The 131,984-nt window shown below is 42.8% G+C and overlaps 6 protein-coding genes and 2 long non-coding RNA genes across 17 annotated transcripts; 2 read left to right on the forward strand and 6 right to left on the reverse strand.

Moving 5' to 3' along the window:
* Positions 1-564: 564 nt before the first annotated feature.
* LOC100154892 (gamma-crystallin F) lies at positions 565-2,992 on the reverse strand. Its single transcript, XM_001928752.6, has 3 exons — positions 2,984-2,992; positions 2,658-2,900; positions 565-897 (listed from the first exon to the last, which is right to left on the reverse strand). The coding sequence occupies exons 1-3, from the start codon at positions 2,990-2,992 to the stop codon at positions 625-627; spliced, it is 525 nt and encodes a 174-aa protein (XP_001928787.2). The 3' UTR covers positions 565-624.
* Positions 2,993-11,817: 8,825 nt separating this feature from the next.
* LOC100519628 (gamma-crystallin D) lies at positions 11,818-13,791 on the reverse strand. Its single transcript, XM_021075342.1, has 3 exons — positions 13,783-13,791; positions 13,454-13,696; positions 11,818-12,090 (listed from the first exon to the last, which is right to left on the reverse strand). Exons 1-3 carry the CDS (start codon positions 13,789-13,791, stop codon positions 11,818-11,820), a joined length of 525 nt encoding a protein of 174 aa, XP_020931001.1.
* Positions 13,792-25,724: 11,933 nt separating this feature from the next.
* On the reverse strand, positions 25,725-28,669 carry LOC110257071 (gamma-crystallin C). The gene is made up of 4 exons (XM_084999111.1): positions 28,571-28,669; positions 27,330-27,416; positions 26,977-27,219; positions 25,725-26,062 (listed from the first exon to the last, which is right to left on the reverse strand). Exons 1-4 carry the CDS (start codon positions 28,667-28,669, stop codon positions 25,787-25,789), a joined length of 705 nt encoding a protein of 234 aa, XP_084855237.1. The 3' UTR covers positions 25,725-25,786.
* A 7,408-nt stretch (positions 28,670-36,077) lies between these two features.
* Positions 36,078-38,070, reverse strand: LOC100156107 (gamma-crystallin B). The gene is made up of 3 exons (XM_001928642.6): positions 37,950-38,070; positions 37,612-37,854; positions 36,078-36,418 (listed from the first exon to the last, which is right to left on the reverse strand). Exons 1-3 carry the CDS (start codon positions 37,956-37,958, stop codon positions 36,143-36,145), a joined length of 528 nt encoding a protein of 175 aa, XP_001928677.1. The 5' UTR covers positions 37,959-38,070; the 3' UTR covers positions 36,078-36,142.
* On the forward strand, positions 37,665-48,215 carry LOC146396115 (uncharacterized). The gene is made up of 3 exons (XR_014829442.1): positions 37,665-38,081; positions 44,079-44,916; positions 45,754-48,215. It is a non-coding gene; the product is annotated as an uncharacterized LOC146396115 (long non-coding RNA).
* On the reverse strand, positions 47,369-73,017 carry C15H2orf80 (chromosome 15 C2orf80 homolog). Of its 5 annotated transcripts, none has more exons than XM_003359627.5 (8): positions 72,901-73,017; positions 71,070-71,151; positions 68,971-69,053; positions 66,878-66,965; positions 66,118-66,189; positions 54,685-54,772; positions 54,003-54,124; positions 47,369-50,625 (listed from the first exon to the last, which is right to left on the reverse strand). In XM_003359627.5, exons 1-8 carry the CDS (start codon positions 72,939-72,941, stop codon positions 50,617-50,619), a joined length of 585 nt encoding a protein of 194 aa, XP_003359675.3. In that variant the 5' UTR covers positions 72,942-73,017; the 3' UTR covers positions 47,369-50,616. The 5 variants fall into 5 exon arrangements, with proteins under 5 accessions (XP_003359675.3, XP_013839884.3, XP_084855360.1 ...); XM_013984430.3 differs by having other exon boundaries at positions 71,049-71,151; XM_084999234.1 differs by lacking the exon at positions 68,971-69,053.
* On the forward strand, positions 60,745-76,091 carry LOC110257036 (uncharacterized). Its single transcript, XR_002339196.2, has 3 exons — positions 60,745-60,916; positions 70,900-71,085; positions 72,927-76,091. It is a non-coding gene; the product is annotated as an uncharacterized LOC110257036 (long non-coding RNA).
* Positions 76,092-110,117: 34,026 nt separating this feature from the next.
* On the reverse strand, positions 110,118-131,314 carry IDH1 (isocitrate dehydrogenase (NADP(+)) 1). 6 transcript variants are annotated; one of them, XM_084998216.1, is made up of 12 exons: positions 131,137-131,273; positions 130,042-130,107; positions 129,763-129,845; positions 128,982-129,437; positions 127,091-127,364; positions 124,320-124,611; positions 120,969-121,074; positions 118,114-118,291; positions 117,091-117,242; positions 114,750-114,890; positions 113,382-113,544; positions 110,121-111,053 (listed from the first exon to the last, which is right to left on the reverse strand). In XM_084998216.1, exons 5-12 carry the CDS (start codon positions 127,324-127,326, stop codon positions 110,963-110,965), a joined length of 1,359 nt encoding a protein of 452 aa, XP_084854342.1. In that variant the 5' UTR covers positions 127,327-127,364; positions 128,982-129,437; positions 129,763-129,845; positions 130,042-130,107; positions 131,137-131,273; the 3' UTR covers positions 110,121-110,962.
* Between the last annotated feature and the right edge of the window lie 670 nt (positions 131,315-131,984).

Below are 131,984 nucleotides of genomic sequence, written 5' to 3' on the forward strand. Positions count from 1 at the left end.
GTTCAGTCTTTCTGGATGTAATTCTGCACTACAAGAAACTAGATTTAGAACTAAGGTTCTTAAATTTCATTTGCATAAGAATCACCTGTGGGGCGGGGTCTAGGACTCTACCTTTAGTGTCTCAGATGATTCTGTCACAGCTGATCCTTAATCCATTGTTGATGCTTTAAACACTATTGTATAAGGTCCAAACACTCAGTAATAACTAAGAAACTCTTATAAGTACTTATTTATTATATAGCAGATACTTCATGCCTAAGAGAATTATGACTATTAACTCAATTAATCTATATCAAATTCCTGTGACGTGAAAAGTATTATTACCCCCACCTTCATATTATTAGAAAACTGAGACCCAAAAATGCTAAGAGTGCTAACTTGCCCCATTGCCTACAGCTCCTGTTTGGACCCAGGCACTCTGGCTCCAGAGCCTGTCCTCTTACCTGCTACTGCATACCACCCTTTCCAGGGATGTGTGTAAGAAAGTCCACATTATTCCCAGCTTTATTTTTGCTGAGCCCTTTCGAGGAGTCTGAAAGGAAAAGAGGGCTACATGGCTGCATGAAACACACAGGAAATATTTTATTAGCTTCCAGATGGAGAAAAGGGTAGAGTAAAAACATTTCAATAGAAATCCACGGCCCTCCTTAAGGAGCCCACTCGGGCATCCAGAGCCCCCCAGTCGTGGTAGCGCCTGTAGTCCCCCGGCCGCAGCAGGTACTGCCGCCCCCGGTAGTTGGGCATCTCATAGAGGACCCACCAGCCCTCCAGGACATGGAAGGAGTGGATCTCACTGAAGTGGAAGCGGTCATGGAGTGAGGAGCAGTCCTCTGAGATCTCCACCATCTGGCCTCTGTAGTCCTCTCGCTCGTAGACCCTCAGCCGGTGGGTGCTGGTCTGTGGGTTCAGCCATCAGCCGAAGGGGAAGAGTCAGAAAACCTAGGCTTTAGCAGCCAGTCATGCACACCCATGGGGAATGGGTATTTCTTTCTCTTTTCTATATCAAAGCTGACAAATTAAAAAGACAGCCAACATCAAGGCAACAGTTGGGTACAGTTGGTGTACAGTTGAGTAGTTTGTACACTGCAAAACTGAAGAGGGTATCATTCACGTAGATCAAGATATGCAGGGTGCTCCATTGAGTCTCTAGGGCCACAACCCACATGAACCTTATTTAGTACCTACTTAGTACCACACTTGAGTAACATTAATATATATCTATATTAATCATACAGATATATAATCATAATAGCATTAGAAAAAGCTGGGGGAAAAGAAGTCAAATTGCTTTTCCCTCACAAGAGGTCACAGATTGGTGGCAAGTCAGGAAGAGTCCAGCCCAGGTGATCCCTAATCCCTTCCTCTCTGCTTTCAGCCCTGCTGCTCTAAAATCCTAAAAAGCAAGAGTGTATATAAAGGAGTTAGGTTCAGTCTTCAGCTTGAATATATGCTCCTGAGAATTCGATTTAGGTAGTACACAAAAATGGAAATTCAAGATCATGAAGGAAGCCTGCACAGAATCAAGGGAATATAAAATCTTTGTCCTAAGCAAATCCTGTCTGTCTCTTCTTGAGCACTTGTTTTATCTGCTTGTTCCTTCCCAGCAGGTACCCACTGTCTCAGTGTCTTCTTTCTTCCACCATTAAATCCGCACGGGGAAAGGTTCTCATAGGCAATCCATTCTGAGGTTTAAAAAAATGCTAATAAGGTATCTTCCATGGTTTACAAAAGAGTTAACGTGTGTTATCTCATTTGATCTTCACAACAGCCTGACACATCTGGAGCGGCCATTGTAAGTCTTTTCTTTTTTTATTAGACACTAATGACTAGAGCTTTTGGTCTATAATTAGAAGAGTCACGACTGGAAAGTGTGAGCCCAGATTTCCAGGCTCCTAAAACCAGTTTGGGTCTATCAAGGCATTAAACCCTCTGAGGAGGTTCCAAACTTCCCCAAAGTGGTACATTTTCCACAGGACTCTGTGGACCTGCCACCCAAGTTTTGTTTGGGTAGCAGCAGGCTTTGTAGAAGCTACTGGAATCATATTGTTGGTTATTTGTTTTGCCTAATCAAAACACAGACCTTGGAGTTCCTGCTCTGGCGCAGCAGAAACAAATCCACTGGTATCCATGAGGAGGTGGGTTCAATCCCTGGCCTCGCTCAGCAGGTTGGGGATCCAGTATTGCCTTGAGCTGTGGTGTAGGTCACAGACTGAACTTGGATCTGAACTTGCTGTGGCCTAGGCCAGCGGCGGTACCTCCAACTGGACCCCTAGCCTGGGAACCTCCCTATGCAGAAGATGTGACCCTAAAAAAGCGGGGGTGGGGGGCAACCAAACAGTAGGCCTTGATGTTCATAATAGTTACTATTTGAAGGAGGGGGGCTGCAGGTTTGCCATGTGCTGGGGTGATCCCTACCAGTTAGCTTCCCTTATTAGCTCCATTTCACAGATGAGGAAGGAAAGAAGAAATCACCCTGGTAACTAGCCCAAGGCCACCTGAGTGTGAGGAGCTAAGCTGTGGCTTATTCATCACCTGTGGCATAGACTCCAATACTGTGCAGCACTTTTTCCAGTGGACCACCGCCCTCCCATATGACCACTGCGCCCGGAGCACCTGAGTAACCCGAGGGCACAGCGGGCCCAGGGGACTGGACTCACGTGGGGGATGAGGCGGCAGGAGCGGATCGAGTCGCTGAGGCCCATCCACTGCTGGTAGTCGGGGTAGTCGCCGCGCCGCAGGAAGTACTGGCAGCCGGAGAAGTTGGGCTGCTCGTAGAGCATCCAGCAGCCGCTGTCCACGCGGATGGAGTTGCAGCGGCTGAAGTAGGGCTGCAGGTTGGGGTGGTCGCTGCTGCACTCGTAGTGGCGGCCCTGGAAGCCCCGGTCCTCGTAGAAGGTGATCTGCGAGGAAGGGAAGCAGAGGGCTCAGAGGCCTGGCCTCCAGCCCGGCCTGCGGGCCACCCCCCGCCGGGCGCCGGGCTCACCTTCCCCATGGCTGCTCGACCCGGTGATGGAGCTCCAGGCGGTGGGGCCGGCACGGTCTATATAGCAGGCCGGCTGCTGCGTAGGCAAGAACAACACAAAAGGGGCCCCCAGGGGCGGAGGATTTCCTCTCTCTCTCTTTTCTATATAATGACGGCGGGGGTGGGGGTGGGGGTGGGGGACGTATTGTATGTTTGCTCTTAGACTCTCCAGAGCTTTCGAACTGATGACCCGCGTAAAACTGTCCCTTGGTGCCTCTGGAGCCTTTAAATGAAGCCTATTCAGGAGACTGGAAGCGAGCAAAAGCGCTTAAGCGAGCTAATAATTGTAATTCAATATTTTTAAACCTGTCTCAATTTCAAAATGACCTTTTGGAGGAACAAGGCGGGATAGTGACCAAGTCTGAGGTCAGGACGGGCTTCGGCAGGAGGCGTTTAGAGGAGGGAACGTTGATTTCCTCCGTGTGAGAAAGTGGGACCTGGGATCGGCTGCCTCCTCCACAGGCGTGGAGGATGGAATTTTCCCGAAAGAACCCATCCTCGCCGCAGATGAGGGGGTGCAGCAGATACGCCACCTGAGGAAACGTGAAGGGGGCTGGACCCCGAGGAAGCCCCGTGTAGGCACCTGGCTCCGCTCTGCTCCCTGGGGACCGGGCGGACCAGGGACACCTCCAGACTCAGCCACTGCCTCCCACCCCACAGCCCAGCACATTCTCAACTGTGGAGTTCCCGAGGTGACTGGTGGTTATTATAACTCACACCCGTAACTTTTTGTTTTTGTTTTGTTTTTTGTCTTTTTAGGGCCTTACGCGAGGCATATGAAGGTTCCCAGGCTAGGGGTCTAACCTGAGCTGTAGCTGCCGGCCTACATCACAACCACAGCAACAGGGGATCTAAGCTGCATCTGCACCCTACACCGCAGCTCATGGCAACACTGGATCCTTAACCCACTGACCAAGGCCGGGGATTAAACCCTCAACCTCATGGTTCCTAGTCGGATTTGTTTCCTCTTCACTCCCATGGGAACTCCCACACCATAACTTTTAACTTAACCAATTATTTCGAAACTGTGTGCTAAGCTTAATTCTAGCTGCGATAAATTCAAGTTTAACATACAAATACAACATTTAAAATCCACCATCTTGCAAGGATTCTGCCTTCTCTTCTTCCCCCAGCCCCCAGGCCAGCCCAGTTGCTCTCTAGTTAATGCTGTGGTTCCCCAGGCTGGGGTCTTCTTTCCTCCTTCCAACCGCCTTCTACCCATCCCCTGCCCCTACCTGCCTCCGCCAGCAGCTTGGGGTGCTCTACTCTTTAGAACAGTCTTTCTCAGCCTCACACTATTTTGACATTTGGGGTCAAAAAATTCTCATTTGTGGGGCTCTGTCCTGTGTATTTGAGGATATTGGGCAGCATCCCTGATCTCAACCCTCTAGGTCCTATGAGCATTACACTCAGGGTTGTAACAACCAAACATGTTTCCAGACATTGCTAAATGGTCCCTGGGAGAGCCAAATCAATCCTGCACTGCTTTAGAGGGAGCTCGTCCTCAGCTTGATACACCTTGTTACACTTAGTTTGGATTCTTGCTACTTAAGTTGAATACTGAAAAATTGTTTGCCCTGAATAATTTTGACACACACATAAGTTTAATAAGCCCCATTCACATTCTTTCTTTTAAAAATTCTAGCTCTAGGAGTTCCCTTTGTGGCTCAGTAGGTTAAGAACCTGACTGGTATCCATGAGGATGTGGGTTCCCTTGCTCAGTGGGTTAAGGACTTGGCATTAGCACAAGCTGTGGTGCAGGTCGCAGATGCAGCTTGGATCTGGTATTGCTGTGGCTGTGGCATAGGCTGGAAGCTGCAGACCTGATTTGGCCCTTAGCCTGCAAACTTCCATATGCTGCAAATGAGGCCCTAAAAAGATTTAAAAAAAATAAATAATACAAATTTTAACTCAATAGAAAATGTGGAAACTACAAAGAAGTAGAAAGGAAAAATTAAAACTATTGTACTGTCTTTTAAAAGCCAGTATTGATGAATATTTAAAAACTTCCTTTCAGTTCTGCAAGGTGAAAAACACCTAGATTTCTATTGCACAATAACATTCATAGGGTTAACTCTGCTATACTATGTGGTTAAAAATGTTTAAGAAGACAAATTTCATGTTATACATTTTTTACCACTATAAAAAGACACCTCATCCTCCCCCCCAAAAAAAACCCCTCTGAATTTTCACTTTTTAAACTAATACTTCAATCTCTAAGAATTTGTCCAAGGAAATATCTAAAGGTACATGCAAATATTATGTACAGTGGCATTTTATGAAACCACTGTTTATAATACAAAAATTAGATACAAATGAAATGCCCCAAACAGGGCATTAATTAGGTAAATTATAGAACATCTGTTTGATGAGATGCTATGCAACTACCAAAAATTATGTTAGCAAAGAATTTACTTAAGGATATGGAAAATGCATAAATGGAAAAATTTTAAAGCTACAAAACATTGCTGAAGGAAAGATATATATAAATGGAAAAACATCTTATGTTCATGGATTGGAGGATTTAATATTGTGCAGATATGAATACTTCCTAAAGTGATTTACAGGTAAAATACAATCCCTACAAAACTGTAATGATTTTTTTCTGCAGCAGTAGAAAAACCCATCCTAAAACTTATACAGACTCTCAAGGGATCCAAAATACACAAAACAATCTCAAAAAAGAAGAACAAACCTGGAAAACCCATGCTTCCTGATCTCAAAACTTACCACAAAGTTACAATAATCAAAACAGTGTGGTACTGGTGTAAAGACAGACACATGAACCAATGGAAGATAAGTAGAGAACACAGAAATAAATCCTTACATATATGGTCAAATAATTTTTGACAAAGATGCCAAGACAATTCAATGGGGCAAAGAGAGTCTTTTGAACACTGACACTGGGAAAAGTGGATACCCACATGCAAAAAAATGAAGAAGTTGGACCCTTACCTTACACTGTATACAAAACTAACTCAAAGAGGATTAAAGACCTAAATGTAAGAACTAAAACTATAAAACTCTTAGAAGAAAACATAGAAAATCTTCATGAGATTAGAGCTGGCAATGATTTCTTAGCTATAACACCAAAGCATGGGCAATAGATAAAATGGAGTTCATCAGAATAAAAGCTTTTGTGCATCAAAGGAGACTATCAACAGAATGAAGAGGCCACCAATGGAATGTGAAAAAGTATTTGAAAATCATATATGTAATAAAGGATTGATATTCAAAATGTATAAAGAACTCCTACAACTCAGCAGCAACAAAAACGAAGTCCCCAAATAAACCCAACTAAAAGAAAAAGCTTGAATCGATGCTTCTTCAAAGATACACAAATGACCAATAAGCACAGAGAAGGATGCTCAACATCGCTAATCATTAGGGATATGCAATCAAAACTACAATGAGAAACTATTTCACATCCATTAGGATGGCTATTATAACAAACAAAAACAAAACAGAAAACAACTCATGAGTGTTAGTAAGGATGTGGAGAAACTGGAAAACTTGTGCATTGCTGGTGGAGCTATAAAAGGATGCTAGCTGGAAAACTGTGGAAGATTGCTTGGTAGGTCCTCAAAAATTAAACATCTCATTACCATATGCTCCAGCAATTCTGCTTTTAGTCAAATACCCACAAGAATTGCAACCAGAGACTTGAACATATATTTTTCCCCCAGTGATCATAGTGGCATTATTTATAATAGCCGAAAGGAAGAAACAACTCAAATGCCCATCTAGGGATGGATGGATAAACAAAATGTGGAATAGGCATAGAATGGAATATTATTCAGACTTAGAAAGGAATGAAAGTTTGACAAATGCCACGAGGTGGACAATCCTTGAAAACATTATGCTAAATGAAATGAGCCAGACACAGGACAAATATTATATGCATTTGAGATACCTTTAGTAGTCAGATATATAAAGAAAGAAAGTAGAGGAGTTCTACTTTTGTCTCGGTGGTAATGAACCCGACTAGTATACATGAGCACGAGGGTTCTCTAGGTGGCTTAAGAATATGGCATTGCCTTGAGCTGTGGTGTAGATCCAAGACACGGCTTGGATCTGGTGTTGCTGTGGCTGTGGTCCAGGCTGGTAGATACAGCTCTGATTTGAACCCTAGGCTGGGAACTTCCATATGCTGTAGGTGCAGCCCTTAAAAGAGGAAAAAAAAAAAAAAAAAAAAAAAAAAAAGAAAGAAAGAAAGAAAGAAAAAAGAAAAGTAAAAAGGAAGAAAGTAGGATGGTGATTCCCAGGGGCTGGGGGAAGTGGGAATGGGGAGGTTTTTTTTTTTTTTTTTGGTCTTTTTGCCATTTCTTGGGCTGCTCCCTCGGCATATAGAGGTTCCCAGGCTAGGGGTCCAATCGGAGCTGTAGCCGCTGGCCTAGCCACAGCCACAGCAACGCAGGATCCGAGCCGTGTCTGCAACCTACACCACAGCTCATGGCAATGCCGGATCGTTAACCCACTGAGCAAGGGCAGGGACCGAACCCGCAACCTCATGGTTCCTAGTCGGATTCGTTAACCACTGCGCCATGACGGGAACTCCGGGGAGTTATTGTTTAATGAGTATAGAGTTTCAATTTGGGATGATCAAAAAGTCCTGGAGACTTTGGTGCTGATGGTTGCATGATGATGTGAATGTGCTTTATGACACTGAATTATACTTAAAATCGTTATAATGGTAAATTTTGTTATGTATATTTTATTACAATTTAAAACCTCCTCCATGAGCAAGAAGAAAAAAGGATCAATATTAATTTTTTCAATATTAATATCTTGAGTTCAATAATTCTCTGTTGTAAGAAAACACTAAAATGGGATAAATCCTAGTGATTAAAATTATATAGAATGATTGGCCAACAGGGCCCTGTTGTACAGCACAGGGAACTCTACTCAATATTCTGTGATAATCTATATGGGAAAAGAATCTGACAAAGAATGAATGGTGTATATGTGTAACTAAATCACTTGGTTGTACAGCAGAAATTATCACAACATTGTAAATCAACTACATTTTAATAAAACTAAAAAATGAAAAAATGAAAGTGAATTAATGCATTTAAACAGAGTTTAACTTATTTATAGTCCTCTCTATAATAAGAAGGGAATAATTGATATAATTAATGTCTTAAAATTTTTTTTATTAGTACATTTCCCTCCTTGGGCTTTCTCCTTCCTTCTCCCTTGATTCATTCCATTCTATCTTACATCACCAAAACTTACATTCAAGAACCTGATACTATTTCAGGTCCCTCTTCAATCCTGAGAATTGGTGCTCTAGGCACACTTGTACCATAGGCAAAGCTTGTTGCATGCTTTCCTTCACCCAACCTTCCCTGCTTACTGCCCCACTTGCAGCTTGCAGCTATGGTTATCAGGGACCCACTTTCAAGATGATGCAGATGCTATATAAGGTGGAAGATGAACAAAATCTCGGGCCTTGATATTGTTGAGCTGCTGAATCCACCATCTCCAAATTCTGTGCTACCCTAGGACTTCCTATCATGTGAGCCAATAGATTGCCATAATGCTTATCCATTTGATAAAGGGTTTCTGCTACTTTCAGTCTAATATATCCTAACTGACTCAGATTCATTTTTGGCCAAGAGATTAGGGTGAATTCTGATCAAATTTCAAAGGATGAGTGAGAAAAGGTGAGTTTGGTGTTAGTAGATTCAAACTATTGCCTTTAGAGTGGATAAGCAATGAAATCCTGCTGTGTAGCACAGGGAACTATATCTAGTCATTTGTGATGGGACATGATGGAGGATAATGTGAGAAAAAGTATATATATACATTTATATATTTATACTTGATTATCTATCTATCTATCTATCTATCTATCTATCTATCTATCTATCTATCTATCTATGGCTGGGTTACTTTGCTGTGCAGCAGAAACTGACAGAACATTGTAAATCAACTATAATATATTTTTTTTAAAGACGGAGTTCCCGTCGTGGCGCAGTGGTTAACGAATCCGACTAGGAACCATGAGGTTGAGGGTTCGGTCCCTGCCCTTGCTCAGTGGGTTAACGATCCGGCGTTGCTGTGAGCTGTGGTGCAGGTTGCAGACGCGGCTCGGATCCCGCGTTGCTGTGGCTCTGGTGTAGGCTGGTGGCTACGGCTCTGATTCGACCCCTAGCCTGGGAATCTCCATATGCTGTGGAAGCGGCCCTAGAAAAGGCAAAAAGACAAAAAAAAAAAAAGAGTAATCCAGGTGAGGAAAAGATGTGAGCAAACTAAAAAAGATGTGAAAATCCTTAGTGCGTTTTAAGGACTTGGATTAGATGGTGTAATGGACCACTGGGGTCAGAAAGGAGAGGAAGTGGGTAGTCTGGGGCCAGATTCTTGAAAAAGGTCGAATTTTTCCCTGTGTGCAGTGGAGCAACATCAAATGTTTTTAATCAGGGAGATGACTTGGTCAGGTCAGTCTTTGAGCGCAGACATAGTCACCACTCCTCCTTTCAAAGATTCTAGCAATGAGAGTGCGAGTAAGACAATGAGCAGCAGGAGAAGAACCAAGGTAAGTGAATGCAGGGTTATACTCACCTATAACCTTATATAGACAATATACATCTACACGCATGGAGAGTATGTACATGGTTATATAAATATATACAACCACGTGTGTATATCATGTGTACATATATATAGACAGAGAATGTAGCTTTGGATTGCCCTATGCATTTAATTCAATTCCTATTGGTTGTTTGCAATGACCTCATGATAAGCTGGTGCTGTCATTATTTTGATAAGAATCTTCCTAATTCCACAATGGAAAAATCACTGGTTTTCTGAGCTATGAGTTCTGAATTCTAATGCCACTTCTATTATTAGCTGTTCAACATTAGAATTAAAGAGTTCCCTGGTGTCATTGTCACTGTAGTGGCTCAGGTCACTGCTGTGGCGAGAGTTTTATCCCTGGCCTGGGAAATTCTGCATACCATGGATGGTCTTGTTCAAAAAAAAAAAAAAAAAAAAAAAAAAAGGAATTACAATGAGTGATCTAGGTTAGATGATCTCCAGGTTAAAATATATTAAATTCATACGACTTCGTTGTTCTATAATGGCCTTCTTTCCTCTCTCCCTTCCTCTCTCCTCCTTCTCCTCCCCCACCTCCTTCTTGTTTTTTGTTTTTCTTTTTCTTTTTTTTAGAGTTGTACCTGCAGCATATGGAAGTTTTCAGGCTAGAGGTTGAATTGGAGCTGCGGCTGCTGGCCTCCGCAACAGCCATGGCAATGAGGGATCTGAGCCATATCTGCAACCTACACAGCAGCTTGCTGCAATGCTGGGTCCATTAGCCCACTGAGCAAGGCCAGGGATCGAACCTGCTCGTCGTGGATACTAGCTGGATTCTTAACCCACTGAGCCACAACAGGAACTCTTCCTTCTCCTTTGTCTTCTTCATCATCAAGGGGGTGGATTCTCCATTAGGAATTCCTTTGAGATTCTGAGTAAAGTTCTAAACAATCACCTCAAAAAGAGTCACATATACTCTGTATTAGCTAGAAATGCATGTTGAAGTAGAAATAACAGAACACCCAATGATGGTGGCATAAACAAATGTGAGTTTATTTTAGTCCCATTACAAGAAGCCTCAAGGTAAAGGGTTGCAGGCTTTGTGTGATGGTTAACTTTATGTCAACTTGACCAGTTCGGTGACATCCAAATAGCTAGTAAAACATTATTTGGGGTGTGTTTATGAGGATATTTCTAGGAGACATTAGGATGTGAATCACAAGACTAAGTAGAGAAGATCACCCTTACAGATGCCTCCTTCAATCTATTAAGGGCCTGAACAGAACAAAAAGGTGGATGGAGGAGGAACTTCCTCTTCCTGCTGGAGCTGAAACATCGTCTTCTTCTGCCCTCAGACACCAGTACACCTGGTTCCCAAGCCTTGGACCCAGACTGAATTATTCCACCTGCTTTCCTATTTTTCCAGCTTGCAGATCATGGGACTTCTAAGCTTCTGTAATCACATGAGCCTATTCCTATGAAAAGTTTCTTCATATATATTTATCCTATAGGTTCTGTTTCTCTGGAGAGCACTGACTAATGGACATTGGTTCAGAGGCTTGACGACATCAAGGCCAGCATTTCTGAAACTATGTCATTTCCCTCATACTTGTCACCTCTTGAGAGGAAATGTCTGAAATAAGAGGGAATTGTAGCACCAGGGGCAGTGACTCCTTTTCATCAGGAAGATAAAACATTTTCCAGAACCATCTTCCCTCCCTCCCCATCGCATTCCTCTACTTATGTTTCAATGTCCGGAGAAGGTCATGCGACCACCTCAACATCAAGAGATTCGGCCAGAGATTGGTAAACTCAACTTTGGGATACAATTCAGGGAATTCAAAAATCTTCTGAAGCCCATTGTTGGACCCAACTTCAGAATCCCTGATTTAAAAAGTAGGTCACATCCTCTGAACCTCAGCTTTCAGATCTTTACTCCTCAAAGAAAAACTGAAGAGATTTCCAGCAATCTCATTTGAAGCAGAAAGGTCTTTAAAGGCCAGAAGATCAAATAAAATCATGTATTATGAAACTGGTTTGCAAACTGTAAAGTTCTGCTTCATACGAAGGCAGAGTTCTATTGTGAGAATTTTCTCTGTTACCCATAGATCACATACCTTGCATCTTTGTGTGTGTTCATATGAGTGTGTAAATATAACAATAAAATAGATATAGGATGAAAGGAAAAACACAAGCACATCAGTGCCAGGAAAACAGAAAATAGTTTATTAGTTTCCAGATTGAGAAATGATGACCTGATTTCAATAGAAATCTATGACTCTCCTCAAGGAGCCCACCTTAGCGTTCATGGCCCCCCAGTCATGGTGGCGCCTGTAGTCCCCTGGCCTCAGCAGGTACTGCCGCCCCCGGTAGTTGGGCAACTCATAGAGGACCCAGGAGCCCTCCAGCACATTGAGAGAGTAAATCTCATTGAGGTGGAAGCGGTCGTGGAGCGAGGAGCAGTCCTCTGTGATCTCTATCATCTGGCCTCTGTAATCTTCCCTCTCATAAAGTCTGATCCTGTGAGAGCCAGCCTGGCCCATCCAGAGGTAGAAAGAGGAGAAAGACAAATCATGAAATGATTCTAACACATTCATGCTATTCAGTTCGGCGAGGACCAGCTCAAGCGATTTCGAGCATGTAGTAAAAATGAATTATTTCTGATTTTTTTTTTTTTTTTTTTGCCTTTTAGGGCTGCACCCACGGCATATGGAAGTTCCCAGGCTAGGGGTTGAATCAGAGCCGCAGCTGCCGGCCTACACCGCAGCTACAGCAATGCGAGATCCAAGCTGTGTCTTCAGCCTACACCACAGCTCATGGCAATGCCAGATCCTTAACCCACTGAGCGAGGCCAGGGATCAAATCTGCATCCTCGTGGATCCTAGTCGGGTTTGTGACCACTGAGCCTTGATGGGAACTCCATTTCTGAATATTTGATACGCCTCATTTTCAAAGGTGGAGATTCAGTACCTTTTCAAGATCATAAAGCATGACTGAAAATTCAGGAAATCTCACTCTTTAATATATTCAAATATTTCACAGGACGAACTGTTAATCCTGCTCAGACACTGCGCCAGAGAGAAACCCAAGCCTTCAACAGCTTATTACTATGTTTGCCCTTTCCAAGAAATATTTTAATTTTTCAAGCCTATGTGTTTGAACAGTAAAGTCAGTTTATGAAATGAATGACCCTACATTGAGTTTAAAAGAAATCTTGGAAAAAGGACATAAATGCTTCTGTTTCTGAGGAAAGTAAAGTTCAACATTTTAAGTCTTTCAGTTAAATATTTGATTTTTATTTAATACTTTATGAGTAGAATGAGGAAAATGGGAAAGAAAAATCAGGAAGCCCAAGGACTAATTTTTCAAAAAACTTGGTGTTTAAAAAAGCATTTATGAACTGCACATAGCTCGTGTGTAACATCTCTGTGTTGCTCTCCATAAAGAAAAAAATTCTTTGATTTGTACAAGTAGGGAAAACCAAAATATGCAAGTGGGAAGGCAAAAGGGGAGAGAGTCTTCTAAAAATTAACCCTTGTAAAAAGTTTCCTTTTCAATTCCTGTCTGCTCAGTAACTACCATATAGTCTAGTACCTAATTATTTTTCTATTAGATATTAGTGGACTTTCTACAACTCCATTGTAAGTGATTTCACGACAGGACCTCCATCTTATTCACGGCCAGGGCAACCAACACATTCTTGTTCCATAACTACTTGCTGATGAATTGGTGCCTGGGCAACACTTTTGTTCACAGTAAACTATGTTGCTAATCTACCATAGCTTTACCTTTCCCCAAACTCTCAGGTATTATGAATGATCACTCCTCCACGTATTTAACCGTTGAAACGATCCCTTTTGGGTCCAAAGCCCTGTCCTGATAGGGACCTGGACTCACGTGGGGGATGAGGCGGCAGGAGCGGATCGAGTCGCTGAGGCCCATCCACTGCTGGTAGTCGGGGTAGTCGCCGCGCCGCAGGAAGTACTGGCAGCCAGAGAAGTTGGGCTGCTCATAGAGCATCCAGCAGCCGCTGTCCACGCGGATGGAGTTGCAGCGGCTGAAGTAGGGCTGCAGGTTGGGGTGGTCGCTGCTGCACTCGTAGTGGCGGCCCTGGAAGCCCCGGTCCTCGTAGAAGGTGATCTGCGAGGAAGGGAAGCAGAGGGCTCAGAGGCCTGACCTCCAGCCCGGGCTGCCCAGGGTGCCCCTCAGCCCAGTGCTGGACTCACCTTCCCCATGGCTGGTGGATGTGATGCGAGCTCATTGCCGTGGGGCCGGCGCGGTCTATTCTATATAGCAGGCCAGCTGCTGCGTAGGCAAGAACAACACAAAAGGGGCCCCTGGGTGAGGAGGGGATATGCTTGTTCTCTTTTTTCTCTTTGCTGTCAGAGACCATGAGGCTCATTGTGGGTCTGGTCCCATTCTCTCTGGAGTTTCTATCAATAGCTGATGCTATCGAGACTGAAAAAAAAATGTAATTTGGGACATTGTCTATTTAAAATTAGAAGTACAATTTTAGCCATTTCATATATCATCTACACTTTTATTAGTATGTGTTGGGGAAAAGCAAAAAAGTGTAAGTGGGCGAGCCAAAAAGGCAAGGACTCCTAATAAGGCAGGTATCAATTAATCTGTAGGAACTGTGTGCTGCAGTATCAAATAGGAATTGCTAATGACAAGGACATGACCTTTACAGAATGCTGAACATTTCAAATTAGTCCTTTAAGAGAGCTTTCTCATTCAAGGACGTAAGAAATTAGAATGTTCCACTGAAGCAAGCGTTCACAACATTTCAAACTTTCAGTATGGTAAACATAAAAACAAAATATAGCAAACTCAGGGAGTTCCTGCTGTGGCTCAGTGGGTTAAGAACACAACATAGTGTCTGTGAGGATGTGGCTTCTGTCCTCGGCTTTGCTCAGTGGGTTAAGAATCCTCTGTTGTCACAGGCTGTGGCTCTGATTGGACCCCTGGCCGGGGAACTTCCATATGCTATGGGTGTGGCCGTAAAAAGAAAACAAAAACATGGCAAACACAGATCTTTAGTATTTGGTCTAATTTTGTTGCAGTCATGCATGGGAGTAGCTGAAGATTGGATGTCTTATTTTGGCTACTTGTAATTCGAAAGCCAGAATAGTTTCCAGATGCTTAATTGCAGAAAGAAGAACTGAGAGGGAAATTCCTAAAAACTTACGGAATTAAGATAAAGTAATACATTTAAAACACAAAGCCAGATTACCTCTTAGGTTATTATAAAATAAAACCCAATTCCTAAGAAACCCATTTCCGGTGGAATCTAGATGCACCTTTGTCCTATGGGGAACAAGAGTACAGAAAGATTTTGACTTAGAGAAAAGCAATTGCGTGGGCCCAGAAGAGCTGTAGCTGGAATGTGTAGGAGAGAGAAGAATAAATATCTAGAATCTGGGACTCTAGGAGATTTTAGAAAGTACTTATTGGCCTGGAAGAGGATAGTTTGATGAGCTGGAAGGAGCACTGGAGTGAAAGATGACCTATGCCATTAGCTTCTTTCATGTTCAAAGAATTAGTCATCGTCCTGTGTTGACGCAGAGAAATACTTTGTCTTTACTCTGGGCCATAAATCTTTGTAAGTCAATATTTACGAATTAGACACAAACGATGTACAATAGGATGATTTCAGTTCTTGTCATCCATAATGTAAAGGTACGCATTTGCAAAGTTACTTAGGTTAGCCTAGTGGAATATCAGTGGCGAGAATCTAAAGAGTAAGTGTTATCATTTTAATTAAATATTTACAAAGTTAGAATGAAGGGGTTCCCATTGTGGTGTAGAGGAAATGAATCCAGCTAGTATCCCTGAGGATGTGGGTTTGATCCCTGGCCTCGCTCAGTGGGTTGGGAATCCAGCATTGCCATGAGCTGTGGTGTAGGTCGCAGATGAGGCTCGGATCCCGAGTTGATCCTTAGCCTGGGAACCTCCATATGCTGTGGATACACCCCTAAAAAGCAAAAAAAAAAAAAAAAAAAAAAAAAAAGAAAAGAAAAGAAAGAAAGAAAGAAAAATAATAAACTTTAAAAATGGTCATTTGGTTCAGAGTTGTTTCTGTGGGGGAGGGGTTGATAGATGAAAACAGTAACATTTGAGAATGAGCCAGAATGCAGAGCCTCAGAGAGCATCTAGAAGAGCATGATGGGGATGTCTGTGGGAACCATCGCCTCAGCTGATGTGCAGTTAAGACTGAAATTTAGGATACATCTGGAGGACCAAAACAAGGGAACTTTGGGCTTGGTATTTTCAATAACTGGGGAGAGCGAAGGCTTTATTTCAACCTGGGAGAAGAAACAGGGAAAGCCCCCTACACGTCTCACAGAACTGAAATGTGAATGGCTTCGGCTGCAATGTGGCTTAATTTCAGTGCTCTACAGAAAATCCTGGGAGCACAAATGTGTATAAGACCTAAGACCCAAAGTGCTCTCAGTGTGCTAAGAACATAGGTTGTCTTGACCTCAGACTCCTTGCACCTGCAGCACAGAAGGAGAGCTCCACACCCATTGTCTGGAATGACTGATGGAGACCATCTGTGGTGGGAAAACAAGAGAGAAGGAGCAGCTTGTTATCCTGAGGTCCTGGCCAGGATGTAACCCTTTGCACTCCATAAATATTCATGTTGTCTCAAACAAAAGTGAAGGAACAAGTGAGCTGTTCAGATGAGGATTTTGCTGCCTGCAGGGTTCATGATTTGTGTGGCTAGTGTGAATGGCAGTCTGTGAAATGAAGCATTTAGGAAATACCACTTCCCTAATTTTTCATAACTCAAAATATTGTATGAATCTAAGTCTCATTCCACTGGGATGGAGAGAAAGTTTAACTTTTGTTCTTGGTGGGATTTCCTCTCTTCATTTCCCAGGCTCTATGTTTGGGCTTACGTGGAACCGAGGCATTTCATGGTGGGGGAGGATTCATTGGGAACTACTGTGATGTCCATGGTTGGTGCTTCTCCCCAGCTTTCACATCAGCTTGGAAGTAAGAACTGGCAGTGTTGAAGTCTGCGGACTTGGAGATGTGTTTTGTTTGGCATGCAGTGTTCAGATGTTTTTGGTAATGCTTTATGTTGGTTTGTTCTTTCCACAGTTCACCATACTCTACATCGCTCCTTGTCATCTTTTTCGTCTTCTGACTATGCCCACAGCATGCAGAAATTCCCAGGCCATGGATTGAACCATAGCCACTGTAGTGGAACTGCCAGATCCTTAACCCACTGAGCCACCAGGGAACTCCTCCTCATCATCTTAAAGGAGGTTGTTTCACTTATAGGTATACCTCCTTTTATTCTGCTTTGCTTTGTTAAGTGTTTTTAGATATTGTGGGGTTTTTTTGGTTTTTTTTTTTTTACAAATTGAAGGTTGTTTTGAGCAAGTCTATCTGTGCCATTTTTCTAACAGCACGTGCACTCATTTTAAATCTCTGTGTCACATTTTGGTAATTCTCACGATGTGATAACTCATTATTATTGTTGTTGCTGTTGTTGTGGCGGTTGTGATCCATGAGCAGTGATCTTTGATGTTACTCTTACAATTAGGGCACCATGAACTGCACCCATATAAGACGGAGAACTTAATCCATAAATGTTGTGTGTGTTCTGACTGCTCCACCGACAGGTTCTTCCCCATCTCTCTTCCCCTCCTCAAGCCTCTTTATTCCCTGAGACACAAGGATATTGCAATTAGGTGAGTTAATAATTCTATGATGGTCTCTATATGGTCAAGTGAAAGGAAGCGTCATACGTATCTGACTTTAAATCAAAAGCTAGAAATGATCAAGCTTAAAGAGAAAGGCGTGTTAAAAGCTGAGATAGGCTGAAAGCTAGGCTCCTTGCTCTAGTTAGCCAAGCTGTGGATGTAAAGGAAAAATACTGGAAAGACATTAAAAGTGCTACTCCAGGGAGCACTCTAATGAAGAAAGCAAAACAGCCTTATTGCTGATATGGAGAAAGTTTGAGTGGTCTGGATAGAAGATTTGGTTTTGATGATCATTGTACAGCTATAAATGCAATAAAATTCATTGAGTACTAAAAAAAAATCCTAGGGCCCTTAAAAATTACATTCGCTTAAGGGAGTTCCTGTTGTGGCGAAGTGGTTAACGAATGTGACTTGGAACCATGAGATTGCAGGTTCGATCCCTGCTCTCACTCAGTGGGTTAAGGATCCGGTGTTGCCATGAGCTGCGGTGAGGGTCAGCGGCTACAGCTCCGATTGGACCCCTGGCCTGGGAACCTATATATGCTGTGGGAGCAGCCCAAGAAATGCAAAAAGACAAAAAAAAAAAAAAAAAGTTACATTTGTTTAAGCCAAAGCCTAAACCAGAGCAAGACCCTAAGTCTCCAATTCTGTGAAGATGGAGAGAGATGAGGAGGCCACAGAGGAAAAGTCTGAAGCTAGCAGAGGTTGTTCTTGAGGTTTAAGGAAATAAGATATCTCCATAATATAAAAGTACAAGATGGACGTTCCTGTCCTGCTCAGTGGAAATGAATCTGACTAGCATCCCTGAGGCTTAGGTTTAATCCCTGGCCTTGCTCAGTGGGTTAAGGATCCAGCGTTGCCTTGAGCTGTGGTGTAGGTCACAGACATGGCTCAGATCCCGAGTTGCTGTGGCTGTGGCTGTGGCTAGTGGCTACAGCTCTGATTTGCCCCTAGCCTGGGAACCTCCATATGCCACAGATGTGGCCCTAAAAAGACAAAAAAAAAAGTGCAAGGTGAAGCAGCAAGTGCTGATGTAGAAATTGCAGCAAGTTATCCAGAAGATCTACCTAAGATATCAATGAAAGTGACTACACTAAACCACAGATATTCAGTGTAGATGAAACAGCCTTATGTTGAAAGAAGCTGTCATCTGGGACTTTCATAGCCAGAGAGAAGTCAAAAAGTCAAAGCTTCCAAGAATAGGGTGACACTCTTGTTAGAGGCAGACTGGTACAGCTGGTGACTTGAAGTTGAAGCCAATGCTCACTTACCATTTCAAAAATCCTAGGACTTCAGAGAAAACCATGACTTAAAAGACACACATACTCCAATGTTCCTTGCAGCACTATATACAATAGCCAAGACATGGAAACAACCTAAATGTTCATCGACAGAGGAGTAGATAAAGAAGATGTGGTACATATACACAATGGAATATTACTCAGCTATTAAAAGGAAAGAACAGTATTTGCAGCAACATGTATGGACCTAGAAATTACCGTGCTAATTGAAGTCAGACAGACAGCAAAACACCAATATCATATGCTATCAGGTATATGTGGAATCTAAAAAAAGGACACAATGAACTTCTTTGCAGAACAGATACAGACTCACAGACTTTGAAAAACTTATGGTTTCCAAATGAGACAGGTTGGGGGGGTGGAGGGATGCACTGGGGGTTTGGGATTGAGATGCTATAATTTGGTTTTGATGATCGTTGTACAGCTATAAATGCAATAAAATGCAGAGTAATAAAAAAAATCCTAGAACCCTTAAGAATTATGATAAATCTACTCTGTCTCTGCTCAGTAAATGGAATAACAAAGCCTGGATGATACAATGAGATCCTGCTGTGTAGCACTGAGAACTATGTCTAGATACGTACATCATAACACAACAATGAGAGGGAAAAATATATATACATGTATGTGTAACTTGGTCCTCACGGCTGTACAGCAGAAAACAAAAACAAAAACAAAAAACAAATACAAACCAAAAAAACCCAAAGCCTGGATGAAAGCACATCTGTTTATAACATGATTTACTGAATATTTTAAGCTTACTGTTGAGAACCACTGCTCAAAAAAAAAAAAAAAAAAAAAAAAAAAAAAAAAAAAAAAAAAAAAACCTTTTCAAAGTATTACTGCTAATTGTCTGTGCATCTGGTCACCCAAGAGCTCTGATGGAGATATACTATGAGATAAATGTTATTTTCATGCCTGCTAACATAACATCCATTCTGCAGCCCTTGCATCAAGGAGTAATTTCAACTTTAAAGTTATATTATTTAGGAAATAAATTTCATAAGGCTATAGCTACTATAAATAGTGATTCCTCTGGTAGACCTGAGCAAAGTCAATTAAAAATCTTCCTTTAGGAGTTTGGGATTAACATATACACACTAGTATATATAAAATAGCTAATCAACCAGGACCTACTATATAGCACGGGGAACTTTTCTCAATATTCTGTAATAACCTATATGGGAAAAGAATCTCAGAAAGAGTGGATACATGTATATGTATAACTGAATCACTTTGCTGTACATCTGAAATCAACACAACATTGTAAATCAACTATACACTAATATAAAAAACCATCTGGAAAGGACTTATCATTCTAGACGCCATGAAGAGCATGCATGCTTCATGGGAAGAGGTCAAAATATCAACAATAACAGGAGTTTGGATGAAGTTGGTTCCAACCTTCCTGGATGACTTGGAGGAATTCAAGGTTTCAGTGAAGGGAGGAACTACAGCTGTGGTAGAAATAGAAAGAGAACTTTGGAGTTTCCGTCGTCGTGGCGCAGTGGTTAACGAATCCGACTAGGAACCATGAGGTTGTGGGTTTGGTCCCTGCCCTTGCTCAGTGGGTTAACGATCTGGCGTTGCTGTGAGCTGTGGTGTAGGTTGCAGACGAGGTTCAGATCCCGCGTTGCTATGGCTCTGGCGTAGGCCGGTGGCTACAGCTCCGACTCGACCCCTAGCCTGGGAACCTCCATATGCCGTGGGAGCAGTCCTAGAAAAGGCAAAAAGACAAAAAAAAAAAAAAAAAAAAAAAAAAAAAAAAAAAAGAAAGAGAACCAGAATTAGAAATGGAGTCTAAAGATGAAATCTTTAATCTTTAATTGCTGCAATCTCATGACAAAACTTTAATAGATGAAGAGTTGCTTCTTATGGATGAGCAAAGAAAGTGGCTTCTCCTCCCTCCCTCTCTCCTTTCTTTCCTTCTCTTTTTTTCTTCTCTCTCTCTCTCTCTTTCTTTCTTTCTTTTTCTTTCTTTCTTCCTTCCTTCCTTTCTTGTCTGTCTGTCTGTCTGTCTGTCTTTTCAGGGCTGAACCTTTGGCATGTGAAAGTTCTCAGTCTAGGGGTCAAATTGGAGCTGCAGTTGCAGGCCTATGCCACAACCTCAGCAACACCAGATCTGAGCCGCATCTGTGACCTGTGCTGCAGTTTGCAGTAACTCCAGATCCTTAACCCACTGAGCTAGGCTAGGGATCAAACGTGAATCCTCATGGATACTAGTCAGGTTCTTAACTGACTGAGCCACAATGGTAACTCCAAGAAAGTGGTTTCTTGAGATGAAATCTACCCTGATGAAAAGAAGAAGATTGAATGCTGTGAAGAGGGTTGAAATGACAACAAAGGATTTAGACTAGTACATTAGCTTAGTTGATAAAGGGGTAGTAAGGTTTGAGAGGATTTACTCCTATTTTGAAAGAGGTTCTACTGTAGGTAAAATGCTATCAAAGAGCATTGCATTGCTAGAGAGAAATTATGAAGGAGGTGTCACTGTATATGGCCAATTTCATTGTTGTCTTTAAGAAATTGCCACAGCCACCTCAAACTGCAGCAATCACCACCTTGCTCACTCAGCAGCCATCAACATGAGGCCAGACCCTCCACCAGCAAAAAGACTATGACTCCCTGCCCAAAGGCTCTGATGATGGTTAGCCTTTTTTAGCAATAAAGTATTTTTAATTAAGATACGTATGTTGTTTTTTAGACAAAATGCTCTTGTACTCTTAATGGACTATAGTACAGTGTAAATGTGACATGTCACTGGGAAACCAAAAAATTCATAGGACTCATTTTATTGCAATATTTGCTTTACTGTCCCAGTCTGGACGTGAACTTGCAATGGCTTTGAGGTATGCCTGCATTTACATCATCTCCATGGCTCTTGAAAGCACGGAGTTGCAACTTCAAACAAGAGTTTTTAAATTCTGCTCAGTTTCTATCCGTTTTTGTCAAATAAAAAAGCCTATGGGGCATTTCTGCTGTGGCTCAGTGGATTATGAACACGACTTAGTGTCCTTAAAGATGTGGGTTTGCTCCTTGGCCTGGCTCAGTGGGCTAAAGGTCTGGTGTTGCCCCGAGCTGAGGTGTAGATTGCAGATGTGGCTTGAATCCGTGGCTGTGGTGTAGGCCGCCAGCTGCAGCTTCGATTCGACCCCTAGCCCAGGCACTTCCATATGCCACAGGTGCAGCCATAAAAAAAAAAAAAAGCCTATAAATCAAAGCAATATTCCTAAGCATTTACTTCTGGTCTGAGCCACACTTTACTAGAAACTTGTGCATTTGAGGACATTAAAATATTATTTAAAAAAAAATTTTTAATATGAAATTACATAATGCTAGATGGTGCTTTGTTTTGGATTTTTGTTATTTTGCTTTTAATTTCAGATGTCCTTACTTGCAAAATAAAAACTGGCAATCCTATGTTGGTTCCTATTTAAGGAGAATTGGTCTAGGAAATCTAAAATAATGAGAAGCACTTGATTTTAAGAATGTGAAAAATATGGTGAATCCTGATGACCAGGAATTTGCACTGTTAAACAAAAGAAAAATAAAGGGGGAGTTCTCTGATGGCCTAGTGGGTTGAGGCTCCTGCGTTCTCACCGCTGTGGCTCTGGTTGCTGCTGTGCGGCGTAGGTTCAATCCCTGGCCCAGAAATTCCCACATACTGCCTGTGTGGCAAAAAAGAAAAAATACAAAAAAATACAAAAAAAAACCAAGAGAGAACCTGAAATAAACGTTGCAACTCTCATTTAAAAAAAAAAAAAGAAAAGAAAAATAAAGGCCTATCTTGTGTGAGTCATTTTAAAAAAAAGGAAAAGGAAAGGAAAATATGGTGAGCAATTGCTGGAGGCCAGGGCTCTGTTATCATACTTTGAAATCCTATTGTGGAGTTATTTCAAAAATTATCCCTCATAGGGAGGAGGGACAAATTAGGGTTATGGGATTAGGAAATATAAATTACTATGTATAAAATAGACAAACAGGATATATTGTATCGCACGGGGAATTACAGCCATTGTCTTGTAATAACTTCCAACGGGGTATGATCCGTAAAAATACTGGTTCACTATGCTGTATCCCTAAAACGAATATAATATTGTAAATCAGCTATTCTTCAAGAAAATAGATTTAACAACAAAAAGAGAAAGAGAGAGAGAGAAAAAAAGAAATGATCCCTCCACAGAACTCCTCCCATTACGAAGAGCCATAAAGGACATTGGACAAACCCGAGCGACAGTTCCAACCTTGCCCCCTACTGTGGGACCCTGGATGTGTTATTAAATTTAACTTAAACTCAGTTTTTAATAGATATTGTAAGTAAAAGGCTTCATTTACTCAGTATATAAGCTTCTTATGTGACTAAGCTAATTTTTTCACCTTCAAGATAATGTTTTTCAAATCCAGTATAAACTGGAACAGTCATACTCTTCCTGTCATGTGACATTTTCATTTTAAAGAAAGTAGTGTTGCTCAACCATCTGCATCCCTGTCTCCACCACCATCATTAATCGTAACGAATCTTTATTATCTTCAGAATCCTTTGCTAAAGATGAATATATAAATTGCCAGCAAAGGCACAAAACCAACGTGTGAAAGTGATTGGGACCTGGTTCCTTGATAGTTCTCTTTTGGATTTCTAAAGAAAAAAAGTCCATTTCATGTTGGCTTGCAAGCTCCCTATAATTTGGTGTGAGAGAAAAAAAAAGAGATAAAATAAGTCATTTATGAAATGTTTGGAGATATTGTTCCAAAGCAGGGAAAAAAAAGTGTTGGAGAAAAGTTAGGTATGCAAGGAAGTTCTAAATGTGTATGTTATGCCAGGAAAACACGTTCCCTCCCTGAACGTTAGGGAATAAACATACATAGTATGAGAAATATATAAATATCACTCCACTTTTTTTTTTTCTCCTAGAAATACGTCATGGGATGTCTTAAAACTGCTCAGTAAAAGTACTTGATAAACAAATGATTACATGTATTGTTTATTATTTGGAAAGTACTTGGCCAAAAAAAAGTTAAGAAGTACTTATTATTTAGTGTTAGTATTTAGTGTTATTTCTTGTTCTTTCTTTCTATTTTTTTTTTTTTGTTAGTTTTTAGGGCCACACCTATGGCATATGAAAGTTCCCAGGCTAGGGGTCAAATCAGAGCTACAGCCACTGGCCTACACCACAGTCACAGCAACACAGGATCCAAGCCTCGTCTGCGACCTACACCACAGCTCAAGGCAATGCCAGATCTTAACCCACTGGGTGAGGCCAGGGATCGAACCCGTATCTTCATAAATACTGGCTGGGCTAGTTTCTGCTGAGCCACAATGGGAACTCCCGATTTAGCGTTATCTTTGTGTAGAGTTCTATGGTAGTAGGGACAGTGCTTTCTGTTTGTCTGTTTTGTGTGTTTTTTCACCCCCACAGCTGGCCTATGATAGGTGCGCAGTGCGCCCCTAACTCAAAGAAGTTGGGCTCCCTGGTGGCTAATAATTGCTCAGTCCATTAAAAAAAAAATAATAACTTGCCATGTGTGTGGACAGTCTCACTTCTAGGCCTCTACCCTCCAGAAGTTATGGCAAGAGTAGATAAAGGTATATGCATGAAGGTATTCATTGCAGCCTTGTTTGCAAAGGCAAAATTGGAAAAGCCCAGTCACCAATGGATAAATGGTTAAATCATCTAGGTGATCGCCCACAATGGAACATAACACAGCTGTTCACAGAGAAAACTGACTTTGATATAGGTCCATATCTGGTTATGTTTTAAAAGCAAGTTGCAGACTAATATGTACCGCATAATTTCATTTTTGTAAAGAAAAAAAAAAGCTCGTGTTTCATGAGGTGTCTATACAAATAAGGGGAAAATTCATAAAGAAGACTAGCAATGAAGAGTGGGATCAGAAGAACCCCTTCACCTCTGTCTTTCTAGGATGTGTAATGTAGTAAGAGTATGGAAGACTTTCACATTAGAGGGAAAATTTCAAGTTAAAAATAAATTTTCTGGAGTTCCCATCGTGGCTCAGCAGTTAACAAACCTGACTGGCATCCATGAGGATGCGAGTTTGATCCCTACCCTCTCTCAGTGGGTTAAGGATCCGGCGTTGCCGTGAGCTGTGGTGTTGGTTGCAGACGAGGCTCAGAGCCTGTGTTGCTGTGACTGTGGTGTAGGTTGGCAGCTATGGCTCTGATTGGACCCCTAGCCTGGGAACCTGCATGTGCTGCAGTTGCAGCCCTAAAAAGACTAAATAAATAAAGTTTCTACCAACGAAATCATTTTCAATATTTTTTGATATGCAGAGCTTTCCTTGTGAGCAAACAAATTTTACTTCAATCAAAGGGCTCTAGAAATTATGGCTTTCTTCAATGTGCCTTTAAATTTGAGCCTGCTTTTTGGTCATATTGTTTGTGATACACTGTATCACACCAATCTATTTAAAATATTAGTGTGCCTCTCATTAATTTATTTGCCTTAGCTGGCAGTTCATTCAGTGTTTGGCCAAGCAGCTATACTGGCCAAGAGATGTACCCTGGTCAGGAGCTGTTTTATTTACTTATTTATTTTTGGTCTTGCCTGGGCAGGTGGAAGTGTCAGGGCCAGGGATCGAACATGAGCCACAGCAGCAACCTAAGCCATGGCAGCAACAATTACTACACCTTTAACACACTGAGCCACTGTTTTAGAATAGAAAGAAAACTCTTCAGCTGAGTCCAAAAATATGGCAATGGCTGATGGCAGCCCTGGCATCAGTTATTCAAAACTGTGCTTGAAAGTAAACAAAGCTACAGTTCCTTCTACAGTCTGATCTGGCTTTTTGCGAATGGTCTGCCCTTCACCACTCATCTGTGACCCTCTGTGGCCAACGAACACTCCTTGGGTCAGAAGGAAACTGCTGGAATGTTTCTCATGGTCCTCAGCTGAAAGCCTCCTTCCTCCCCATTCACCCTCTCCCATTTCTCTACTGCATCTGCCTTTCTTTCTCAAACAAGCTCTCTCTTTTCTCTGCCCCTACTTTGGAGGCTTTTTCAAAACTCATTCTACTTTGAAGTCCATCTAGGACAGATCCCTCCCCCTTTTATCCACTCAACCTTTAACCGCGAGCATCACAGTTGAATGAATGGGCACACGATGAAAGAAAAACAGAAGCCAGCGATTGCCAATGATACAGACTAAATACTTTATTAGGTTCCCAAAGGAGAAAATGGTAGCTGTGAACCTATTTTAGTATAAATCCACCACCCTCCGCAAAGAGCCTGCCTTCGCATCCACGGCCCCCCAGTCCTGGTAGCGCCTGTATTCTTGGGGCCGCAGCAGGTACTGCCGGCCACAGTAGTTGGGCATCTCGTAGAGGACCCAGCAGCCCTCCAGCACGTGGAGGGAGCGGACCTCGGTCAGGTGGAAGCGGTCCTGGATGCAGGAGCAGTCCTCGCTCAGCTCCATCATGAGGCCTTTGTGATCCTCTCGCTCATACAGCCGCAGCCTGTGGGAGCTTGTCTGCTTGGTCCACAGGGAGAAGGAACAGACAAAGCAACCAAGCAAGAGATGAACTTGGCAGGTTGGGGCATGAGATGGTCAACGTCAAAACTAAGACTCTGAAATTGCTGTGAATGCTGTGTAGGAATCTGTGTTCTACTAGCATTTAACAAATATTTGCATGCTTATTTTTGATTTCTTCTGTAGGAGATGGAATTTTCAAGGTCTGGGTTAGAATCCATCAAAAATGCAAGTATATTGATTCCTAACTCTTAATTCCCTAATTTTTTGATTCCTAGGTAATAACTCAAAGCTATTGTTTGGGAAGAAAATGCATTTTGCCTATATTTTAATATGCATATAACCTCCCAAATTTATACACACACACACATTTACCACTAAAATAGAATTTTTTAAAAATCACATCCTTCATTGGAAAATTTGTTTAAATAATCTGAAATGAGAATTTAACTGATTTTCCAAATTGATAAAGATTACCTTTTCCACAATTGGCCAATACTTTTGAATAGCCTATACTAACCATGGCGCTTTCCGTGTTTACTAGTCTGCAGTGGAAACTAATTTGTTCACTATCAATTCCTTTACTATAGTTCGAAATTAATTGGTTAGAAATATTGTTGCCTTGTATGCCCAACCAGCTTCCCACTTGCAAGTTTTGTTTTATATCCCACTATGACGTTACATTTGTTACAGACAAGTTTTGATGAACCCAATGGCAGCAAAAACTAAAAACAAAACTGACTCCCTAAGTGAATTCTTCCTCATATTCTCTGCTGTTTTCATGGCTGTATCTACCTGGGCTTTGGCAGCTACCTAAAGCCCATTTAACCCTTCGGTGTTTTGAAAGGAAAACCTCCCTCACCCTAACACCCATCATAGGCGCTCAGGGGGCAAGATTGGAATCAAGCCGGACTCACTTGGGGGATGAGGCGGCAGGAGCGGATGGAATCATTGACGCCCATCCACTGCTGGTAGTCGGGGTAGTCGCCGCGCCGCAGGAAGTACTGGTGGCCCTGGTAGTTGGGGCGCTCATAGAGCATCCAGCAGCCGCTGTCCACGCGGATGGAGTTGCAGCGGCTGAAGTAGGGCTGCAGGTTGGGGCAGTCGCTGCTGCACTCGTAGCAGCGGCCCTGGAAGCTCCGGTCCTCGTAGAAGGTGATCTGCAAAGGAGGAATAATTCAAAATTAAATCATTTGCTCCCCATAATAGATCTTGTATTAAGGCCTTTTCTTCTTCTTCTTCTTCTCCATTTCACTCGTGTTCCGCTTACCTTCCCCATGGCTGGATGACACGGGTGACGCGAGTTCAATGGGATGGGGCCCCGGCAGCGCGGCGGGTCTATATAGCAGAACGGCTGCTGCGTTGGCAAGAACAACACAAAAGGGGCCCCTGGGGGTGAGTAAGGGGATTTTATGGATCCCTTTACACGCTGCATTCAGTGGAAATGCCTGTCATTCTCTAGTATGTTCTAACGCTGTCCTGTACGGGTTCTCGATGAGTCCCTAGAGTTGCTTTTATTTGGATTCATGGTGTTTTGTAAATTTATCAGCACATCTGTCTGAACCTTTGACCTGAAACTCACCTCTCTATACATATGATTCAATTATGCCCTGTGTATTTTCTGGGAAAAATCTATGCCTTTGTGGAAGAGGCTCAGAATTCCAGAGAACCTGTGGGTGAAGCAGAATACCTGAGGCACTAATTTTCCTGAACGACAGAGACCACCAAGCTCTTAAAACCTCTTTCTTTACAGGATTTGTCAATCCAGTGCAGAACACAAACCTGCATTCTGATCTTTGCTAGTTTTAACTGTGTTGACCCAAGTCTTTTAAGACATAACTAATCAGTTCCTCTTTGGTAAGTGCACTTTATGTAACTGAAAATCACCTCCTGGTAGCCAACTTGTGATAGGAAAAAAGAACAGAAAAGAAAGGTTTTTAGGGCCCTTGGGTTCAAGACTTAGAGGTATATTGCTTTATAAATTGCTTTCCCTTTGCTGGGGTAAGGCAGTCAAGTGGTGGATTCAGAATGTCCACTCAGTAGCCGTGTGAACTTGGCAAGGCACGTGGACTTTCAGAGCATGGGTTATTTCATAGTACTTCTCTCATGGGGCATAGTATATTGCATGAGAAAGAGAGAGAGAGGGAGGGAGGAAGGAAGGAAGGGCAGTCTCTAATATTTGGAAGCTGGCCTGACCCTCAGAGCTAGGCCATATTTCCCCATTAGACATAAACAATCTCACAAAACACTAACTTCAGGCCAGGTTACCCTAAGACCATGATGAAATGAAACATGAGAAGGCCACTTCATGATTCTGTCTAAGCACAGGCAAAAAACAAAGCCAACGTGCCACCCACAAAATACCAGACGCCTCCTCTCTCATGGCTACTTCTTTTCAAGGGCAGCTTTATCCTAGCTCTTTGCTCCCTTCCCCAGGAGTAGATTTATCAAGATACCCAATCATAAAATTACCCCTGCAGTCTGACAACACCCAATCCACAGGGAACTTGCCTGCCTTTTTGGACACGCCCTCAAGTCAGCCAACCAAAGTACAAATCCCATCATAGTTCTTTCTAACAGCCTCTTATGAGCCAATCCATGCCTCCGCATGGTGTGTGATCCCCTCACTGTAACCGGTTAACAATCCTGCTTGCTTCACATCGGGTGTTTCTGGTGGTCTTTGGCTAAAGGACACTGACATGAATAAATGGGATTATGTGCTTCATGTTTTTAGCACACACCTGGGCACAAATGAACACTGAAGGGGTGTTTGATGGCAGTCACAGTGAGATGTTACTAAGGATGACTTCAGCCTATTGCTCTCTCTCAAAGATATTCCCTCTTCTCAAAGGTGCCTGAAAAATGTCTCCACTACAGAGCCATTTTGTGGTTTGAAAAAAAAATGGTTAAAAGAATTTGTAAGGAACATTAGAAATCACCTAGTGATTTTCAAACTCTAGAGTGCATAAGAACCACCTGTGCTTATTTTAAAAAGTAATTACCAGGCCCTGACGTCTTCTGAGATTCTGCATCATTAGATCTGGAAAAGACTCTAGGAATCTGCATTTTGAATCAGCACCAGATTGTTCTTGGAACAAACTTTGAAAAACTCTAATTTTTTCCTTCCCGCTCCCTTTTTAAAAAAATGTATAGTTGATTTACAATGTTATGTTAGTTTTGAGGGTACAGAAAAGTGATTCGGTGATATATGTGTATATACATATCCTTTTTCAGATTCCTCTCCATTATAGGTTATTACAATTCCTCATTTTTTTGATATGGAAAACATGTTTTAGCTATCCCCAGTTAATGTTTTATTAGCAATGATATATTCTAATATTCTTCTTCTACCTGTAGGCAGAAATGCTCTCTGCTTTGTTCTGAAAAGTCTCACATGTATATGATGAGTGGCTCAAAGCAGAGGTAACAGCACGTAAGTGACTGTGCTGGTAAAAACAGGAAAAAAGATAAAGGGGTCAGAAGGTGAGTATTACTGAACCTTAGCCTTGCCTCAGAATGGCATAGTCTTGACATTTCTCCCAGGGTGATGCCAGGATGATCAGGAGCAAAACACACAGAGTCACACTACCGCTGACTGACCGAATGTTTATTTCCCCCCAAATGCACATGTTGGAAGCCCAATCTTTACCATGATGCTATCTAGAGATGGGGCTTTTGGGTGGGAACTAGGTCATGAGGGTGGGGCCTCCTGATGGGGTCATGGGAAGAGCCCTGAAACAGCTTTTTTTCTCTCTCTGGCAGGAGAGGAACAGGCAGGAGCCTGTCTGCAGACCAGGAAGTGGGTTCTCACCACCACTGGATCTGCTGGCACCCTGATCTTGCACTTCCAGCCTGCAGAACTAGGAGGAATAAATGTTTGTTGTTTAAGCCACTCAGTCTATGTGTGGTCCCACTGTCTACTTGGTTCTCCAAGCATCTTGTTCATACCAGTGTAATGGTAGTTATCACTTATCTACCATTTTATTTAGACATCTATTCTTTGAAATACATGAAGAGAGTCCCATGAGGGCAAGGACTACTCCATCTCTACTTTTTCTTTTTTGTCTTTTTAGGACTGCATCTGTGGCATGTGGAGGTTCCCAGGCTAGAGGGTCGAATCAGAGCTACAGCTGCCGGCCTACGCCACAGCCACAGCAACACAGGATCTGAGCCATGTCTGCAACCTACGCCACAGCTCATGGCAACGCCAGATCCTTAACCCTCTAAATGAGGCCAGGGATCAAACCTGAATCCCCATGGATGCTAGTCAGATTTGCTGAGCCGTGACGGGAACTCCAATCTCTCTTCTTTTTCTTTCTGTTGAAGTGTAGTTAATTTAAATGATGTATTAGTTTCAAGTGTACAGTAAAGTGACTCAGTTATACACACACCCACACCCACACATGTATATATTCTTTTCAGATTCTTTTCCATTCTAGGTTATTACAAAATATTGAGTATAGTTCCCTGTGCTCTGCAGTAGGGCCTTGTTGTGTACCTAGTTTCTTAAGTTTAAATTTTATTGAAGTATAGGTGTGTTTACCTCTTTTATGTAGTAATATATGTAACTCCTAGTTTATCTCCATTCCCACCCTCCGCACCTCCCCGCCCCCGCCCCATCCAGCCTTACTTTTGTATTCTCGCTAACTGGCAAACTGAACTGGCATGTAAAGGTTACTCCATGAATGTCTGGGGGCTATGAATCTTGTTGCCTCATCTGAAATGCATCATTGTAATAGTCCACGGGACCTATTTCAAATGCTCGGCACAACAGGCCTACACACTCACATCAAAGTTCAGCATTTGCATCTCAATGTGTAGGATGACACAAACACCCCACATTTGATCTATTTAATGAGCCTTTATAACAGGCAAGATGAGCAGGCAGAACCCAGAAAACAGAAACGTTGTGTTGTCCCCTAAGTCCTCCACTCCTTCCTAATTCTGTCTAGTTTTTATGTCTCCCGAGATGCCAAATTCGTGTTACAACAGCAGTGACCGATTCCAGGATTTTGCTAGTGTCCGAGGTCCAGTCAGCAGTTGCTGACTTAACCACCCACCTGCTTGCTTCCTAGGACTTAATGCAGCATTTGTATCATATGTGTGCTTGGCTGAATGAGAAGAAGTCATCTGGTTGGCAGCCATGTAGAACAAACTCTCCCAACAAGTAGCTTGGGTAAAGGCCAAGGACCACCAGCATAGTACCAGCCTCTGGGTCTCTTTCTCAGCTCATCTTGATGACCATTGAATAGCTGACAAGAAGATACGAAGCAATTATTGGCCTACCTCCGCTTAACTCCTATGGCTATTCCTCTTGGGACAAATAGACTTTGATGTTAAAAAAGTATCCACGAGGATGCGGGTTTGATCCCTGGCCCCGCTTGGTGGGTTAAGGATCCTGCAATGCCATGAGCTGTGGTATAGGTCACAGACACAGCTTGGATCTGGCATTGCTGTGGCTGTGGCATAGGCTAGTGGCTGCAGCTCTGATTCGACCCCTAGCCTGGGAACTTCCATATGCCACAGTTGTGGCCCCCCCAAAAAACTTTTATTTACACACACACACACACACACACACACACACAGAAAGAGAGAGAGTTCCCACTGTGGCACAGTGGGATAAGGATCCAATATTCCCGTAGCTACGGCTTGAATTCAGTCCCTGTGCTGGGAACTTCCATATGCCGCAGGTGTGGCTTAAAAAAAATAATACATTTCTTCTTGCTTAAGCAATAGGTGGTTGTGATTGCCGGTGTTGCTTTAACAGACCCACAAAGAAGACAATTTGAACTCTGAAAGTCTGGAGGGGAGGGAAGAAGACACCTACCAACATTGGGACCTAATCCTATATGGCAGCAGGGCAGGAAAACTGGAGAGGGAACCCATACGAGGGGGATGTTTTGAGCGTGTAGCTCAATGAAATTGGTCCTTGATACTCTTTTATGGAATAGCTGCTACTTCAGTTTCTTTGCTTGGAGCTTGTATAAAGTTAATCAGGCCAGAAGACACTGTAGATTCAAAGGAAGAAAAGAGGGAAAAAAGAAAGAAAAACATTTAATATCTGGATTCACTACAAACTAGGAAATACAGGAAATGCCAGTGTGTGTAGGGTATGTAGGCTGCTGCCTGGGTTGTCTTGAATTGTTGCTTCATCTTAATGGGGAAGATGTTAGTGGAATCTTGTAGATATCCTTTCTCTGCTTTCACCTCTCCAAGGTCCCAGTGCTGAGAGAGAAGACAGAGAGAAGGAAAGAGGGTAGATTAGGCGTTAGTTTGGGAGTTCCCACTGTGGCTCAATGGATATGAAACCGACTAGCATCCATGAGGATGCAGGTTCGATCTCTGGCCTCGCTCAGTGGGTTAAAGATCCAGCATTGCTGTTGCTGTGGTGTAGGCTGGCAGCTGCAGCTCTAATTGGACCCCCAGCCTGGGAATTTCCATATCATAGATGAGGCCCTAAAAAGCAAAAAAAAAAAAAAAAAAAAAAAAAAGGAGTTAGTTTGGGCATAATCTCTTCCTCTGGCCACTCCCCATGGTTGACCTTTTTTTTATGCTGGGGTTGGAGGGTAGATAAGATTCTCTTTGGCTGGAGTTCCCGTCGTGGCGCAGTGGTTAACGAATCTGAGTAGGAACCATGAGGTTGCGGGTTCGATCCCTGGCCTTGCTCAGTGGGTTAAAGGATCTGGCGTTGCCGTGGGCTGTGGTGTAGGTTGCAGACACGGCTTGGATCCCGAGTTGCTGTAGCTCTGGTGTAGGCTGGCGGCTACAGCTCCGATTCGACCCCTAGCCTGGGAACCTCCATATGCCTCGGGAGCGGCCCAAGAAATGGCAAAAAGACAAAAAAAAAAAAAAAGATTCTCTTTGGCTGAGCCCCAGGGAGAGAAGCAACTTGTAAACTCAATTGATAAATCCAGGATCTCTAATTTTATGCAAGCTTTTGGTTCAGGTGTTTCAGGACAATTGCCATGTCTGAAGTCTGTGATTTTATGGCTACGGGCAAATAATGTAAAACGGCACTCTGAGAAGCTTTTGGCTTTCTAATTCATGTTTGCTGTGCTATTATTGGCAAACAGAGGACACTGGCTACCGTCTCTAAGAAGCCAACTGTAGTGTTGGGAGTTTAAAGGTTAAAAAACTGGAATTTCAGAACAATAAATACCAAATAATACAAGAATCTGACAGTTGTGCAGGGGAGGAACCTTTATAAATAGCCCGCCCATATGCCCCAGTTTGCCTGCAACTGTCCTGGTTCATGCCTCTTACCCTAGGGTTTGGATGTGGAGACCTTGAGTGTGTGTGGGATGGAAGAAGACTCTACAGAAATGAACAACTATGTGAATACAGCTAAGAACAAAGAGAGGAGCAAGGAAGGGAAGGAAGACCAGGCCATCCAGCGGCAGGTTGGAGCTTACAGACTGACCAGGGCTGGGCCGTCTCATATGAAACTTGATATTATTGTGCTTTGATGATCTAAACATGCATCTCTCCCCCAACAATGTCTGTAATAAACCTGGCTGCACACAGAAATGCTTTATGGGAGAGGTGATGCAGGAGTTAAAGGAAAAGGCACTATGCGTCCCATTTGGGTCCGTGTAGGGGGAGGGGAGGGAGCGGGCACATGTGGGAGATCAGATGATCCACCCAATGATGAGGCAGGAGTTGGGAGTGGAGAGTGACTGGGAAAAGCATAAACAACTCATTTTCTCTCCAGAATACAAGACACATCGGGAGAAGTGGGTACACAAAGTCTTCCACCTGCTGTGAGATGGGATTTGGGCCACTTACTAGAATCTCCAAGAATGGGGTATTTCAAATGAATTTTGACCTGAAGCCATCAGCTTCGTTGAGGAATTTTTTTTCTTTTTTTTTGTCTTTTTGCCTTTTCTTGGGCCGCTCCCGCAGCATATGGAGGTTCCCAGGCTAGGGGTCGAATCGGAGCTGTAGCCGCTGGCCTAGCCACAGCCACAGCAACTCGGGATCCAAGCCGTGTCTGCAACCTACACCACAGCTCACGGCAATGCTGGATCCTTAACCCACTGAGCAAGGCCAGGGATCGAACCCGCAACCTCATGGTTCTTAGTCAGATTCGTTAACTGTTCGACAGGAACTCCTTATTGAGGAGCTTTTTTTTTTTTTTTTTTTTTTTGTCTTTTTGTTGTTGCTATTTCTTGGGCCACTCCCGCGGCATATGGAGATTCCCAGGCTAGGGGTTGAATCGGAGCTGTAGCCACCGGCCTACGCCAGAGCCACAGCAACGCGGGATCTGAGCCGCGTCTGCAACCTACACCACAGCTCACGGCAATGCTGGATCCTTAACCCACTGAGCAAGGGCAGGGACCGAACCCGCAACCTCATGGTTCCTAGTCGGATTCGTTAACCACTGCGCCACGACGGGAACTCCGAACGCAATCAGGGTTTTCTTTTTCTTTTCTTTTCTTTCTTTCTTTCTCTTTTTCTTTTGGTTTTTAGGGCCGCACCCGCGGCACATGGAGGTTCCCAGGCTAGGGGTCAGTCAAATAGGAGCCGCAGCGATGGGGGATCCCAGCTGCATCTGCATCTGCCACCTGTAACCATAGTTCATGGCAACACCGGATCCCAGCCCACTGAGCGAGGCCAGGGATCGAACCTGCATCCTCATGGATGCTAGTCGGATTCGTTTCCGTTGCGCCACGATGGGAACTCCCTCATTGAGGAGCTTTTTAAGAAACAGCCCTAAGAACTGAATCTAATGACTGCAGGATGTTATCAAGGACATTGTTTACTCAGTATCTTCCTTCCTAGGACCCACAAGAAAATTTTCCTTTATGTTTCAGTACTGGGAATGGTTTGGCTAGTCTTGAATGATGGATTTATTTGTCTTACAGACTCTGTCAGTCATGGAACTGAACTTGTTTTGCTGTCTGTGTCCAAATCTGGCTCTATCTTCAGCCAACGAAGTGCCTTATAACACCCAGTTTGGGCTCAGACTTCACCGCTGGCTCCCTCTCTCTCCTCTCACTCTCTCACTCTTGTTTTTCTTCAGGCTCAATTGCCTCATTCACCTGTTTTTTATTTCTTTCATTTAGTATGTTGTAGTTTTTTTTTTATTGTTACTGACTTTAATCCATTTTTTAAAATAAAGGAAACAAATCAATCAGACTTCTCCAGGAAATGTCAGTGTCTTATTTTTGATTTAGTATTATTATTTCCCATCAATGGTTGTAGTACTTTACTTTCTATTAAAATGATAGGAGGCTGCATTTTTCCTATGTGCATGTGGTTTTCGTAAAAATCCTGCAATTATTCTACAAAGCACATGCAGCAAAGAGAAGATGAATTCTGTTTGGATGTCTGTTTGCAGGTATTGGGGATGGAATTGGGAGAAAGGGGATGGAGGCTGTTAGAAGGGTAATGGATGCAGTAGGTGAGAGCGACCGTTTTGCTGATTTGTTTGTGGAGCTAAAGTAAGAGTCTAGATGCTGAGAATGACTTTCCTTATCACTTAAGACTTCGGCTCATAGGGAAGATCACCTAGAGGGGATAATTTGAGGTGTGTTTTTTTTTCTAATTTATGTCTTATTTTCTTTTTATGGCTGTACCTGCAGCATATGGAAGTTCCCGGACTAGGGGTTGAATTGGAGCTACAGCTGGAGCCTATGCCACAGCCACAGCAGCACTGGATCCTTAACCTACTAAGCAAGGCCAGGGATCGAATCTGCATCCTCAGGGATACTCTGGCAGGTTCTTAACCTGCTGAGCCACAATGGGAACTCTTGAGGTGTTTTAATAAGTACTTTCCTGTCATCATAACCAGATATACCGTTGTGAGACTAACCACAAATGGCTTGAACCCAGTCAAGCTGAACTTTGAGCCTACATGATCTAGTCTTTACAAGAAGGCTGGCAATAACATCCTCTACTTAATTCCCCTTATTAGATGTTTTTTGCTGTCTTGAAAACATGTGTCATCATGTTTGGCCAAGTGCCATTATTGCTTATGGAGGCCGAAGAGATGAAAAGAAAGGCAGGACTCTTTTAGTGCCAGAAACACAAACTAAATCTTTTATTAGCTCCTAAAGGAGAAAAATGGAGAATGTAAATACTTCAGTAAAAATCCATCACTCGTCTTAAAGAACCAACTTTGGCATTCATGGCCCCCCAGTCAAGATATCTCCTGTACTCCCCAGGCCTCAGCAGGTACTGCCTTCCCCTGTAGCTGGGCATCTCGTAGAGGACCCAGGAGCCCTCCAGCACATTGAGGGAGTGGATTTCATTGAGGTGGAAGCGGTCCTGAAGAGAGAGACAATCATCTGTGATCTCTGACATCTGTCCCCTGAAGTCGTCTCTCTCGTAGATCCTCATTCTATAAGTGCCGGGATGCTGGGGTGGCAGACAGAAAAGGAAAGTAAATGAGTACCAGTAGAAATGAAACGTCTGGCCCCTGCACCTCCCTGGTCCCACCTGCCCAGACATTCTCTTAGTCCCAGCTTGCTTCCAGCACAATCACGTTGCAGAGTTAAGGAGCTTTCCTAGCCCCCCATCACCTGCCTGTGAATCAAGCAATGTATGGACTAAGCCTGGAACAGACTCTGTCCTTGGGAAGGAAACTTTGTCTAAAATAAGATTGATCATTTGAGAGTTTGTTATTAAAGTCCTTCTCAAAGGAGAAAAATGAGAGGCATGGGAAGTAAAGCCTCATTTGATATATTATCCTTATAAAAAGGAATCAACCTTTACCTATTTTCTATAAGACTAATTTTTGGTTTTCCCATACATGATGGAATATAGGCTTATTAAGCTCCTGGAAAGAATAAGATGGCACGAGCCTCATTTTCAGTTCAGATTTCAACCTATGTGATGCTTAAGCTTCCTTTCTTGCCCCTACGCCCCACTTTGTCCCCTCAGCAGCAGGCACCACCTTCCTGAGGCTCTGTTTGGATGATACTATATTCCATACCCACCCCCAGCCCTCCACCCGCCACACACGCCCACCCATTCTTCTAAGAACTCTACCATTGCTCTCCAGGAAATACCCAACCTCTACCTTTAGTTTTGGATGTGGTCTTTCCTCTAATTTCTACCCCTAAGAGCACGAATAGGTAGTGACCATAAAATTGGAATAGAAACCAGGGGACCTGTCTTCTCTAGAGGATAATCCAAGAGACCAGCAAGCCAAAGCAAGCACAAGCCTTTTGTCAAGTAAGCAGACATGGTGGTACTGATATATTTTGATATATTAGATTCCTGAGTTGAGGCCACTTGAAATGGACCATTTTTAAGCAATTCTATCTTGAACAAATGATCATTTCAGTCTCTTCTATGTCCTGCTTTTTCCTAATGAGTTTCTGATGTTTCGATTTTTGATTTCATTTAAAACATAAAACTGGGAACATGTACAGGGTGCAGGAGGGCAGGGGGGAGCCATCACAGGCTGTTTTCTGAGACACGCTTCTGGAATGAACTGCACGCCCTGGGCTCACGTCTTTCTGCTCTCTCGTTGGAACGATTTGGTTGAAGAGTGCTATTTTTTAATGGCTTTGTTTGCCAAAAGACAAAAACAGACCCACACTCACATGCGGGATAAGGCGGCAGGAGCGGATGGAGTCATTGACGCCCATCCACTGCTGGTAGTCGGGGTAGTCGCCGCGCCGCAGGAAGTACTGGTGGCCCTGGTAGTTGGGGCGCTCATAGAGCATCCAGCAGCCGCTGTCCACGCGGATGGAGTTGCAGCGGCTGAAGTAGGGCTGCAGGTTGGGGCAGTCGCTGCTGCACTCGTAGCAGCGGCCCTGGAAGCTCCGGTCCTCGTAGAAGGTGATCTGCAAAACAGAAGATGTGGGAGCATGGGGCGATTTGCCCGCGCTGAAGATGCCGCGACAGCGCAAAGGTGGAGCCGCGGATCGCAGGCACTTACCTTTCCCATTTTGGAGAGAGGGCGCAGGAGGTGTTCTCCGGGTGCTGTGTGGGACTAGGGGGAGTGCCGCTGTATATATAGCAGCCCTGATTGCTGCCTCCGCAGGAAATCACACAAAAGGGGCCCATTTCGGTGAGTAAGGGGATTTGCCAGCTCTCCGTTCCCCCGCCCCCTGGTCATTGGGGTTAGCTGAATGTTTACTCTCATTCTCTCTGGTAGGTTCGGGTTGTTCTCATTCACTAAAGCTGTTATTGCCACCAAAATGAAAAGACTCTTTAGAAGATCGAGCGAAATTCTATCCCCATGCTTTTATTTTATAGCCTGCTCTGCTTTAATTGACTCCTTTAAGGTAATTAAATGAAGCAATGTGTTCTGCTCAGGGACTCGTTTTAAAACAAAAATAAAAACAAAAGTTCGTGAAAACCAGAATTTAAATAATAAAAAATCTCAAGGAAGAGGGAGTCAAGTGAAGCCGTCTGTGAAAGTGCTTTGAAAAGCATAAAGCTTAGATCAAATTCAAGATCATGGGTGTTGTTGTTTTGGGGCCTATCCTGAGAAAAGTTAATACTTGACTGTACATTTGTGGGCTCCCTGAGACTGGGAATTATCTCTTGTTCCTTCCTGCCCCTGAGCCCTAGGGCAGGGGGTGGGCACACAGCAGGCCCTCAATACTTGGTTTTGACCTGAAGCAAAGCAGTTAGTTATAACCTTCCTCCCTGTCTCCTATCTCCCTGGGAGCTTATATCCTTCCTTCTGCTGACAGTTGGCCCAGAGACTTGCTGGCTCTGTGGGGTCCCTGTCCTCCTTCACATATCCTAAGATCAGGAGTTCCCGCTGTGGAGCTGTGGGTTAAGAATCTGATTGCAGCAGCTCTGTTTGCTGTGGAGGCATGGGATCTGTCCCTGGCCCTGCACCGTAGGTTAAGGATCCAGTGCAGGGTAGGTCACAGCTGAGGCTTGGATTCAATCCCTGGCCGGGGAATGTCCATATGCCACAGGTGCAGCCACAGAAGAAAAACAAAACGTCCTAAGATCTGTCTTTTGGCTTCACCGTGATATCTCCTGCTCATTTGAAAAGGGCATGTGAGTTAGTGTAAGGAATAAGGTAGAAACTCTCAAGGTACCACAACCACTACCTCCTCAGACTTTTGAGATGCAGGACAGCATTCAGGCCAAACAACAGGGCATCTCGATAGTAAGGATGTCACAGTGTGGTATGGGGACCCCAAAGTCCCTGAGATGCTTTCAAGGTCAAAACAGTTTTCATAATAATACCAAGATATTGTTTGCTTTGTTTACTCTTATTCTTTCACAAGTGTATAATGGAGTTTTTCCAAAGGCTTAACATTATTCAAGAGATTTGTTAGAATGTAAAGCAATACCAGTCTTTTCATTCATTGCTTTTGCTTTGGAAAATACAGTTATTATTCATAAAGTGTGTTGTTTTTGTTAACATGTAATACGTTTACTACCCAAGGCTCTTCCTATAAAAAGGGAAACCCACCATAGGTAGGGGTCTCTCAATTGGAATAGAACCAACACAGAATCCAGCAGATACCCAGGCCCTGGCATGACCCTCCGCAGAATGACAAAGAGTATAGATGGATATAGGCCGACTCCAGTCTACTTCATAGCCTAGCTCCTGTGACATTGTAGAATTCATCCCGATCTCATGCAAAACTGGTGGCAGCATTAACAGAGCCTTGAGGCAGACCATTCTATTAAGACATTTTAGGGATCAAATAAAACACCTAGAAATAAAACACAGCTGTCCCTCGTTATTCATGGAGGATTGGTTCCAGAACCTCCATGAATACCAAAATCTGCAGTTGCTCGAGCCCCATATTTAAAATGGTGTAGCATTTGCACATAACCTATGCACAGCCAACCATATACTTTATTTATTTTTAGGGCCCTACCCGAGGCATATGGAGGTTTCCAGGCTAGGGGTCGAATTGGAGCTGCAGCTGCCAGCCTACACCCCAGCCACAGCAATGCTGGATTCTTAACCCACTGAACAAGGCCAGGGATTGAGCCTGTGTCCTCTGGATAATAGTTGGGTTCGTTACCCCTGAGCCACAACAGGAACTCCTTCCCATGTGCTTTAAATCATCTCTAGGTTATTTATAATACCTAGTACAATGTAAATTCTCTGAAGACAATAGTAAATACCTTTCAAATGATATGGGAATAGTTGCCAGTGTGAGGCAAATTCATTGTGTTTTGAAACTTTCCGGATTTTTAAAAAAATATTTTTGATCTGTAATTGGTTGAATTCATGGATGCAGAACTCGCAGAGACAGAGGGTTGACCGTACTGGTTCAGGAGATTGGTGAGAACATTAACCTTATCTGCTGATTTCAAAGTCCTGGGAAAGGTTGAGTCAGAGGCCTGCACATGAAGCCTTTCAGTTGTATAGTCAGCTTCTAATGTGAGAGCATCAGGGACCTGGCCTGGGTCAGGAAGGGGGGTGAGTGGTGCTTCTGGGGCCTGCATCATTGGCTGGTGGAAGAGCAAGTGCTTGCAAAGGACATTACCGGTGAGCACCTACCTCACCTAGCCCATGCCTTTCTTTCACACTGCTTCCTCTAAAGCTCTTTTTCCCCCCGTGATACTCACAAGCACCGTGAAATTATTGAATAGGCCCCATTTCTGAAGAACACATTCATGGGGCAATGGCTATATCCATCCATCCATCCACAGGCCTGCAGTTTCTATTACTGCTCTTATAATTGTGTAGTTGCTTATCCTCCCCAAGCCTCAGTTTTCTCATTTGTAAAAGAGAAGGATAACAAAAGTGATGAGACAGTGGACTTGAGAAGACACATGGTAAATTATAAAATCATGGCAGGGGTAAATATAAAATTATATATTTATATTTTAATAAATGCTAAAGAAGCCCAAGGCTGAATCAGGAAGAAATAAAAAATATGAACAGACCAACTACCAGTAATGAAATTGAGTCAATAATAATAAAAAAAAAAACCTACCCAAAACTAAAAGGCCAGAGCCAGAGAAATAGATGAGGGAGACTAGGAGGTACAAACTTTCAGTTACAAAATAAATGAGTCTTGGGTATGAAACGAACAGTGTGGGGAATATAGTCAATATCTAATATCTTTTTTTTTTTTTTTTTTTTTGTCTTTTTGCCTTTTCTAGGGCCACTCCCAAGGCATGTGGAGGTTCCCAGGCTAGGGGTCTAATTGGAGCTGCGGCCACTGGCCTACACCACAGCCACAGCAACGCAGGATCCGAACCGTGTCTGTGACCCACACCACAGCTCACGGCAACGCCAGATCCTTAACCCACTGAGCGAGGCCAGGGATCAAACGCGCAACCTCATGGTTCCTAGTCGGATTCGTTAACCACTGTGCCATGATGGGAACTCCAATATCTAATATCTTTTATGGCGACAGATTATAGCTAAACTTATCCTGGTGATCATTTTTAAATATTGAATCACTGTTTTCTGTGCGGGAACTAACATAGTGCTATAGGTTAATAATACTTCAAAAACAAACAAAACTCATAAAAAAAGAGATCATATTTGGGGTTGCCAGAGATAGGAGGTCAGGGTAGGTGGAGGCAGTTAAAAGGTACAAACTTCCAGTTATAAAATAAACAAGTCCTGGGGATATAATGTATAACCTGACAAAGATAATTAACATTGCAGTAAGTTGTCTATGCATGTAATTAAGAAGGTAAATCCTGGGAGTTCCGGTCGTGGCTCAGTGGTTAACGAATCTCACTAGGAACAATGAGGTTGCAGGTTCGATCCCTGGCCTTGCTCAGTGGGTTAAGGATCTGGCGTTGTCATGAGCTGTGGTGTAGGTCGCAGACACGGCTTGGATCCCAAGTTGCTGTGGCTCTGGCGTAGACTGGTGGCTACAGCTCCAATTCGACCCCTGGCCTGGGAACCTCCATATGCCGTGCCCTAAAAAAGCAAAGAAAAAAAAAAAAGACAAAAGCAAAAAAAAAGAGAGAGTAAATGCTGAGTTTTCATCACAAGGAAAATATATTTTTTCTGTTTCTTTTATGTTGTAAGAGATAATGGATGTCCACCAACCCCATTGTCATCATTTTATGGTCTATGCAAGTCAAATCATTATGTTTCACACCTTAAACTTGTGCAGTGCTGTATGTCAAGTATATTTCAATAAAACCAGGGGGGAAAACTCAAAATAAATACAGAACAAAAAAAAAAAAAGAGGTTAATAAATCAATGCTTGCAATAAAAAATGCTAAAGTTGATAATATTAATAGCATCCCTTGGTAATCAATTAAAAATAAATGTGTTTCTGTAGACTCACAGACATACAGAACAGACTTGTGGTTGTGGGGGGTAGGAGAGGAGGGAATGAAGGGACTGGGATTTGGGGCTGAGTAGATGCAAACTATTACATTTAGAATAAACAATGAGGTCCCACTGTAGAGCATGGGGAACTATAACTAGTTTTGGAATAAAACATGGTGGAAGATAATATAAGAAAGGTAATGTGGAGTTCCCGTTGTGACGCAGAGCTTCAGCTGCCAGCCTATGCCACAGCCACAGCAATGCTGGATCCAAGCCACATCTTCGACCTTCACCACAGCTCATGGCAGTGCTGGAACCTTAACCCACTGAGCGAGGGCAGGGATCAAACCTGCGTCCTCATGGATACTAGCTGGGTTCATTACTGCTGACCCACAATGGAGACTCCCTGTATGAATTTTTATTTTTATTTTTTATTTTTTTGACTTTCATATGTTTTTATTTATTTATTTTTTTTTTTTTTATTTTCCCACTGTACAGCAAGGGGGTCAGGTTATCCTTACATGTATACATTACAATTACAGTTTTTCCCCCACCATTTCTTCTGTTGCAACATGAGTATCTAGACATAGTTCTCAATGCTATTCAGCGGGATCTCCTTGTAAATCTATTCTAGGTTGTGACTGATAAGCCCAAGCTCCCGATCCCTCCCACTCCCTCCCCCTCCCATCAGGCAACCACAAGTCTCTTCTCCAAGTCCATGATTTTCTTTTCTGAGGAGATGTTCATTTGTGCTGGATATTAGATTCCAGTTATAAGTGATATCATATGGTATCTGTATGAATTTTTAAATCAGCAGTATCAACTTCTATGAAGAAGTTAACTGGGACCAAGGACTATTTTTGCTTCTTGTAAATTTGTAGAAAGAATTAGCCTTCTGGGAGAACAGCTTGACTCTAGTGGAAAGAAGTCCAAGAGAGTATGCAGGATAACAAATAGTTCTACTTCATTCTACATAATTGAGTCTTTGACAATTGAATCTTGATAAAAGTTCATGATAGGGTCCAAAATAAAAATGACTACTTTGCACTGTTGAATTTGGGGGAACACTGAGCATACATTAATTTCTTACACTTACATGTGTACAATCATTTAAAGATTACAAAGTGTGCTCGCAATCTTTCCCCATCTTTTTATCATAATTATCCTGGAAACTAGTGAGGCAGGAATTTATTATCACCTGTAGTTTTCAATAAGGCAGTTTAGGCACAGAGAGAATAAGAAGTGACTTGCTCAGAGAGATAAGCTAGTAAGAGTTAAAAGCAGGAGAGTCCCTTAAAAACTAGTCTGAGTTGGTCACTAGACTAGTAAATAACAGAAGCTAAAAACTCAGGCCCTTTAACTTTTTTTTTTTTTTTTTTTTTAATTTTATAACTGCACTCGAAGCATATGGAAGTTCCTGGGCCAGGAACTAAATCCTAAAGCTGCAGCTGTGACCTATGCCACAGCAAGGCTGTATCCCCTAACCCATTGTGCTGGCCATTGAACCCGAGCTTCGGCAGCCACCTGAGCCACTGCAGTCAGATTCTTAACCCACTGCACCACAGCAGGAACTCCCATGAACCTTTAACTCTTAATTTAACACTTCTCGTACCAGATGACCTCATCAAGGTGACCCAACTTTCTTGACTTTGAGAGTCCTGCTTAAAACCCCCTCTCTTCACTCCGTGTTTCTTGGCTAATCTTATCTGAGTCTTCAGCTGCCCTGATCTCTCAGCAATCCCTTATCTTTGGTGTCCCAGCCACGAGTGGCTCTATATTTTCTCCTTGATATGGGTTTAGTAGTTTCTCATTATGTTGCTTCCCTCTCTCCCTCAGATTGTGGGTTGTAGAAGCTGAGTCAGCGTTTTATGACCTGAGTGGGGACTTCATATACAGCTGCCTGATCAGCAGGAAGGAAGCAGACCTTCCACACACTTGACTTCAGGGTCAGGTGAGTTGCCAAGGGTCACCATTTATTAAAATTCAGTGATTATTTAAGATGAACAAGAGTCACTAAGTGCTGGGAACAGAAATTGTATATTTAGTGCATTTCTATGTGGATCTGAACAAGAAAAACACAGCCTAGTACAAATCGAGGGCCCACTCGGGCATCCAGGGCTCTCCAGTCGTGGTAGCGCCTGTAGCCCCCTGGCCGCAGCAGGTACCGCCGCCCCAGGTAGTTGGGCATCTTGTAGAGGACCCGCCAGCCCTTCAGCACGTGGAAGGAGTGGACCTCATTGAGCCAGAAGTGGTTGTGGACGCAGGAACAGTCCTCTGTGAGCTCGGATACCAGGCCTCCCTAGTCCTCTCACTCGTAATACAGCCTTATCCTGTGAGAGCTGGTCTGTTGGGACAAGAAACCAAAGACAAAACTAAGCTGTGGGCATCTTTGGTATCAATAACCACGACTGACGCAGCCTGCAGCTTCATGAAACAGAGTTTTCAGACCATCCCGTCATGTCTGTATCCTCTTCTACATTGTTGGTCTGAGAAATTAGGGAGGATATTAAAGTAACATTTACCTGACCAGGGGTCTATCTTGTGGAAGAAACAAGCATCGGGAGTTCCCGTTGTGGCTCAGTGGTTAACAAATCCGACTAGGAACCATGAGGTTTCGGGTTCGATCTCTGGCCTTGCTCAGTGGGTTAAGGATCTGGTGTTGCTGTGAGCTGTGGTGTAGGCTGGCAGCTACAGCTCCAATTAGACCCCTAGCCTGGGAACCTCCATGTGCTGTGGATGCAGCCATAGAAAAGATAAAAAAAAAAGAAACAAGCATCGAAATAAAGTCAATAAACAAGATCCCTTTGTAAAAAGCCATCTACTCACAACCGTATTTAGTGAGTCTGCAGAGAGGATTTTAACTCCCTTTTCCATTATGACTGCATATAACTGAATCCTGTTAAGCTGGGGTTTTTTTAAGAGTCGGACATGGGTTTTAAGTCACTTTTGTGTTCGTCGTTTACAGCAATTCGTATTTACTCTGAGTCCACATGCTTGACATTTTGCCAGGTTCCTTGTACCGCTTGGGTTTCTCGTCTCAAAGAAATTCCTATGTTGTTTGTACCTCATTGGGAATCTGCAAATTTCTCCAGCCCAGTTTTGGTTTCACATCTTGAATCTACTTGCCACCCCACATAATTTGGTGTCATTAGGATGTAGAAACATAAGCTCCACGTGCTTAAAGGACGTGAAGCAGCACTTTGGTGGGGACCATGGCCCGTGAAGCCCTAGTTAATGATCTGTCTCTGACCCTAGTAAGAAATTAGTTGAAAACAACTGCTGGAATACAAGGAACAACTTACAAGCTGAAGCATATTATTCCAGTTTCTAGATCCGAATATCACAGGGAATGTATTGAAAACAATTGCCAATAGTGTCAGAATGCATTGTACCTATGTTGGTCTCCTGTAGTCTGTTAGTGGGTTTTTTGTTTGTTTGTTTGTTTTTCTTTTTAGGGCTGCACCTGCGGCATATGGAAGTTCCCAGGCGAGGGGTCAAATTGGAGCTGTAGCTGCAGACCTACACCACAGCTCACGGCAATGCCCCATCCTTGACCCACTTAGTGAGGCCAGGGATGGAACCAGCATCCTCTTGGATCCTAGTTGGGTTTGTTAACCGCTGAGCCACGACGGAAGCCACTCCCTGCTAGTGTCTTCATCACTGAAAAAATAATGATTTTTCTTTACTGAACAAGGACATTTTTATTTATAAATTAGGAATCAGCTAGATACTAACAAATTCAATTTTAGGAGCTATGTTGTGATTTATTGCACCTAACACAATCTGTCTGATTTTTTTTTAACTGCTTTACTGAAATGAGTTTAAATGTTCCCATATGATAATATAGTACAGACAATTGATTTTTTTTTAAATGCTTGAGAGTCAGACATGGCAATTTTGCTGTGAGCACTAGTCCTGAGCTGAGACAAACTGACTTCTGTAAGCAAGAACTTCTGGCCATGGATTAGCGAGGCTTTCACGGCAGTCAGGTTGACGTAAGACTCGTATAAGGAATTGGGCAGCAGCAGCGGATGGAGTCATTGACGCCCATCCACTGCTGGTAGTCGGGGTAGTCACCACGCCTCAGGAAGTACTGGTGGCCCTGGTAGTTGGGGTGCTCATGGAGCATCCAGCAGCTGCTGTCCACATGGATGGAGTTGCAGCAGCTGAGGTAGTAGGGCTGCAGGTTGGGGCAGTCGCTGCTGCACTCATAGGTCCTCGTAGAAGGTGATCTGCAGGTGGAAAACAGGAAGTCAGCTGGATGGTAGACCCCACCCCACATGCACAATAGACATTCCACAGGCATGGTAGGGCCCCTCAGTTGGCTCACCTTTCCCACGATTGTTGACAGCAGATGATCAGCGTCCAGTGTGATGGGACAAATGTGGCAGCTGGTATATATAACAGGACAGCTGCTGTGTTGGCAAGGACAGCACAAAGGGGACCTTGGGGTAGTGTGCGAGGGGATTTTTATGTTCTTCTCTCTTTTTTCATTTTGGATCATGGGGCAGGGGGTCTCATTCTCTCTGGCCTTTTCGGGTTCTTCTCACTTGTTCCAGTGAAAGGAATTGAAGTCGCAGAGCCATTATGACCTTGGAGATAAAGGATGCACGTCTCAGCCTATGCAGCTCTCTAGAAATACATTATGCGCCCAGTGTTTTGTAAAGTTTGCCTATGGAAACTGCTAAGATGAAGTCAGTGGTTCTCTCTGGGGTGATTCGTGACAATCCTATGAGTTCCAAAAGAACTTGAAGTGCTAAAGGCAACAACAACAAAAAATCCTCTAACTGAAAGACAATTACATTTCCTAAATTATCTCATCAGTATTATATGGTTTTGGTAAAAATATTTTGTGTATGTTTAGGTAAGAAAAAAATATATACATATATATAACAGTGTATATATATAAGCCAAAATATCAATCATGGTTACCAACAAATGGCAAGAGATAGGGTTTTTTTTTTTTCTCTTCTTCCTCTTCTTTTTTAGGGCCACATCTGTGACATAGGGAAGTTCCCAGGCAGGAGTTGAATCAGAGCTGCAGCTGCTGGCCTACACCACAGCCACAGCAGCACTGGATCTGAGTAGCATCTGTGACTTCCAAGGAACTCCAAGATATAGGTGTTAGTTTTATGTTTTCATCTTTAATTTCCTATTATTTAAATACATATTACTTTTGTGACATAAAAAATAAATTCAATTTGTGTATTGAATTTTCAATTTGTGTATCTATATATATACACACATAGAACTTTGAGTTGCTGGTGAAAAGCAACTCATTTTGAAATTAACCACATTTTGTCTTGACAGCAAACACTTCTCCTTGGGCTAAAAAGAGATCTCCTAAGACTCTATGAGATGCTCTAAGAGCAGGAAAATACATAGGATCCTCCCATTCCTCTCTCCCCACAAACCCATCCTCTAAGCTTGCTTTTTGTTTTCAAAACCAGCATCATGATTGAAAAAATTAATATTGTTAAAATGGCCATACTACCCAAAGCAATCTACAAATTTAATGTGATCCCTATCAAATTACCCATGACATTTTTCACAGAACTAGAACAAATAATCCAAAAATTTATAGGGATCCATAAGAGACCCAGAATTGCCACAGCAATCTGAGGGAAAAAAACAAGGCAGGAGTCATAACTCTCCCAGACTTCAGACAAAACTGCAAAGCTACAGTAATCAAAACAGTGTGGTATTGGTACAAAAACAGATATATGGATCAATGGAACAGAATAAAGGGCCCAGACACCTACAGTCAATTAATCTTTGGCAAAGGAGGCAAGAATATAAAGTTGGAAAAAGACAGTCTCTTCAGCAAGTGCTGCTGGGAAAATTGGACAGCTGCATGTAAATCAACAAAATTAGAATACACACTCACACCATGCAAAAATTCTCTGACATATATCATACAAATGTTTTGATAGGTCAGTCTCATAAGACAATAGAAATAAAAATAAAAATAAACCAATGGGACCTAATCAAACTTAAAAGCTTTTGCACAGCAAAGGAAACCATAAACAAAATGAAAGACAACCTATAGCATGGAAGAAAATATTTGCAAATAATGCACCAGCAAGGGATTAATCTCTAAAACATACAAACAACTCATACAACTCAACCACAAAAAACAACCCAATCTAAAAATGGGCAGCAGACCTAAATAGACATTGCTCCAAAGAAGAGGTGGATGGCCAATAGGCACATGAAAAAAAATGCTCAGCATCACTAACTATTAGAGAAATGCAGATCAAAACTACCACCTCACATCCGTCAAAATGGCCCTCATTAATAAGTCTACAAATAGCAAATGCTGGAGAGGTATGGAAAAAAGGGAACCCTACTACATTGTTGGTGGGAATGTAAATTGGTACAACCACTAGGGAAACAGTATGGAGGTTCCTAAGAAAACTAAAAATAGAACTACCATTTGATCCAGTAATCCCACTCTTGGGCATATATCCAGACAAAACAAGAATTCAAAAAGACACACATACCCCTGTGTTCACTGCAGCACTATTCACAATAGCCAAGATGTGGAAACAACTTAAATGTCCATTGACAGATGAATGAATTAGGAAGATGTGGTACATATATACAATGGAATACTACTCACCATAAAAAAGAACAAAATAATGCCATTTTTAGCAACATGGATGCAACTAGAGATTCTCATACTAAGTGAAGTAAGTCAGAAAGAGAAAGACAAATACCATATGATATCACATATATGTGGAATCTAAAGTATGGCACAAATGAACCTATTTGCAGAACAGAAACAGACTCAGAGAACAAACTTGTGGTTGCCAAGAGGGAGAGGGGAGGGAGTGAGGTGGACTGGAGTTGGGTTAGTAGATGCAAATTATTACATTTAGAATGGATAAGCAATGAGGTCTTACTGGATAGCACAGGGAACTATATCCAATTTCCTGGATAGACCATGATGGAAGATAATATTAAAAAACAATGTATATATACATATGACTGAGTCACTTTGCTGTACAGCAGCAATTGGCACAACGTTGTAAACCAAGTATACCTTAATTTAAAAATGCAAAAACAAAAAAAAGAAGAAATACACACACACCCCCAAACTAGCATCATGATTTGCATGAGTTTTCTCACCCTGAAGCATCACTGTTTCATAGGACTCAGGTGACTGCTTCAAATGCTTTTTCCATTGCTGCTAACCTACTGATTTAGAAGCACTCCTTGGATATGCAGTGGGAGAGGATGACTTCGGTCCCCAATTCTTTTGTCATCCTCTGTGTATGTAGAAAGAAAAAAATGTTCCATTGCAACTAGCAGAGCTAGATGAGAGAAAACTAGGCAGAATCGCATGAAGCTAGACAGGGACCAGAGGATCTTCCTAGTGTGCAGGGCTACTGGTAAACCTTAGTTACAGCCATAATTGAACCAGTATGGAGAAGGCTGCCTTGGTCCCCTCAGCCACCATACCATCAGTTTCAGCAAAAGTCAATGAGCCACACACCAGTTTTGGCACACTTAAAGTAAACCATTCCTGAGTTCCCATCGTGGCACAGCAGAAACAAATCTGACTAAGAACCATGAGGTTGTGGGTTCGATCCCTGGCCTCGCTCAGTGGGTTAAGGATCTGGCATTGCCCTGAACTCTGGTGTTGGTCACAGATGTGGCTTGGATCTGCCATTTCTGTGGCTGTGACGTAGGCCGGCAGCTGTAGCTCTGATTGGACCCCTAGCCTGGGAACCTCCATGTGCTGTGGGTGTGGCCCTAAAAATAAATAAGTAAAGTAAACCATTCTGCAAAAAGATGACACATCAAAATCTGAAGATGGTATAATTTATTCCCACATTCATTTGGTCACATCGTTACTACACCTATTTATAAGCATAGCTATGTGCCTAATCAGCATTTTTGGAAAGGTGATGAAAGACTACACCAGTTTTTCTTTTGATGCTTTATTGAAATGAGTTTAAATGTTTCCATATGAGAACATACTAAAGACAATCAATGACAGGTCAATTTTATTTTGGATTGCATCTTTGGAAAACTGCCTCCTACTCTAATATTCTGCAATGTTCAGTGCTAACCTTTTGTAAAATGTGCTACAAAGCCAGCCTGCCCTGAGATGGGAATAGTATATATTCTCCACATCCTCCAATCACAATGAAGTAGTATAAGATACATACTTTTTTTAAACCACAATATAGCCAAACAACATGATTCTAAGAGAAGAAAGCTCACCATCCAAACAACATTTCAATGCACTTTGTATCAGAAACTAATTGCAAAGAAAATATTCCGGCAAGAGTCGCAATTCTAACATGATGGTTTTTTCCTCTCCCAGAGATTTTATTGTGAACTCTCATGGTGCAATTCCAAGTTGCTAAGTCACCTGCAGAATAAAAAGATGATGTTGGTATCAAGCACATTAATTTGACACGGAACAGACATCAGCTTTCAGGCTACAGGGAGATAAGGTCAAATAGCAGATGCTAAGTAACTGACAAAGATGAATTAAAATAAAAGTGGGTACAAAAGAATTTCCATAGACCTGATCTCAGACCTTTGGAAATTGAGTTATGTTTCTCAACTAAATACAATATATAATCCCATATTGGATCATAAGCAGAAGGTAAAAATGTATAGAAAATAATATTATTGAGTCCACTGACAATAGTATTTGGTCAATTGATAAAACTGATAGACAGTAGTTAAAGTATCACTGTTAGATTTTCTGAGGTTGATAATCATACTGCGATAATTTAAGAGGATGGCTGGATTCTTGGGAAGTTCATTCTGAAGTATATTGGGGTAAAATAATATGGTGTATATAACCTCAGAAAAATATGTATATATATACATAAAAATAAAAATATGTATATAAAATATGTATATATATAAAAATATGTATATATATACATAAAAATATGTATATAAAAATATGTATATATACATAAAAATATGTATATATCTATAAAATATGTATATATATTAAAATATGTATATATATATACATAAAATATGTATATATATATATCTATATACAGAGAGAAAGAGAAACAAAGAGAGATTGAAGAAGAGAATGAGAGAGTGAGACCGAGACAGAGAGAAAAATGGTAAAGATACTGCAGCAAAATGTTATCTGCTGAATCTGAGTAAAATGCATATGAGGGTTCTTTGTACTATTTTTGCAATGTATCTCTAAGCTCAAAATTATTTCCAAATAAAAATAATAATAAAAGCAATACTTCTTTTCACTAACCATGCCCAAAGCAAATCACTTTTTTGCCCCTTAGCAGTTGTGCATTGTGCTTGTACCATATTATCTTGAATATTTTTATGTACTGCTTTGAATATAAGACAACTTAAACTTCTATTGCACTCTCTCCATTTCTGAGAGGGAAGCGTTGACGTCTCCAACTCGGATAGTGTAGTCATCTGTTTCTCCTTGTAATTCTCTTAGTTTTTACCTCACGTAGTTTGACGCTCTGCTGTTTGGTGCACACATACTAAGGATAATTATGTCTTCTTGGAGAATTGACCCCTTTATCATTACGTAGTGCCCTTCTTTTCATCCCTGATAACTTTCCTTGCTTTGAAGTCAGTTCTATTTGAAATTAATATAGCTTCTTTTCTTTCTTTTGATTAGTGCTAGCATGATTTATTTTTCTCCATCCATCAATCAGTATGGACAGGGCACAGTGGTTTGAAAGCACTCACCTAAGGACCATTCACTCACTGCCACTAATCAACAATAATTACTGAATGTTACTGCCTGCAAAGCACTTTATATACATGTGGGAAGTAATAAGGGAATAAAAGATCTGCTTCCATCAAGAAGCCAACCGTCTTCAATGGTTATGGAAGAAACCATACAGGGGGAGTTCCTGTCTTGGCTCAGCAGAAACAATTCTGACTAGCATCCATGAGGACACAGGTTCCATCTCTGGCCTTGCTCAGTGGGTTAAGGATCCAGCATTGCCGTGATCTTCCATGGAGACGTGGCTGGGATCCTGCATTGCTGTGGCTGTGGTGTAGGCCAGCAGCTGTAGCTCAGATTCAACCCCTAGGCTGGAAACCTTCATATGCCATGGGTGCAGCCCTAAAAAGACAAAAAAAGAAAAAAGAAACCACACAGGGAATGAAACTATATTTTGAAAATAACATACTAAAGAGTAAACTTGAGAGCTAAATTTTCAGTACATAGAGTGCATAGATAAACCTCAGGGGGCTATGAACCACTGTTTCAGAGATCTCTATTCATGATTAAGTTTAAAGTCCAGATTATCTGTGTGTGTGTGTGTGTGTGTGTGTGTGTGTGTGTGTGTTATTTCTGGAGTTGTTCTTTTTTAAAATTATTTTCTGTTGTTTTGTTTTACTGTCTAAAGCTTGCTATCTTCAAACTCATATTTTAAAAACTAATATCATCTTACTTCAAAAAAGATCTTTAGTTACAAAGATATGGTTTGAGAAAAGCTATACCTCCAAGTTTCATTATAGCAAATGCCTTTAAAAGAAAACTCGATATAGTAAATATTTCCTAATAGTGTGATTGCTTTGTTACTAGAATAACACATATGAAATCCCTGATGTGACCAAAGATTTCAAGCAGTTCTTAAAGCATTTGCCATAATAAGGTTACATTTTTAATCAATCCATAGTTTGCTTTCAGAAAACCTGAATAAATCCTGAGCCCTGTGTGGCCCAGTTTATTCAGAGATTCACATTTTAAAAATGCATAATAAAAGAACCAAACTTTTTTTGGCTGCACCCGTGACATGCAGAAGTTCTGGGCCAGGGGTTGCACCTGCACCACAGCTGCAACACAAGCCAGAGCAGTGACAACACCAGATCCTTAACTTACTGAACCAACAGGGAACTCCTTAGAGGAAGCAAACTAAATAAAAAGGAATTTCAATTTTCCCTTGTACTTCTTGAGGCAAATCCAATTCAGATCCCAATGATTCTGTTTTCACAATTCCCCCTTCTCCTTTCCCTTTCCTTTTAACCATCCAGAGTCTCTCATTCAATAAAACCTTAAACTATCCCAGCCAGCCAGCCTGGACAACTTTTCTGATTCTCTCCCAGCTCAGCTTTTATTATGCTGACATCTTGGTCTCTCTGACTTCTTTTAAAATTTCCCTTCTACTTTTCAGATTACAACTAAGAGCCCAGAGCTGGACCAGCAAAGAACCCTCCTTCCTTTCTCCTTCCTTTCCAGCCCTGTGCATTTCTGACCATTCTCTGAATTCGGCAACATAAATGTCCCAGGAATCAGATGCACAAGGCAGAGGTGGCAGTGATGCAAAGCCAGCAAAGATAAAATTCTCATTAATGAGAAAGGGACCGAGAATAGGAGCGTCTGATGCAGACATTAATAAAAATCCTCTCTCAACACACTTATTTGAATCAACAGAAAAATAGCTGATTAACTATGGGGGATATTTCTCAAATGTGAAAACGATAATAATGGTCAATATTTATTTAGGGTCAATATTTGCCTCATCTCTTAACATGCATAATATCAGTTAATCATTTCAACAACCTTAAGAGGTAAGCACCATTAGTCTCCCCATTTTTCAGAGGAGGAAACTAAGGCCCAGAGAGGTTAAGCCACCTGCCTGAAGTCACAGAGCCAGTAAACAGTGGGCTTTAGTTTCAAACCCAGAGCATCTAATTCCCAAAGGCTAGACTGTTCACCACAATGTAAGTCAAATTCTCCCAAAACACCTGGTATCATTGTGGTTCAGTTTGGATTTTTGGACTTACTTTGTTCTTAGGCTGTGTGTTCAAAGACAATTTTTTGGATGATTTCCATTCCATGGCATTTGCTCTCCTCGTAGAGCCGCTGGTGGCATTTTTATTCATTGCTCCCCTTCCTAACTTGACACCTAAAAACACATGTAGTAATCATATCTGTATTAAAAACATTTTTTTTTGTCTTTTTGCCTTTTCTAGGGCCCCTCCTGCAGCATATGGAGGTTCCCAGACTAGGGGTCTAATCAGAGCTGTAGCCACAGGCCTACGCCAGAGCCACAGCAACACCAGATCTGAACCGCGTCTGCAACCTCCACCACAGCTCACGGCAATGCCGGATCCTTAACCCACTGAGCAAGGCCAGGGATTGAACCTGAAACCTCATGGTTCCTAGTCAGATCGGTTAACCACTGAGCCACGATGGGAACTCCCTAAAAACATTTTTTAAAATGAGTCCACCCATGGTTTTAGATTCTTCCCTTCTGGAATGCTTTGCTTCCATCACCAAAGAGTCTGAGAAATGACTTCCTTGATTTTGATGATGGAGGAAAACCCAAGTCGTAAATGCTCCTGATGCTTTTAAATTCAACCAGCCAGAAAGATGGTATTGCCATAACAACTTTGACCTTTCTTTGTGAGCTCACCTCCTAGTTTTACTTAAATTTCTCTAAGTGATGGAAGTAAACAGGCTTACTCTGTTTGCGGGCATATTCTGCTGCTTTGGGCGCTGTCAACATGGCAAAAGGGTGCAAGGAGAGGCGGAAGGGTGGAGCTCGGGGAACCTGAAAGGAAAACAGGCTTACTTTTAAAAGCTGCCCCCATTCCGTGCTATTAGCACCTGCTGGTTATTACACTTGTTTCAGAACTGGGCTTGTTTATCCAACCCATGGTCCCTATGCATTGCTAGCTGTTGAGGCTCATTTCATGGGTCCCACACCTTCCCACACTGCTGTTCTTTGCTTAGAAGTCCTTTTCACACACTGATGCTCATGGTTCCCGTTACCCGGAGTGGTCTTTTCCTCCTCTTCTGCCCAGAAGCTCCTACTTTTCCTTTGAGATATGGCTCAAATATCACCTTTTCTGAGAAATGGGCCCATCTCCCCACCATCTCTCTCCGGTGCTGGCCCCTCCACCCCCCCAAGGCCGAATTATCCGCTCACTCATCTGTGAACCAAAGCACATTTCACATGAAACACCCCAGTGTCTTAAAGTGAGCTATACCCTGCCGTCTGCTGCAATGCCCTGGCAGCTTCCTCAAGGATTGCCTCTTTCATCATTCATTCATTCAACAAACTCCCAGTGAGCAGCTACTGTGGGCCAGGCCCTGTTTTATGAGCTGTGGTTAGTAAGACAGACCAGATTCCTGCCTTTGGGGGGCTGAGTGAGGAGAAAAAAAACAATCAACTATCAGACTACCAGGGTAATCTTATATTGTGGCAGTTCATCAGTGAAACAAGGGGATACGCTAGCAAGTTACTGGGCAACCACTCACTTCGGACAGAAAGGACAGACAACATGAGTTAAACAATAAAAGAAGTTGTGTTCTATTTACAGACAGGACGTTTCATAGCCACCTCAGCTGGGACACTTCTAGATTTGACCTCGGTCCTTTATTCAAACGGCGCACATATTTATTGAGCATTTATATCATGTCCAGCATTGTGAAGTATTAAACAAAAGCGTGAATGATGGCTTCTAACCTTGAGAAGTGCGTAATCTATTCAGAAAGGTGAGCTTAACTCTCAGAAAGCAATTGAAAGTAGGCTCTGTATCAGTGTGTGGAGTAATGATGGCTGAGAGAACAGCCCAGCAGGATGCTGTCTACCAGGCGTAAGAGAAAGAGAACTGGCTCATACAGCCTTCTCTCTTTTTTTTTTTTTTTTTTTTTTTTGTCTTTTTGCTATTTCTTGGTCTTGGTTTTTTTTTTTGGTCTTTTTGCTATTTCTTGGTCTTGGGCCGCTCCCACGGCATATGGAGGTTCCCAGGCTAGGGGTTGAATCAGAGCTGTAGCCCCCGGCCTAAGCCAGAGCCACAGCAACGCAGGATCCGAGCCGAGTCTGCGACCTACATCACAGCTCACGGCAACGTGGGATATTTAACCCACTGAGCAAGGGCAGGGATTGAACCCACAACCTCATGGTTCCTAGTCGGATTTGTTAACCACTGCGCCACAACGGGAACTCCCTCGTACAGCCCTCTTGATGGACTTCTGCACTTAGGAGACTCAAGACAGGCTTTTCAGGCTCCAGTTTCCTGCCCATTGGGAAAGAAAGAACCCGAGGAGTTTAAAGGTCACTTCCAGCTCACATGTTCTATGAGTCCTGATAATCTGATGACTCACACAAACAGCTAATATATCTTCCAGTGTGGTTTATATTAAAAAGTAATTTTTTATGGCTGCACCCATAGCATATGGAAGTTCCCAGGCAAGGGATTGACTCCAAGCCGCTGCTGCGACCTACACCGATAGGCGCCACAGCTGGGCAATGCTGGATCCTTTAACCCACTGCACTGGGCAGGGGATCAAACCCACGCCTCGGTAGCAGCCTGAGCAGCTGCAGTCAGATTTTTAACCCGCTGCACCACAGCAGGAATCCTGAAAAATCATTTTTAAAGCGGGATGAAATCGAAATCCTAAACCTAGAATTAATCATATGCTGTTGTGTGTGTGTGTTATGCACTGTTGGAGAAAGTATAAATAGATCTAACTTTTCTAGAGGGCCATTTGGCAATACATACCAAACTTTAAAATATGCCTAATACTTTTAGGAATGAATCCCAAGGAGATAATCAAGCACAGGTATTATTTTAGGATAAACTAAATTATGCTGCAGTTATTTTAAAAAGCCTCAAATCTCAATGGATTAAAAAAGATTTATTCCTTCTCTCATGACCTGATCATAGGAGGTAAGGCCTTATGACCTCCTTATGGTCACTCAGGGACCCAGGTCACATGGAAACATAGGCCACTCTTGACGCATGATTCCATGATCAATAGAACAGAAGATAAGATTGAGAATCGGAGTTCCCGTCGTGGTGCAGTGGTTAACGAATCCGACTAGGAACCATGAGGTTGCGGGTTCGGTCCCTGCCCTTACTCAGTGGGTTGACGATCCGCCATTGCCGTGAGCTGTGGTGTAGGTTGCAGACGCGGCTCGGATCCAGCCTTGCTGTGGCTCTGGTGTAGGCCGGCAGCTATGGCTCCGATTAGACCCCTAGCCTGGGAACCTCCATATGCTGCGGGAGCAGCCCAAGAAATAGCAAAAAGACCACAAAAAAAAAAAAAAAAAAAAAAAAAAAAAGAAAGAAAGAAAAGAAAAAAGAAAAAAAAGATTGAGAATCAAGTACTGGTCTACCCAGAATATCACAACCCACCTTGCTAAGGACATTGGCCAAAGCATTAGGAAAGCCATGCCTGACTCAAAAGTTAAGAAAGTTCAATTCTATCATGTGTCTGGGAGTAGAGAATTTGCCTACTTGTGAACTGCCTTAAGGACCACTACGAGCATTAAGCTATATATGTATGAGGTTATCGCTTAAAGTTGCTGTCCACTGCAGGTCACAGTCTTAAGTCTAGAATTAAGTAATCCAGGCCTAGAACAGCTGTTCTAGGTAGTCATCAAGAACCTAGGCCCTTCCTAGCTTCTCCCTTCATCATCCACAGTTTACAGCTTTCATCCTAATGATCACAATACGGCTGTTCTACCTCTAGCCATCACATCTGAGTTTCAGGCAGAGGGTAGGGGGAAAGATAACCATAGCTTTCCTGGGAGTTTTTCCACACATCTTCCACTTATGTATCATTAACCAGAATTGGGTCACAGCCAGCACTACTGCAGGAGACTTTGGGAAGGTAGTGAGGGATTTTCTTTTCTTTTTTCATTTTACTTTATTTAAAATTTTTTTTTTCAGGTGCTCTTTTTTTTTTTTTTTTTTTGTCTTTTTGGGCTGCACCCACAGCATCGGGAAGTCCCCAGGCCAGGGGTCAAAACAGAGCTGTAACTGCTGCTCTACACCACAACTCACAGCAACACTGGACCCTTAACCCACTGATCAAGGCCAAGGATCGAACTAACATCGTCATGGATCCTAGTCAGATTTGTTTCCGCTGAGCCACGAAGGGAACTCCTCATGTGTTCTTTTTTTTTTTTTTTTTTAGCTTCATACTTACTTATGGATATCTTCATTGTGTCACGGTAAAAGCATTCTTGCAATTGTTATTTCTCGATTCAAGACTTATTGAGTGCTAAATTACGTCCCAAACACATTCCACAGCAATTTCTTCTACCTGGAAGGGGGAGGAGGCGCTCACAGGGGGGATGTGTAAAGGCCCGGAGGCGCTCACACAGAAAGGCCAAGGCAAGGGATGCATCCTAAAGGGATGAAGAGCATAGTAGGATCTTCACCTGCTTTGAGCAGTAACTTATTAAAACATCATTTTGGTCTCACTCACATGGAGGGTGAAGCATTTTGATCCTAGATGTGAAGGCAGTTGAACATATGTTTAGGACAATCACATTTTCCAAAGTAAAAGCAAAGCATGTTGTCTCGAAAAGCAGTTTGTACCTGTCCAAGAAGTTTTGCAAGTGTGATTGGGATATTGCAAAATCATATTTTCTAAACATTTTAGTGTTTATGTTGAAAAAGGGCAAATTTGAAGTGGGAAGAGTACTGAAAAATCTAGGACTTGATGGATTATATCCTATAGCAGTTTTTCTAAAAATTGAGGCTCCATATAAATAAAAAAGAAAAAGACAAATGACCCAACAAGAAATGGACAAAGATTTCAATGGGCACTTTACAAAAGAAGAAAAAAACAGGGAGTTCCCTTTGTGGCGCAGTGGTTAACGAATCCGACTAGGAACTATGGGGTTGCGGGTTCGGTCCCTGTCCTTGCTCAGTGGGTTAACAATCCGGCGTTGCCGTGAGCTGTGGTGTAGGTTGCAGACGCGGCTCGGATCCCGCATTGCTGTGGCTCTGGCGTAGGCCGGTGGCTACAGCTCTGATTTGACCCCTAGCCTGAGAACCTCCATATGCCGTGGGAGCGGCCCAAAGAAATAGCAAAAAGACAAAAAAAAAAAAAAGAAGAAGAAGAAGAAGAAGAAGAAGAAAAAAAACATATGCATAATTCCCGCTGGCCTTCAGGGGAAAGTGAAGTAAGACCACAGTGTACACTTAAAAGACTGACAAACTTTAAAAAGCCCCCCCCCAAAAAAAAGAAACTTTTAAAAAGCCGAAAAACATCATGTTGATAACCAGATAATCTATATTACAGATAGAAGCGTACATTGGTACAATTATTTTGAAAAATAATTTGGCTTTTAAAGAGCTGAAGGAGTTCCCGTCGTGACTCAGCGGTTAGTGAACCAACTAGCATCAATGAGGATACGGGTTCCATCCCTGACCTTGCTCAGTGGGTTAAGGACCAGGCATGAACTGTGGTACAGGTCGCAGACGTGGCTCGGATCCCGCATTGCTGTGGCTGTGGCATAGGCTGGTGGCTACAGCTGCAATTAGACCCTTAGCCTGGGAACCTTCATATGCCGCGGTTGCAGCCCTGAAAAGGCAAAAAGACAAATAAATAAATGAATAAATAAAGAGTTGAAGATGCACATACCCTGTGACATGGCCATTTCACACGGAGGCATACGCCATACAGAAGCGCTTTACTAGGCACCAAAAGACATATAAAAGAGATAATCCAAATGTCTAAAGCAGAAAAATACATGAATAAATTGTGGCATATTCTGCCAATGGACTACTACCTGCAGTGAAATGTACAACAAGATGGATGAGCTTCTGCAAAATAATGGTGAGTGAAAAAAGAAAACTAAAGAATAATACCTTTACTTCATTTCATTGATATTGCTTCATATATACGTACTGCTTTTATTTCATTACATACAATTCAAAGAACATGGAAAACTAAACAATATCTAGATTAGAAATGCTTAGGTGGTAAAGCTACAAAGAGGATGATAAACATATAATCTGAAATAGTAACATATAATCTGAGATAGTAATCTGGGATTGAGGCCCAATCCCATTGAGCCTGCTGTGGCTCAATGAGATTGGCAGCATCTCTGCAGCACCAGGACACAGGTTTGATCCCCAGCCTGGCACAATGGGTTAAAAAGAATCCAGCATTGCTGCAGCTGCAGCATAGGTGGAAACATGGCTCAGATCTGATGCCCAGGAATTCCATATGCCTCGGGGCACCCAGAAAAGAAAAGAAAAAAAAAAAAAGTAAGATAGTAGAAACCTGGGGCAAAAGGAAGAATGTGGGATTGGAGAGGATACAAAGAGAGCTTCAGAACTGTTAGCATCCCATTTCACACACTTGGTAGAGTTGCTTATTTGCTTGGTCTTCATGCTTTAAATATATATTGTAAGTTTTCTTTGGGACATAACCGATCCTGAGGGGAGTGGCGACATGGCATAGTGGAAATGAATCCGACTAGGAACCATGAGGTTTCGGGTTTGATCCCTGGTCTTGCTCAGTGGGCTAAGGATCTGGCGTTGCTGTGGTTGTGGCGTTGCCCGGCAGCTGAAACTCTGATTGGACCCCAGCCTAGGAACCTCCATATGCCGTGGGTGGGGCCCTTAAAAAAAGTAAAAAAAATTAAAAAAAATAACTGATATTGAAAGTCTGTCTTTTAATCCCTCATTATGGAGATCTGTCAGTACTGAGCTTTTGGTTAAACCTAGGTCCCTCCCCCTATCTTGAAAACACTTGTGCACTTCTGTGCAGTTCAGACCGAGTCAGCATCCTTCAAGAAGACACTCAGGAGATTATTGGAGTCAGTGCCTGGTGGCCGGAGCTGCAGAGGTGTGTGAGGGTGAAGGATGGGCTTGCTGCAGAGACCAGGCTGCTATGGATGGCCTCCTGTGGATAGGAAGAAGGAGGCTGGCCAGCCTGAGTGAGGGTGAGTTTGGAAATAATAATATTAATATTGCGGGGCCTCCGGTGCCAGCAATTTAAAATTGAACAGGACCTCTTATATTTATCTGAAGCTAATTGCAAATAACCCACGTTTGTGTGAGACCCGAGTTAAATTTTTATTTCATGGGTCTAAATTCCTCAGCAGAAAAATGGCTCCCTCTGAGCAAAAAAACCAGCTTCCTCTCAAGGGCAGAGCTTAAAGCTAATAGGATTGAACAGTATTGGGTCCATGAGGCCTTTCTGTCACCAGGTGGCAGCAAATAGTCCTGAAGAAAGCTATCAAGCCCACACACACTGTACCCATGAGGTACCAAGTGGTCAATTCTAGCAGCCAGAAATCTACATAATCTGATTAGTATTCAACAGGGCTTTAAGCTCTAGCTTGGAAGGGATTTCAGCTGTTGCTTAGGAGACATTTTATGTGAAGGAATTAAAGGTCATTCAGATACATGTAGCAGTTAGAGAAGAACTTTTGTTAGCAATGATTTTTTTGAAGAGTAATGATTTTTTTTTTTTGAACAACCACACCTACTAGTTAAAACCATTTTTGGCAATCCCAAAGGAATGTCTTAAAATAGCCCTTACAATTTAATCTTTGAAATGCGACCTTTCCGTGATGAGGTCCTGCTAATTCCTTATTTAAGATGCAGAAGGGGTGCTGGAGTAGAGCTGAGAAAGAGAAAGGCCTGCACTAACATCCTTGAGGCAGGGAGGAGCTTGTGAGGTCCATGTGGGCAGAAGATCCTCAGATGCTTATATGTGCAGCTCAAATCAAGTCATACCCTTTGTGATAATTTGTTGTCTTGAATAGGCAACGTTTATATTGGATACAAACTATTGGTTATAATGGATGTGTGATGAGCTATTTAATTTTTGAATATTTAAAGATGATTTTGCCTTTTAGGGTACATGCGGCAAGGCTGAAAGACATTTTTGCTGGTCATATCTGAAGTAGGGGTGGGAAGCTATTGGCATCTAATGGGTAGAGGCCAAGGATGCTGCTAAACATTCCCACAATGCACTGGACAGCCCTGACTCCATCCCTACACACACGGCAAAGAATTATCTGGTCTGAAATGCTGAGAACCCCTGATTTAGAGGAATATAGGGGTAATCAGATATATTCCCTGCCTCTGAGTGCCAGAACCTTAACCATAGCTGTTATAACTCACCTCATTTCCCATGGCAACCCCATCTTCTGGTCCCTATTTTTACAAATGAAAGTGAGGCTGATAGAGCGGCATATGGAGGTTCCCAGGCCAGGGGTCTAATCGGAGCTGCAGCTGCCAGCCTACACCACAGCCACAGCAATGTAGGATCTGAACCGCGTCTGCAACCTACATCACAGCTCATGGCAAAGCAGGATCCTTAACCCACTGAGCAAGGCCAGGGATCAAACCCGAAACCTTGTGGTTCCTAGTCAGATTCGTTAGCCACTGAGCCACAACGGGAACTCCAGAAGCACAGGATTATTCTTATAGCTGGTGGAGCTGCGGTTCAAATTCAGGCAACCTGACTCTAAAATCCTCATGCCTCACCCACAAACTATCTTTCATGTACAGGACACTCATATACTATAATGATAAACAAACACAGATTTATGAAGGAAACCCTTGAAACTGAGTCCCCCTAACACTAAGTTCCTCAGCTGAGTTTATGACTAACATCTCTATTCAAAAGGTTATTCCTTTTCTTGGCCAATACCTGTTCCCCTCAAGACTGAGGACTGTCAAAGGAAAGGGGGAATGGAAAGCAAGCATGACCCTGCGGGGCCTTCCCAGGTATAAAGGCCTTTCTGTGTCCCCTGTTTCTTGTTTGTGGGAAAAAGGTTTCACTTCCTAGACCTTCCCCAAGTTCCAAAGGGCAGATGCAAACTGTTACTTATTAAAGGAATGCGGGAGGGCAGGAAGAAAAAGCAGTGCAGCCTGGGCTCTGGGCCTGGTTCCTCCAGGGATGAGCACTACAATTTGATCCAGATCTCTGAGTTCTGCAGGAATCCAGAAGGAGGATGGTAATTTCAGGCTGAGTACAAGTCTGGGGAGCCCAGGCTGGTTGGAACCAGAAGGCTGATGATTGACATTTCTGGAAAACCATCCAGGTACCTTCCCACCAAGCAGTCAAAGAAGGGCTACATGCCCTGTGGCCCTCCCCTCCAAATTTTGCCCATAAAACCTTTTTTCCTGAAACCCATTGGGGAGTTCAGATCTTTGGAGCTTGCTTGGTTCTGCAATAAACTTTTCTCTGCTCTAAACTCTGTTTCAGTTGCTTGGCCTCACCACAGGTCGGGCCCGTGAGCTTGAGTTTGACAATATGCCCTTTCTGAGGAGATGATTTATTTGCCTTCTGAGCTTGTCACTATGTAGTCCATGTGTACATCTGGGCTTTTTTGCTATTGGTCACTGATTGTGAGGACAGAGATGGAGACAAAACAGAGATGGTGGTGAACAAAGGCTCTTTAATGAATGAGTAAAAGGCTGAATGGATTGATGGATGGATAGAGATTTGCCAGCCCACTCTAAACAGCATGGCTGTTTTGGCCTTTTTTTTTTTTTTTTTGTCTTTTCGCCATTTCTTGGGCCGCTCCCACGGCATATGGAGGTTCCCAGGCTAGGGGTCGAATCAGAGCTGTAGCCGCCGGCCTACGCCACAGCCACAGCAACGTGGGATCCGAGCCGTGTCTGAGACCTACACCACAGCTCACGGCAACGCCGGATCCTTAACCCACTCATTGAGGCCAGGGATGGAACCTGAAACCTCATGGTTCCTAGTTGGATTCGTTAACTACTGTGCCATGACGGGAACTCCTGTTTTGGCCTTTTTAATGAACCTGGTTCCTCTGAGGTACTTGGACACCATGTTTGCAAGCCTTCTGGATGGATAACCCAGGTGAGACTGGAGGGCTTCACAGCTTCATTCTTTTCTGGATGGGATTTTTCCATATTTGCTCTCTGTCCACTTGCATTGAAACCAACCAACCAGAGTGCCTGGTGCCTGCCCTAGACCTCCCCCAGGCCCCGGAAGAGGAGGGTGAGAACACGTGATGTCTGAAACAGAGGGGCCTGGGCTCAGATATTTATGTGTCTCTTTTGGGGTGAAAGTGGTTTGAGGAAAGGTGAGAGGATGGAAGCCTGGAAGGGAGAAAGAAAAAACAAACAGGAATGAAGCAGCATGGTTTGCTTGGCTCTCTAAGAACACAAAAGAGCTGGACTTTCTTTAGAAGTCAAGAACAGCTTGGTCTCTGAGGAACACAGGACTTGGGGTGGCTTATACCTCAACCAAGGTCAGGTGCAGTATAAGATATAAGCCATCTTATTTGACTTTCTCACCCTTAATCCCCTGTACCCTCCACTATATCAAATGAATGAATGAATGAATGAATGAATGGTTAGAGTTGAAACCAGAGTGATCAGAGAGGAGGGGCTGGTTTCCTCTGTAGTCAAGGAAACTTGCGTCTCAGGATCAGGCCAGGTTACACAGGAATTAAGTGAATGGACCGCTGGATTCAGTTACAACACTTCTGAGTCAATGCTTGACTCTTAAGCTGGTCCTGGTGGACTCCTGGCTTCATATGACCCCACTGCTTGCAATATGTCTGCAGGTAAAAGAACAAGAGAGGCAGGTGTGCTGTGGCCAGAGCCCCTGCTCTGCCCTGGCCTCCCTTCCCTGGTGGGGGCATCGAAAGGGACAGAGTGAGCAGCTGTGACAGTGTGAACAGAATCCTCTGTGAGGGTGGGGTTCTCCCAGTTTCCCCCGACTCCCTCTGCACACCAGCCCTGCCCACACCACCTGCCCTTTCCCCTTCCCGTTTCCCCTTTTGTTATCAAGACGGAAAGGGATCAGTAGGTAGCTCACCTCTAAATAGAAGCCCATACTTTTTTTCTTTTTATCTAGGGTTGCACCCATGAGGTTCCCAGGCTAGGGGTTGAATCGGAGCTGCACCTACCGGCCTACACCACAGCCACAGCAAACGTGGGATCAGAGCCGAGCCTGCGACCTACATCACAGCTCATGGCAACAGCAAATCTCCGACCCACTGAACAAGGTCAGGGATCAAACCTATATCCTCATGAATACTAGTCGGGTTCATTACTGCTGAGCCACAATGGGAACTCCTGGAAGTCCATACTTTATATGTTTACTAAACGTTCATACTTCCATAAATAATAAAACCTGAACTTGTTGTAAAGATCATTCAGAACAGTCCATTTTTTAAAAAAATTAAAAAAAAATTTTTTTTTGGCTGTGCTTACAATGTGTATAAGTTCTCAGGCCCGGGATCAAACCTGAGCCATAACAGTAAGCCAAGCCACAGCAGTGACAACATGGAATCCTTAACCTGCTGCAGGACAAGAGAACTCCAGAATACCCCATTTTTAAAAAATCAGTATATGGAAGCCCAAAGAAGGAAAAAGACCTGGTCAGAACTCAGCCGGGGTCTCTGGACTCCCAGATTTTTACTGCTTCTACTATACTGATTTCTAAGTAGTCTTGTGGAAGGAGATGCAGCCTCAGTAAATTAGATAATTTAACATGAGAAGGAAGCCCACAGTATTTTGTGGGTTTTTTTAGGGCCACACCCACAGCATATGGAGGTTCCCAGGCTAGGGGTCAAATCAGTGCTGTAGTCACCGGCCTACACCACAGCCATAGCAATGCAGGATCTGAGCTGCGTCTTCAGCCTACTCCACAGCTCACGGCAGCGCCAGATCCCTAACACACTGAGCAAGGCCAGGGATCGAACCTGCATCCTCATGGATACTAGTCAGATTTGTTTCTGCTGCGCTGCGAAGGGAACTCCGGAAGCCCATAGGTGTTGTCCTCATTCTGGAAGTTATAGTACATCATACAAGAGAGCGCTTGGATTTGCCAGAGCCACAGTATAGAAAGTGTAAGGGAGAAATTCTGTTCGTTAGCAGCACAGGCAGAATCTTGACTCCAGGGCTGGGGCTCTCTTGGCTCCCTCTATTAGGCCTTACGTAAAATGCATTTGTTACTGTGAATGTAGTTCTCTACATAAGGAAAACACCTTACATTTATTACCCAAGTAAGATATCCCTACAGCTGGTTGTGTACATTTTACAGACAGCTGTTATTCCATGCCTGAAAATGCAGCATTATGAATTAATGAAATAAAGAAATTCTCTCTAAAATTCCCTTTTATTGATGGTCTCAGGTCATCCCTACCTTGGCAGTTCCAGAACTGGCAGAAGCATCAGCCCCATAAATTTTAAAGACTTCCTCAATTGGGATACTGTTCTGTTAAACAACAATAACAATAAAAAAATGTATTATCAGATCATGGCTTTTCTTTTATTACAAAACAAAACTCAACAACAACAACAAAGACAAAAAGACCAAAAAAAAAGGGAGTTCCTGTTGTGGCACAGTGGTTAACGACTCCGACTAGGAACCATGAGGTTGCGGGTTCGGTCCCTGCCCTTGCTCAGCAGGTTAAGGATCCGGCGTTGCCATGAGCTGTGGTGTAGGTTGCAGACATGGCTCAGATCCCGCGTTGCTGTGGCTCTGGCATAGGCCGGTGGCTACAGCTCCGATTGGACCCCTAGCCTGGGAACCTCCATATGCCGCGGGAGCGGCCCAAGAAATAGCAACGACAAAAAGACCAAAAAAAAAAAACTATTTTAGCTCTGGTACATTCAGTACCATGCCTGGAGAACATGGGTACTCAACAAATAACTTCTATATAAATGAATAAATCAGAGTATCCTATTATTTATGTGTTATTTCCCCCCCTTAAATGTTTTCACAATGCAATGCAGAAGTCAGTCTTTTTATTAATCTTTAAAAATGAAGAAATTAATAAATTTTAGTAAATTCTAAATTTTTAGAAACATTGGTTGAAAAGTAGAATAAATATTCATTAATATACAAATGCACTTTGTAGATACAAAATCTCCAGATATGCAAATAATGGTCTTTTCCTTACCATTAAGATTCCAGCAAAAGATGATAAAATCATTGCTTCTCGTTCTCTGTGGTTTGGATATATGGGTCTACCCCGAAATGGCATTTTCCTAAGGAGGAATATGAATAAATAAGAAGGGGGGGTTATTTTTGTTCTTTTTGACACATGCTAAGGTTGTGACGATAATCAGAAGTAATAAGTGTCAATGGCTGTGTGTCATGTGTTTATTCGCAAAATTGATACGATTAATCCATCATCAGTTAAGTATACCATTCGAATTTGGAATCTTCCAACAGTAGTGATGAATTTGCACTCATCTATCCATGTTTCTGCAACTATCAAACACTGGCAGACTGGCCCCTATTGTGGACAATTATGGTTTCCTGTCCTTGTGGCAATTTGCTGGGGGTAACTGCTTCATCCCATTGTAAGCCTATACATTTCTAGGGAAGCTGACAACACCTTAGAATCCAAGGATGGCGAACATACTGTGGACTAAGGTAGTCAGTGTATTCTGTCCCCAACTCCACCCCAGATAAGTCAGAGCAAACAGAGCCATTAAGACACAATTCTGTGACTTAAAAAATTCCTGGAGTTCCCATCATGGCTTAGTGGTTAACGAAACTGACTAGAATCCATAAGGACACAGGTTCCATCCCTGGCCTTGCTCAGTGGGTTAAGGATCCAGTGTTGCCATGAGCTGTGGTGTAGGTCGCAGGTGCAGCTCTGATCCCACCGTTGCTGTGGCTGTGGCGAAGGCTGGCAGCTACAGCTCCAATTCGACCCCTAGTCTGGGAACCTCCATATCCCTCGGCTGCAGCCCTAAGAAGACAAAAGGAAAAAAAAATCCATTCTCAGGAGTTCCCTGGTAGTCTAGTGGTTAGGATTCAGTGCTTTCACCACTGTGGCCCAGGTTCACTCTCTGGTCTGGGAACCGAGATTCTCACAGCAAGCTTTGGCATGCCATGGCCAAAAAAAAAAAAAAGAAAAAAAAAATCCATTCCACCGTGGCCTGAATGTTGTGAGAAAGTGGGCTGGAACTATGAATCGTGTCTACCCAGAGGAAAAAGCAAAGAGATAGATCCTGGTGAGCTGGTTTGAGTTTTGAATTAAGCCATGCCTAGTGGACCTACCCATAGATTTTTCAGAGGCAGTAAATCAATCCTTCCCCCTTCTCTCTCTCTCTCTCTCTCTTTTTTTTTTTTTTTTTTTTTTTTTTTTTTTTGCTTAAGTCTGTTCAAACTAGATTTTCTGCTTATTACAACTAAGTGCTGCTGTTAACTGATACAACTATCCAGGACCAGGTGTGTGTTCTAAAGCCATGGAACAGAAACAACTGGCCTCTGGAATAAGCCATTCAGTCCTGGCGTCATTAGTTTCATGTTCTTCCCAAATGAGTGGCTCTGCCTGGCACACATGGAAGAAGATGCCAGTAATTTTGAGAAGGATTCAAACAGCTGTGATTGTAACTGCTCCGTTCAGGTACCCATCAGGTTAAATGCTTAAGAAGTTGTGTTTGAAAGTCCTTAGGAAAAGGTTGCAAACTTTAACCAGAAAATTGACCATTAAAAAAAAAAAATCGAGACATGTATGCAATAAAGCAGAGTTATATTTCTAAGGCAGAACATTCTATGCAAGAAAGATGTGCATCTGACAGAAACCAATTAACAGAGATGCAAAATATGTCAGCAACATATACACCTTCTTTGAATTGATGACCATGGGGTTTCTAGCTGGAGAGAGAGATTCACCCAGCCGTATTTTCAAATCAGAGTGCCTCCTGGTGAAAGATGCCAGAGAGAACTTCCCCTGTCATCACTCAGAGTCACACATTAAAACAAGACAAAACGGAGTCCCCATCATGGCTCATCAGGTTAAGAACCCCACTAGTATCCATGAGGATGTGGGTTTGATTCCTGGCCTCACTTAGTGGGTTAGGGATCCGATGTTGCCCTGAGCTACAGTGTAGGTTGCAGATGCAGCTTGGATTTGGTGTTGCTGTGGCTGTGGTGTAAGACAGTGGATACGGCTCCGATTCAGCCCCTAGCCTGGGAACTTCCATATGCGACAGGTGTGGTTCTAAAACAAAACAAAACAAAAACTCTTCAACTTACACTTCCTCCCATTCCAGCCAAGTTAAATCTTCTGAGTGATCCACCCATTGCAAAGCAGCACTGATGGCCAGGTCATAGTGTGCCTGGAAGTAGGAAGCACAGGGAGCAAGGGAGTGGGCTGAGGCATTGGCCAAAAGCATGCCCTGGACCCAATGACAGGAGCACTGCCAAGCCTATTCTACTCTTTTGTCATGTCCACAGCGGGGAGGGCCATCAGCTGTGTCCAGTAACATGATGCTCAGACAGAAATAACTAGCATTTTTCAGGCATGACATTTACCTCCCACTAGAGCAGTTTGTTTGTGTGTGTGTGTGTGTGTGTGTGCGCACACGCACGCGCATGTGCGCGTACAGACCAAAAATGAAAGAATAGATTCATGGAAAGAACTCTAAACTAGGAATAAGGGAATCTAGGTTCAAATCTAGATATTGCAACAGCTCGTGGTACTATATTCTTGGGTGAGCAACTGATGTTCTCTGGGCCTCAGTTTCTTTGAATTATAACATAGAAAAAAGTGGAGTTCCCTGGACCTGGCCTTGTCACTTGTGGCTCAGGTTCAATCCCTGGCCCGGGAGTTTTGTCATGCCACAGTGCAGAGAGAAAATCAAAAAAGAAAATGAAGACAGTGAAGGTGAAGGAAGAGGGACATAGAGACCAATTTCTAATTCTGTGGGTAGAACATCAGAAACACACTCGGGGCGGGGGTGTCTACCCGGGGAGCTGGGGGACTCCCAGGAGGCTTCAGAGCTGGGGCTTGAAGGATGAGGAGAATTTCCAGAGGTGGAGAAGGCCTTCCCAGGTAGAGGGTCCAGCAGAGGTGAGAACTGGACGTAGACCAGGTTAGGTGACTTGCTAAGAGTCTCCTATGCAGGAAAAAGCTAGGACAAGTTGGGATGTTCATTCCTTTCCTACCAAACACATTTGCTGGTGATTCCTAAGCGTACTCACTGGTTATCTATCAAAACAGTCCTTCTTTCCTCCCGATCCCCAACTCCAGAAAGGGGAAGATCAGTTTTGGTTTTGCGTTTTTCAATGGGTTCCAAGGCTTTATCTAACTCTAATATTCTAATCATACAACAATTACATTATTTGCAGTGCAATTATAGCAGGGTGGTTATTTCTTTCAGGGACGAAACCAAACCTGAAAGAGGGAACGAAGGAAGAGAGGGATGGAGGGAGGGAGGAAAGAGGGAGGGAGGGAGGGAAGGAGGAAGGAAGGCCAGGAGGGGAGGAGGGACTGTGATCACTTGTTGAAACAGAATCCAAAGATTGTTGCCTGGACCGGGAGCACTGGCCTCATTGACTTGCTCATTAGAAATGCATATCAGCCCCACCCCAGACCTCCTGAATCAAACCGGTCTTGTAATGAGATCTCATTAAAATTTAAGAAGCACTTATCTAATTGATTTAATTTCTCCATTTCATACATGCACAGGGATGTAACTTAGAATGCCAAGCCTTAACTGCTCCTTCAACCCCGGGGAGATCAGACAGGATGGGGGGAGGGGAGGGGGGCAAGTGGTCCCTTCTTCCTCATCGGGCCCGAAGAGTGAATGGGTAGCATAGAAAAGCTGAGGGCTCACTAATCTCTTTTGAATTAGATCTTTACACAGTTCCCTTAATTTATGATGTGAACTTTCATTACAGAACATGAATCTGAATTTCAGCATGCAGAGCAATAAAGTTTAGGATTAATCACGTCTTTGGTTTTCTCCATTAATGAAAATGTTTTTAAAAATGATTATGTTTGAGAACTACATGAGAGTTACTCTCCGCAAAACGTTTGAAACATTATGTACATCATAATTAATCTTGTACTCATTTTGCTTTTTAAAGTGCCACAGCTGCGGCAACCCTGGCTCCTGAACCTGCTGCGCCGCAGCGGGAACTCCCTCGTGACTTTTACTTTCCCATTCTTTTTGCTTTCAGTTTAATGAGTTGAAAAGACCCATGGACAATCCTAGGATGAGAAGATGAGGAAGCGGACCTTCTGGGGGATCTAGATTAGCCTCGTTTATGATAGACATTACGTCCTTGTTCTGTCCCCTTAATACACACGTGACATAGACGTGACTCACGGCAGCAAGAACTTTCTTTACCATATCATCTAGAAAAGTGAGTTGTCTTCTTCCTTTTGGATCAAATTCATTCTCCCGGAGTCTGATGCCAATATAATCTCTCCTTAAAAGCAAGAGAGCAGGATTGAACCAGTGGGAATGTCTCAGAAGCTCCGTCTACAGACGATTCCTTCCCAATCCCGCCCTCCTCCACCAAATAGAAGCAAAGTCACTCATGGCTCTTGTAGCTGAATGAATATTCATTTTGATTTAAACAGCCATTCTGCAACCCTGCAGGTGTAAAGTATCTAAATTTAGTGAAAAATCACATTTATCGAAATATAAACTCATGTGGAACAGAGTCTCTAGGAAAGCAGGGAGTATGATAAATTCCCATAGGCAGAGCAGATTGTACAAAACCGAAGGGCTTGAGAACCACTGTTTAAAATAAAGATTCCCTTGCTGCCCTTGCTAAACTCAGGCAGAATGTCCAGAGTCGATAAATTCCAGATATATGCCATTCCACAAAGATGTGCTCTTTGGCCCGAAGACTTTTTTCCCCATTAGAATGCAGATACCCTTAGGAGGAGTTATGCATAAAAACATATTAGTGATTCCACTTTACTGAATCTTACCAGGTCCTTTCCTAATGGACCTTTAATCAGAGGAGGGGAGAATATGGCCCTGAAAGGGGGGCAGAAAGGGTGTTACCCTGGGAAAGTTGGGAAGAGGCACTGGATGTAGGCAAAAGGACTCCTGGGTCTCCAAGGTAGATCTCACAATATTTTGTTAGGACCAGTTCTGTTTGTCAACGTCTTTACCAAACACTTTGGGCAAGTTCCTGTACTGGGGATAAATTTGCTTTTGGTTTCTAAAAGCTCTTCTTCTGAATCATTAAGATATTCTAGATAGCTGAAAATTCTTGAAGTTTTGTTTTGGAATTCCAAAACATCTTATTGAAAGTAGCTTAAATGGATTCTTTGGATGTAAAATGAACTTATATCAGTTTTGAAATTCTAGTTCTTTGGATGAGATATGCAGAGGAATTGGAATTCGTAATTATGGTTTGTGCTTTATTAGGCTGGCCTCCAAAAACATACATGTAAACATATATGAATTCATAACAGTTTACTGCAGCATTTCTTAAGGATTTGTTAAAAGACAATTATCTTAGTAGGCAAAGAAAGGACATTTAATGGGGACTGTGATATGGTCTCTGATAAAAAGTGTGTAATTGTTGTACTACAGTCATGAAATGGAACATAACCTTTTTCCTTCTTATAGTACAGTCTGTGATTTTCACCAAACTGTTAACAAAATACCAAGTCAAAGAAAAGCTGCTACGGGAGAAAAACATTTTCATGGGAAAACTTAATGTTTTCTTTATGTGTTTAAAAAATTCAAATGGCAAAAAAAAAAAAGAAATTCAAATGGCAAAAAGTGGAGATGAATCATTTAATCAGTAAGACGGACAATAAAAGAAGCAGAAGCTGCAGCTTAAATGCTGGGCCCCTGGGTACCTTTTCCAGAAATCTCTCCTATACCTTTTTACCAGCCAGGCCCATTAAAAGGCATACCTTGCCCAGTGCAGGCTGGGGCTGTGGACTCAGATCTTAGGCTCTAGAATGGAGATGCCTCGGATGTGCATGCTGCTGGCAGAAACATCCTGCCAAGATTCAGCATCCTGCTTAGGACCACATGTGAGGCCTCTTGGGCAGGAGACAGAGGCCAGATCATCTGAATTTCTCTTAGAGCCCAGACACAGATTCTCCCTTCGGCTTTTACCCACCCCTGCAATATCCAGCCCATCTATGACATAATACCCATCAAATGCTGAGTGTCATAAATGAAAATTTTCCTCAATCAGACTTACAGGAGCTTTTTTATTTCCTTCTTTAGGAGCCTTCTTTCCATGTTAAAGGCTTGTCCAGCTGAGCAGGTATCTGCAGTTGCACTGCACCTGTTATCCTTTGGAAAGACCCAGCCTCTCGGAGCCTGGAAGCTACAGCAGCGAATGGGAGAGAATCTGAGTTAGGGATGCTATCACTCCTAATACCAGTCATGGAGTCCTAAGCTCTGGAAGGGATCCGAGAGTGTGCAGGCCTCTTGCCAGCAGGTACCAGGTCAGAAGGCTGTCTGGAGGCCAGTACACAGTACTTTGAGTTTATCTGATGCCTATAATTCCTTCCAAGTTGTCTTTTTTTTTTTTTTTTTTTTTTTCCTTTTTTGGCTGTACCTGCAGCATGTGGAAGTTCCCAGGCCAGGGATCAAATCTGAGCCGCAACTGTGACCTATGCCACAACTTTGGCAATGCTGGATCCTTAACCTTCTCCATCACAGTGGGAGCTCCCCAAGTTTTTCTGATATTCATCATTTACTTATCCTTGCAATAAATGAGCAAGTAGGAAACAAAAACAAATCTAACTGGTATCCATGAGGACATAGGTTCGATCCGTGGCCTTGTTCAGTGGGTTAAGGATCCAGCGCTGTCATGAACTGTGATGTGGGTCAGAGATGTGGCTTGGATCCTGAGATGTTGTGGCTGTGATGTAGACCGGCAGCTGCAGCTCCAATTCGACTCCTAGTGATGGATAATTTTATAAGTCAACTTGGCTGGGCCACTGTGCCCAGATGTTTGGTCAAATATTATTCTGGTTGTTTTGTGAAGGTGTTTTTTGGATGAGACTAATATTTAACTCAGTGGACTTGGAGTTCCCATTGAGGCTCAGTGGGTTAAGAATCCTACATAGTAAGATGGCGGAATGGAAGGACTGGAGCTCAACTTCTCTCCTAAAAACAACAAAATTCACAACTAAAGACTGAGCAATCTCCACCCAAAAGGACTGGCAACCTTAAAAAAGATATCCTACTCGAGAAGAAAAAGAGGAGGCCACATCAAGAGGTAGGAGGGGCGATTGCACGATATAAACAACCCCATACCTCCTGGGTGGGAAGCTCCACAGACTGGAAACTAACTGGTTCACAGAGACTCACCTACAGGAGTGAGAGTTCTGAGCCACACATCAGACCCTCACATGTGGGGACCTGGCACTGGGAGAAAGAGCCCCTGGAGCATCTGGCATTGAAGGTCAGTGGGGCTTGTGTGCAGGAGCTCCACGGGACTGGGGGAAATGGAGACCCCATTCTTAAAAGGCGCACACAGACTTTCACGTGCACTGAGTCCCAGGGCAAAGCAAAGTCTCCAAGGGAATCTGGGTCAAACCTGACTGCAGTTCTTGGAGGACATCCTGGGAAAACAGGGGTGAATGTAGCTTGTTGTGAGGGATAGACATTGAAAGCAAAGCTCTCCGGGATATTCAGCAGCTTGCCTGTCTCTGGAGGGGGCCATTTTGGGAAAATCTGGCCCTACCCGTCAGCCAGCTGCTGAGAAGCCCCTGGGCAAACAACAATCCAGGTGGGATCACAGCCCCGCCCCTCAGTACACAGGCTACCTAAAGACCCCTCAGGCACACAGCTGCCTCGAATCACATCCAGAGACTAAGCCCCACCCACCAGAGGGATTAGAATCAGCTCCACCTACCAGTGGGCAGGCATCACCCCCCCATCAGGAAACCTACAGCAAGCCCCCACCCTGAATTCAGCCACAAGGAGGGCAGACATCAGAAGTAAGAGAGGCTACAACTCTATTATCTGTCAAAATGTCACCACACCAAAAACCTATAAAAATGAAAAGACAGAGAACTATAACTCAGATGAGGGAGAAAGGAAAAACCCCGAAAATCAGCTAAGCAATGAGGAGATTCTTAGCCTCCAGGAAAAAGATTTGAGACTGTTGATGCTAAAGATGATGCAAGACATTGGAAATAAACTGGAGACAAAGATGGATAACTTACAGGAAACACTGATCAAAGAGATACAAGACATAAAACTTAAACAAAAGGAGATGCAAAATACAATAACTGAAATAAAAAATTCACTAGAGCAGCTAACAGCAGAATACAGGAGGCAGAAGAACGAATAAGCGAGATGGAGGACAGATTAGTGGAAATTATGGATGCGGAACAGAAAGGAGAAAAAAGATTGAAAACAAATGAAGAGAGTCTCAGAGAACTCTGGGACAACATGAAATGCAACAACATCCGTATTATAGGGGTGCCAGAAGGAGAAGAGAGAGAGAAGGGGACAGAAAAAATATTTCAAGAAATGATAGCCGAAAACTTCCCTAACATGGGGAAGGAATCACTCACTCAAATCCAGGAAGCACAGTGAGTACCATATAAAATAAACCCAAGGAGGAATACACCGAGACACATATTACTCAGACTGACCAAAATTAAAGAGGAAATCTTGAAAGCAGCTAGGGAAAAGAAACAAGTAACATACAAGGGAACCCCAATAAGGTTATCGGCAGATTTTTCAGCAGAAATTCTGCAGGCCAGAAGGGAGTGGCATGATATACTTAACATGATGAAAGGAAAAAACCTCCAACCAAGCTTACTCTACCCAGCAAGGCTCTAATTCAGATTTGAAGGAGAAATCAAAACCTTCACAGATAAGCAAAAGTTGAGAGAATTCAGCAACCCTAAACCAGCCGTACGACAAATACTAAAGGAACTTCTCTAGGCAGAAAAGAAAAGGCCACAACAGGAAACAAAAATTCCACAAATGACAAGGCTCACCAGTAAAGGTATGAAATCATCCATGCACAATTATACCACCAAAATCAGAAATCATGAGAAGAGGTGGGTACAAATGCAGGACACTAGAGATGAACTTGCAATTAAGAGACCAACTTAAAACAACCTCATATACATATAGACTCTTATATCAAAACTTCAGAATAACTGCAAACCAAAAATCTACAATTGATACACAAACAAGGAATCGCTGGAGAAGAAATATATCTCATAGTAAATAAGTGCATAATCCACCATGAAGGGGGTCATTTGACATCATTCTTGAAATGCTGAAGTCTTCTTAGATCTGATTCTGATTTCCTCTCCATCAAAGAATTTATGATAATTATAATTAAATAATGCAACTGTACAATTAAATAATATAGTTCTACAATTGTATTATCAATAAACATTTCTCTCCATGGTACAATGTAAGGTCTATAATGTCTTGTTTATCACATCAGCTAGAATGGTATAATGCCTATATTGAAGAATCAATAAGATGTGACAAATTGTGAGGACATATTTATATAGTTACACTATTTTTTAACCAATTTATGCATTTTATATTTTACTTTTTTTCAGAGGGTGTATTATTTTTGTTATCCTTACCAGTTAAGTTATTCTTTTTATTATGCTATATAAAATATTTAATGGTTAAAAAAAAAAAAAGAATCCGACATAGTGTCTTTGAGGATGCGGGTTTGATCCCTGGCCTCACTCAGGATGTTAAGGATCCAGCATTGCTGCAAGTTGCAGTGCTGCAAGTTTGTGGAGTAGTAGGTGGTTGCAGCTCAGATCCTGCATTGCTGTGGCTGTGGCATAGGCTAGCAGCTGCAGCTCCAATTCTACCCCTGGCCCAGGAACTTCCACATGCCACAGGTTTGGCCATAAAAAGAAAAAAAAAATCAGTGTGATTTGAGTACAGCAGATTACTCTCTGTTATGTGGCTGGGCCTCATCCAATTAGTTAGCCTTAAAAGAACACACCCGTCCTGAGCAAGAAGGGATTCTGCCAGCAGACTGCCTTTGGACTTGAATTGCAACTCTTTCTTGAGTCTCCATCCCGCCAGCCTACACCCTCAGATTTTGGACTGGCCAAGCCAACCACAATCACAAAAGCCAATTCCTTAAACTAAGTTTCTCTCTATGTATATATACATACCCTACTGGTTCTGATTCTCTGGAGAACCCTGACTAATACACATGTAAGAAATTTGTTAACACTTAATCGACTCTGGGATTCTAGGTCCATGATTGTTCATTTTATTTCCTTCTATACTTTTGAAATTTTGCATGTGGTTTTAGATCGCTACTCTAAAATGGTTAGACAAAAACTTTAGAGACTTCTTTTTTAATTATAACATAAACATTACTTATTCAGCTGGCCAACTATAATCAGAGAGGAAACAGGATGCTACTGATTAAAAGAAATTCTTCATCTAATCCGTTTAATTGTTTTGGATTTTTATTACTGCAGCTACATCTGCTAAGGCTTTGGATGGGATGTAGAAAAGGGAATGCAGTTGCAACATTCTATCGGGAATGGATTAACTGTAAATAACAATAATAATTGTTCTCTATGGGAGAGTCAATTGGGAAAAGATACTGCAAACCAGAAAGGTTACCTTGTGGCTTAGACGAGGAAAAGACTGGACTGTGACTTAGACTGGACTGGAGAGGCCAATGCCAAAATGTGGAGTCCACGCGCCATTGACTGGTGGGGCTATGGCCAAGCCTCCTAACTCTTCTGCACCCTAGTCTCAGGAGTCCCCTAAAATGTGATGAGCCTGGTTGGCACGCCCAGAGAGCCTCTCACCGTAACATTCCACAACTCCATAAAGGCTAGCATGTGTTATCATTCTTCTTTTTTTTTTTTTTTTGTCTTTTGTCTTTTGTTGTTGTTGCTATTTCTTTGGCCGCTCCCGCGGCATATGGAGATTCCCAGGCTAGGGGTTGAATAGGAGCTGTAGCCACCAGCCTACGCCAGAGCCACAGCAACGCGGGATCCGAGCCGCGTCTGCAACCTACACCACAGCTCACGGCAACGCCGGATTGTTAACCCACTGAGCAAGGGCAGGGACCGAACCCGCAACCTCATGGTTCCTAGTCGGATTCGTTAACCACTGCGCCACGACGGGAACTCCTGTTATCATTCTTCTAATGCAATAATTAAAAAAAAAAATTGGTAGTAGAACATTTGTCCTACCGCAATCCTTGACTGGGGTGGGAGGTTACTTCCTTTTTTAAAAAGTAAAGATTTAGCATTTGGTTTAACTGGTTCTTTTTTCTAAGTCTGAACTAGCTCTTTGAATTTCAGCCACTCAAATTGTAAAATATGAGTCCTTGGTTGTTGGGACAACTTCCTCTTAGACCCATCTCCCCTCTCCCTTACCATTCAAGGTGGCAGAAGATGCAAAGATTTTTAAAATATGAGCATCTTCCATTCCCACTAGGCTGGACGTCAGGGGACCCTGTGAGACCACCTTGGACAAGTGAATTTGCTTCTCTGTGTTTCTCCTCTGTAAAACAAGCATTGAGTGATTGGAGAGGTCCCTGCCAGCTGTCCAGTTCAGTGACTTAGATACATTAAGTAGTTACGCTTGGTTGAGAGAGGGTCATTTGCACAGACTCAGTGTAGCTTGGGTTTGAATTCAGCCAGCCACCCTTTTTTTCTGTCTATAGCGTTTTAACAAAAACAAGAGTCTGGCTGGGAAATTCAGATAAAAGAGCTACTGGAAAGATGTCAGCTGTCTGAGGCATTAGCTGTTTCATAGAAACTACTCCCCCTAGAAGTCACAGCCACCTTTTCTACAGGAATAGAGAGCCTTGCCAGAATATTTGCACCCTCCCTGCAGGTTCCTGCTTTGCACCCAGCATCTACGGTACAGTTCTCTCAGCCTGTGTGCTGTTAATAGATTCCCCTTTCAGAACCTCACAATTGGAGTCTATTCCAGGGCTTTTGTTCTCTCTGTGCTTCGTGCTGCAGGAGGCGGTCTTGGGGTTGGCAGCCGGGAGGGACTGGTGTTCACAGACATCCGGAAAATAGTTTTTTGTTTTTTTTTTTTTTGGTTGCTAGGAGACAGTGACTGAATGAACGTAGTTTGTTTTTTAAATACCACCACACAACCTGGGGCGGGCGGGCGGGGGGTGGGGGTGGGGATCGTATGGTTGGGACAGGTCCTGACCTGGAGTTCACGGCTCCTTTTAACCTGAGCAGGCTTCGGTTTCCCAAACAAAGGATTCAGGGAAAGCGATCCGAGCCGGCCTCCAGGGGTTTTTGTAGCCCGGGCTGCAGACCCAGGAATCAACTAACTGAGCAAGGATTTCGGGGAGGAGGGGGGCGGGGGGCAGGGAACCTCTGGCCCCTCACACCGGCTGATTCTACTGGTGACCGTGGACACGGGCGGGGGACTTCCTGAAGAACCATCACCATTTCTCTCCTGCTAAGTGGTCTCCCTGCTCACACACTTCAACACTTCCTCCCTTAAAGCTTGCTGGTGGGTCCCCGCTGCTCTTAGAGTAAGATCTAGACGCCTAACCTTGGCTGTGAGTGAGCGTCTTCCACACCCCAGGGCTGCAGTCACTGCCACCTCACCCTCATTTTCACAGCTCTCCACCCACCAAGTCTCTTGCTTACCCGATATTTCAGGCGTGATATGAGTGACAGTAACACTCTGGACTTAGATTTTTATGTGGAATTTATATTGTACTCAGAGCATTCCAGGTTTTGTGAGCCTGAAATTTATGCAATTTGGGAACCCTCTTTAAGAAAAAGAATGCACAATTGTGACTGTAAGATTGAATGTCTATTTAGAACTATTCATCACCGCAAGTTACTCATTCTAAAGGTCTAACAAATACCACAAATATTAAAAATGTAGAAAAATCTCAGTATTAATATTACTTTTATTAACTCATCAACATATCCTAAAATCTTTCTTTTCTTGCATACGCTTTGATTACCTCTTTTTTTAATGATTTTTATTTTTTCCATCATAGCTGGTTTACAGTGTTCTGTCAATTTCCTACTGTACAGCAAAGTGACCAGTCACACGTACATATATACATTCTTTTTCTCACATTATCCTCCATCATGCTCCCTCATAAGTGACAAGATATAGTTCCCAGTGCCATACAGCAGAATCTCATTGCTTATCCATTCCTCTTGAAGTGACAAAGATTTTGTAATAATTATTTTCTACAGAGAAATTGGAAAGGCAATTCAGTGTTTCCTCTAGTGTGGCTGTTTACAACTCATTTTAAATTATAATTAAAATATTAGAAGAAACTAAGAGTTATTTTTTAGCATACTGATTTCATGTTTGTAATTTCTCCATTATTCTGTTTGCCAAGATTTTCTGCTGGAGAGATGCTCCTTCCCCAGGGCAACCCCTGGAGAACTTTCGCCTTGACCTTGCTAGGCTTTTTCATCCCTGCCCTCCTCTTCCTGTCAACCCACCCTACACCCATCCCCATCCCCACCCCCACCCCAGGGGAATCTGCTTCAGCTGGTCCAACTCAGCCAAGTATTCCTGGACTCCAGGGCTCCCCGCCCACCCCAGCGTTAGTCCTTGGAGACAGAGAGAAGGCTCAAGTGCTCAGTGGTCCATTAGGGACAGACTGCTGCCAGCCCCAGTGTTGGCAGAGGCAATGCTAGCAGTGTGCCTGTTCTGCCACAATGCCAGGACCACCCCTGGGGCATGGAGAGTGACCCCTGGCTGAGGCCATGCTGCCTCCTTCCTGCATCCCCCCGAAGAACATGTCCAGCCTTGGCAGGACCCAGGAAAATGAGGGGCCCTCCACCTTGGCTGCTCTAGCTCACCTCTTTTTAGCTGCAACTGTGGCATGCAGAATCTCCCCGGCAAGAGACTGAACCCAAGCCACAGTAGTGACAACACGGATGCTAGGCCATCAGGAAGCTCCAACCCACCCCCTTTTTAAGTGTGTTAATCTCAGAATATTAAAATAAAAACAAAACTACTTTTATACCACAGTGAGGAAATCCTCCATTCTCATAGCCTGTCTTTGAGGAAGGTATAAAAATAGTATCCATGTTTTATACATAAAGAAACCAAGGGATGGAAATTTTCTGGAGAAATTCATTTTATGGGGTCTGACTTCCCAAGCACTGCATCTTCACCAGACATTTTAATGTCTTCTTTCAATTTTCTAAAATTCCTAAAAGAGTCATGATATTGACTATATCCTATCATATAGTATATTGATACTGTGGAAATTGAATTACACTTTCATAGAATATTGATATGAATTTTTCATCTTCATCAAAATTTATATTTAAATTACTGAAAAAAACCAATACTACCTCATAGTATGATAATGGAATAATAGCTGTTATTACTTAACTTCTGAACTTTATTTCTCTCTTCTCTAAAATACAGTGAGAATCTACCTGACAGTTTGTTCCAAACATTTGAGAAAAAATTTCTAGGCACTTCCCTGGTGGTCTAATGGTTAAGATTCAGTGCTGTCATCTCTGTGTCCCAGATTCAGTCCCTGATGGGGGAAACTGAGATCCTGCTTCAAACTATCAAAAAAAATTATATATATATAAAATCAATTATACTTATATAACTATATCTATAGAAAATATATATTTGATCTGGGACATTATAGGTCTTTCATAGATGGTGGTTATTTTAATATCATAGTGTTTGCATATTATTCAATTGTATTTATTTATCTTTTGCTCTTTAAAAGTACTCTCTGCGGGAGTTCCCATCGTGGCTCAGTGGTAAGGAACCTGACTAGTACCCATGAGGATGCGGGTTCGATTCCTGGCCTCGCACAGTGGGCTTAACTGTGGATAAGTGGATCCTTAAGATCCGATCTTGCTGTGAGATGTGGTGTAGACCACAGACCCACTCGGAGCCCACTTGAAGCCCGTGTCGCTGTGGCTGTGGTGTAGGCTGGCAGCCCCCTAGCTCCTATTTGACCCCTAGCCTAGGAACTTCTATATGCTGTGGGCGTAGCCCTAAAAAGATTAAAAAAAAAAAAAAGTACTCTCTTGGTGGGTTAATGTCAAATCTTATTTTGATAGTAAGCTCCTACAATGTAAACATTGTGCTTTCTGTCTGTGTGTTTCCAAAATAAGATGCTTAAGAATACTTTGTGTTTATCATGCATTTACTAAATATTTCCTGGAATGGGAAAAATTTTTTATGTTCTGAAGGTAATGAGAACTCTGAACACATTTAGCAGATAAAATCTCTCTCTGTTGTAGGAATGTTCTTGCCTTTATTAGTTGAACAACTAGGAGTCAGCAGAGATTGACCAGATGGTAGTGTCTTTAGCATCTACATTTGCTAGAGGGAAAAAAGACTGCATGCACATATAGATAGAGTACGATAAAACAGCATATGTGAGCACAGCCCAGTTTTTACATTGATAAAAATGAATTTTAGTAATCTTTTCCGTGAATATACAGGCCAGACACTGAAGAGTATCAAGGCTTTGTGTGTGCTTACCCTGGGATTCTGACAAGTCCAAGCACATCTTGGCAAGCCTGGAGGAGTGGGGATTGCAAAGTTAGACAAAGATCCTATTTGCATCACTGGTTCTCAACATTGGCTGGGCTTTAGAATCACCTGAGGTGTTTCTAAAACTTCTCAGAACAATTAGCTCAGAATCTCTGGGGGCAGAACTCAGCCATCCATATTTTTATATTTCTCCAGAGGTTCCAGTGTGCAGATGAGGTTGGGAAACACTGACGGGTGAAAGGTCTAGGGACATCCTAGGTAATGCTCCACTGTTGCAGTTACACTAACCTTTAGTTTGATGGAAAGTTTTCTTCACTTTCCAAAACAGACATGAGGAAGATATGGACCACTTTTTCCCTTTGGTCTCTGTCATCCTAGGTATGATGCCCAGGACTATATCAGTCAATTTATTTCCTGCCTGAAGATGAAGTTATTACGTGGATATGGGCAGAGCCAAAAAGCTTTTGATTCTGCGTTTTCATGTTTTAAAGTTATTTTTTATAGAACTAACATATGACCCAGCAATCCCACTCTTGGGCATATATCCAGGCAAAACTTTCCTTGAAAAACGCACATGCATCGTATGCTCATTGCAGCACTATTCACAATAGCCAAGACATGGAAACAACCTCAATGTCCATCAATAGTTGAATGGATTAAAAAGATGTGGTATATGTACACAATGGAATACTACTCAGCCATAAAAAGAACAAAATAACACCATTTGCAGCAACATGGATGGAACAAGAGACTCTCATACTAAATGAAGTAAGGTAGAAAGAGAAAGACAAATACCATATGATATCACTTATATTTGGAATCTAATATAGTGCGCAAATGAGCCTTTCCACAGAAAAGATACTCATGGACTTGGAGAACAGACTTGTGGTTGCTGAGGGAGATGGGGAGGGAGTGGGATGGATTGGGAGTCTGGGGTTAATAGATGCAAACTATTGCCTTTGGAATGGATTAGCAATGAGATCCTGCTTTATAGCACTGGGAACTATATCTAAGCACTTAGAGGAAGGAGCATGATGGAGGATAATGTGAGAAAAAGAATGTATATAGTATGTGTAACTGGGTCACTTTGCTGTACAGTAGGAAATTGACAGAACGCTATAAAGGAAAAAATAAAAATCATTTTAAAAATAAAGTTCTTGTTTTTAAAATGGTTTTTATTTTTAAAGTCGATTTTATTGGAAGTTAAGAGTAATTTTAGCCACAGACATCCTAAATCTAGCCTCGAACTCATGCCAAAATCCTCGGTAGAAGGAATTGCAATAGAAGAGTGAATAAAAAGAAAAAGCATATTTCCTGTCTGATCACCACTGGGACTTTGGGAGCACAAGTGGGCAGCAGAAATGGTACCACAGTTTAGGCCGTGATGGGAAGTAATATCATTAGCCATGGCAGCAAAACAGGAAAGCATCCTTAATTTCAGATATCAGCAGCTTGAGCATTAGGCATCAGTAATTTTTAAAATTTTTATTTTATTATTTTTACCTTTTTTTTTTGGCCATGCCCACTGCATGTGGAAATTCTGGGGTCAGGGACTGAACCTGCCCCACAGTGGTCACCCGAGCCACAGCAGTGACAACACCAGTTCCTTAACCCACTGAGCCGCCAGGGGGACTCCAAGCATCGGTAGCTTTGATGCAGATGTTTGTAGGAAAGGAAACTTTTTTCCTCTAACCTCTTAGGTTATGTACCTGTGGCTTGCAATTTAAACTGACAAAAAGACCAATTAACAGGAGAAAAGACATTTCAGTTTTTATTGATGTTGATATTTTTTTGTGCATAGTGATTCCCAGGAAAGAAATAATAACGCAAAAAAGTGATTATGCTTGGAACTTAAAAAAAATTTTCTTTTAACAAAGGGTAATCAATTGTGGACATAGGAAAGGGGTCTTGAACTTCCAAGGATGATAAATTGTGGGAAAGTAACTAAAAAATTAGTCGTTTGGTAAGATTTATTTATGCGGGTGAATCTTGGTACCCTCTCTGTGTTGGGTAATAACCCGAGAGTTGTTTTCCTCTTCCTGACACAGAAGGGGACACATTTCAGGAGAGGGGGACACTGTCATAAAAGAAATGTATGCCCTGGTTTTAGGCAATGGGGAAGGCTCCTGTGTCTGACTTTTCTCAATTGTCTTTGAGTTAAAATAATCCTTTTGTCAAAGTGACATATCATAGGGGTGGCTTATGCTGATCCCCTGTACTTTCAGAGGCACCGCGAGAGCAGCAGTAACTTCCCTTTTGGAGGCATTTGTTGCCATCTTCCCTGGAGGGGTTGGGAGGGGCAGAGTCACCATTTTAGGCTTAGACAGCAAGATGAGACACTGTTACAGGACATTTGGCTGCAATTAACAGAAATGAAACCTGACCTAACTTACACAAAATGGCAATTTATTGAACGAAGCCTAAAAAACAATCTCACAATTCAATGGCAGGGGCCAAGCGGTCCTTCAATGGGCTTGAGGAACAAAGCTGAGTTTGCAGTGTTATGGAAAATCAGAAAGTGTTTCTCATCAATCTGTCTTGCTCTCTTCTGAGTGTCTCCTTCCTTCTCTCTCTCTCTCCGTCTCCACATCTGCTTTCTCTTTCTTTCCCAGCCTCCAAGGCAGAAAACGACTCCTTCTGACAGCTCCTAAGTTCACAGGCTTTATCTAGGCACAAAGAGAGATGTTTCATTAACCACTGTGCCACGACGGGAACTCCGAGAAAAGTTTTTCTTTCCTTCTCTCTGTACCATTTTCAACAGCTCTCTGGAAGCTCTGTCATGGGTCTGCTTGTGTCTGCTACTGGCCTGATAAACTACATCAGGGAGCCGGGTCTCATGTTCGGAACACTAGGACCCTTTGCAGCCAAACAGATTAAAAGGGAGGGTCAATTCCTAGATGAGGGGTCCTCCTTGGGAATCAATGAGCATCACTGCCCCAGCTCCCAAGGAGTTGTGACAGGAAAGGTGACCAGTGCTTGGTAATCTAGAGGCTGAATTTACAGATTACATGTGAGACTTCTACTAGCAACTCCTAAAATCACACAGGAGGAACTGCAGTCCTATCAGTCTAGTATTGTTAAAGATCAAGAAATGTGGACTTGGAGTTCCCGTCGTGGTGCGGTGGTTAACGAATCCGACTAAGAACCATGAGGTTGAGGGTTCGATCCCTGGCCTTGCTCAGTGGGTTAAGGATATGGCGTTGCCGTGAACTGTGGTGTAGGTTGCAGACGCGGCTCGGATCCCACGTTGCTGTGGCTCTGGCGTAGGCTGGTGGCCACAGCTCTGTCTCGACCCCTAGCCTAGAACCTCCGTATGCCATGGGAGCAGCCCTAGAAAAGGCAAAAAGACAAAAAAAAAAAAAAAAAACAGAAAGAAAGAAAAAAAAGAAATGTGCACTTGCCAAATTCCCATTATGGCTCTGCCAGCTAAGAACATGACTAGTCCCTGTGAGCATTCAGGTTTGATCCCTGGCCTGGATCAGTGGGTTAAGGATCCGGCATTGCTGCAATTTGGTGGTAGGTTGCAGATGCAGTTCCCATCCAGCATGGCTGTGGCTGTGGCATAGGTCTGCAGCTGCAGTTCTGATTCGACCCCTAGCCCAGGAACTTCCATATGCCATGGATGCAAACATAAAAACAAACAAAAAATGAAGTGTGGACTTGGACCAGCAGTGTCACTTTATTCTTACCATCTGGCTTATGTGCCCAGGAGGGAAATACGTATTCCACCCACAAGTGTCCATTAGATTCCACCCACTATCCTTACCACAACTGCTTGGCAACTACTCCTTTCCCCCTCACCTTCCTTGAGTCCCTGTTATATATCAGTATATGGCAACAAGAAAGATTTACCAAAATGGCCTGCAGTAAGTACATTTTTCTTTATTAACATCTGGCTTTTCAGACCACACTGGACATACAATGGAGAGACGTGGGAGGCAGCATGTTAGTGGAAAATGCACAGATTTTGGAGCCAGAAATACCGATTAAAAAAATTATTTTGAAGCAATGATAGACTTATGAAAAAATGATGCAAAAATAGTAGAGGGTGTTTCCATTTACTTCTCACCCGGATCGAATTCATATACATATTATAAAAAAAACCTATATAAAAAACAATAACATAATGATCAAAATCCAGAAATTAACAATGGAACAACACTATCAACTAAACTACAGACCTTATTTCAATATCACCATCTTTTCCACCAGTGACTTTTTTCTCTTCCAGGATCCTATTCAGAACCTCATATCTCATTTAGTTATTTCTCCTTGAGCTCCTCCAATCTGTAAGAGTCTCTCAGTTTTTCCTCGATTTCGGTAAGCTTGGGTCTTTTGAAAATCATTTTGCAGAATGGGCCTCAATCTGGGTTTGTCTTGGGATCCTGTCTTGTGGTTTTGGCAAAAAACATCACAGAGATGATGCTGTGTTCTTCTCCCTGCCTCGCATCATGAGACTCGTGGTGCTGGCATCTTGTTAATGGTGACATTCACCTTGCTCACCTTGTTAAGGTGGTGTCTGCCTGGGGTTGTCCTCGGCAGGAGAGCATTGCAAAGCTGTAGTTGATACATATATTGAGAGAGACTCTTCTAGGCTTTGCCAATCCTGTTTTTCCCCAAATTTCTGCCCACTAATTTTAGCCTCCAGCAACAGGTCCACCGCAACAGTGATCACTGTTTACTTAATGGCGATTCTCTATTTGTCCATTTCTATCTACACTCCCTTCTCAGTGGATTCAAGTGTAAAGAAGAACAGTCCTATTTCCCCCATTTATTTATCAATTCCAAATTCACATCAATACGCTATTAATTTGATTCTATGGGTTATAGTCCTATATTGTTGTTACTCAACTTTTTCTCACATTTTATAATTTGGCCATTCGAAGTGGCTTTGGGTGAGCTCCTGAATCAAAAAGAACTTGGTTTAGTACCATATGATATCACTTTGGCGGGGTGTCTTTTTTGCCTTTTCTGTGGCCGCTTCCCTCGGCATATGGAGGTTCCCAGGCTAGGGGTCTAATCAGAGATGCAGCCACAGCAACGTGGGATCCAGGCCGTGTCTTCGACCTACACCACAGCTCATGGCAACACCGGATCCTGAAGCCACTGAGTAAGGCCGGGGATCGAACCCACAACCTCATGGTTCCTAGTCGGATTCATTAGCCACTGCACCATGACGGGAACTCCCAATAGCATATGATATCATTATATGTGGAATCTAAAATATGGCACAAATGAACTTATCTACAAAACAGATTCACAAGGAACAGACTTCTGGTTGCCAAGGGGGAGGGTGGGGGAAGGAATGGGTTGGGAGTTTGGGATTAACAGATGCAAACTATTGTATATAGGATGGATAAACAACAAGGCCCTACTGTATAGCACAGAGAACTATATTCACAGGATATATGGTTACCTTATATGGAAAAGAATATGAAAAAGCATAGGTATATATGTATAATGGAATCACTTTGCTGTGCAGCTGAAATTAACACATTGTAAATCAACTACACTTGGATAAAATACATTTTCAAAAATACAGAATGATTTTTAAACAAAAAGATTTTGTTTTGCATCCAAGGTCACCATTTGCTGGCTGTGCGGCATTAAGCCTTGGGCTGAGCATTTTTAAAGTGATCGTGTGTTCACTGTGTATAATGACAGGTATGTGGAGGGTGCAGACTGGTTTAAACAAACGGAGAAGGAAGGTAGCACTGTGTTTGTGACAAAAGCTTCATTCAGCTGACTTTAATCCATGCACTCCAACGAGTACCAATGTGTATAAGACGTTTACTCAGGAAGGCGCTCTCAGACCAAAGAATTTGTGCAAAGAACAAAGACAGAGTCCTTACTTTCTCAGTGTGCTCTGAGATAAAGCCTCCCGCCTTTCTACTGGAAGAATCTATCTCACTCACTCAAGCTGGTGAGTGTTAGGAAACAGGCTGTCACTGAAATATCTTAATTAAGGATGAATTTCTTTCAATGCCTAGACTTGGTTCTTGAAACTGGGATTCTCCTTTTGTTTTTAAGGTAAAACTTCTTAGGCAATAGAGCAATGGTAATTTCGATGCATGATTTTTTTATTCCTTCTGATTGGATTACTGGATTATTTTCTAAGTCTTTTGTTGTTATTGTTGTTTTAAGGAAGATATTTACGAGGTCAGCATTTCAGGATGATTTGTCTCCTCAGGGTTGATGAGACATAAGAGGTCTGGTTTAGCCTAACTCTTACCATGTTTCTAAATGTTGGCTTAGAAAAAAAAGTTAAGGTGTCAGTATCAGCTGTCGCTTCTTCACTGTTTGCTACTTGAAACCAGAGCCTTTGTCCTATTTGCTTTTGTTTCCTTTATGAGGACAATCACAGAATAGAATAGATATCTGCGGGCAACACCAAGCAGACTGAGGTTGAAAATCAGCCTATTTATTTATTTATTTTTTGTCTTTTTAGGGCCGCACTCACGGCATATAGATGTTCCCAGGCTAGAGGTCCAATCAGAGCCGTAGCTGCTGGCCTATACCATAGCCATAGCAATGCAGGATCCAAGCCGTGTCTTTGACCTAGACCACAGCTCATGGCAACGCTGGATCCTTAACCCGCTGAGCGAGGCCAGGGATTGAACCTGTGTCCCCATGGATGCTGGTCGGGTTCCTTAACCGCTGAGCCACGACAGGAACTCCTCATGCCATCTTTAAATGCTTATAGTGTAATAAGAAAAAAAATGTTTAAGTTAAAATAGGTTTATAATAACTGTAGTCTAGGAGTTCCCATTGTGGCTCAGTGGGTTAAGAATCCAGCTAGTATCCATGAGGATTCGGGTTGGATCCCTGGCCTGGATCAGTGGGTGAAGGATCCAGCATTGCTGCGAGTTGTGGTGAAGGTCACTAATGCAACTCACATCTGATGTTGCTGGGGCTGTGGCATTGCTGAGGCTGTGGTGTAGGCCGGCAACTGCAGCTCTGATTCAACCCCTCTCCTGGAAACTTCCATGTGCTGCACAGGCAGCCCTAAAAAGAAAAAAAAAAAAAAAAAAGAAAAAAAAAAAAAAAAGCTGGTCTATTTTAACTGATGAAATTTAATACTGAAAACATTTTATTTATAAAGAAATATAAATGTGCTATTTACACGCTAATGATAGGAAGAAAAAGATATGGATCTGTGATGATGTAGAAATAAGATTCAAGCTCAAAGTTGACAGATCTTTTGTTGTTCTTGCAACTCTGAGTGTAGTTACAATTAGAAATGATATCATGAGTGGGATGAAGGTGAGGTGGGGGTTAAATCGGTCCCCTGCCCTGTTTCTCTACTCTCACCCTCTCCCTAAGGTAGGTTTCACTTATTAGACATACAAGCTATTAAGATACCTTAAGATGGGGATTTTAATGTTAAAAATATTATCTACTAGATATAAACATGAGTATATTTGCCCCTAGTACAACATGGAAAGTGAGACTCATTCTTTCGCTATGTTACTATCTCCAACTTAAAAATGTGGCTTTTCGGAGTTCCCGTCGTGGCGCAGTGGTTAACGAATCCGACTAGGAACCATGAGGTTGCGGGTTCGGTCCCTGCCCTTGCTCAGTGGGTTAACGATCCGGCGTTGCCGTGAGCTGTGGTGTAGGTTGCAGACGCGGCTCGGATCCCGCGTTGCTGTGGCTCTGGCATAGGCCGGTGGCTACAGCGCCGATTCGACCCCTAGCCTGGGAACCTCCATATGCCGCGGGAGCGGCCCAAGAAATAGCAACAACAACAACAACAAAAAAAGACAAAAGACAAAAAAAAAAAAAAAAAAAAATGTGGCTTTTCTCTGTACCAGCCGCTTGAACTGCAGGACTAAGCACGTGACAGAGGAGAATTCTGGCTGTACAGACAGGGTGTCAGAAGATTGGGGCTGGAATCATAGAACCATAAGCTATAAGAACTAGAAGGAATTGGGGGCCATTTAGTAAGTCTCCTCTGGCTCAGGAAGATAAGAAATGTCCCCAAGAGTTCCCTGGTGGCACAGTGGGTTATAGATCCAGTATTGTCACTACTGCGTCATGGGTTCGATCCCTGACCTGGGAAGCTCCCCATGTCTCAGGCTTGGCTAAAAGAAAAAAGAGCAAAAAGAAAGAAGATGTCTCTAAAACCATAGATGGAGCTAAGACCAGAAGCCAAGCCTCCCAGTCAAGAGTCAAAGTGACCTTGTTTTTACAAATAAGCTTCAGAAATCTTAACATGAGGGAAGTGCCCCAAGTTGTCCAAATCAGAGCTCCTCTCTTCCTCGTTCCTTCTTACTAAAGTCAGTTGTGGCTAACTTTGCATTTGTCTTAGGATATTTGATGCCGTGATAAGTCATCTTTTGGTAAAATGAGGAGAAGTGAAATGCCTAACAAGTGACTCACAAGTTGCATTAGACTTTATTTCATTCTTTTTTTAAAATAATTTTTATTTTTTCCATTCTAGCTGGTTTACAGTGTTCTGTCAATTTTCTGCTGTACAGCAAAGTGACCCAGTCACACATACACATATACTTTATTTTTCTCACATCATCTTCCATCATGCTCCCTCATAAGTGACTAGATCTAGTTCCCAGGGCTATACAGCAGGATCTCATTGCTAATCCATTCCAAAGGCAACAGGTTGCATTATTTCATTCTGTATCCTTAATTCTCAAAAGCAAATTTGCCTCAAAAAGGAGCTGTGTAAACTCTCCTTAAGTACGGATGATTCTTATCACCGTAATGTTGAACGAAGAAGCCAGTCACAAAAGAACATGCGCGATCCGATCCATGTACATAACATATGAAAGAAAGTAAAACTAGTCCAGGATGTCAGAAGTGAGGATTGTAGTTACCAAATCTTCATGGCCAGGGGCACAAGCAAGGGCTTCTGGAGTTATGGTAACACTCTGGGTCTTCATCTGAGACTGGTACAGGCTAGGTTCACCTTATAATGCTTCGCTGAGCTGTGCTCTTTTCTGTATATTTATTATATTTCAATAAAAATACCGCAAAGGAAGGAGGTATGGTGCTCATATCATAACAATCTTGCTCTGCCTGTATTGAGCGAAATTCAAAAGCATAGCTCATTTATCATCCATTCTTCTGCATACCCATCTCAGTTGGCTACATGCAGGTGAATCTTACTATGCTTTTCTTTGAGAATGAAATGATTCAGCTTTGACTTCTTTGGTGCCACTTCAGGAACAGTCCATGTGCAAAGCTGTTGGAGAGAGGTACTTTCCTTGCCCTTGGCTGCCTCCAAAATCCTTTGGTGTGTTGCCTGCAGACACTCATTTCACCAGCTGTTACCTGATGGTCTGCATCAGGGGAGGCGGGAGAAGGCGGGGCTGGACTCAGAAACAGTGGGTGATAAACCTCCACCGTGAAAATTCTCCTGGGTCTTGGGCAGAAGGTACCTAACTGGGGCTTCATGACAATGATCAGAAAATTATTTAAGCATCTGCTTTGACTCCCTCTTTGACTTAAGCTCTTTTTCTTCTTTGAACATTGGATCATTTTACAGCAATCTTGAAAAACATCAGTTTTCTTGATTGCAACACAAAATAATTACAATTGCTCTGAATGGATTGTTGCTCCTATTTTAATGTCTTCATCCATACACCCACTTATTCATGTTTACAGACATCATTCTACACATTTATATCCATGTTGGGAGAACACATCCCCCACTGTAAGTACAATGTGGTCCACTAGAGAAATGCCCTTTCAAATCCAGCTCTGCTCACACTCACTCCTTCTTTGGGAAAAGGAATGAATTACCTGACTAGTAAATTGGGAAATACTTTCTGCCTCACTCCCCTCCAAGGGGAGACCTGTGGTTGCAGAGTAGTGCTGTGGGTGGGTGGTGGGGCAACCTCCATATGCCTCAGGTGTGGCCCTAAAAAGACAACAACAAACAAAAACTAGACAAGAGAGCCAGGGGGGCCCATGGAACTTCCTCAATCTCATTGAGACGGAAGTAGTAGCAAGGCTGTCTGGCTAGAAATCTAAGCATCCTTCCGTATCGGCTTTCTCAGTCATCAAACTGACATCTTTGCCTGGTTTCCGTGTCTACCTCTCAAAGGTTCCAAATTGAGACAAGGACGAAAAGTAGATTTTATTTATTATCCCCAATCTCAACTTTATACAGTCAGTGGAGAATAGAGCTTCAGAGAAGGATCTCTTGGTTCAAAACCTAACTTCGCCACTTATATATAGCTGTGTGACCAAAGTTGTTTAACCTCTCTGTGCCTCACCCTCCCCTCTGTAACAGGAAGTTCTTCATGGCATCTACCCCATGAAGCTATTATGAGAACCAAATGGGTCATTCGTGTATACAACTAAGAACATCACCTGGCATATCAAAACTGCTCATTGAATGTTTGCTATTAATTACATTTTAACCAAAATAATATCCTATTCTGTACATCCCCACCCAAAAAAGGATTGAGCAATAAAATAAATGAGATTGACCTAGGTGTTCTCATAATTTTTTTAAATTTATTTTTTGGTCTTTTCTAGGGCCGCTCCCGCGGCATATGGAGGTTCCCAGGCTAGGGGTCTAATTGGAGCTGTAGCCTCCGGCCTATACCAGAACCACAGCAACGCCAGATCCTAGCCACACCTCATGGCAACGTCAGATCCTTAACCCACTGAGCTAGGCCAGGGATCAAACCCGTAATCTTGCGGTTCCTACTCGGATTTGTTAACCACTGAGCCATGACAGGAACTCCTCTCATAATTTTTTAGACCATTCCCCATTTTGCTAAACGGATCCATTTCCCATTAAACTAAATATATATGTTCGTAGTATCAAAAACAAGATTTTTTTTACAGCTCTCCTCAAAATAAAATTAGGATCTAATGCAGAATACGCTTTTCTCAAACAATATCTCTCCCTTTCCCATCCCTGCTGTCGGGCTCTCCTCACCTCTCCCCATCACTTGAGAATCACTGATCTGCTGAGAGTTGGAAGAGGAAACCCGCAAGCAAAGTATACCTCCCTCACCAGCGAGCGAAGAGTCTGCTCATCGTAGAATCTTGGAATCAAGGAGAAGCCCTTCTAATTTTCTTTCTCATCTCAGATCACTCCGTCATCATTCCCTCTTCCCTTTCTGCTCGGAATTTGGTTTAATGCTTAGAGGACAAGACAGAAGATTTCAGAAATGAAAACAAAAAACTGCTGAGGTAGGCTTGGGTTTTTAATTGCAGCCTGGGTTTCCTCAGCTGCATCAGGCTAGGAGCAGCATTTATAATAGCGTTTCAAAAATAATAATAATAATAATAATAATGACAGATATGAATACTCTGGTTCTTGACCACACTGTTGGGGAAGCTGTGGTTTCCCACAAACCCTTGCCCAGAAGCTGAGGACGTTCCATGGGGCCCCCCTGGCTCTCTTGTCTAGTTTTTGTATGTTGTTGTCTTTTTAGGGCCACACCTGAGGCATATGGAGGTTGCCAGGCTAGGGGTTGAATCGGAGCTGCAGCCACCAGCCTACACCACAGCAACATGGGATCCGAGCTGCGTCTGCAACCTACACCACAGCTCATGGTAATGCTGGATCCTTAACCCACTGAGCGAGGCCAGGGATTGAACCCTCATCCTCCTGAATACTAGTTGGGTTCGTTAACCACTGAACCACGATGGGAACTCCTAGCTTGTCTAGTTTTTGTTCTCCCACTTCTGTGTTTGTTCTCACGCTCCCCCATGCACTCCAACCTTCCCGTCTCTACGCTTTCCATCCAAGTGACTTGAGACTCAGGTTACACTCAGCTTCTCAGGACCAAACACCAACCCCCTTCATGGGCCAGAATCACCTCTCCCCATTGTGGAGAAATCCCACCCTACACGCATCCGAGTTCATTCCTCTTCACAGTTCACAGTGCTTTGCTGTCTGACGCTCTTGGTGACTCAGAGTTGGATGCTTTTGATTTTGGTTGTTGGTCGGTGTTTTATTTTATTTATTTTAAAAAATTGTTGAGAGAGTTCCCATCGTGGCACAGCAGAAATGAATCCAACTAGGAACTATGAGGTTTTGGGTTCAATCTCTGGCCTCGCTCAGTGGGTTCAGGATCTGGAATTGCCGTGAGCTGTGGTATAGGTTGCAGACACAGCTCGGATCCTGCATTGCTGTGGTGTAGGCTGGCAGCTGCAGCTCTGATTTGACCCCTAGCCTGGGAAACTCCATATGTCACGGGTGCAGCCCTAAAAAGACAAAAAATAAAAATACATGTTTAAAACTCTGTGAATAGGCATGTCCTTAAGATAGAGTTTTCACAGTGGAATTGCTGCATCAAGGGATGAGTCCATTTAAATGCTGATGGAAACTGTGAGAATGGCTGTCTCCATTTCACTTTTCCCTAAGAGCTAGTGGAGTTTTTAGAGTCTCAGTATCAACCGAATCTCCCTGTGTAATTGGGGGAGCACCAGAATTTTGCATGAGCAGACAAAGAGCCTTTTTGGCCAATTTTCCGGAGTACCTTGGACCCCCTCAGCTATTAAAAGCAATCTTTCAACTCCTGGGTTGCCGAGTCTGCTCCAGAAGGAGAAAGAGTACAGGCTTTGTAGACTTGTGGTTTCTGAGCTATGCTTGAGGTATTATGAGGTGTGACATGGCTCGGACCTGGCATTGCTGTGGCTGTGGTGTAGGCCAGCGGCTACAGCTCCGATTCAAACCCTAGCCTGGGAACCTCCATATGCCTCGGGTGGCCCTAAAAAGACAAATAAATAAATAAACAAACAAACAAAGCACATGTCCTCACCTCAGCAGCACTTTGTGTTCTGTTTAAGTGTGGTTACAACTGTCAGTAGATCAGCTGTAATGATCTGATCTGTACTGCGACAACCCTTTCCCTCTTCCTTAGTGATTTGGGAGAAACGGAAACCAATTTTTTTTCACTCTAAAAATCATCCCCTTTGACTTTTCTAGAACTTAGGCATAAAGAGGGACTTATTAAACTCTTAGCTTATGTCCAGTGAAGAGCTTCATTGTTGTTCATTATTTAAGGACTACATTAAGAGCTGGTATTCTGTGCTGCTATTTCCCGCTAAGCGTACTGTGCTCTCTTGTCCCTGCAGTAGCTCCAGATCTCAACTTTGCAGGACCCTCCACATCTCTCTTGAGCTGGGGAATTAAAGTGCCATCGTCATCTCTTTTTTAAGTTTTATTTTATTGAGGTGTAGTTGATTTACAAGGATGTATTGATTTCTGCTGTACAGCATAGTGACTCAGTTATACATATACATACATTCTTTTTCATATTCTTTTCCATTTGAGTTTATCACATGCTATTGAATGTGGCTCCCTGTGTCATACAGTAGGATCTTGTTGTTTATCCTTTATATATATAATCTTTTGCATCTGCTAATCCCATACCCCCACTCCATCCCTCCCCGACTACTCCTTCTCCTGGGCAACCAGAAGTCTGTTCTCCATATCTGTGAGTCTGTTTCTGTTTTGTAGATCGGTTCATTTGTGTCATTTAAAAAAAAAATTTTTTTTTTTTTTAAGGCTGCAACTGTGGAATATGTAAGTTCCCAGGCTAGGGGTCTAATCAGAGCTATAGCTGCTGGCCTATGCCACAGCCACAGCATTGCCAGATCCAAGCCGTTCTGTGACCTACACCACAGCTCAGGGCAACACCACATCCTTAACCCACTGAATGAGGCCAGGGATCGAACCGGCAACCTCATAGAACTACTATATCATATTTTAGATTCCACATATAAGTGATATAATATGGTATTTGCCTTTCTCTTTCTATCTTACTTCACTCAGTATGAGAGTCTCTAGATCCATCCATGTTGCTGCAAATGAAAATGCCATAGTCTTTATGACACTTATGGCTCTTTATGGCAATAAATTATCTGTAGTGGCAAAAAAAAAAAAGAGCTATGGAAATTAGCATGCGCTCTCCATAGTACATGAAATGGAGGAGTAATGGGGAGAGAGAAGAAAGCTGTAAAAATCGTTGGAGTTTAGAGATATTTTAGATTCAGACATAGAAGGATGAAGCAGAAACTATAACAACTTAAGAGAATTAACCAGAGGATACCAAATCATTGAGCACTTGCTAGTTACAGCATTTGCTTATTTCTAATCCCCATGAAAATTCTAGGAGGGAATGTCATTTCTTCATCCTAAGATGTGGAGACCAAGGCTCAGAGAAGCTATATCGCATGCCCAGAGCCTCATGACTAATAAAAAATTGTGCAGGACTCAAATATATATATTTCTTATTTCAAAATATTTGCAGTTCTCACCATAGTGCAGTTTGCTCCAGTCAAATTTGAATTTCAGATAAACAATAAACAAAATTTTTTAGTATAAGTATCTCCCAAATATTCCAGAGGGATATACTTATGCTAAAAAAAATTCATCATTTATCTGAAATTTAACTGGACAGTTTATATTTTTATTTACTTAATCTGTCAGCATGAGACTCCTTAACCTATTAGGACCAAAAGCAGGGATGGAGGAGAGAAGAGGGAGCAAATCTCTCTTCCCCCTCTCCATTTTTCCTTTTGTTTCTGTGTCTTCTTTATATCTCTTTTCCTGCTTTTCTCAAGATACCATGACCCACACCTGCTGATATTCCCACCGAAAGCCTAGATATTAATAATAGTTTCTAGAGAGAATGTGAATGTTTTTGATGACCTCGGTCCTAAATCAATGGGCCAACTTTGGACACCAGGGTTCAAGATTGCCAATCTTGCTTTAGATAACCCAAAGGAGACATTCCCTAGGTTTAAAGTTGTCAGATTTTAGCTTGGAAAATACAAAAATTATTCTGCAGAGAGGATATACAGGTGGTAAGGAGGCAATTAGGCTCAAGCCTAATTAAATTCAGAATCTGTTCTACTGGGGTTGTAAATCAACCCAAACCTGTTACCAGATGACAAGCACATTTGGTTCTCTGCAGGATTCAAAGATAACCTCCTATGCGTGAGGATAAGGTAAAGGCATCCAAGACAGAGAAATATATTTGGAAATGGTGCTTTCACAAAGTTTGAGGACATCCACAGCTACAGTAACACCGGATCCTTAACCCACTGTGCCACAGTGGGACCTAGCTGTATGCCACTGGCACACTGTCAAGATTGGGACATTTTAAAATGATGGCTCTGGGAGTTCCTGCTGTGGCTCAGTGGGTTAAGAACCCGACATTGTTTCTGTGAGGATGTGGGTTTGATCCCTGGCCTTGCTCCGTGGGTTAAGGATCCAGATTAAGATATCCAGGAGCTGCAGCTCCAATTCGACCCCTAGCCCAGGAACTTCTATAAGCTGCAGGTCTGGCCATAAAAAGAAAAAAAAGTAAAATTAAATGGCGGCTCTAGATGAATGGAAGTGGTGATGCCACAGACTCATGTGGTCAGGCCAGGAATGTAATATGGGTGTCAAATAAAGTTGTTATTGAAGCTGTTCCTGTTTAGCATACACCTCACCATAAAAGAAACCTATTGTGATTGCCTAGCCAGGTTGTTCTTGGCTGCTTTTAGCCAGGTAGTAGCTAAGGCCCAGGAGGGCCCAAGGACTCTGCTTCTACTCACCAGGCCTTAAGGGTGAGTGGGAGAGTTGAAGTTGCTTTGTCTGCCTCAGTGGAGTCCAGGACTGGGTGTCCAAACACCCTGTCAGTACTTAGGGCCAACTTAGAGAACCTCTGAAGGAGTTCCCTTTGTGGCTCAGGGGTAATGAACTTGACTAGTACCCATGAGGATTCAGGTTTCATCCCTAGCCTCGATCACTGAGTTAAGTATCTGGTGTTGCAGTGAACTGTAGTGTAGGTTGCAGACACAGCTTGGATCCTGTGTTGCTGTGGGTGTTGCTTAGGCCAGCAGCCATAGCTCTGATTTGACTCCTAGGAATTTCCATATGCCACATGTGAGGTCCTAAAAAGCAAAAAAAAAAAAAAAAAAAGGAAAGAAAGAAAAAAAGAAAGAAGGAAAGAAATAAAGAAGGAAAGAAAGAAGGAAGGAAAGAAAGAAAGAAAGAAAGAAAGAAAGAAAGAAAGAAAGAAAGAAAGAAAGAAAGAAAGAAAGAAAGAAAAGACAAGAAAACTTATGAAGCAAAAAGTTGGCCTTAAGGCATCATCTCCTCTCATGCCACACCTCTCTCCCGTGGCCTGGAGTAGCTGAAACATCTTTCTGCTACTTTCCAGGCAGTGAGCTAGATGAAGCCTTGGTCACAGAGCATTTTGCCATTCTAGAAGGGATCCTTGGAAACCCAAGAGTGTTTGCAATCCAAAGGGAGGCTTCCTTATGGGAGAACTTTAGATTCCAGGATTGGCAACCTCTATGTTACCCTCCAGAGGTAGAACTCAGAATCGCTTCTGCTGATACCAGACACAGCTGTCCAGGTCCTAGTGTCTGGACTGCAACTGTATTTTCCACAAACACAACTGTGAAATTTCAATATTCTTGCCTCATCTCAATATTCCTGCCAGCGCTGGCAATATACTCTCTACCAGTGCAAATGGTATTAGAGTCTGCAGGAACATCATTTTGGCTGTGCTTCAGGAATTCCAAAGGGGCTTAGGAGAAACTTTGCATTCTGGTTTGAAAGTGTGCTGTTAAACGACTCTGAGTTTACCTCTTCATGTTTGGGGTCTGTACCTATCGGCTGCCTGAGAAACTATTAGTAGAGACCGTCTTTCCTAAATTATGATATATGTGATCTAGAAAATGCACTTTGCTTATGGGACTATTATTAAAGAGTTTTGAAATGATATGAAAAATGATTTGCTAGTCTTGCGGCATGTGGAAGTTCCCCAGATGCCGAGACCAGCTCAGCAGGATGGGACTGAAGAACGGGTGCTGTGGAACTTAAGGAAAGAAAGTTAACATAAAACCAGACACAGAGACATTTATCTTAAGTAAAGGTGGGAACCGGGGGACTCAAGGTCTCAGGGACCAAGAGCCCTGCCTCAAACCACACTGCTTTTATTGTGCTCTTGAGGATTACATCAAGTGAAAATGGGGTTGTAGGTGCAGGATATAGGGGTTTTTGTTTGTTTGTTTGTTTGTTTGTTTTTTGTCTTTTTGCTATTTCTTTGGGTGCTCCCGCGGCATATGGAGGTTCCCAGGCTAGGGATCGAATCGGAGCTGTAGCCACTGGCCTACGCCAGAGCCACAGCAACGCCGGATCCGAGCCGCGTCTGCGACCTACACCACAGCTCACGGCAACGCCGGATCGTTAACCCACTGAGCAAGGGCAGGGACCGAACCCGCAACCTCATGGTTCCTAGTCGGTTCGTTAACCACTGCCACGACGGAAACTCCAGGTTTTTTTTTTTATTATTTTAAAAGTCACTTAGCTGGTAAATGGTTAAACTTTTTACTCTAAACCACAGGCATTTGAGAATCATTAGCATTTGAATTAGCTATCTAAGCACAGCATTTCAGAGAATCCTCAAGTCCTTTACCACCACCCTGACTGTTTCTCAAGCAGGAAGATGGGACAAAGTAAGGACAAGATGGAGTTTTCAGCAAAGAGGCTAAGAAAGTATTATAAAAACATGTCTCGAAACACCGGGAGCCACAGCTGTGACCTATACCAAGCTGAGCTGCATCTATAACCTATGTCACAGCTACAGCAACACCAGATCCTTAACCCACTATGCCACAGTGGAAACTCCCTAAATGAATGCTCCTTGACATGGGCTTTAGTAGAGTAAATGACCTAAATAATTTTCTGGACACAGGCTCTAGTTTTTGAGTGCTGATAGTTGGTTAAGTCAGTCTTTCGCTGTAATAAAAATACCGTCTCAATCTATTCAATCCTCCTCAATTTCTTTTACACTACATTCTAAAGGCATGTGCTATGCTGAGAAATGCTCTGAAAGTGGGATTCTATAAAGAACATCATTCAGAAAGAAGACAGAGATAACCAACCCTCTGCTGTTAACCTCTTCATCACAGAATTCAGAAACCTCTATTGTAATCAGTATAACCCAGTAGTAGACAAATGTTAATCTGAGGGGAAATCCAAAGGGGGAAAAAAAAATAGTGAAAGGATACCATATTTGAATAGAGCTTAGTATAAAGGTTCTAACTTAAAGTGAAAGGTTAGTAGGTTCTATAAATTGTTTTTTAAGACTACGTTTATGTGCCTTTTGAAGAGAGAAGAGGATGTAGTTTAGCGATGAATACAAACCCTGGAATAACAGAGATTCAAATTATCATCCTAGATTTTCCCTCTACCACGGCAGGGCAGGAAGTAGGGCTCAACTAATTGCTATGTTTATTCAAAGCACAGAAGTGCCACGTGGGGATTTTTATGGAGGTTTCATCACATAGGCATGATCAAATATTTACTCTATTTCCAGCCCCTCTCCAGGGAACAGGGGGTGGAGCTGACGGTGTTTCTGATGGCCAGTCCCATCCAGAAGCCCACAGAGTCACTCCATTAGAACAAAACACTTTCCTATCATCTAGGAAATTCTAGAGATTTAGGAGTTTGGTGTCAAGGTCCAGGGTCAAAGACCAATATTAGAATAAAAGATGCTCCTAGTGCATCTAGTTAGAGAATCTGAAGGGTTTTAGGAGCTCTCTGCTCAGAACTGGGGGCAGAGGTGAATATATACCTTTTCTATTATCTCACAACAGCAAAGGCCAAGCTGTGAGATCTGGTACCAGGCTGCATCTGCCCAGAGGAGGGATTGTCTTTTTCTTTTTGGCTACACCCATGGGGCATGAGGAAGTTCCCGGGCCAGGGATCGAACCCATGCCACAGCAGTAACCAGAGCCACTGCAGTGACAGGACTGTCTTTTGCTAATTCATACAAAGGTGCCTATGGGCTAGTGATGGCTCTAGAGTAGACAGAGGATTAATTGATTTGGGACAGTAGGAATGCTGTGGTTCCAGAATTTTTTTTCCTCTCAGTAAAGTATGCTGGATAATCTGCCCGGCAAAGATAGGGCTCTTTAGGTTCCAACTTCAGTGAGTATGAAGATTTTCCTAAGCTGTAAACATTCATGGAGTGTTTTCAGTAAACAGAAAGCCAGGAGAACAGAAGTTCTGTAAAATGAAAAAGGAATTTTAATATCTGTCCTTTTCTTTTCAGGATTCTTACCTAAACTTTTCTTATTGACATTTTCCCCTCCTGATTATTATGTAGGATTCTAATTGTGCCAAGACTTTCCTATTTGTCTCCAAATTCTTTCAATTAAATATAATTAATGCTGTATATTTAGAATATGTTTATAGACATTCTTTAATTAAATTTTTAACGATTTCATTCTCATACAAGAATATGCATGTCACTCTAAAAATATGTGCTCTAGAGTCAGACTCTCTGGATTTGAATCTCACCTTTGCCACTTACCATCTGTGGCAAGTTCTATTTTCCCAGATAGCCACAGCAGTTCTCCAGTCCATTACACTCTTCTTATTATAAGGGGATATTGACACTATTCTCATCAAGGGGCGGGGGTGGATTTCTCCCCTTGAATCTGGACAGGCTTCTAATTATTAGAAAAGGGAAATTGTGTGACTTCCAAGACTAGGTCTTAAAAGGCAAACCTGGATTATTACTCAGCAATAAAAAGAACTAACTACATCGACACATGCATAGTTGAATAGATCTAAAGAGGCTCATGCTTATGGGTAGTGAAAAAAGCCAATCTTAAAAAGGTTACTTACTGTTTGATTCCATTTAGGTAACATTCTTGAAATGATAAAACTAGAGTTGAAAAACTGGTGAATGTTTGCCAAGGGACAGGTATAGGGGTGGAGAAGTGGGTTTGACTCTGAAGGGATAGTGTGAGAGAACCCCTTGGTGGAACAATTTTGGATGTTGATTGTGTTGGTGTTTTTATGGATCTTAACATGGAATCAAATTGCACAGATGCACACAAGTGCACATGCTCACGAATGAGTGCCTGTAAGAACCGGTGAAGTGGAAAAAGATCAGGGTCTAGTTAATCGAATTGTGCAAATGTTAATTTCCTGGTTACGATATTGATTTTCTGTTATAGAAGATCACTATTAGAGAAGCTGAATGATGGGTTCATGGGACTCTATTACTATATTTGCGACTTCCATTTAGTTTATAATTAACTCAAGATTTAAAAAACATTTTTAAGGCAATAATGCAGTTTTTACCTGTCCTCTTGAAACGCTTCCTTTTTTTTTCCTTTTTTATGGTCGCACCTGCAGCATATGGAAGTTCCCAGGCCAGGGGTCAAATCGAAGCTACAGCTGCCAGCCTACACCATAGCCACAGCAATGCAGGAATCAAGCTGCATCTGTGACCTACACTGTAGCTTGTGGCAATGCCGGATCCTTAACCTACTGAGCGAGGCCAGGGATTGAAACCGCATCCTTACCAACATTGTATTGGGTTCTTAACCTGCTGAGACACAACGGGAACTCTGCAATGCCTCCTTTTGGAGCCCAGCTGTGATGCTATGGGATGTTTAGGCCACACGGAGAGGTTATTGCAGGGTTCCACATGACAGCTGCATCTGGGGTCCCAGCCAACAGACACGGGTGGGGAAATAACCACAGGATCATCTGACTGCAACCACGTGGGAGAGCTCAGGTGAGAATTGCTAAGTAAGAACTGCCCAGCTGAGCCCCAGTCCACCTCCAGAGAGGTAACAATAAAGAAATACTAGTGTTTTAAGCCACTAAGTTTTTAGATAATTCATTAGGCAGCAAAAGATAACCAGAACACCATCAATGTGATGTGGTTACCTCTGGGCCCCCGATTTTTAATTTATTTATAAAAGAAGTAATAGTGCCTGCACCACAGTTTATTGCGAGCACAAAACATGTAAAAGTAAAGAATCTAGGGCAATTAACATATGCACACTACTATCTATAAAATAGATTATCAATAAAGACCTACCATATAGCACAGGGAACTATACTCAATGTTCTGTAATAAACTATATGGAAAGAGGATCTGAAAAAGAGTGGATATATGTATCTGTATAACTGAATCACTTTACTGGATACCAGAAACTAACACAACATTGTAAATCAACTCCACTTAAATATAAAATAAAAATAAAGGAATCTAGGGCAGTACTTATACGAGGTTAATAATGTTAGCTCCAGTGATTATTCCTGTGTATCCAAACTATAACAAAAGGACAAACAAGATATAAAATAGCATATTTAGCTCTAGGTCAATTCCAAAATGACACTAAATACCTCGTCCTCTCCTATCCCCAGAGACTGAGTGCTAGCCACAAGAACTTGGCAATGGGGTGCTTCTATTTTGGGCACATCCTTAGATGACCTCTACCCTCTGGTTTGCCTGTGGGGTAACTATACGTTCTAAATATAAATGACAGTTCTATCAAGGTCACTTCTCTCTCTCCCTTAATCCCAGACAGAGTAACTTTTTTTCTTCTCTATGGATAAAAGTATTTGTAGGTGCTAACTTGCTCCTTGGACAAAGAACATGCTTTTTATAGAAAATGTCAGTTGCTTGAACCACATTTGAGCTAGTTGAAAGCCCATTTTGTAATCCATAGCATTATAAAACACCCTACTTCCCTCTTTCCCCCCACTTGAACACACTGTGCTAAATCGAAAGAACTTTAAAGCCTCTCTTGCCAGTGCACCATTAAAAAGAATTACCCTATAATGCCCACCCTGCTCCTACTGCCTGACCACTTAGCTATTGTCTGCGTCCCTCTGGGTCAGGCTGGCAGACAACCTTTGGAAGGGAGAACTGGCTGCAGGGAAGGCAGCATTGATTAGGAGAAGCCTGGGTTCCTGAAGCCACCCCTAGGGAGTCTGCATTTCCCTCAAGCATTAGTTCCTGGATGGAAACCAAGGAGGGGTCATTTCACCCATAGTGCTGACCGCAGCTGCCTGGTAGGGCAGGGAATAGAAGCCCTCAGGCAGCATCTGGGCAAAAGAACTTCAGACTTTGGAAAATGCCAAATCATTAACCCTTAGGTTTTAGTCCTTGCCTGTGATCTGCATAGGGTTGTTTTTTTTTTTTTTTTTTTTTTTTTTGGAGATTGCCTTGTAATCTGGATTCACTATAACTAACAGCTCAGTCAACCTTGTCTGTAATAACTTAACCCCTAGACAGAAAGAGAAAAACAAGAGAGAAAAAAAACTGATGTGATGCTGGGGAAAGCAGAGGACTACACACACACACGCAGATGATGGAACACTTTCTGCATCATCAGTCTGAACTGTTTATCTGCATTGTCACAAAACACTCTTAAAATATAACCTGGGCTGTATCTCCTTGCTTGTAGCTGTAACAATATTGCCATAGCATATTTCCCATTGTATCTGTGATTAATGGCCTTTAGCATTAAGGTTTTCACATCCAAGGTGACTTTAAATGCACATGTGCATTTTATCCAGGAGATGCTGGGGAAAATATCAGAGTTGCCTGAAAACTAGGACAAATAGCTCGATAACTAGAGAACTAAGAACTCCTGCTTCACGAATTTACTGTTTTGCAAAGCACCACAGGTGGCTCAGCCACTCTCCTGACTCCATTAGTGGGAGTTTTTAAAAGAATGACAATGACACCAACCCCAGGTTAAGTATTTGAGAAAGTCTACGGATTCTGTAGTGGAAGAAAGGAAGGAAGTTGAAAATAGGTTGGATAGTAAACCTGAGAAAGTCTCCTATAAATGAAAATTACTGATGGGGCATAAAGTAAACAATTCAAGGGGCATAAATAACTAACACAAGGGGCATAAAGTCAAAAATATACCTTAAATTGAACCCATTAGAGGTTACTTGCAATTCATCATCTTCTTTATTACATGGCTGTTACTAGCCAATCAAAACTTTATGTAAATTTACTACATCTGGTGGATTTTTCCTACCCTCCTTCCATGGTTCTCAAACTTTAGCACTCATAAGAATTACCTGGGAAGCTTGTTTAAACAGGAGGTTCCTGGAACACTGCCTTTAGAGTCTGATTCTGTAGATAGAGCCCAGGAATCTGCATTTGAATACCCAGGTGGGGGTTTCCAATTTAATTTCCCAGTTGGGTATTCTGCCCATCCCTTGTGAGCCTCAGGTTCTTGATACCTGTGGTTCATCTTTTGAAAAATATTCTGTTAGCTGAGAAGATGGTTCTTTGGCCTCTATTATGCTGCTTTGCTAGCTGACCCTGGGCAAGTCACTTTTATTCACTGAGTCTCAGTTTCCCTCTATACAGCGCAGTGATCGATGATGGTGGGAATTAAATGTGAATGCATGACTATATGCGCAAATGTGAATTCTCACCCTAGTTAGAAACTGAACACTTAACTATACTGCTCCTGCAAGAAATCGTGTGCTAGTGTTCAAGTGAATTACCCAAACCTTGGAAACAGGGTCTATTTGCAACTTCAACCTGGTATAAGGCTAATCTTATTTGCAGAAAACCATGAGTCTAGAAAACAACTTACTTTCTAATGTTATGGTCTGTCCTGTCAGCATAAATGCTAAGGTCATTAATTTGCGTAGAACTCAGACTATAATCTGCTTTTCCCTGACTCTAGTTTACATAATGCTACTTATATATTCCAACCACTCTAACTTAATGTCTAGAATTGGTCACCCTCTCACCATCTAACTCTGCAGGTATCCATTCTCTTTTGGTATTTTTTTTCCTAGTTCACTCTAACCCCACAAAATATTATTAACTAATTTTTCCCATAAGGTTAATATAGATCAGAATGAGAAAACTATGTTTAAGACATAATTATAGAATGTAAAAAAGAATGTGTATATATATATGTATAATTGAATTACTTTGCTATATGGCAGAAATCAACACAACATTGTAAATCAACTATATTTCAATAAAACAATTTTTAAAATGTATATTATGCCAACAGAAACTAAAATTTCCAAAGTGCCTACTCGCTTTGTATTTGGATCAACAATGAGACTGGATCCTCCATGAGGAATTGATGGTATTATTGAAATAATAAATGGACTTACGTATTATGAATTCTGCCTGTGTAATTTATAAATGTGGGCCCTAAATGCTGATCTAAAATGATTTATGATCTTGCCGGCCCCCTTCTCTTTTAATAGTATATGAATGGCGTAATATTAATCTTCGAGATTTGATCTCTGGCCTGGGAACTTGCATATGGTTGTGGCCACCAAAAATACAATAAAATAAAAAATTAAATTTAAAAATTTTAAAAAATCAGAATCAAAGTTTTCTGTTTCTACCAATAGCTTAAATACTTAGGAATTTACTCGGGAAATTTGTAGTAGTATCAAAACCTCGTAGGAGGAGTTCCCATGTGGCTCAGCAGTAATGAATCTGACTAGTATCCATGAAGATGCAGGTTCCATCCCTGGCCCCGTTCAGTGGGTTAAGGATCCAGCGTTGCCATGAGCTCTGGCGTAGGTCGCAGATGTGGCTCAGATCTGGCATTGCTGTGGCTGTGGTGTAGGCCGGCAGCTCCAACTCTGATTTGACTGCTAGCCTGGGAACTTCCATATACTGCAGTCAAGCCCTAAAAAAGAAAGGAAAAAAAAAAAAAAAAAGGCACATTACACAAAAAACCCCAAACTTCGGTGAAGTGCCTTTCTCCTACTTTCTACTTCCAAGGAAGTTGGGGAAGCAAGAGCTACCCCTTAACTAAAGGAGCAGAGCTAACTTCACCAAAATTGGGACAGACCAATATCACATGTCTTTCCCCCCTTTCCCCATACATACCCAGAGAAAGATATTATATCACTTCAGTGGTATTTCTGCCCAAAAATGTGTAACTTGCTCAGTGGGTTGACGATCCGGCGTTGCCGTGAGCCGTGGTGTAGGCGCAGACGCGGCTCGGATCCCGCGTTGCTGTGGCTCTGGCGTAGGCCGGTGGCTGCAGCTCCGATTCAACCCCTAGCCTGGGAACCTCCATGTGCCGTGGGAGCGGCCCAAGAAATAGCAACAACAACAACAACAAAAGAGACAAAAAGACAAAAGACAAAAAAAAAAAAAAAAAATGTGTAACTTGACTTTAACTGCAAGGAGACATCAAAGTAAATTGGAGGGAATTTGCCCAGAATAACTAGTCCACACTCTTCAAGAATGTCAAGGTCTAGAAAGAAAAAGAAAGATTTAGGAACTATTTCAGACAGAAGGAGACTTCAAAGATACAATAACTAAATACAATGTATGATCCTGGACTGGGTTCTGGAGGAGAGCTGTTAAAATTATTGGAGCAGTTGTTGAAATTTGAATAGTGATTATATTAATATTAAACTTCCTGATTTTGATCATCATATTGATGTTACCTAAGAGAATGTCCTTGTTTTTCGTACGACACACACACTGGATTATCTGGGTGGACAGGGGCACAATGTCTTCAACTTACTGTGAAGTGTTCCAGGAAAAAAAAGGAGTAAAGTGTGTGTGTGCAAGGAAGAGAGAGAATGAAGGAACAAATGATACTAAAGTAAAAAGATTTCCTCTTACTATTCCTATAGTTTTTCTGTAAATTTGCAATTACAACAATTAAAAGTTACAAACAATGCAAAAATGTCTGCAAAATTCCTCTCTCTGAGTTTGAGAAACCATCTAAATTTAGAGTTGTTTAGATTTCTTGATTCCAGCAGTTTGCATGCTACGTTCTCCCTAATATTAAAAATAGGGACTATGAGACAAAACTAGAGAGGGGATAAAAGTACATTTTTATCAGTGTTTACATAAATATTCAAAGTCTTCCTTAATATTTTTTATAGTGGTTTGTAATCTTTTTTTTTTTGTCTTTTTGTTGTTGTTGTTGCTATTTCTTGGGCCACTCCCGCGCCATATGGAGGTTCCCAGACCAGGGGTTGAATCGGAGCTGTAGCCACCGGCCTACGCCAGAGCCACAGCAACGCGGGATCCGAGCTGCGTCTGCAACCTACACCACAGCTCACGGCAACGCCAGATCGTTAACCCACTGAGCAAGGGCAGGGACCGAACCTGCAACCTCATGGTTCCTAGTCGGATTCGTTAACCACTGCGCCACCACAGGAACTCCCTGGTTTGTAATCTTATCTCTCTCTCTCTTTTTTTTTTTTTTTGTCACGCTCATGGCATGTGGAAGTTCCCAGGTCAAGGACTGAACCCATGCCACAGTAGTGACAACGCTGGATTCTTAATCTGCCGTGCCACAAGAGAACTCCAAATCTCATCTTCTTCTTAACAGGAAGAGACAAGACCCTTAACTGGGGGAAAATTTTTATTACATAAATATCCAAAGGGAGGATGGGAAACCACTTGTTTGTATCAGTGTATCAGGCAAGAATACACAGACCTATGAATCTAATGGTTAAGAGTAAATCTTATATATTTTCAGTTAAAAATCCTACCTAGGAAATGGTACTTGTGATTTAGAGAATTTCAAACCCTCATCTTCTCTGCCCCTAAATCTTGCTGCCTTCCTTCTTATGCTAAGCATCAGTCATTTTCCAAGCCAACAATTCTGATCCTCTAGTTATTATAAAATAAATCATTAGCTCCTGGATGTATTGGTCAGCATCTGTTCATTTATTATTTTAGAACATTAACTAGTTCTTGGCCAAATGTTGATCCTGGTAGAAATAGTTCAGAGTGGGGTTTGGTGCCATGCCCCAAATTGGATTCCCAGGATGTTTGAGTGCTGGGACAGTGTAAGATCAACCAAACCACTGTCATGGGGGAGGGGGGAGGGACTGGGAGTTTGGGGTTGGAAGATGCAAACTCTAACATTTATTTATTTATTTATTTTATTTATTTTTTTTAATTTTTTTTTTGGTCTTTTTTCTATTTCTTGGGCTGCTCCCACAGCATATGGAGGTTCCCAGGCTAGGAGTCCAATCGGAGCTGTAGCTGCTGGCCTACACCAGAGCCACAGCAACGCGGGATCCGAGCCGCGTCTGCAACCTACACCACAGCTCCCGGCAACGCCGGATCATTAACCCACTGAGCAAGGGCAGGGACCGAACCCACAACCTCATGGTTCCTAGTCGGATTCGTTAACCACTGCGCCACGACGGGAACTCCAAACTCTAACATTTAGAATGGATAACAATGAGGTCTTACTATACGGCAGGGGAAACTATACCCAGACTTCCGGGATAGATCATGATGGAAGATAATATAAGGTAATTATATATATGTATGACTGGGTCACTTCGCTGTACAGCAGAAATTGGCACAGCATTTTAAATCAACCGTACTCCAACAAAAATTTTAAAAATAGATATATTTAAAGCTCAGCCAATCCAATGCCACCATTTTGTTTCATGGGATGCTTTCTGCTTCCATCCAAACCTGAACACGTGCTGGCCTAACAGACGAGCCCCAGCTCAGCCACAGGGACTGCTGGACTGCAGGCCAAGAGGGCCACCGATGTATGGATCGTGTCTGCTTGATCAACGCTCCTCTTCAGCCTGAATTTCCTTTCCCAAAATACACAGAAGGCTGGGATGTGGATCAGCCTTTCTCCTGGGGTAGAGTCAGAAACCTGGGCCATCTCTTTCACCTGTTTCTTCCCCTCAACCCCTACATCTCCTGGGAGCCCCCCCCCCCCAACACCCACCCATTCAACTTTCCTTTCTCCAAATTCACCCCATTCTCGGCACCACTGTCTCAGTTGAGATCTTCATCTTCTCCCACCTGGAGAACGATATCCTTGTAACTGATCTTCCTTCCTCAATCGTCCCATCACTCCCTGCTTCCCTCCACTACTAGGCATTCTTTGTAAAAGCTGCCCAGAGTGTTATTTTTTGAATGAACTTATGATCCCGGTCCTTCCTGTAAGTCTTCGTTGGCGCTCTATTTACTTATGTGCTAATGACCTAAAACTCCTTAGCATATGCATAGACTCAGTCCCCTGATGTTCCTTTGGTTCTTTCTCTGGTCCTCCTCTTTCCCTTCCAATCCACACGTTACTGTCTGTTTATTTCATTTTCCCCACAGTAAACTCCCTGATGGCAGAGCCATTTAAACATCAGACACCTATGGCTAGGACCTAGCAACTAAAATATACCCAACAAATAAAAACTCAGAAGACCAATGATTAGTGCTTAATTTTAATTAAAATTGATCATCTAGATGAAGAACAGGACTAGAATAGTGTTTACAATCAACTTCTGATAAATCACATTTATAGAAAGGAAACAGAACAGGCCAGCAGAAGTCAAAAAAAGGTGCAGCTTGTATTATTGCACTTGGATAAAATACACTGTTCAGGCGAGCATAATACTTTGTCCATGAGGCCAGGAAGAGGAGCTAAACAGGGGCTAAACCCCGGTTGTATTTATTCTGGATTCTCCAGTTTGCTCAAAAATATTTAGTATTTTTGAAATACTCAGCTAGAGCTCCTTACAAAAAGGACTGTGTCTTCACATGTTTTTGTTACAGCCAGGCCCTGCATTCCAAATCTCATGCAAGTTTAACAGACGGCTCTACCTCACGTGACGAAACATCTGTGACGTCAAAACCACCCAGTGCCACAGGCCATGGAAAGTGGGCAAGGGAATGAATTTCTACTTTATACAATTTTAGCGAATAATACTGTGGCTGTAGTTTACCCTGCTCAGGCACTCTTCGTTTTGGTCATTTAACATCAGGAGATGAGGAAAAAGTGACAGTGAGTGGCGTGCATATGGACACTAAAAGCAATGCCTAGGCGACCCGTAGAAAATAAAATTTTAAAAAGTCCCCTGCCACATTCACAAAGGTGGCATACATGTATGGATAAGAAAAAGGCTGTAAACTTATAGGAAAGATAAACTCTGGCTTCTAAACAAATTACAAAATTGATTTTGCCTTTACCCTTGAGTGTTTTAAAGAAAAATGTAAACCAAGTGGCCTAGTTACCAAAAAAACACCCTTCTCCTCCTAAGCCGAGGAACGACTTCAGAGTTTGGCCTGTGCTAGTTTTATCTTCAAGTTTTCTCCGAGTTTGTCCATGAACTCAAATGTATTCAAGTAGTCAGAACGTTGCACGCTACAAGAGGAGGAAAAAGAAGGAAATTAAGTTTGTTTCTGATCTGGCAGCAGAGAGAGGAAAAGTCCTAGACATGTCACTTAAAGTAGCGTTTTATTTATTTCCAGAAAACTGGAGTTCCTGTCATGGCGCGGTGGAAATGAATCCAATTAGGAACCATGAGGTTGCAGGTTCAATCCCTGGACTCGCTCAGTGGGTTAAGGATCCAGCGTTGCCATGAGCTGTGGTGTAGGTCACAGACATGGCTTGGATCTGGTATTGCTGTGGTGTAGGCCAGCAGCAACAGCTCCGATACGACACGACCCCTAGCCTGGGAACCTCCATATGCCACGGGTGTGGCCCTAAAGAGACAAAAAAACCCACAAAAAACAAACAAAAAAAAAACCCCTAAAAACTATTTCTAGAAAACTGATTAATGCTAACAAGCTACAAGTTTATGGCTGACGAATGTGTTTGAGATTCAAGGGGCTGGAGTTCCCATTGTGGCTCAGTGGAAACGAATCTAATTAGCATCCATGAGGACGCAGGTTCGATCCCTGGCCTCGCTCAGTGGGTTAAGGATCCGGTGTTTCTGTGAGCTGTGGTGTAGGTCACAGATGCAGCTTGGATCTGGAGTTGCTGTGGCTGTGGTATAAGCCAGTGGCTGCAGCTCCGATTTGACCCCTAGCCTGGGAACCTCCATATGCTGCCAGTGCTACCCTAAAAGACACCAAAAAAAAAAAAAAAAAAAGATTCAAGGGGCCCACCCAGGCTAGGGCAGTCTGCAGTGGGGGCTGGGGCACCCCTGTCCCCCACCCCCAAGAGATTCCTAGCCATGGAGCTTTGAGGGTGAGACTACCTCAGAGCTTCAGTTCAGACTAATGCCTGGGAGACAGAAATCATTTTACTTTTTATTCCTCATTCTTAAAAATAACAGAACCTAAAACGAAACAAAACACGCAAACCCTACCCGACCCCCAAATAATGGAACCTACCCAGATTACAGTCTTGCTTTTACTCATACCCCCACAAGCTGTCACATGTTCTCAAAAAAATTTTAGTGGTCTTGTTTCCACTTTTGTCTTTCTTAAAAAAAAAACAAAAGACAATGGAGTTCCCGCTGTGGCACAATGGGATTAGCACTAGGACACAGGTTTGATCCCTGGCCTGGGACAGTGGATGAAAGGATCTGGCACTGCTGCAGCTACGGCTGGGCTGCTATCATAAACCTGCTGATAGGTACCTATTCAAATAGGCTTAAAGGTAACAGGAACATTTCAAACCCTGTGTGCTTTAAGGGAATTTAAGATAAGGAAGACGTAGTGATTAGGTATATCCCCATATACTGACCCTCACGGGTCTCTGAGGCCACAGGGTTGGGACATGGGATTTGTGCTAAATTTTAGCATTGTTTCTTAATGAGTGTCATGGCAGCCAACTTTGTTTTTTTTTGTTTTGTTTTGTTTTTTGCTTTTTAGGGCCCCACTCGGGGCATATGGAAATTCCCAGGCTAGGGGTCAAATCAGAGCTACAGCTGCTGGCCTACACCATAGCCACAGCAATGCCAGATCTGAGTTGTGTCTGCAATCTACACCACAGATCACGGCAATGCTGGATCCTTAACCCACTGAGCAAGGCCAGGGATTGAACCCGAGTCCTCATGGATCCTAGTCGGGTTTGTTAACCGCTGAGCCACGAAGGGAACTCCATACTAGCCAGCTTTGATCTTGAAGGAGGAGTTCCTGATCAGCAGTTAATCCAGCTGGGATTCACTGGGCTACCATGCTCTCAGAAAAGTCCTGGGAATACATGGGCCCTTGAATAGCTGACTGATGGTTATAGATGTTTAAGGAAGGGACTACGATCACCTGAACATCTCATACCTGCACTGTTTACTTCTACCTGTAAAGCAAAGAAAATAAAGGAGTAGAAAAATAGCCAGGTGGGGGAGGGAGTGTCCTCTTTTTCTCTAATTTTAAGTAGAAACCTGTCACCCAATTGATTACCAACTAGATTGGGGTGAGCCAACTGTAGCTTGGCCCATGAACCCAGTCCGGGCTGTGGCCTGGTTCTGTACACAGGGTCTGACTGGAATGCTGCCACAGCCACTGGCTTTTGCATCACCACTGCATGCTTTCGTGCCACAGAGGCAAAGTTCAATAGCTGTCATGTGTTCCATGGAGCCTTATTTTATTATTTTATTATCTGCCAATTTACAGATAATGTCTACTGAGCTCCGAACCAGATGACAAAGAACAATTCATGTAATTCCCAAAAGCACTTCATGTTTTGAGCCCGGTGAGGATAAATGGTAATTTGATCACAGAGCTTAGGGCACCTTATACTTACTTGGGTAAACCTTTAATACAAGCAGCCAAGTCCTTGGTCATGAAGCCAGCCTCAATGGTCTCAATACAGACTTCTTCCAAAGCATTTGCAAAGATGCTGAGCTCTTTATTGCTATCCAGCTTAGCTCTGTGGGCTAGGCCTCTGGTCCAGGCAAAAATGGAAGCTAAAAGTGGGGGGCGGGGGGAGAAGGGAGAAAAAGTACACTTTAATCTCATTGGTTAGAAATAGTCCCAAATGTTTGTACCCCCAAATAGAAGCGTTTTTGTTGTTGTTGTTTAGGTGACCGACTTCATTGGATACTCTCCATGTGGGCCACAAGTTTTAGGAGAAGTGGAAATATTTTACCAAATAGAATTTTTTTTTTTAAATTTCCATTTTTTTCTCCCATTTTTGGCAGCCCCACCAAAATGTGGAGTTCCCAGGCCAGGGATCAGTTCTGTAACTGGTCTAAGCTGTAACTGTGGCAATGTTGGATCCTTAACCCATGGTGCTGGGCCAGGGATCGAACCTGCATCCAGTGCTCCCAAAACACTGCTGATCATATTGCGCCACAGCTGGAGCTCCAAAATTTCCGCTTTTATACAGGACATGTTTTGGATTTTGCCAAAGCCTTAAGAAAACACATATTCACGGCAGTAGCATGTGGGGCTTAAGGTATTTGCTAACTTGGAAAAGGTCACAGTCTCTTCTATCTCTCATCTGCACTGGTTTCTTCCTCTTTCCAGGCTGAAATCTGTTTGGGAAGTTCTGTTCTTAGAGCCTGATTAGAAGGGTCTATCAAAGTGGCTTTAGGTTCTTAGTTACGTTGGACATTTCACCGCAACGGAGGAAAAGGCAAATGCTTCCCAATTTTCCTACGTTCTTCTCTGTAACGTATCTTCTTCCACAGGATGGAAAAGCATATATTGTGGTGTATATATATATATATATATTTTTTTTGTCTTTTTGTCTTTTTTTGTTGTTGTTGTTGTTGCTATTTCTTGGGCCGCTCCCGCGGCATGTGGAGGTTCCCAGGCTAGGGGTTGAATCGGAGCTGTAGCCACTGGCCTACGCCAGAGCCACAGCAACTCGGGATCCGAGCCGCGTCTGCAACCTACACCACAGCTCACGGCAACGCTGGATCGTTAACCCACTGAGCAAGGGCAGGGACCGAACCCGCAACCCCATAGTTCCTAGTCGGATTCGTTAACCACTGCGCCACGACGGGAACTCCCTATTGTGGTATATTTTAAGAAACACATTAAAATAGCTCTTATTAGTAGAATGAACCAGCTGTTTGGTGATGAGTTTATACACAAGGCACTGGGAAGCCAAAGGAACACGTCTGCTCCCTGGCTGGAAATCAAGGAGCAGCAAACACCGTCTTACCAATGGGATTGGTGGACGTCTCCTGTCCTTTCTGGTACATACGGTAGTGACGTGTTACAGTCCCATGGGCAGCCTCGGCTTCTACTGTCTTGCCATCTGGACAAATCAGCACGCTGGTCATCATGCCAAGAGAGCCATAACCTGTAAGTGGCAGAACATGAAATGCTGGGTTCGGCTGCATGAAGAGCAATGGGTCTCCCAGAGAGGAGAGAAAACCTTGACATGTCTTAGAGAACAAAATAAAAATGAGATGCAACTAGATATTCTCATATTAAGTGAACTTATGTCAGAAAAAGACAAATATCATTTGATATTTTTATGGTTGCACCTGTGCAGCATATATATGCAGGTTCCCAGGCCAGGGACTGAATCTAAGCTACAGCTGCGACCTATGCAGCAGTTGGCACAACACCAGATCCTTTAACCCACTGCTCAGGGCTGGAGATCAAATCCTCACCTCTGCCCTGACCGAAGCCACTGCAGTTGGATTATTAACCCACTGCGCCATAGCGGGAACTCTGGCTCAAACATTTATGGACTGCAGATGTTCAGGACCATAGCCATGGTGGATCTATCCACGTTTGTTAAGGAGACACTCGTTGGTACCACTGCCAAAACTGAGGACAAATGAAAGGTCTGGTGCAAGCGCAAAGAAATTCACGCCTCTAGAGAAAAGTGAACTTAAGGGCATGCTGCTTTTTAATCTGTTTAGCCACCTGCAGGTCACATGCATCTCCAGGCTCTGCCTGGACACAGAGCCCTGGTTCTAGGTATCTCGTCAATGCACCATTAGACAGTCCACTTCAGAACGTTCTTTGAATGTCCATAACTTGCCAACTGCATTTGAGCTCCCTCCAGATACTCTCTGCTTATTGCCATGAGGACTTGTAGAAACGCAAATGGAATGATTTGAGTCTCTTTCCAAGGACTGTCATCACGAGGACCCGTTTTCCTTTCTTTTCCCACCGCAGAATCATCACAAAGCAAAACTGCTTCTGCGACTACATTCAGTACAATGATTGTGAGGCTTTAGAGAAACTGGCGGAGGGTAAAAGAGAGCTGAATAACTCATTTATTTATCTGACATAAAAGTTATCTTTAACCGGCTGGTCTACTGATGTTCAAACTGATAGGAGATGATTAACAAGAGAAACAAAAAGTAGTACTTCAGGAAGGCGGGGAAGCAAACATAATTTAAGTTAACACAAACATTCTTCAAGAGATTCAGTGTACCTAGTTACCACGGGTAACTGAGGCTGAAGGGCAAGGTGGTGCTGAGGAAATTGGGGAATGGAGAGAGCTTTTTTTTTTTTTCCCCCAATTTTTGGCTGCTCTGTAGCTTATGGAGTTCCTAGACCAAGGATCAGATCCAGGCCAGGGAACAGATCCAAGCCAGTCTTGACCCAAGCTGCGGCTACAGCAACCCCGGATCTTTAACCCACGAGGCCGGGCCAGGGACTGAACTTGTGTCCCAGCGCTCCCAAGACGCTGCCGATCCTGTTGCTCCGAAGCAGAAACTCCAGAGAACTTTTCTTACCTCTGGCTCCTGGAATTTCTATGAACAGTCCCAGGCTTCTCTGTCCATTTCTTGTGTTTAAAGCTGAGCAGCAAACACGTGTGTTTTAAGTGGTATCAAAACAGCCGTCAAGGCTGGCAAAGGGGCATGATTAGTACCCGTCGTCAGTGAAGAAGGGGCTCTTGGCGGGAGGTCTCTGGGTTATGAGACAACCCTGCCCCCACCTCAAGTCCCCTTGTTTTTTTGTTTTTTTTTGTTTTGTTTTGTTTTTTTGTCTTTTCGCTATTTCTTTGGGCCACTCCCGCGGCATGTGGAGGTTCCCAGGCTAGGGGTCAAATCGGAGCTATAGCCACTGGCCTACGCCAGAGCCACAGCAACATGGGATCCAAGCCGCGTCTGCTCACGGCAAAGCCAGAACGCTAACCCACTGAGCAAGGGCAGGGACTGAACCCGCAACCTCATGGTTCCTAGTCGGATTCCTTAACCACTGCGCCATGACGGGAACTCCCCCTTGTTTTTTTAACATTCTCATCAGAAAGGAAAGAAAGTGGTTTTCAGATCAGGTAGTGGGGCTGCCTGCTGGAGGCAGTCAAAACTCCAAGTGGGAAAAAAGGCTGAGACATAAACTGTGTTAAGGCTGCAGGCAGGAGTCAACCCAAGGAGTCCTTCCTGTGTGTCCTTGAGAGAAGTCTCTTACTGGGGTTGAGCTTAGTTTCCTAACCTCCCAGCTGAGAGGATGGGCCTAGATGCTTTCACAAAGGGCTACAGAATCCTTCTTCTGGCTACGGAGGCCAAGCCCCACCTCCACGGGCTCCAGCTCCCTACCTTGGGCCACAGAGTCCGACTGCACGTCACCATCATAGTTTTTACAGGCCCAGATGAAGCCGCCCTCCGATTTCATAGCTTGGGCCACCATGTCATCGATGAGCCGGTGCTCATACCAGATCTTCTGAGCTTCAAACTGGGATTTGTACTGCCTAAGAAACAAGAAAGAGAGCAGTAATAACAAGCATAGAAAATCGGTTTTATTGGGACTTTATCAGCCTTTCCAAAGGAAACAGCATTTTTCAGTAAAAGCAACACAAATTCAGGAATCTGACAGACAAGGGCTCAAGTCCTGCTCATTTGCTAGTTGGGAAACTCCAATTTCCCCATCTGTAAGGGCAATTTTACCTACTTTGCAGAGATGTGCAAATTAAGGCGATAACCAGTCCCAAGTATACTTTTACTGGTGGTTTTCAATACATCCGAATCTTGAGAAGAAGCTTACTTTAAGAAGGTAATGGGGGGAGAAAGACGACTGTATTGTTCAATATCATTCAGAAAACAAGACAGCTTGTAGGTTTGGTATAGATAGGTAGTGGAAAGGGGAATTAAAATGCCTCGGAAAAGATACTGGCCTGAACACTTGTACCTAAAAGGGAGAGATGCCATTTACCAAGTGTTCTTGTTCTGCTGAACCCAAAGTTGTCATCAATGTAGACTTAAGTTCAAAAGACTCCACTCGAGCAGTTTAAAATCGTTAACGATGGGCTTCAGAATGAATGGAAAAGAGCTCAAACTCAGAAACTCATCCACTTGAAAAACCAGAACTTTCTATCACTAACAGGGTACTTTTTTACTCAATCATTAAACTCTGGCAATGAAAGAAATAAATGTGGGACCCTCCCCCTCGAAAAGCAACTCAAGGGTTTTAGTTCACTCATGTTGAATCTCAGTCTTGACCTTATCTTGATGGGACAGTGATCGTATTCAACCAATTTGTCCCAGAATCAAAGAGATAAGGATGCAAATTCCTTAAGTGCCAACTTCTATGAGAAAAGAAAAAAACCACTGTAATTTAATTACTTGTCATATATCTCCTGAAAGATGTCTTTAAAACGTCCATCATATTTCTTCAGGATGGTATTTTTGGTGCTCAGGTACAGAGGCCAACCCTTGGACAGAGCCATCTGGAAAGAACTGTGTGCAAAATCTTCAATTGACTTATCTTGATTGTACATCCCCATGGCAACACCACCACAGTCTGTGTGGGGGGGAAACAATGAGAGAAAAAGAGGAAGGTAATAGGATATGGTTTTAAGCAGTCTAAATCCATCCACCACCAAAATACCCAAATCTCAGCTGTAATGTCTGAGTCCAGGCTTCAAAAACTCCTGGCCAGGCTTCCAATTTGAATATGCTATGAGTTCCCGGGACACATAATTGCAGGAAAGTCAGCTCTCGGTAAGGACATTCTAACTTGTTTTGAAGGGGCAGTATAAATGAGAAAAATACGGTCATTAGGATCCCGAAGATACTGAAATACCAAAAACTACTGATATGAACCAGGAGTTCCCTTCGTGGCTCAGCAGTTAAAAAACCTGACTAGGATACCTGAAGATACAGGTTTGATCCCTGGCCTCGCTCAGTGGGGTAAGGATCTGGTGATGCTATGAGCTGTGGTGTAGGTCGCAGATGCGGCTCAGATCCCGCGTTGCTGTGGCTGTGGTGTAGGCTCGCAGCTGTAGCTTTGATTTGACCCCTAGCCTGAGAACTTCCATATGCTGCGGGTGTTGCCTTAAAAAGAAAAAAAAAAAAAAAACCCACACACAAAACAAACAAACCTACTGATATGAACCAGACATACACTCAAGAAGGGGTAAATAATTTTAAAACTCTTTTCATACTGTACACATTTCAAACATGAATGTGCACTCAATCCCTCCTCACTGAGAAAAATGTGCATTTCAAATACTGAATGAAAATTCTTGTAACTTCCTGGAGGATACTGAAACTTTATACGGTCATTGGCAGAAATAATTAGGCTACGTGTAATCACTGGGGTTTCACAACTCTTACTGTTTGAACTTTGTTATTACTAAAAGCTAGAACTTAAATCTGTGCCACTGCCCAGGGCTAGCTTGGGTTCAGGATGTGAAAGGTGGTGAAACTGGCAGAACAAGAGTCCATCAATGACATGATTTAGGAGTTCTCTGGTGACCCAGCGGTTGGAGATTAGATGTCACTGCTGTTCGATCCCTGGCCTGGGAACTTCCACATGCTACGTGCATGGCCAAAAAAAAGAATTTTTTTTTTTTTTACAAGTTTTATTGAAGTATGGTCAGTTTACAAGGTTGTGATAATTTCTGCTGTACAATGAAGTGATTCATTTATACATATACGCACATCCATTCTATTTCAGATTCTTCTCCCATAGAGGATCACAGAATATTGGGTAGAATTCTCTGTGCTATACAGCAGGTCCCCGACAGCCAATGGTTCTATATATCTCAGTGTGCATATGCCAATCCCAAACCCCTAGTCCACCCCTCCCCACTTGTCCACTTTGGTAACCGTGGGTTTTTCAAAGTCTGGGAGTCTATTTCTCTTCTGCAAATAAGTTTGTACCCTTTTTTAAGATTCCACATATAAGTAATATCATATGATATTTGTCTTTCACTGTCTAATTTCACTTAGTATGATAACATAAATAAATAAATAAAACAAAATGCTATGATTTAGAGGAGGCAAGGAAAACAAAAACTAGGTAAGTTTGAGGTTTTGTTTGTGCGACTGCTCCTAATAACTTTAACAGCAAAGAGGGTCCTCTCTTCTTTCAACTGTTGGGTGGGATTTACCGTAATGGACCTTAGAAGCAGCAGGATGGGGGGAAGGAAAAGGCAAAAAGTAGACATTCTGCTTTCTCAGAATAAATACTCCAAAGGACAAGAAGAAAAAGTCAGCAAATATATAATGCACCATTTTCTTTTTCTTTTCTTTGCTTTTTAGGGCTGCACTTGTGGCATATGGAGGTTCTCAGACCAGGAGGAGAATCAGAGCTACAGCTGCCAGCCTACACCACAGCCACACCAACGCCGGATCCTCAACCCACTGAACAAGGCCAGGGATTGAACCTGCAACCTCATGGTTACTAATCAGATTCATTTTTGCTGTGCCACAACGGGAACTCCCCATGAAGCCATTTTCAAATATAAAGCCTACTGAAGCCAAAGGGCAGGATTACATGACAGGTGATTTGGGGCTATTTTTCTTTTTCAGCAGCTCCTGCAGCATATGCAGGAGCCAAGGATCAGATCCGAGCTGGAGCTGCAACCTACGACCACAGCTGCAGCAACACTGGATCCTTTACACTGTGTGGGGCTGGGGATTGAACCTGCACCTCCATAGAGACAAGCCTGATCATTTACCTACTGCCACAGGAGAACTCCAATTTGGGGCTATTAACATTTAATTTGCATAATTTAAGCACAATAGATTCCTGCCAACCTTCCTTCCATGTTTTCAGAGAGATGCATAATTATCTACTTGCATTTCCAATTATCTATATGCATTCCCAATTGAGTGGCTAATTCCTTTTGTGTATTTATCAATGCCACAGTAAGCCAATGATTTTTTTTTTAATGTTAGATTTTGAGTCCTGTGGAAATGTAAATTCACGTTCTTTTTTTTAGGCAACCATGAAACTAACTTTAAAAAAACAGTAATAACGTCTAAGTCTAAACGCTCTGTTTGAAAAAAATGAAAGATGGGAGCTTCCTTGTGGTACATCAGGTTAAGGACCTGGCATTGTCACTTCAGCAGCTTGGGTCACTGCTGTGGCATGGGTTCAATCCCTGGCTGGAGAACTTCCACATGCTGTGGGAGTGGCCAAAGCAAACAAATAACATGAAAGCTGTAGCCCATGGTGGACTTAAACATACCTGTGAAGTCATGTACCATATATGTCATTTTGGGGGATCCATCCCTTGGCGTGTAGGATATCTCTACTTTTCCAGGTCCAGGAACTACAAAATCGGTTGCCCTGTACTGCGGAGGGGAAAACAAAGATATAAGGAAAAAACTGTCCTAACAATTAGAGCTAGAAGACACCTACACAAAAGTGCCATGTAGCCCAACCTTCTTCTACTTTAGAAATGGAGATAAAGAGGTCTAGTGAGTTCCCAAAGCTCGTCACTGGTAGGACACATTAGAAATCAGTATTGATTGGCTGCCTACCACATTCGGAGCAATTTTCGGAGCACAGAGAGGGGGATGAGAGAGAATAACATCAAGTATTTCCCCTCATGAAGTGTACAACCTAAGACACTCAAAAGTAAGAAGGAATATTAAGAGCTTTCAAATATCAAAAGGAAGGACAGATTACAAATGCTGTCAGAATATGGAGGAATATGGAGTTCCCATCATGGCTCAATCTGACTAGGAACCATGAGGTTGTGGGCTCGATCCCTGCCCTTGCTCAGTGGGTTAAGGATCCAGCGTTGCCGTGAGCTGTGGTGTAGGTTGCAGACGTGGCTTGGATCCTGCGTGGCTCTGGTATAGGCTGGCCGCTACAGCTGATTAGACCCCTAGCCTGGGAACCTCCATATGCCGCGGGAGCAGCCCTAGAAAAGGTAAAAAGACCAAAAAAAAAAAAAAAAAGATGGACGAAGAGAAATGGAAACAACCATAACCTGGAGGTCAAGGAAGTCTTCCTGTGGGGGATGATAGCACATTAGCTGCTGCTGCTGCTGATGGGAGCGCCAATGCCTGGTCCTCACTATGTGACAGATACTCTAAGCAACTAATGTGCATCTCTCAATGCCTCATTCCATTCTTTTTTTTTTTTTTGCTTTTTAGGGCCACACCCACGGCATATGGAGGTTCCCAGGCTAGGGGTCTAATAGGAGCTACAGCTGCCAGCCTACACCGCAGCCACAGCAATGCCAGATCCAAGCCACATCTGTGACCTATACCACAGGTCATGGCAACACTGCATCCTTAACCCACTGAGCAAGGCCAGGGATTGAACGACAACCTCATGGTTCCTAGTCGGATTCGTTTCTGCTGTGCCATGATGGGAACTACCCTCATTGCATTCTTATGTCAATCATACAAGGAAAGAACTGTGATGTAGCAGAAATAATGCATCTAGAGTCAAAAGACTCGGGATCTGGTCCTTGGACCTTTAGGGCTCAGTTCCCTTATGGTTATTATTGCTACTAATGCCCATCCAGGACTTGGCCATGTGAAATAATTATTCTAGAAGCAACTGCGACAGGCTGATGACCCTTAGGAAAGGGCTCTTTGAGGACAGGTACCTGTCACAGGCATGGAAAAATGGACCCAGGCCACCCTAGCCGTATGTCAATGTTTGTTGTCTTGTACCTTCTTCAATGGCTTCGGTTAGAATACTTTTGGAGTCAAGTACCAGCAGATAGATGCTAACCAAACCTATTTGTTTTATTTTTTTTTCTCCTTTTTTCTTTTTAGTGCTGCACCTGCTAAAAAATTCCCAGGCTAGGGGTTGAATCAGAGCTGCAATTGAGGCCTATGCCACAGCCACAGCAGAATCGAGCCTTAACCCACTGAGCGAGGCCAGGGATTGAACCTGCATCCTCCCAGACACTATGTTGGGTTCTTAACCCACTAAGCCAAACAGGAACTCATTTGTTCATGTAGAGTAACATTAAGGAGAGCTGGTAAAAAGAGCTGTCAGGTAACAACACAGATTAAATATTCTCTATGGGACACTTCTGACATACAAAGCCCTTCACTGTGGGTGGTAATTCTTTCCACTTCTCAAAAGGAAGAAACTCAGGCACCATTAAATGCTTTTTAGAGGTTTGTGTATATTGAAACAATCAGTGAATCAACCAGAGATTTGTGATTTTCAATCTGGACTTTAATACCTGGAATGACCATTCTTCAAAGTGACTGATGCCACCACCATAAAGAAGGAAAAGGACAAAAAGGACACCACTGAACTCCTAAGAGCTTGGAGCTTGTAGCACACCTACTTACATTCCCTCTCCTGCGCCTCTGAGAGGCACCTGTGAAGGGACTGGCCAGGATGAAGGGCTAGTCCGAGCCACAGGGTAGAATAAAGCAAACTACACCTCAAGGACTGACCCAGTGACCCTGCCCCCTGAACGAGGGCAGTCTGCCCTGGCCACACTGTGTTCAAGGACAGCTACGTCAAAGCCTCTGGGTGTCTGCGTCAAGGACTCTTGTTTTTAGGCTCTTTTAAGAAATAAGCTGTTTTCTAAGAAAGTCTGAAACTTCAATTTCAATGCAGAATTTTAATTTTAATTTGGCAACGAGCCTTCTTGTACAGAAGTACAGAAACTATCTCTTTCTCTTCTAAGCAGAAAAGGAATATTTTAAAGAGACAGCTTTCAACCACTGAGCTTTTCCTTTTATGCAAGAAGTGATCACTTTTAATATCATCTTTGGTACTTCTCAATCCTGTCTGCACATGTAAATCACTTGGGGAGTTTCAAAAGGTCTGAGCCTCAAGGAATTCAGATTTACTTGGTACAGGGTGGGATTTAGGCAATGGAATTAAAACAAACACTGTTTTTTTTTTTAAAAAAAAGCAAGGAGTTCCCACTGTGGTGCAAGGGGATCAGCAGCATCTCTGGAGCTCTAGGATTCAGGTTCCATCCCCAGCCTAGCACAGTGGGTCCTGTTTTGCTACAGCTGTGGCATAGGTTGCAATGAGGACTCAGATCTGCTCTCTGGCCTAGGAACTCTATATGCAATGCGACAGCCAAAAAAGAAAAAAAAAATTTTTTTTTTAATTTTAAAAAGCAAGACAAGAGTTCCTTGGTGGTTCAGTGGGTTAAGGATCTGGTGTTGAGGCTATGGCATGGGTTCAATCCCTGGCTTTGGAATTTTTGAATGTTGTGGATGCAGTTGAAAAAAAAAAAAAAGCAAAACAAATTACCAAAAAACCTGTAAAAAAAAATCCTACTATACAGCCAAGGTTGAAAACCACTGTTTTAGTTGAACCACAGAAAATTAGCTATAAAAAACTCTGTATCATGTGGTTTAACCTAATAAAAAACAATAAAAAGATAAAGAAAAAAACATGCCTGAAAAAAATCATTTGTGTTGAAACAGGTATCTGTTTGTAATTTTATCTGTATTTACTTCTATCTAAATATCTATTTCTCATTTTGCACCTTTCTTAATGAGAGTAGACACTAAAAGATAAGAATAAAACACATATAAATCAGAACTGCGGGACAGCCAAAGGCCACGGCAAATCAAGTTATGCCAACATGACTTACTTGATCCCCGTAAGCATGACGACCTATGATGATGGGTTTTACCCAACCGCTCACAAGCCGAGGAATATTTTTGCAGATAATAGCTTCCCTAAAGACAGTGCCACCCAGGATATTTCGGATGGTGCCATTTGGTGATTTCCACATTTGTTTCAACTTGAACTCCTCCACTCTCTTCTCATCGGGGGTGATGGTGGCACACTTGACACCAACGTTGTATTTCTTTATAGCTTCTGCGGCATCCTTGGTGACCTGGTCATTGGTGGCATCACGATTCTCTATGCCTAAGTCATAGCTGGAAGGGAAAAATTGTAAGTGTACCTTTCCAAACTGACAGGTAATGGAGGGTGCTCCCATTCTATCACCGTGCACCCTTCTTAGCAAGACGATGGCACACAGGGCCTGTCTGGTGGAAAGCAAAGGCTCCATAACACCTAAACTGGCCAAGTTTTAGCATCGGTGTACCTTCAACACAGATGGCTGCTGCCAATTGAAAAAAGCACTAAGAAAGGCTGGACTGCTGGGTCGGCCACTCCTCCCTGTATTGTGGGAAGCTGCCTACGAGGAAAGTAAAAAGAAACCACTGCACTCTGCCCTCTCTTTACCAGAGGCAGTAACAGCATCTTTAGAATGTAACCACCGATCTTTCTGCAGACTTCCTTCCATACAATAGCATAAAAATGCAAGATTGTTCTAAAAAGGGATCAGAGGGCTTAAAGGATTCTTTGTATTTTGGCACCAAAGTGGTGGGAATTACAGATGAAAAAGTCAGTGCTAAAATGCTAAAGACTGGGAAGTTCCCGTCGGGCGGGGCTCAGTGGTTAACGAACACAACTAGTATCCATAAGGTTGTGGGTTCGATCCCTGGCTTTGCTCAGTGGGTTAAGGATCCGGAGTTGCTGTGAACTGGGGTGTCGGTTGCAGACACGGCTTGGATCTGGCATTGCTGTGGCTGTGGCATAGACTGACAGCTGCTGCTCTGATTGGACCCCTAGCCTGGGAACTTCCATATGCCGCTGGTGTGGCCAGAAAAAGACAAAAATAAATAAATAAATAAAAAATAAAAAGCTAAAGACTGGCTTATTAATGCTAGTTAGTCTTATGATGAACCATTCCTTAAATCATGAGAAAGTCTCTTTCTTCTGGAAACAAGCCTGCAGTTTATTGGATAAGTAATGCAGTCTAGCAATAGTTTTATATACCCCAGAGAATTATTGCTTAATACAACCCACACCCAGATTGCAGGTTATTGAGAGCAGGAAAGAAGGCTGGTTGTCCAGAGAGCACAGAAAAAGACTATAAACTTTATTTAAAGTATGTAATAGGTTGTCCAAAGCCAGAAAAATGAAATAGTAATGTAAGAGTTTACTTTGCTCTCCAAGGCTTTAAAAGTTTAAAAAAATTTTTTTCAGCTTTCAAAACTTGCTAAACCATTAGGCTTCTAGATTTCTCTTTCAGTTCTTGTGTTTTTGTTTACTTAGATATCTCGACTTGTGATGGAAATGTCTACACCCAAGCAAATAACAGGCCCTTCAGGGCACAGGCTGAGGAATAATTCTGGGTCAGGGCAAACACACTTAGACAGTTGCCAGTATAATGAATGAAATGTGTTCACCACTTTACCACATCAGTCTCAGCCCTGGCCTTGCTCAGTGGATCAAGGATCTGGCGTTTCTGTGAGCTGTGATGTAGGTCAGAGATGAGGATCAGATCCCGTGTTGCTGTGGCTGTGGTGTAGGACGGCAGCTGTAGCTCCAATATGACCCCTAGCCTGGGAACTTTCATATTCCACAGGCCATGGGTGCAGCCTTAAAAAGCAAAAAAAAAAAAAAAAAGTATTTATCTCTCTGTCCAAAACTCTATTCCTTTGCTTGTCCCTTTGACCTCAATCCTGTGTTAACTGAACACTAATCGACCAGAATCAGATGACTAAAATTTCTACTGTAGATAATAGTGTTAAGAGCTAAAATTGCTGCTACCAACATTATCATTGACTACAAGCTCAGATTTCTCCAGGGTAAGATGAGTTAACAGGTCCTGGAGCCACAGACCAACTGACCAGAGTAAACCAGAGACATCCTTACCCCTGCAAACTATGATTGAAAAATAACACAAAGGAGTTCCTGCTGTGGCAATGGGATCAGTGGCATCTCTGCAGCACCAGGGCACAGGTTTGATCCCTGGCCCGGCCAAGTGTGTTAAAGGATCCAGCATTGGTGCAACTGTGGCTTGGATTTGATCCCTGGCCCAGGAATTCCATGTGCCACCAAAGAAAAGAAAAAAAGGAAAAGGAAAAACATTACAGAAATTTTACAAGATGATGATTAATCCCAGCTTCTTGATTCGTCCCCTTTAAAAACACCCCCTACTGTATAGCACAGGGACCTATATTCAGTCTCTTGGGACAGACCATGATGGAAGATAATATAAGAAAGGGAATGTATATATATGCATGATTGGTTCACAGCAGAAATTGGCACAACATTGTAAATCAACTATACTTCAATAAAAAGAAATTTTTAAAAATTAAAAAAAAAAAATAACAAAAACACCCCCAACTCAAAGACCACATTGGAGTTGTTCTGAGACTTGTCCCCAGCTCCCTTGCGTGGTGCCCTGCAAATACTTACTTTGTTGCTGCTCTCAGGTTTGCTTTCTGCACCACAAGCTTTATTCACAAGATACAGCTCTGTCGATGTAAAAAAGCTATTATACCCTGAAATCACAAGGACTGTGCTTCCTAAGTTTGCTGCTTAAAAGAGTGATCCATTTACCTGTGCAGGTCCAATTCCACATAGGGAAAAATGAGTTTCTCTTTAATCAACTCCCAAATGATTCGAGTCATTTCATCTCCTTGCATCTCTACCACAGAACCACCCTGGATTTTTTGAGACATTTTAGCTTTGATAAACCTTGAAGAAGAAAAAAGACAGGACACATATCTCATCATTTGTTTCATTACTGTGTAAAAACAAAAGACAAATTGGGGACTACTAAAAGAAGAATTCATGGGAGTTCCCAGGGTGGTGCAGCAGAAACGAAATCCAACTAGGAACCATGGGGTTGCGGGTTCGATCCCTGGTCTCGCTCAGTGGGTTAAGGATCTGGCGTTGCCATGAGCTGTGGTATGGGTCTAAATGAGGCTCAGATCCTGCATTGCTGTGGCTGTGGCATAGGCCAGCAGCTGTAGCTCCGATTTGACCCCTAGCCTGGGAACCTCCCTATGCTGCAAGTGTGGCCCTAAAAAGCAAAAAAAAAAAAAAAAAAAAAAAGAAAGAAAGAAAGAAAAGAAAAGAACAAAATTCATAATAGCACGATTGCATAAAAAGCCTAATAATAATTACATTAACCATTAGAATTGAACAGGTTCTCTGTGTAAAGCATTATGTTACATGCTTATGTGGTTTCTGAGTCAGCACTCACAATAACCCTATAAGATGGAAATTATTTTTCCATTCTACCCACCCCCATTTTACTTGCTAAAAGAAAAGGAGCTTTCCCAAAGCCACCAGGCCAGTGTGTGGGGGAGCCTGGGCCTGTAACACACCCTTAATGATGTAAATATTCTTCTTGACTGTTGGTTTACCTTATAAAATGAGATTATTTCCTCACTCTCGTGTTTATTTGAACACTATATCCAACTCCTCATTTTACTGGGCCCTCAAGATGAGCAGAAGGATGTGTGCTCTATTTCCTCTTTCCTAAGAGGCTTTTTTGGGTAGTTCCCTGGTGGCTCAGTGGATAAAGGATCCAGCGTTGTCACTGTTAACGGCTTGAGATGCTGCCATGGTGCAGGTTCAATCCCTGGCCCAGGAACGTTCACATCTGTCTTGGTTAAAACAACTATCCTTGAGGAGATTCAACAAATTCTAGCGACTCATAATTGTCTTTTTATTTTATTTTTTTTTAAATGAGAGTTGCAATGTTTATTTCAGGTTCTCTCTCTCTCTCTCTCTTTTTTTTTTTTTTTTTGGTTTTTTTTTTTTTCCTTTTTTTCCACACAGGCAGTATGTGGGAATTCCTGGGCCAGGGACTGAACCTACGTCACACAGCAGCAACTAGAGCCAGAGCGGTGAGAACGCCGGAGCCTCAATCTACTAGGCTATCAGAGAACTCCCAAGTCTTTTTAAAAATGACAGATGGGAGTTCCCATTGTGGCTCAGTGACAACGAACCTGACTAGTATGCATGAGGACATGGGTTCGATCCCTGGCCTTGCTCAGTGGGTTAAGGATCTGGGGTTGCAGACAGAGCTCAGATCTGGCGTTGCTGTGGCATAGGCCAGCAGTTCCAGCTCTGATGCAACCCCTAGTCTGGGAATCTCCATATGCCGCAGGTGCAGCTCTAAAAAGACCAAAAAAAAAAAAAAAAAAAAAGAAAGAAAGAAAGAAAAAAGAAAATTTTTACTTATTTATTTATTTTATTTTTTATCTTTTGCCTTTTCTAAAGCCGATCCCTCGGCATACAGGAGGTTCCCAGACTAGGGGTCTAATCGGAGCTGTAGCTGCCAGCCTACGCCAGAGCCACAGGAACACCGGATCCAAGCCACGTCTGCAGCCTACACCACAACTCACAGCAACGCCGGATCCTTAACCCACTGAGCAAGGCCAGAGATTGAACCTGCAACCTCATGGTTCCTAGTTGGACTCGTTAACCACTGAGCCACGACGGGAACTCCAGAAAAAAGAAAATTTTAAAACATAATGATTAGTAGACCATCTGGAATTTAGAAAAGTGAACAAAACTGGTGTGAATGCATCAGTTACTTGTTTATAATTTCAAGTGCATCTTAAAGTATATGATTTGGTTGTGCTGATCCCACTGTCACAGCTAAACAAAACAAAACAAAACAAAAAGGCAGCAACTTATCTTAGTTTTGATACATTTCCAAGGCCATATTCCCACACAGTTTTATGCAAGAGTTATAACTTGGTTAATTTTCTTTCATGGCAAATACAGTTAATAGAAGGTCATATATCATGCATGAAATTTTAATCCTGAGTGATATTTTTTACTTGAAGCAAACACTTTCTGCAGTAATCTTTCTATACTTCATAATGCATAATCAAAACTTGCAGGTTTCCTTCAATGACTTATCCATTACATTTTTACCATCTTTCAACTAAAAACAAAAAACAAAAAACAAAAACAAAAACAAAGCCTTATTATAAACTCTCACTTACTATAATGTAGAACACTATTTTACTTCTTCCAGATTTGAATCCCATGGAGTGGGCTATAGACTCCACTGAATTGACTTTCTACCCTAGACCCTCAGATTTTCTGTCTCCATCCAAACCTTGACTTCAGAAGGAAGGCCTTTGCCAACAGGCTAGTTCACTTATTCTGAATGCAGCTGGATTCCAATCTCCTGACATACTTGTGCAATGCTAGAAAATAAACCCTGGACTAATACAGAGCAGTTTAAGAAAAAAAGAGCCGCTCACCCTCTTTGACTTTATTGTCATCGATCCCAAACTTTTAGCCACTGTTTTGTTTTGTCGGCTGAGTTAACGAACTACATTAATTTCTGGGTAAAAAAAAAAAAAAAAATCACTGTCTTGCAGAGAAGCCTCTAGACTGAAAGAAACAAGGAAGCATTTGCAATTTATTGTTGGAACGATCCCTGCTTCAGGCCCTTTGCAGTGCCTCCGACCACCTCCAGGACTTCCAAGAGCGATGAAACGCAGTACTGCCGACATGAAGGGGAGAAAGTGCTGTCTTACCTTTACAACTTCTTATCACCCCAATTCTTCCCAATCTTGCACACTCAGCTGAGTGCAGTTTATCTCCTAAAACAAAACAAAAGGGAAGAGAAAGGTAATTTACAAAATAGTCGTGTCAGGAGAATTTAGTTGCTTTTTATACTGGCCTGAGCAGCCCGGTTTATCTGGTTTAAAAGTACAGTGCTGAGTGTACCCAGAGGGGCAAAGGGCAGTTTTAGGTCCGCAGGCAGCTTCCAGATAAAGGAGATAGCTCTGCCGGCACACACTGAGGGGTGCGTCCTGGGTTCGCTGTTGGGTTAGCTAGCCTTGCAGTTTGGATGTCCTAAGGGGACGCCGTAACCAGCAGGTTCCCGGCGTGCATGCGTCCTTGTGGGCGTTGTGCAAGAGGGCTGCAACTGAAGCTGGTTCGGTTCCTCCTTCCAGGTCTTCACGCCCGCTCCGGAAGGTGCCGGGACCTATAAATCTCGGGTGCAGAGAGCGAGCTGGGGGTCGTCTGGCCCTGACCTGGAGAAGCCGGCGGCGGCGCGGTCTCCACCCACAACTGCGCTCCCGCCCACCACCAGGTGGCCTAGGGAACGCCCCTCGCCTCCCTTCTTCAAGCAACCCAAACGGACGCAGCCAGCCAGCTCGAGTTCGAGGCACACGCCCAAGTCCTCCAGCGTTCGAGGCCGCACGTTTTCTTCCCCCTGAACCCAAGAGTTCGTCTTCCACGCATCCCTGCATCCTCCCCCAGCCCGGTTTTCCTTTCTCTTGCAGACCTGGCCCTCCAATTGTCACTGCATGCCACCTCCAGCCGCCCAGTGTCACGCTCCCACGCCCAGGAGCTGGCCTTTTGCACGTCCAGGCATCCAGCACCTTCTTCCTTCCTATTTTCTTTTCCCATGCCCAATACTTGGATTCCTCACCAGCTGTCTTGCAACCAGGACTGCCTAAGTTTCCCCCACCATACGCAAGATCTGAGCTTCCTTTTTTTAATTTATTTTTTTAAACCACTCCAGCCATTGACAGACTCAGAGCCTCCCGGCGAAAGCCAGGGGCCGCCCCCCGACCCCTCGTCCCGTCCCCCGACCTCGACCTCGAAAAACTTGCGGTTACCTGCAGGGGAATGTACCCTGGCGATGACCCGGAACGGCCACAGCCACTCACTGGCTTAACCCCAGCTGGGCCCCAGCTGTTTCGGCTTCTTAACAGCCAACGCAGAAACAGAACGGGTCTGAGGAGGCAGGGCTTTTGCCTCTTCCCGGCTTTTGTCCCGGTCCGGCCCCCTCAGTCCACCTCCCGGAGACCCGCCCCTGCCACGCCACCAATCGCCGAACGCCGACCTCCTGAGATAGGCGGGGCCTGGGATCAGGGGCGGGTTCCGGAACCTTGGGCGAAGTGGGTGGGGGAGGCTTCCCTACGCTCGCAGTGGGGGAAAGGGCAGTGGTGCTGCGGTATTTGGCCCCTGCTTCCCTACTGCGGAAGGAGGACAATGCCACCTGCAGGCTAGGGAGCAGGGCGCGCCGCGGCTGGTATTCTGAGTCCTACACCCCAAAGGAGCGTCCCGGTCTTTGTAAGAACGTAGGGCTCCGCAGCCTGCAGGCCTGCGATAAAGGCAAACAGGGGACAAAGCGGTCCGGACACGTCCCCTTCCCGCCGCTCGCCGGATGTGCCATAGGCTGGACCGAGTCTGGGACTGCCGGAAGCGAGCCCTGGGCGAGCGGGGGTCGCTTTAGGGGAAGCTAGAATACAAAAGATTGAACGGCACGAGCAGATGCACTGCCGTCGGCTTGTATTTCCGCGACCGCCTGCGACAAGTTCTTTGGAGCTTCTGTATTTACAATTTCAGTTACTGCTGCGTACTATAAATAAACGCGGTCGTCTTTTGCATTAAAAGATAGTGAGATTGTTATCTGAGTTCCAGTGAAGCTCAACTAAAGATGAGAAGCCTTAGAAAACAGTGG

This window comes from Sus scrofa, chromosome 15 (genome assembly GCF_054392235.1).
Source record: "Sus scrofa isolate SSC_HxYL_T2T_F1_AM1 chromosome 15, Sscrofa_HxYL_maternal_Yorkshire_Landrace_v2.0, whole genome shotgun sequence".
NCBI lineage: Eukaryota > Metazoa > Chordata > Mammalia > Artiodactyla > Suidae > Sus > Sus scrofa.

Excerpts from the sequence above, each read along its gene's own strand:
- LOC100154892 (XM_001928752.6), bottom strand. Across the intron at positions 898-2,657 it reads CCTGCCGCCTCATCCCCCAC|ACCAGCACCCACCGGCTGAG; the intron begins GTGAGTCCAGTC and ends CTGAACCCACAG.
- LOC100519628 (XM_021075342.1), bottom strand. Across the intron at positions 12,091-13,453 it reads CCTGCCGCCTCATCCCCCAC|GCTGGCTCTCACAGGATCAG; the intron begins GTGAGTCCAGGT and ends TGGATGGGCCAG.
- LOC110257071 (XM_084999111.1), bottom strand. The coding sequence starts at position 28,669 with ATGCGGAGGCATGGATTGGCTCATAAGAGGCTGTTAGAAAGAACTATG. Across the intron at positions 27,417-28,570 it reads GGGCGTGTCCAAAAAGGCAG|CAGCCGTTCTGCTATATAGA; the intron begins GCAAGTTCCCTG and ends TTGCCAACGCAG. Across the intron at positions 26,063-26,976 it reads CCTGCCGCCTCATCCCCCAA|CAGACAAGCTCCCACAGGCT; the intron begins GTGAGTCCGGCT and ends CTGTGGACCAAG.
- LOC100156107 (XM_001928642.6), bottom strand. Across the intron at positions 36,419-37,611 it reads CCTGCCGCCTTATCCCGCAT|CATCCCGGCACTTATAGAAT; the intron begins GTGAGTGTGGGT and ends CTGCCACCCCAG.
- C15H2orf80 (XM_013984430.3), bottom strand. The coding sequence starts at position 72,941 with ATGGAAAGAAGGCTCCTAAAGAAGGAAATAAAAAAGCTCCT. Across the intron at positions 69,054-71,048 it reads TAAAGAAAGTTCTTGCTGCC|GCACACTATGACCTGGCCAT; the intron begins GTGAGTCACGTC and ends TCCTACTTCCAG. Across the intron at positions 66,966-68,970 it reads TGGCTGGAATGGGAGGAAGT|GAAAATGCCATTTCGGGGTA; the intron begins GTAAGTTGAAGA and ends ATTCCTCCTTAG.
- IDH1 (XM_084998216.1), bottom strand. The coding sequence starts at position 127,326 with ATGAATTCTTCTTTTAGTAGTCCCCAATTTGTCTTTTGTTTTTACACA. Across the intron at positions 118,292-120,968 it reads TATGGTACATGACTTCACAG|ACTGTGGTGGTGTTGCCATG; the intron begins GTATGTTTAAGT and ends CCCCCCACACAG. Across the intron at positions 113,545-114,749 it reads GACGTCCACCAATCCCATTG|CTTCCATTTTTGCCTGGACC; the intron begins GTAAGACGGTGT and ends CCCCACTTTTAG.